General features: G+C 41.8%; 4 protein-coding genes and 6 pseudogenes across 9 annotated transcripts; all 10 read left to right on the forward strand.

Annotated features, from left to right (window-relative positions):
* The first annotated feature begins 9,234 nt into the window (after nucleotides 1-9,234).
* LOC139018455 (heat shock cognate 71 kDa protein pseudogene) lies at nucleotides 9,235-10,265 on the forward strand (annotated as a pseudogene).
* A 12,171-nt stretch (nucleotides 10,266-22,436) lies between these two features.
* LOC139017384 (putative selection and upkeep of intraepithelial T-cells protein 1 homolog) lies at nucleotides 22,437-50,963 on the forward strand. Of its 2 annotated transcripts, none has more exons than XM_070425714.1 (8): nucleotides 22,437-22,652; nucleotides 22,840-23,135; nucleotides 24,414-24,539; nucleotides 41,423-41,570; nucleotides 42,526-42,873; nucleotides 43,284-43,565; nucleotides 45,841-45,964; nucleotides 50,679-50,963. In XM_070425714.1, the coding sequence occupies exons 4-8, from the start codon at nucleotides 41,441-41,443 to the stop codon at nucleotides 50,887-50,889; spliced, it is 1,095 nt and encodes a 364-aa protein (XP_070281815.1). In that variant the 5' UTR covers nucleotides 22,437-22,652; nucleotides 22,840-23,135; nucleotides 24,414-24,539; nucleotides 41,423-41,440; the 3' UTR covers nucleotides 50,890-50,963. The 2 variants fall into 2 exon arrangements, with proteins under 2 accessions (XP_070281815.1, XP_070281816.1); XM_070425715.1 differs by having other exon boundaries at nucleotides 22,954-23,135.
* Nucleotides 34,449-37,387, forward strand: LOC139018456 (E3 ubiquitin-protein ligase RNF26-like). Its single transcript, XM_070427047.1, is given in 4 exon segments — nucleotides 34,449-34,515; nucleotides 34,906-34,956; nucleotides 36,006-36,332; nucleotides 36,335-37,387. Coding segments are annotated over 4 exon segments (1,425 nt in total). The 3' UTR covers nucleotides 37,315-37,387.
* Nucleotides 50,964-51,114: 151 nt separating the features above from the next.
* On the forward strand, nucleotides 51,115-73,470 carry LOC139017383 (putative selection and upkeep of intraepithelial T-cells protein 1 homolog). 4 transcript variants are annotated; one of them, XM_070425712.1, is made up of 8 exons: nucleotides 51,115-51,803; nucleotides 53,105-53,159; nucleotides 56,999-57,124; nucleotides 60,576-60,723; nucleotides 61,472-61,822; nucleotides 62,248-62,529; nucleotides 67,012-67,142; nucleotides 73,051-73,470. In XM_070425712.1, exons 4-8 carry the CDS (start codon nucleotides 60,594-60,596, stop codon nucleotides 73,285-73,287), a joined length of 1,131 nt encoding a protein of 376 aa, XP_070281813.1. In that variant the 5' UTR covers nucleotides 51,115-51,803; nucleotides 53,105-53,159; nucleotides 56,999-57,124; nucleotides 60,576-60,593; the 3' UTR covers nucleotides 73,288-73,470. The 4 variants fall into 4 exon arrangements, with proteins under 4 accessions (XP_070281813.1, XP_070281812.1, XP_070281811.1 ...); XM_070425711.1 differs by lacking the exon at nucleotides 51,115-51,803 and adding an exon at nucleotides 55,656-56,019 and having other exon boundaries at nucleotides 52,801-53,159; XM_070425710.1 differs by lacking the exon at nucleotides 51,115-51,803 and having other exon boundaries at nucleotides 52,815-53,159.
* A 750-nt stretch (nucleotides 73,471-74,220) lies between these two features.
* LOC139018457 (cellular tumor antigen p53 pseudogene) lies at nucleotides 74,221-78,934 on the forward strand (annotated as a pseudogene).
* Nucleotides 78,935-79,053: 119 nt separating this feature from the next.
* On the forward strand, nucleotides 79,054-91,481 carry LOC139018458 (heat shock cognate 71 kDa protein pseudogene; annotated as a pseudogene).
* Nucleotides 91,482-97,888: 6,407 nt separating this feature from the next.
* LOC139018224 (selection and upkeep of intraepithelial T-cells protein 1-like) lies at nucleotides 97,889-110,775 on the forward strand. 2 transcript variants are annotated; one of them, XM_070426881.1, is made up of 4 exons: nucleotides 97,889-98,042; nucleotides 98,464-98,745; nucleotides 104,628-104,739; nucleotides 110,490-110,775. In XM_070426881.1, exons 1-4 carry the CDS (start codon nucleotides 97,919-97,921, stop codon nucleotides 110,518-110,520), a joined length of 549 nt encoding a protein of 182 aa, XP_070282982.1. In that variant the 5' UTR covers nucleotides 97,889-97,918; the 3' UTR covers nucleotides 110,521-110,775. The 2 variants fall into 2 exon arrangements, with proteins under 2 accessions (XP_070282982.1, XP_070282981.1); XM_070426880.1 differs by lacking the exon at nucleotides 110,490-110,775 and adding an exon at nucleotides 106,235-106,349.
* Nucleotides 110,776-113,018: 2,243 nt separating this feature from the next.
* On the forward strand, nucleotides 113,019-116,176 carry LOC139018459 (cellular tumor antigen p53 pseudogene; annotated as a pseudogene).
* A 797-nt stretch (nucleotides 116,177-116,973) lies between these two features.
* LOC139018225 (sialomucin core protein 24 pseudogene) lies at nucleotides 116,974-117,557 on the forward strand (annotated as a pseudogene).
* Nucleotides 117,558-122,885: 5,328 nt separating this feature from the next.
* LOC139018460 (heat shock cognate 71 kDa protein pseudogene) lies at nucleotides 122,886-125,540 on the forward strand (annotated as a pseudogene).
* Nucleotides 125,541-144,179: the final 18,639 nt, after the last annotated feature.

Consider the following 144,179-nt stretch of genomic DNA (forward strand, 5'->3'; position numbering starts at 1 on the left):
TGGCGGGAGCCTCTCCCACCTCCTCAGCAGCACTAAGGATCTCTGACTGCGGTTTAGGCCTGCTCCTCGCTGGCAAGTGGACATCCCCCAAGGGCTCCCGAGCTGCTAGAGGGATGTCTGACTGCCAGTTTAGGCCTGATCCCTGGGAAGCAGGCCTAAGCCAGAAGGTGGACATCCCCCGAGGTGGGTTAGAAATATTATGGTGATCACTTCATAAGGTATATAAATGTTGAATCACTGTTTTACACCTCAAACTAATATATTGTTTTTATTAGGCCTAACTGTTTGATAAGCCCTAAGATGAGGGAAGACCTACAAAATATATATATAAATTTATTAACATCAGAACTAAGTTCACTACAGAATTTAGCCTTCTAAAGTTTCTCTTGAATAATAGCATCCTAATGAACCCCAATGAAGATCCTCTATGTCATCAAGGTAAGTTTTTTAAAAGCCATGGAAGTGGATGGCTTGGCTGAACACCTGGGTCTTGTAGGCTCAATTAAAGTAGGCTCACTCACATGGCAATTTGAGACTTTTTTTAAAGCATGCTTATATATTAGAGGCCTGGTGCATGAAATTCATTCAGCCCAGCCTGCACCCTCTCCAATCTGGGATCCCTCTCACAATCCAGGACTGCTGGCTCCCAACCACTTGCCTGTCTGCCTGCCTGATTTACCACAGCTTCTTCTGCCTGCCAGGCTGATCACCCCCTAATGCCAGCCTGATTGACACCTAACTGCCCTCCCTTGCCAGCCTGGTTGCCCCTAACTGCCCTCCCCTGCAGTCCTGGTTGCCCCTAACTGTCCTCCCCTGCCAGCCATCTTGTGGCAGCCATCTTGTGTCCACATGGGGGTGGCCATCTTTGACCACATGGGGGCAGCCATCTTGTGTGTTGGAGTGATTGTCAATTTGCATATCACTCTTTTATTAGATAGGATATATATATATATATATATATATATACACACACACATACATACATACTAGAGGCCCATTGCATGAAGGGATTCGTGCAATAGGCCTTCTTTCCCCTGGCTTCCAGCACCAGTTTTCTTTCGGCACCTGGGACCCAGGCCTTTGGTCTGGCCGCAGCGGAGAAGCCAAGCCTCTTCAGTCTTCAGTTGCCTTCAGTCTTCAGTCATCTTCAGTCATCTTCAGTCTTCACTCCATGCCTGCATATGCAAATTAGCCACCATCTTTGTTGGGTTAATTTGCATACTCATCCTGATTGGCTGGTGAGTGTAGCAGAGTGACACCAATTTGTATGTTTCTCTTTTATTAGTGTAGATATATGACTCCCCAACTAAAATCTCAGTAAGAAGCTAAGCCTTGTGAAAAAGAAAGGAATATTACCTACTCCTATTTTTATGGAAATGATCTCACCAGAATAAAAAGGGGGACAGTGAAAGTGATAACAGTGATTTAATTATCTGGGGGACAATATCATCAGGTTTCTGAATGGAGCCCACAGAATGGCCTGACACAGATACACAAAATACAGCCAGGAAACAACTGGGACCTTAGCAACAAGGCAGAAACCAACTCCTCTGCCCATGAAAATCTGTTTTAGGAGCACTTTTTACTACTTTCAGTTAGGTCCCACCCCCTCCCCCCAAAGAAAACTATTTTATTTCTATCTTTATTGATATATAATTGATATTATATATTAATTGTGTAAATTTAAGGAGTATAATGTGCTGATTTTATATATATATATATATATATATATATATATATATATATATTTGATATATCCTATCTAATAATAGACAAACATGGTAATTAACCATAGCTCTGCTATGCAAATTAACTGCCAACAAAGATGGCGGCTGGCAGCCACGCAGCTGAAGTGAACATGAGGCTTGGTTGCTCCAGTAATGGAGGAAGCCAAGGTTCCCCGCCTGCCTCAACCCAGCTCTGAGCTCCAGATGCAACAATGTTGCAATTATAGAAGCTAAACAAACCCAGATACCTGCTTTCAGCCAGTCATGGCCTCAGAGCTGGAGCCGGCTCTCAGCTCCAGTGACAGCTACAGAAGGTAAATAAATCCCAGAATTAAAAAAAAAGAAAAAAAAGAGGCTGGGAGCTTCAGTCGCCCACCAGCTTGAAAATGGCCCTCAGCCCCTCACCCAGACTGGCCAGGCACCCCCAGTGGGCACCCCCACCCTGAAGGGGGTGCGACCAGCTGCAAACAGTCATCAGCCCGTCATCCAGGCTGGACAGGCGCCCTAGTGGGGACCCCCACCCTGAAGGGGGTGCGACCAGCTGTTTCTTTGTTATGGGGTGGGGCCACAACATTAGTAACAAAGAAACAGAATTTCCGGAGGATGAGGTCCAGAAATCAGGATTTTAAAAAAATTCCCAGGTGGTTCTAATGTGCAGCCAAGGTTGAGAACCACTGGTCTATAGCAAGAGGGATCTCTGGAGGCTTTGAATTTTTGCCTGATCTAATTAGTCAGAAACAGCATTTGACACTGTCCTACACCAGAGATTGAGAGGCATAGCAGGTCTACCTAATACATATTCACAAACCCAATCAGGCAGCCGAAATGAGGAGACAAAGAAACCACCCACAAATGAAAGAACAAGAGATTTCTTCAGACAAAGAGATAAAAGAAACAGAGATAAGAAATTTATCTGAAACAAGTTCAAAATAATGATGGTAAGATGCAAGAGAAAATATATAATAACTATGGAAAAAAGAACAGTCTGAAAATAAAGAATCACATAACACAGATAAAGAACACATTGTAAGGAATACACAGCAGATTAAGGGAAGCTGAGGACTAGATCAGTGAAATAGAAGAGAGAGTTGAAAAAAATCACTCAATCATAGAACCAAAAAGAAAAATTAACCGAAAAACAGGAAAGCTTAAGGGAGCTGTGGGACAACAAATATTCGAATATTAGGTGTCCCAGAAAAGGCAGAAAGGGAGGAAGGGGTATAAAACGTGTGTGAAGAAATATTGGCAGAAAACTTCCCTAACCTGGTAAAGGAAAAAGTCACAGAAGTTCAGGAGGCACAGAGAACCCATGCAAGAAGAACCCAAAAAAGCCCACGCCCAGACATATCATAATTAAAATGCCAAAAATTAAATACAAAGAGAGAGATTCTTTTTTTTTCTTTTTCTTTTTGTCTTTACAGAGAGGAAGGGAGAGAGATAGAGAGTCAGAAACATCAACCAGCTGCCTCCTGCACACCTCCCACTGGGGATGTGCCCGCAACCAAGGTACATGCCCTTGACCAGAATCGAACCTGGGACCTTTCAGTCCGCAGGCTGACGCTCTATCCACTGAGCCAAACCGGTCTTGGCAAGAGAGAGATTCTTAAAGGCAGCAAGAGGAAAGAAAACTGTTACCTACAAAGGAGTTCTCATAAGGCTGACACCTGATTTCTCATCAGAATCTCTACAGGCCAGAAGGGAATGGCATGAAGTACTCAAGGTAATGGAAAGGAAGGATCTGAGACCAAGATTACTACATCCAGCAAGGCTATCATTCAAAATAGATGGTCAAATAAAGAGCTTCCCAGACCCCGCCCCACCCCCCAAAAGGCTAAAGGAGTACATCACCAACAAGCTAGCATTATAGAAATGCTAAAGCGCCTGCTGCAATGAAAAGAAATAGATAGAGAAACCCAGACATACAGAATTAAAATGACAATGAATAAAAACATATCAACAATAATCTTAAATGTAAATAAATTAAATGCTCCATCAAAAGACACGGAGTAGCTGAATGGATACAAAAACATCACCCAACTATATGCTGTCTACAGGAGACCCACATTAGAACAAAAGACACACACAGGGTGAGAGTGAAGGGATGGAAAAAATTTTCCCATGCATATGGAAAAGAAAAAAAAAAAGCTGAAGTAGCAATACTCAGATCCGACAAAATAGACTTCAAAATGAAGGCCATCACAAGAGACAACAAGGTCACTACATAATACTAAAGGGATCGATCCAACAAGAAGATATAACCCTGGTAAACATATATGCATCCAATACGGGAGCACCTGAATATATAAAAATCTACTCTTTTAACAAGTTTCAATTATAATCTTCATGCAGTACATTAAATTCTCAGAAGTTTTTAATCTCATAAATAAAAGTTTATACTTTTTGGCCAATATCTTCCCATTTTCCCAAATCCCCAGATCCTGGTACACACCACTCTATTCTCTGTTTCTATCAGTTCAACTTTTAAGATTCCAAATATAAGGAATATCATACAATATTTCTCTTTCTCTTTCTGTCTTCTCTCAAACAACATAATGCCTTCAAGTTTCATACATGTTATTGTAAATGGCAAGACTTTCTTCCATCTCATGGCTAAATATTATTCCATTGTATGTATAGACAACATTTTCTTTACCCATCCACCCATTGACATCCACTTAGATTGTTTTCACGTCTTAGCTATTATGAATAATGGTACAATGAACATGGGGGTGCTGATAGACTTTTGAGATTCTATTTTCCCTTTCATTGATTATATACCCAGAAGTAGGACTACTGAATTGTTAACAAGAGATATAACTTGTAAGAATATCACCTCAGGGGATATAGAGCCTCCCATCCATATCATTTACTTCACAAACTCTCACATGGTGTACATAAATGTAGACTAAGTCAAATGTTCAAACTCCGACAATGATAGAAGATGGTTTGACTTTGGTTGGTGCACACACAGTGCAATATGTAGACCTTACATCATAGAAATGTATACTTGAAGCTTATATGGTTCTATTAACCAATGTCACTCCAATATAATAAAATAAAATAAAATAAAATAAAATAAAATATCCCATATTTAAAATGAGGAAAATTAAATTTAGAGAGAGATGACTCCACTTGACAAAACATTCGAAGTAGCAAGTAGGAAGAAAGGAGTCACAAGTCTTTATTTATATTAAACCACACTAAAGCTATGTTGTTGATATATCAGCAAAAGGATGAAACAAAAGATGTTCCCAAAAAGCAATATTCAGTGCAGTTCAGCAAACAATTTAGTTTCCTGAATCTAGACTACTTGGCCTGGATTTCAATACCCAAACTTTCAAGTTTCCTCTCTCAGTGAATAAGTCCCACCTTGTCTCTCTCACCACTACCTCCCCACCTGGTAAGTTCTAGTCCTACTTCACATCCTGTTGCTGCCTTACCCCAGTATCATCACTGCCTGAGACCATGTCATGACCTGCCCTGCTTTCCAGATAGAAATCTTTGCCCCCTAATACCAGATCAGATCGAATCAAGTTCATCATAACCTCTTAAACCCTCACCATGTCCCTCAGGGATCAGACTGACAGACAGCTTAACTTTCCCCAGCTCCAGCTGTGACTAAGTCCAACTCCATCCACTCTCCAGGGTCTAACATTAAGGATCCGCACCTTCTAGCAGAAGCAGTGTGGGGTAGTCAATGATTGTGGGTTTTGGAGTCAGACAGACAGACCTGGGTTGGAATCCTATTATATAAACCAGGCAACTTATTTTAGCTTTATAAACTTTTATTTTATTCTTTGCCTATGGAAAGTGATACCTTGATAGGAATCAGCATAGAATGTGATCAATGTCATAACTCTAATTTATATTTAAACAAAAGTCTTCCTAATGTTATTTAAGGGTAATTTTACATTTAAATTCAATGGGAAGAAATTGTCTCACTACAAAAAAAAAAAAAGCTGACATTTTTTAAGGAGTGAATAAAGGCCTATATGAATGATTAAGTAGTTGAATGAATCAATCAAACCATTGCATATACTTCATATAGATGAATCCGTTCAATTAAACAAAATATACTAACTACCATTATGTCCTAGGCACTGTGAACAAGATAGACAGGATCCTCGCACTCATGGAACTTTTAGTGCAATAATTACTCTCTCCTTCCTTACTTTTGCACATGAAATCTATTATGACATTGAACTAACTATATTGGGACTATTTGCTTTGAAAGCTGCCTCCTCTACTAGCCTGTGAGCACCATGAAGGTAAAAGCTAAGTCTTAATCACCTGCCTGAGGGCCTGGTCACAATTAATGACTTTAAGTACTAGCCTGCTGGGGTCCAATCCCAGCGGGTCCAGGGGTCCCCAAAGGTGTGGACGGAGTCGGCGAAGAAGGAATGACACGAAGACAGCCTTCAGTTGATCAGCAGCCTAGTCAGGACCTATAGCCAGGATCTCCAGCCAAAGTTCTGGTCGGAGCTCTGGTTAGGAACTGATGAGGTTCTGATGAGGATCTGATGTTTATTGTCTTGTTAACCTTTCTCGGAGAGGTGACCTTGGTTAAAACACATGGCGCTAAAGGGAGCAAACATATTAAGAACAGTATGCTATATATGCCAGGTCCATTGAAACATATGCTGTGCAGATGTTTCTTTCCTGCAGCGACTGTGTCAAGCAGCAAGGATGGACCGGCTTCCGGCACTAGCCCAATGTCCCATCCCTGATACTTTTTTGTCTCCTCTCAAAGTTCTTTAAGTTTGCACAATTCAGTTTATTGACCCCTGGCAAAAATTTAGGCAGGAGGAGGCCATATAATTTATCCTTCACAGTCTAGTGGGAAAAGAGGTTTAGGTAGGGAAACACTTTTGTATACAGTACAATTTATGGATCCTGAGAAAAAATTTATATATATATATATATATATATATATATATATATGGAAAATGTTGATATGTGATAGAAAAATAAGTCCCAAATAGCATGCCAACCAAAGAGAGGCAAATGATCGATGAGTCAAAAAGGGGTGTTTCAAGATGGTGTGGAGTAGGTAGATCTTTCTTTCACTTCCTCCCAGAAACTGGAACTTAAACTAAAGTGGGGAACATTCACTCTGAATACCAACTGAAACCTGGCTGAAGAGGAGACTTTTAAACAAGGGAGAGCCGAAAGCACCTCTAGACTGGTAGGAAGGGTAGCATCACAAGAGGGGCTAGCCCTGCTCCCTGGGGTGGCAGGTTAAGGGTGCAGAGGGATATCTGGGCTCAGGTGGGGGGAGGGAGTGTTGGGAGTTGAGGGTTGGTAAGGGTGTGTAGAAGGGGGAACTGATGGAGAAATTGGAGGGTGGGATTTGGGATTTCCCCCCTGAGAAGAGTGAGGCCTGAAGCCCAGGCATAGATCCCCAGCCTGGAGCACCAGAAGCAGGAATAGCCATGCAGGTAACATACAGAGGTGAAATGCAATGGGTCCTCTGTTCCTTGGGGAGAAATGCAGCCTGCCAGAGACAAAGACACTTTTTATTTGAAAGGGCCAGAGTGGAGGATTTTCTTTTGCAGCCAATCACTCTGTTCTTCAATGGAGGGAGGGCAGTGCATATCAGCATTGCCTGAGGAGAGAAGGGAGAAGCTGCTGAAATACCTGTGCATGGTGTATACCCGACCCCACCCCTGCCCTCTGCAGCAGCCATTGTTCCTGAAGCCCCTCCCAGAAGCAGCAAGGCAATTACCCTGCTTTCTGGGATACAATTTACCCCACCCTCTAGAATCCCACTTGCCCCACCCTGCATCTTGACCCCTGCTGAGGAGGCAGAAGCAGAGGCCAGGCCTATGGGTGTGGGTAGTCTCAAGGGGCTTCAGTGACTGGCTTTGGGTGGAGCCATTCCTTCCACTTTCCCAGAAATTTGACTGGTGCTTCCCCATCACAGCAGAGCTGATCGAAATTCACAGCTTTCAGAAGAGTCCACTGGCCTGCCTACAAGGGTCTCACTCTGCGGAGGTAAGGGAAATATTTTGAGATAGACTCAGAAGTGAGGCTCTGGGATGGGGGACACACCCACCATCTTCCCTGAAGTCTGAGTGGCACCTTCCCCTCACAGGAGATACAGAAGTCTTATCCTTCCAATGCTAACAAAAGCCCTTTCAGAAACAGCCATTCAGTGACTAAGTCTGACAGCTGGCTGGCAGTCAGAGGCCGAAAGAGGAGGATCCCCAGGTGTCTTGGGATGTTTGCTGACCTGCCTTGGGTCAACTGTTATCAAAGAGCCTGCCTTGGAGCACAGAAAGCATATATGCACTTCTATGTTCATTGCAACATTATTTACAATAGCCAAGATCTGGAAACAGCCCAAGTGCCCATCAGTAGAAGAGTGGATAAAAAAGCTCTGGTATCCTAATATATAAAAAGCCAGGGGGAGTGCCGACCTAAACAACCGGATGGACAACGAAACAGCAGGCTCTGTGGAGTGACCAGGCCAACAGAGGAGGGGCAGTGAGGGGCAAAAAACCCACCAAACAGCAGTCTGTGTGGGGTGACCAGGCCAGCAGGGGTGTGGGGGCAGTTGGGGGCAACCACGCCAGCAAGGGGCGGGGGGGGGGGGGGACAGTTGGATGTGACCATGTGGCAGGGAGGGGCAGTGAAAGGTGACCAGGCCGGCAGAGTGGGGCAGTTGGGGATGACCAGGCTGGCAGGGGGGCAGTGATGGGCAACCAGGCCAGCAGGGGTGGCAGTGAGGGGCAACTGTACCAGCACAGGGGGCAGTTAGGGGCTACCAGGCTAGTGGGTGGGGCAGTGAGGGATGACCAGGCCAGCAGGGGGGTCAGTTAGGGGCAATCGGGCCAGCAGGCAGAGGTGGTTAGGGGTGACAAGGCCTGAAGGGGGCCAATTAGGGGTGAACAGGCCAGCAGCAGGGGGCAATCAGGCAGGCAGGCAGGTGAGTGGTTAGGAACCAGTAGTCCAGGATTGTGAGAGGGGTGTCCATGGGATTGGACCTAAACCAGCAGTCAGACATCCCCCAAAGGGTCCCAGATTGGAGAGGGTGCAAGACACCCCCCCTCCCCCGCATGAATTTCATGCACCGGGCCTCTAGTATTCACATAAAGGAATACTACACAGCTATAAAAAAGAAGGAACTCTAACACTTTATAACAGCATGGATGGACCTGGAGATTATTATGCTAAGTGAAATAAGACAGTCAGAGAAAGACCAATACCATATGATCTTTTTAATATGTGGAATCTAATGAAGAAAATAAACTGACAAAAAATATAGAGCCCAAGGCATGGATATATGTAACAGACTAACACATCTCAGGTGGGTGGGGAGTGAGGGGGGGGGGTGAAAGAGATTAACCAAAAATATATATGTATATATGCATAGCTAATGGACATAGACAATAATGTGATGATGGCCTGGGAAGGGGGTGTGAGCTGGGTGGAAGGGGGCAAAGAGGGGTAAAATGGGGACATCCATAATACTGCCCACAATTTTTTTAAAAAAGAAGAAAGTGAATCAATAATTAATAGTCTTTCTAAATAAGAACCACCAGTCTAATATAAATGGCCCTGAAGCAGACACAAACCTTCACTAACTACTCTTACCACCAGCTAGCTGTCCTCAGGGGTTTTTAAAAATATATATATTTATTGATTTCAGAGAGACAGGGAGAGGGAGAGAGAGATCAACGATGAGAGAGAATCATTGATCAGCTGCCTCCTGCACACCCACTACTGGGGATCGAGCCTGCAACCCAGGCATGTGCCCTGACTAGGAATTGAACTGTGACCTCCTGGTTCATAGGTTGACACTCACTGAGCCAAGCCAGCTGGACCTCATTCAGATTTTTGAAGGTAAATGCACCATAACCAAGGATAACAACCTCCTTGGCAAGTTTGAACTCACAGACATAACACCTGCACTCTGTGCAGTCCCTCAGTTTGAAGTCACTTTTGATATTGATACCAATGGCACTTTCAATGTCTCTACTGTGGACAAGAGTACAGGCAAAGAGAACAAGATTACCATCACTAAGCACAAGAACAGTTTGACCAAGGAAGACAGCAAACATATGGTCCAAGAAGCTGAGGAATACAAAGCTCAAGAGAAGCAGCAGTGGGACAAGGTATCTTCCAAAAAAATCACTTAAATTCTTTGCTAGCAATATAAAAGCAACTGCTAAAGATGAAAAACTTCAAGTTAAGCTCAATGATGAGGATAAACAGATGATTCTTAACAAACGTAATGAAATCATCAACTGGTTTCATAAGAATCAGACTGCAGAGAAGGAAGAATTTGAACATCAGCAGAAAGAGCTGGAGAAAGTCTGCAGCCCTATGATTCTCAAGCTGTCCCAGAGAGCAGGAGGTAAGCCAGGAGGAATGCCTGGGGCTTCCCTAGTGATGGAGCTCCTCCATCTGGTGGTTCCTTCTCCTGGACCCACCAATGAAGAGGTGGATCATGGCAAACTGATCCACCTCTTAGTTTTTGTTCCATACAAAACATTGAAAGACCCAAATTTGCACCAAATTCCATGGCAGTTTTAAGGCTGAACTGCCATAGTAAGTAACTGGCAATCTCTATACTTGCATATGGAACATGTGCACAGGGACAGGAAATGACATTGCACTTTCTAGGCACTGCAGTGTAAGGATAAAACACAATGTATTAAATCAAACTGTATTTGAAATTGTCACACAAAGCACACACACACACACACACACACACACACACACACACACCTCACCTCATTAAAAAAGCACAAACTTTTACTGCATTCAAGTAGTTTTGTTGTAAGGATATAGGGCAAAACTATGGAGGTATGTTTCCCTGGGCCTGAGTAGTGTTAATTATGAGAGTGGATACTTGAGGGGACACTTTGTTCCCAGCACAGATTACCAAGTGACAATGCTTTCTACATTTTCTTTCATAAATGCATTTTGTATGTAGCTATGATACGTGTGGTCTTTAAAGTGTGGATCCCATCTTTCCCAGATGTTGTAGGTATTATTATTAAACCCATTTATCAGATGAGAAAACTGGGGCTTTAGTGTATCAGTCAGCATACATGTAGGAAATAGAAACATCTCCAAAGACCTCAAGAAAAACAGGGTTTAATACACAAATTATTTGTTCACAAAATGATAGGGAGGCTTAGAACATGGAGATAGAAAGCTACTTTCTCCATTGCAACAAGAGAAATTACAGAGATGAAATTGGGCTTTGTTTGGGGAAGTGGGTGTTGATATGTAGATTTGATGTTGAAGAAATAAAAAAAGTTTCTATCCAATGGCTTCTTTTGGTCCATAAAATGAGGCAGCTGAGAAGACTAGCAATGAGACAGGAGGTTTGAGAAGAAGGAAAAGGTCTGAAAGTAGATGTGGAGCATGTTCAAGGAAGCTAGTACTAGTGTGAGTGCCAGAAAGCTTTCAGATTCAGTTGCTGGTGTTAATCATTAATTTATAGGCAAACAATCTTCTTAGTTATATGCTCCTTGTGCTCATGACCATTACCAAGATACATATCTGGTTATCAGTTTCATATTACAGAAATAATAAAAAGCACTCATAATATTGCTTTGTGAAACTTTGAACTTGTTTCCACTTTCCATAGCCACACATACAGTCCCAGCCCATGTCCAAATTCTATCAGAGAATGTATCTCAGTCTCATGAGGTTCCTTTCCTTTCAATACCTCTGGACATCCTTCCTCTAACCCAGACCACCTCCAGCTCCCAGCCCTGAGCTTCAGAGAGAAACAACTCTAACCAGAGCTACCTCAGATCATGGGAGACCCAGTCTCACAGCAGAGGGAGAGGTAAGTCTGGAACCCCTGCCTATGGAGGGGGTCAATCCCAAAGTTGGAGGAGGAGGCAGTTTGAAGAAAAGACCAAGTTATTGTTCTGTGAAAGATTCTACTGCACAGAGGAGGTGTGGATGGAGAGAGAGCAGTGCTTTTTTTTTTTTTAATGTTTTTATTGATTTGAGAGAGAGAGGAAGTGAGAGATAGAAACATTGGTGAGAGAAAAAACATTGATCTGCTGTCCCCTGCACAACCCCAACCAGGGATCAAGCCTAAAACCTAGGCATGTGGCCTGACAGGAAATTGAACCAGAGACTTCTTGATGCATGGGTTGATGCTCAACCAATAAGCCTTACCAGCTGGGAGTGAGCTATGCTTCTTGATAGGAAAGTGGGAAGAAAAAGGACAAAGGAGGGATAGGTGGCTAGAACTGTAGAGGTTAGAGTAAAATAATTATGTAATTAATAGATATGGGGTCAGTTTACTAGGATTCTGAGCTGGGAAGTCTCTTCCTAGGTATTTGCACTCTATTACCTAACCTCTAACACCTATATCAGTGGTCTTCACAATTAAGTGTGCATACACTTGAGGGTGAAAAAAGACTCTTCAAGATACTCATATATGAGTAGTGTCAATGAGATGAATGTTCATACCCTTAAACCCCACATGAACTCATTCTTAAAATGGGTTGAAGAGGATTAATTCCCATTACATCTTTCACAGTTGTCTTTCTTTTAATTTAAAAACACAGGGATTGCCTGAGCAGCATGGCTCAGTGGTTGAGCATCAACCTATGAACCAGGAGTTCGAGGTTTGATTCCCAGTCACGGCACATGCCCAGGTTGTGGGCTGAATCCCCAGTGTGGGGCATGCAGGGGGCAGTCAATCAATGATTCTTTCTCATCATTGATGTTTCTATTTCTCTCTCCCCCTTCCTTCCTCTCTGAAATCAATAAAAATATATTTATAAAACACACAAGAAATAGCCATCCCATTCCTCTTTTTTCCTCTCTCTTTTTGTTCCTTCCTTTCCTAAACAACCCAGTTCTAAACTGTTTCGGTAGGAAGAGCAAAGTCAACATCTGTGCTGGCAATCAGAGCAGACAAGGCATAGACTGGAAACTGAGGTGGCCCCAGCAGGGGATCAGAGCCCAAGCAGGGAAGGGATACCAGCCCATGGAGGCAGCCTGATATGGGGGAGGTGAAATTCCATGGGGGGAGGTGTCAGAGCCAGAACACAGTGAGGAATGGGGTAGGACATGCCAGAGCCCACACAAGGTAAGGAGGGGTCCATGGGGAGGGAATGCCCAGCATAGTGCTGGAGAGGGTTGAGGGGGGCATCCATGTAGGAGAAAGGGTAGAAACAGAGGTGAGAAATTGGCTTCATACAGAGGGGTTGATCAAAAATATAAATATATTAAAGATCAACAGCCAGGATTGTCACTTTCAGAGAAGAAAGTAACAAATACTGAATGGTGGTGGGGAGGTGGATAGTAAAATGAAATCACTAGCTGGTGATTTCAGTGTAGCCTGAGGAAGTAGCCATGGTGGACCAAGTGAATTCCCTGAAGGAATTAGCAAGAACATCAGACTGATCCAACAAAGTGTGATTGACAGCTGGCAAAGTACTCTAAACACCTGCTCTTAGAAAGTAGGGCCCCTAACTGCAGCTGATGTGCTGTCCCTTGAGAATTGCCTGAGAGGACCTCTAACTGCCACATGATCTTCCGCTTCCCCCTGAAACTTTATAGAGCAAGAAGTCTTGTTCCTGTTTTACTTTCTTCAAAACCACATTTTTGGAGTTTTACTATAAATATATTATGTATGATGTGGAAGAAGTACAAAGGAACTATTAGAAAAGTTGTATTGGGCATTTTAATTTTTCAGTGAGTTTCTATAAAAAATATTTTAGTCAAGATGTAGCTATTTGAATGGCTCAGCACTAACAGCCTGGAACTCTGCTAAGATCCTCCCCACCTTCTCTATCAGGTCTCTCAACAGCTTCTTAAGTCTCTGCATTGTTTCCACAGTGTCTCCTCCCTGCCATTGGTGGAAAGCTGGCTGTGTCCTGTAGGGGAGGCAGAAACCAGGTAAGTATCTCTTGTACAAGTGAGATAGTTACCATAAAATTTTGTCCCTAATTGTCCTTTCCTACACTTTCAAGGGATTTGGAAACAGGCCCCTCTTAGTTGAAGGTACCATGTACCAGTACAGATACCATTAGCACTTCATGCTTCATCCTTGAACATGTCTTACACCAGTCTTTCCATAAGATGGATCCTTCAGATGGCTTTGCAAGATGAGCAGAAAATGGGAAGTGCAACTCCTGACAACCTCTGGTGACAGCAACTACACACTCTGCTTGATTAACTGCCTAGATTTGGTTTTTAGCCACCTGCACTGAATGCTGCTGCCCTTCAGGAAAAGGACCCCACAGAGCAACTAGAAGAATTTAAAATGCAGGTGCTCAAGGTACCCAAATGTGCCCTACCTGGAGTGGATTGGAGAAAGAGAGGCCAGGCAGGGATCCCTGGGTTTTCAAAGGAGCAGCACCCCAACTCTCTCCTTACTTACATGGATATTTTTTATCAATTTGTAGTTGATATGTGCAAACTAACTGCAAAGTGATTATCTCAACATTTCATGCACATTCTGCAAATTAAAACTCTTTAATTTGAAAGAGTGGATAAAAATAATTCAGTTGGATTTTAAATCCACTTAAATTTTTACAAGAAATTTCAACATTATATTTGTTAATTAAAAAAAAGAGCTGTTAGGTCCTTTAAATACAGTTTAAAAGAACGCGAATGAAAAAGATTTTAAGTCCTAATCACTTTGGCTCAGTGGATAGAGCGTCGGCTAGCGGACTGAAGGGTCCCAGGTTTGATTCCAGTCAAGGGCATGTACCTTTGTTGCAGGCATATCCCCAGTAGGGGGTGTGCAGGAGGCAGCTGATCAATGTTTCTAACTCTCTATCCCTCTCCCTTCCTCTCTGTAAAAAATCAATAAAATATATTTTTTAAAAGATTTTAAAATTTATATTACCTACTTATGCAACTAAGATATCTTACCAATGGTGACTATAAAGAAATTGAAAACATCATTAAGAATTATGACTGAACATTGATAAGTATCTATAGTTATTTAAAGTATACAATTGGAAATCAAAAAGCTATATTTATTCATAATAATGGATATTTTTCAAAATCTGTTAATGTATTTCACACACCTCTGAAATAAGCCATCCCAATCTCATGAGAGCAGATAATCTTGGTAGCTACTCTGTAATCCAATCCCTGCCTTGCTTTCTGTCACCTCCATGAAATCTTCCTTACTTCTCTTAGTTTCAAATGCATAAAAGAAGCTGCAAAACTATTATTCTAGGGAGCAGTTGAGATCTTGCTCCCTGTATACTTTGTCAGTTTAGCTCAAATAAACTCATAAAATATTTTTATAAAAAGCTATATTTATTAAAGCAAGTTTGAAAGTTATAAAAACTTAAGATTCTTGATTCTATTCCTTCTAAATTTATATGTAACATATTTCTTAATAAATTCTATTTCATTTATCTTATACAATATGGAGAATATTTCATTATTTCCCCCATGAAGCCCATATAGCCTAATCCTCTGGCAGTTTACTACTGTGTGCCCAATGAACAGCATCATGTTCTCTCTGTGTGCTTTTACATTTAGAAGGTTGAGAAGTACTGCCTAGTCCATGGAGAAGTAATAAATACTTCATCTCTGCAGTTGTTTCCATGATTCTTCAGACCCTGCAAGATTATATACCACATGCCTCTACCTGATCAGGATCCATTCTGCCACATATACAGCATATCTCCCCTCTCCCCCTAAAGAGTATGTCTTCCCCTCCATTCTTTGGGCCAGCCCTTCCTAGAGACCCCCTGAGCAGTAGGATCTCTGAGACCAGGGTGCTGGACAGCTAATTTAACAGCCATGGCCACAAAATTCCAAGTTGAAGTGGTTGTTGAGGTGTGTTACAGCCCTTCCTCACTACTACTACTAATTTACATGTTATAGAATGGGACATCAGAAGTCAGTGTTGGCCAGTCTGGGGGAAGGAGAGAGTGAGGCAGGAAATGATAGAAGCCACCTGCTTTTTCTGTTGATCCAAGGTACAGGGGCCCCTAAGCTCCTGGTCCCTCTAGAAGCAAGGTCCTGCCACTGAGTCACAAGACATTATGTACAGAACATGTACATGAGTCATCAGTATGTGCAAGGTATCTGGAGCCATGAATGACCTGCAAAGTCCTAAAAATCAAAAGTCCCAAAACTTTTAGAAAAAAAGGAGCATGAGTCTTATTCTGCCCCTCACCTCACACAGATAAGATGTGCCCCTTACCTCTCCAAGAGTGAGATTCCTAAATGCCTTCCTTTCTCTGCCCCTTGACTTAAGTCTCAGAAATCTTTTTATCTCTGTTCTCATTAAAGTGTTTTCCTCCTTTTCCAATGTGTCAGCACAAAGCCTTGGGATCACCCTATCTCAGTCACCTGAGGAGGCAGCCGGTCTCTAAATTTATCATGGCAGCCTCATCTCACTCTACGTTGCCTCCAAACGCTGGAATTAGATGTAGGTAGGAATCCTTATCATAGCCTCTGATATGTATGTGGAAGAAAAAAGGAAACGGAAGAGAAGCCAGAAGGAAGAGTTTAACAAAAAATAAATGCTATGAGATCCTAGAAAAACTAAAGAAATTCCGTTTATTACACTTATTAGGCAGTATACTAGGCCATTTTACTCATATCTCCTGATCCAGGCCTGCTGGACTGTGTGTGTGTGTGTGTGTGTGTGTGTGTGTACCTGAGTATAAATGGGCATGTGGTAGGGCAAAGATTGAGAGAAAGTAAATGAGCCCAGATGGTGATAAAGAAGCATAATTTCTTAGAACCTCAAGATAATGTAGAATAAGATTTCTAAAAATTAGCTTATATGCCCTGCTTTTCTCATCTTGGGTTCATAGCAAACAGTATTAATGAGTCTCAAACATCTTTACCACTGAACTGCTTCAGATTCTTTCTCAACACAGTTATCCAACTATGTATCCAGAGCCGTCAGAGTTCCTGTGTGATCCCTCCGTTCTAGGGACAAGGTCAGTCCCTGAGCCGAAGGAGTTAGCCAATCTATTCCTCAACTCCTGCAGTCACATTCCTCCGGTCCTCCCCACAGGTGAGTTAAGTGAGGAATCTAGGGCCCAAATTGTAAAGAGGTACTTCCTCTCAGGATGTTGCCAACCTTGAACTTATAGCACCAAAGTGAGTGCATCCTCTAAATTTGTGCCCTAAGTCTTTGCTTGCTTCATGTTAGCCTGACCTACACTTCCTACATCCAATATATCCTACTTCTCCATAGTGCTGTGTATATCTTCAGGTCAGAAAAATAGACCCATTCTCCCCAAGATCCAGCAACTATTCTCAGATCTTTATCCCAGAACTTCGTTAAGATAGAAATAGCCAATTATGTATGTAATCAACCCCCCTTCATCTGTCCAAATCCTGGGAAGAGGAAGAGAGAAAAGTCAGGTCCTAAGCTTATTTTCCTGCACACATATCCCTCCCCTGCTATCCTGACTCAATCTCTGTTCTCTTTTCAGGAACATTCCAAGTCCAGATGCCCTATGAACCCTTGGTGGGTATGCTGGGTGGTGAAGCTGAGCTAACCTGTTTCCTCTTCCCTTTTCAAGTGTTAATGATATGAAAATGAGCTGGACACAGTCCCTCCCTACCAGGTGATGAAATTGTATTAGGATGGGAGGGACAAGCCTGAAAAATCCATGTAGGAGTACTTAGGGAGGACAGAGCTTGTGAAAAATGTCATGCATAAGGAAATAGAGGTCCTGAGACTTCTCAATGTTCAACCCTCTGAAAGTGGGCAGTATCACTGTGCATTCAAACATGGTTCCTACTACAGTGATACAGTGATTGAGCTGAAAGTGACAGGTAATGGCCCAAATTTGACCCCTTTACACATCACAGGGGTGAGTTTATCCTAGGATTGGCTCCTTTCTCTGATATAATTTTCCTGGGAAATATAAAGAAGTCATAGGAGAAAGGGAGATGGACATTACTTCTACTCACCCCATCATTCATTTATCACTGTTTGGGGATAAAAAAAAAATAATAAAGAGACTCATAGAGTAAAGAACTAGGCAGGGGCCATTTGTCCTGGACTGTGTTGGACTCCTCTGTAGCCCAGAAATCTAGGTCCCATCCTTTTTTGCCAATAGTTTCTCAGAGCCTCAGTTTCCTGTTCTGCACACTGAGGTCTACTCTGCAGCATAAACTCTTCAGAAGCAGAGGGGGGATATGTGTGCAGGGAAATAAGCTTAGGACCTGACTTTTCTCTCTTCCTCTTCCCAGTTCTCTGCTCACATCCTCAGTTAAATGTGGAAGTCACTAAATCCCGACAACTCCAATTAGAGTGCAAGTCAGAGGGCTGGTTCCCTCAGCCAAAGGTCCAGTGGATGGAGTCTTAGAAAGAAGAAATTTCAGCTGAATCTGAGACTCACACCCAGGACAAAGGTGGCTTGTTCCATGTAACAACAGCACTGCTCTTCAGAGAAACTTCTCAGAAGAATCTGACATGTTCCATCTGGAACCAAGAACTGAATCAGAAAAAGAAACAACAATTGTCCACAGCAGGTCAGTTTTCTCTCCCCTCACTGTGCTCACAAATTGGGCTTGATGCTCACTCTCTATGGTGGTGGCAGCTCTAAGCACATATTCTTGGTTCTGCTCTCTTTATCACACCTGCACCAGTTTTGCTGCCAGAAACCAACTTCCCTTCTCATCTTCTACCTTCTCTCTTCCTTTCCTAAATTTTTATTCTTTTTTTTTTTCACCATATATCTCCTTTTTCCCCCATTGACCTCTCCATGGCCACCCCCACCTCCCAGCACATTTCCTCACACCCCCCCCATAGTGTCTGTGACCATTGGTTATGCTTATATGCATGCATACAAGTCCTTTGGTTGATCTCTTACCCCCCCCATCCTCCCCTGCTTTCCCTCTGAAGTTTTATGGTCTGTTCTATGCTTCTCTGTCTCTGTATCTATTTTTTTATTATGAGGAAAAACATATAACATACAATTTTCCATCTTTTTTAAATTATAGTTCACATTCAATATTATTCTGCATTGGTTTCAGGTGTACAACATAGTGGTCAGACAATCATATACTTTACAGAGTGGTCCTCCTGATATTTCAAGTACTCCCCCTCCACCCCCTCCACCCCCGGCCCATACATAGCTATTACAATATTATATTTTTTCCTCCATTGACCTCTCCCCAGCCACTTCCATTCCCTAGCACATTCCCTCACGCCCCTAGTGACTGTGTCCATTGGTAATGCTTATATGCATGCATACAAGTCCTTTGGTTGATCTCTTACACCCCTCCCATCACCCTCCCCTGCCTTCCCTCTGAGGTTTGACAGTCAGTTCTATGCTTCTCTGTCTCTGGATCTATTTTTGTTCATCAGTTTATGTTGTTTACTATATTCTACAAATGGGTGAGATCATGTGGTATTTATCTTCTCTCACTGGCTTATTTCCCTTAGCATAATGCTCTCCAGGTCCATCCATGTTATTGCAAATAGAGTTCTTTCATTTTAACAGCTGGGTAGTATTCCATTGTGTAGCTGTCCCATCATTTTTTAAAATATATTTTTATTGAGTTCGAAGAGGGAGAGGGAGAGAGAGATAGAAACATCAATGATGAGAGAGAATCATGGATTGGCTGCCTCCTGCATGCCCCGCACTGGGGATCGAACCCACAACCCAGGCATGTGCCCTGGACCAGAATCAAACCCAGGAACTTTCAGTCTGCAGGCCAATGCTCTATTCACTGAGACAAACTGGCTAGGGTGTACCATAACGTTTTACCCACTCATCTGCTGATGGGTACTTAGGCTGTTTCCAAATCTTAGCTGTTATAAATTGCGCTGCTATGAACCTAAGGGTGCATATATATTTTCTGATGAGTATTTCTGAATTCTTAGGATATACTAGTATTCCCAGAAGTGGGATCACTGAGCCAAATGGGAGTTCCATTTTTAATTTTTTGAGGAAACTCCATATTGTTTTCCACAGCTGCTACACCAGGCCGCATTGCCACCAGCAGTGTATGAGGGTTCCCTTTTCTCCACATCCTTGCCTATACTTGTCATTTGTTGATTTGTTGATGATAACCATTCTGACAGGTATGAGGTGGTTCCTCATTGTCATTTTGATTTGCATCTCTCAGATGATTAGTGACTTTGAGCATTTTTATATGCCTTTTGGCTTTCTGTATGTCCACTTTGGAGAAGTGTCTATTTAGGTCCTTTGTCCATTTTTTATTTGGATTATCTTCCTTTTGTCAAGTTGTATGAGTTCCATATAAATTTTGGAGGTTAACACCTTATTGGATGTATCACTGGCTAATATATATATATATATATATGATTAAGATTTAACTTGTGATACAGGCTACTCACCCCCATTCATCCTCTAATTTGAATCAATATCCCACTCTTCCCAATATCCAAAAACCAAACTTTTCCTCTGGGCCCTCTAGAAATTTATTCCATTGACAATAACTTCCAGGACATCTTCCATCTCTTCCCTCAAATTCTGTTTACATCTTTGTCTGAATTAAAGCCTACATATTCCCTAAGAATCCTACCTTCCTTGCATTGCATTCAATTCCCAGGGTCAATTCCAGCCCTTTCTCCTATTCCAATCATGTAAATACCTCCTTTTTTTTAAAGGTTTTGTCACAAGCCCGTCACTCTTATCCATTTACTTACAATTGAGGTACAGTCTGCCTCTCCAACACAATGCCTGCCATCACCTTAGATTACTTCCAGTCCAAGGAGACAGTTCACGTCACATACTAGCATCTCAGTTCTATGAATGCCACATTTACACCATTATACATTCATCTACACACTTATCCTACACATATTATTGAGCGACTTTTGTGGGCCAGCACAAAGCTTAATACTGAAAACGACATAGTCTATACTTATTAAATTTACACTCTAGTAAGAGGAAACATCTGTCCAAAACAAAAAAAAAAACAACCTTTGAGGGCTAGTCCATGTCTGCATCGCTTACCACAGTTTCACTAACACCTATCACCATATGTGGCACATGAAAAGAATTGAATACATATATTTTAAAGACTTAAGCTCTGTTATAACACAATGTATAGCAAGCACAGGGTGCCATGAAAACTCAAAGGAGAGATGGATTATGGAAAGGCGAAGAAGAGGACTTAAAGTGTGATTTCAAAATTTTAAAAACATAATTCTCATGAAATACATCGAAATAAGGGGCCATAATTTTAATTAACTCATAAATGAGAGAAAGGGCAGATAACAAAGCTGTATCAAAAACAGTAAAACATTTCAATCCTAAATAAGACTGCTCAGTTAATGTTCTACTGGTCAATAAAACCATAATAAAGTTTTATTTACCTAAGTCACATGATCATGCTAAATCATTTATTAAATAATGTATTAGTCACATGATATTTAAAAGACATAGAAATTTGTTTTTGCCTTATTTCTGTATTTTAGGCACTTTTTATCAACAAAAGCTTCTTTGAGGTAATATTGCACCTGATGGCTGAAGAGGGAGTAGAAGTTGTTCAGTAAGAATGGTAAAGGGAAAGGCAACAAGTGTTCCAGGAATAGAGACAGTGCAGACACTCAATTCACTTCAATCATTCACTTCCAGTGTCAGACCTTTGGCTTGATCCAATAAAAACCATTATAAGGTATCACTTAATACCTTTCAGAATGGCTACTATAAATAAATCTACAAGCAGCAAGTGCTGGTGAGGATGTGAATAAAAGGGAACCATCGTACACTGCTGGTAGGAATGAAGACTGTTGCAGCACTGTGAAAAACAGTATGGAGTTTCCTCAAAAAAATTAAAACGGAACTGCCTTTTGACCCAACAATCCCACTTCTGAGAATATATCCTAAGAATTCAGAAACACCAATCAGAAAGGATATATGCATCCCTATGTTTATGGCAGCATTAATTACAATAGCAAAGATCTGGAAACAGCCCAAGTGCCCATCAGTAGATGAGTGGGTAAAAAAGCTGTGGTAGATCTACACAATGAAATACTGAGTGACTATAAAAATGAAGTACTCTTACCCTTTGAGATAGCATGGATGGACCTGGACATTATATGCTAAGAGAAATAAGCTAGTCAGAGAAAGTCAAATATCACATGACTTTCCTAATAAAAGACAAATGATGAACAAAATAAACTGACAAACAAAATAGGACCAGTGGCATGGATACATGTAATAGATTGACCGATTTCAGAGGGAAGGGGGCAGGGGCCTGAAAGAGATTAACCAAATGCATATATATCTATATATGTAAAGCCCATGGAAATAGACAAAAATGTGGTGATGGTCGCAGTGGTTGGCAAACTGTGGCCCCTTGAGCGTGGCTCTTCCACAAAATACCGACTTCTGCACATGGGCCATGAAGTTTCAATCGCACTGTACGTGAGTGCCCGCACATGGTATTTTGGAAGAGCCATACTCAAGAGGCCAAAGAGCTGCACGTGGCTCGTGAGCCGCAGTTTGGCGACCACTGGTAGGGTGTGGCGAGGGGGGTGGTTGGAGGGGAGCAAGGGGGGAAAATGATGGACATCTGTAATATTGTGAAAAAATTTGTAAAGAAAGAAATTGAATAATTAATTACTACTTTTCCTAAACAGGAACCAGCAGTCTGATATAAATAATTGGCCCTAAAGCAGATGTAGTCTTTCACTAACTACTCTGATTACCAGGCAGGTGTGCTCTTTCAAATTTATGATGTGGAGTGCATCTTAACCAAGGATAAAACCTACTTGGCAAGTTTTAACTCACAGACATACCACTTGAACTCTGTGATGTTCCTCAGAGTGAAGTCACTTTTGATATCGATGCAATGGCAGTTCCAATGTCTTTCCTGTGGATAAGAAATACAGGAAAAGAGAACAAGATTATACTTGTTAATGAAAACCCCTAACCACAAGAACCGTTGAACAAGGAAGACAGTGAACATATGGGCCAAGAAGTTAGGAAGTAGAAAGCTGAAGAGAAGTAGCAGTGGGACAAGGTATCTTTCAAAAATTCACTTAAACTCTTTTTGTTGTTGTTTTTGTTTTTTGTGGGGTTTTTTTGTTTGTTTTCCTGTAAGGGGATTAAATATTCTTTTTTTATTGCTTAAAGTATTACAAAGAGTATTACATATGTCTCCTTTTTTTTCTCCCCTTGACCTTTCCCTGGCCTCCCCTATCCTCCAGTGTCTTGTGTCCATTGGTTATGCTTATATGCATGCATACAAGTCCTTCAGTTGATCTCTTACCGCCCACCCCTGCCAACCCTCCCCGCTTAAATGCTTTGCAATCAACATAAAGGCAATTGCCAAAGATGAAAAACTTCAGTTATGCTCAAGGGTAAACAGAAGATTCCTGACAACTGTAAAGAAATCATCACCTGGCTTGATAAGAATCAGAGAAGGAAGAATTTGATCATCAGCAGAAAGAACTGGAGAAAGTCTGCACCCCTATGATTCCCAAGCTGTCCGGGAGTACAGGAGGTAAGCCAGGGGGCTTCCCTAGTGATGGAGCTCCTCTCCTTGGTGGTTCCCTTCTGGGCCCACCATGAAGAGCTTGATTAAGGCAACCTGAACAAGCATTTAGTTCTTGTTCCATGCAAAACATTGGAAGATTCAAAGTGTAATTAATTCCATGGAAATTTTAAGGCTGAGCTGCTATAATAAGTAATTGGCAATACTTGAATGTGGAACAAGTGCACAGTAAATGGAAATAACCTTGCACTCTCTAGGCACTGCAGTGTAAAGGTAAAATGCAATGTCTTAAAATGTATTTGAAATTGGTGCGCGCACACACACACACATACACACACATGCACACACAACCACCACAGTGCAGACCACAAACTTTTATTGCATTCAGATACCATTTAGTTCTACAGGATACAGGCCAAAACTATAGAGGTATGTTTCCTGGACCTAAATAATGTTAATTATGGAAGTGGATGTTTGAGGGGACCCTTTGTACTGAGCACTAATTACCAAGTGACAGTGCTGTCTATGTTTTCTTTAATAAATTCATTTTGTAAGTACATATGATATATGAGGGCTCTAAAGTGTGGAACCCAAGGAAAGACCCATCTTTCCCAGATGTAGGTATTATTATTAAACCTATTTAACAGATGAAAAAACTGGGGCTTTAGTGTATCAGTCAGCATAAATGTAGGAAAATGAATACGCTCTAGAGTTCAAGCAGAACAGGATTCAATACACAAATTCTGAGTTCACAAAATGATAAGAAGACCTAGGGCAAGGAGGTAGAAAGCTACATTATCCATTACAACAGAAAAGGAGAACTTACAGATGGATGAAATTGGGCTTTGTTTGGGGAGAGTGGGGACAGGTATGTAGATCTGGTGTACAGGAAATGAATGTTTCCATTCAATGGCTTCTATTGGTCAATAAAATGAGGCAGCTGTGAAGACTAGCAGTGAGAAAGGAGGATTGAGAAGAAAGAAAGGGTGTGAAAGTGAATATGGAGCATGATCAGTGAAACTAGTGTGGTTGACATACAACTTTTCAATTGCTGATGTTAATCATTAATTTATAGTTAAACAATACACCTAGTTATAAGCTCTTTTGTTCTTGACAGTTACCAAGATACATATCTGGTTATCAGTTTTATATTATAAACTATAGGGAAGAAAGCCCTCATAATTTTTCTCTGTGAAGCTTAGAATTTGTTTAAATTCTACATATGACAACACTATATAGTCCAAGTCCAAAGTCCTTCTCAGTCCCATGAAGTCCCTCTCTTTTCAGCACCACTGTGCATCATTCCTCTAAACCAGCCCACCTCCAGCTCCCAGCTCTGAGCTCCTGAGAGAAACGTTTCTAACCAGAGCTACCTCAGATCAGGAGAGACCCAGCCCCACAGCAGAGGCAGAGGTAAGTCTGGAGTCCCTGCATATGGAGGGGGTCAGTCTCAAAGTTGGAGAAGGAGGCAGTTTGAAGAACGGACCAAGTTACTGTTCTGTGAAAGGTTCTCTTGCACAGAGGAGGTGTGGATGGAGAGAGCTGTACTTCTTGACAGGACAGTGGGATGAAAGAGGTCATGAGGAAGCAAAGGGATGGGAGGTAGGACAATATAGGTTAGAGTAAATTAATTATTAAAATTAAAAGGGGAGGGGGGCCTGTTTGCTAGGATTCAGAGGTGGGAAGTGCTTCCCAGCTGTTGGCATTCTATTGCTTAATCCATGACACCTAGGTCTGTGGTCTTCAAAATAAAGTGTACATACACATGAGGGTGTGAAAAGACTCTGCAAGCTACTCAGATAGGTGTAGTGTGAACAAGATGAATGTACCCTCAAGCCCCATATGGGCCTTTTAAAAACTGCTTGGAGAGGCTTGTTTTCCATTCCATCTCTCACAGTTTTCTTTTACTTTAAAAAGCAAGGGGTTGCCTTCCCTCCTCTCAGCATTCCATTTTACTCTTTTCTTTTCTTTCCCTTCCCTTTCTGAACAATCCAGTCTTAAATTGTTTGGGTAAGACAGAACAAAGCCAACATCTGTGCTGGCTGTGCAGTGGGGACAGGATGTAGAAGGGGAATTGAGGTGGCACATAACAAGGGGTCAGAGCCCAAGCAGTGAATGGATAGAAAATCATTGAGGCAGCCTGACATGGGGGAGATGAAAGTTCATGGGGGGAGAGAGTTCTTGGATGAGTGTCAGAGCCAGAGCCCAGTGAGAAATGTAGGACAAGCCAGAGCCCAAACAAGGTAAGGAGACATCCATGTTGAGGGAGTGCCCAGCATAGCGTTGGAGAAGGTTTAGAGGGGCATTCATGTAGAAGAAAGGGTAGAAATAGGTGAGAAATTGGCCTCACACAGAGAAGCTGAGATATATATGCTAGTATATCAAGAGCCAGGATTCTCACTTTCAGATAAGTAAGTTACAAATACAAAAGGGTGGGTGGGTACTAAAATGAAATCACTAGCTGGTGATTTCAGTGTAGCCTGAGGAAGTAGCCAGGTTGGACCAAGTGAAGTCCCTAAAGAAATTTACAAGAACATCTGACAGATCCAGCGAAGTATGATTGGCAGCTGGTTAAGTACTCTAAATCCCTGCTTTTAGAAAGTAAGGCCCCCTAACTAGAGTTGGGGTGCTACCACTTGACAGTAGTCTGAGAGACCCTCTAACTGCTACATCATCTTCCAACTCCTCCTGAGACTTTATAGAACAACTAGAGGCCTGATGCATGATTTTGTGCACAGGTGGGGTCCGGCGGCCGGCCTGCCCTGGTAAGGGCCGATCAGGGCCAGGCTGGCAGGGGGAGGGGGGAGAGGACGCAGGAGGTTGGCCAGCCAGCTCTGCCCCTGATCGGTGTAGAGGGGCCGATCAGGGGTGGGACTGGCCAGGGGAGGTTGGGGGAGGGGAGCCGATAGGGTCCCTGATCAGGCCGGTTGGCTGCTGTGGTGGGCATCATAGCGAACAGTTGTTCTGGTAGTTCTGGTCATTCTGCCGTTCCGGTTGCTTGCCTTTTATATATATATATGCGTTCCTTTTTTCAAAAACATCATGTGTGTATGGAAGAAATACAAAATAACTATTGGAAAAGTTGTATTGGGCATTTTAATTTTGCAGTGAATTTCTATGAAAGTATTTGGTTCAAAAATTAGCTATGTGAGGAGCTTTGCACTAACACCCTGGAACTCTTTGCTAAGATCCTCCCCACCTTTCTCTATCAGCTCTCTAAACAGCTTCTTAGGTCTCTGTATCCTTTCCACAGTGTCCCCTCTATGCCATTAGTAGGAAGCAGCCTCTGTTCTAGAGTATGCAGCAGATAAGTTTCTTTACCCTAAATGAGATAGTTGCCATGAAATTTTGTCCCTTACCTGTTATTTTCTACACTTTCATGAGATTTGGAAATAGGCGCTCACTTAGTTGAAGGCACCATGTACCAGTACAGATACCAGTAGGATTTCATGCTTCATCCTTAAGCTTGTCTTATAACAATTTTCCCACCACTTGAGTGCTTCAGATGGCTCTGCAAGATGAGCAGCAAATGGGAATAGCAACTTCTGTCTAACTCTGTTTGGTGAGAGCAACTACACACTCTGCTTGATCAACTGCCTAGAGTTAGTCTTCAGTCCACTGCACTGAATGCTGCTGCCCATCAGGAAAATGACCCCCTAGAGCAACAGAAACAGTTCAAAATGCAGGTGCTCAAGGAGCCCAAACGTGGCCCCACCTGTGGTGGATTGGAGGAACAAAGAGGCCAGGCAGGGGTTCCTGGTGGAGCTTAAAGAGCAACACCCAAACTCTGTCCTCACTTATATCAGATACTTTTTGTCAATTTGCAGTCGATATGTGCAAATTAACTGCAAAGGGATTATCTTAACATCGAATGCACATTCTACAAGATAAAACTCCTTATTTTGAAATATTGGATGAAAAACTTCAATTGGATTTTAAATCCATTAAATTTGTAAGTCAAAGAAAACAGTACTTATGTTCTTCAAATGCAATTTAAAAGAATTGCCCTTGCCTGTGTGGCTCAGTTGGTTGGATGTCATCCTGTGCACTGGCAGGTTGCTGGTTCGATTCTAGGTTGGGGAACATGCCCAGGTTGTGGGCTTGGTAGAGGGCATGTAGGAGGCAGACAATAATATTTCTCTTGTACATGGATGCTTCTTTCTCTCTTTGTCTCTCCCTAAAAATCAATAAAAATATTTTTTAAAAATAAAAGAATGGACCTGAAAAAGATTTTAAAATTTGTATTTATGAAAATACAAGTTTAGTTATGCAACTAAAATATCTCACAAACAGTGACTATGAAGAAATTTAAGACATCATTAATAATTATAATTGAATATTGATAATTATCTATAGTTATTTCAAGTATACAATCAGAAATCCAAAAGCTGTACTTATTCAAAATAATGAATACTTTTCAAAATATTTTAATGTGGCTAACACACCTTTGAAATAAGCCATACCACTCTCAAGAGAACACGTTATCTTGGTAGCTATCCTGCAATCCACTCCCCACCTTGCTTTTTTCCACCTCCATGAATCTTCCTTACTGTCCTGCCTCCTTAGTTTCAAATGCATAAAAGAAACTGAAAACTGTTATTCTAAGGATGATTTGAAATCTTTCTCCCTGATGAAGCATACTTCATCAGTTTGGCTCAAATTAACTCATATAAAAAAATTTTAATTATGATGTGTCTTGGTGTGGTCCTCTTTGGATTCCTTTTGTTTGGGGTTCTCTGCGCTTCCTGGACTTGTAAGTCTATTTCTTTCACCAGGTAGGGGAAGTTTTCTGTCTTTATTTCTTCAAATAGGTTTTCAATATCTTGCTCTCTCTCTTCTTCTGGCACCCCTATAATTCTGATGTTGGTATGCTTGAAGCTGTCCCAGAGGTTCCTTACACTATCTTCATATTTTTGGATTCTTTTTTTCATTTTGCTTTTCTGGTTGGGTGTTTTTTGCTTCTTCGTATTTCAAATCTTTGACTTGATTCTTGGGATCCTCTGGTCTGCTGTTGGGAGTCTGTATAATATTCTTTATTTCAGTCAGTGTATGCTTAATTTCTAGTTGGTTCTTTATCACAACATCGAGGGTCTCACTAGATTTCTTGAGGGTCTCATTGAGTTTATTGGCGGTTTCTAGAAAATTATTGAAAGACCTTAAAAGTGTGGTTTTGAACTCTATATCCAGTAGTTTGCTTTCCTCCATTTCTGTCATCTGTGTCCTGCTTCCTTTGTCTCGGCATTTTTTTATGCTTCACTGTGTCAATAGAGTGGCTTTCTTTGCTAAGTGTCCTATAGGGCCCAGTGGCTCAGCCTCCCCAATTACCTAAGGTAGACACTCTTGATGCACCCCCGTGTGGGCTTTGAGCACAGTCTTGTTGTCATTAAGCCTTGATTGTTGTGGGTAACACTGGGAGGATTTGACCTCCAGGCCAATTGGCTGTGAGAATCAGCTGTATCTAAGGTGGGAGAACTTCTGTGCTGAAGACACCCTTATGGAACAAGACTTGTTTCAGTGGGGCTTTGGTGCTCACTGAGTCTTCCCCCTGAGTGTGTCCCTTATGGATCTGAGTTGTAATTGGATGGTCCCACTGTGACCACTAGGTACACTGGCTCTTGGATATAAGGAGGTGCTAATCTAGCCTCTGCCTGAGGCTACCCAGCAGAAGTCAGCTGTAAAGCAATGCAAGTTGCCTTGGGGCTTTGGGGCAGCTGCAGTTTGTTAAGTAATTTTCAGATTACAAAGGGCCAGGCCTTTCATATGCAAAAGCCTCCGTGTATGGCTTGGGCGGGTCAGGGTCCCAGGGGATCAACAGGGTGGGCGGAGCGAGCAGTATGGCTGCTCTCAGTCCTGCCTTCAGAGGGAAAGCTGCCCTCGAGTTCCGACTGATGCCAGACAGTCCCATTTCTCCCGTATGAAGAGAGAATCTTAAAAGCAGCAAGAGGAAGAAAGTCAGTTACCTACAAGGGAGTACCCATAAGACTGTCAGCTGATTTCTCAACAGAAACTTTGCAGGCCAGAAGGGAGTGGCAAGAAATATTCAAAGTGAAGAATACCAAGAACCTACAACCAAGATTACTTTATCCAGCAAAGCTATCATTCAGAATTGAAGGTCAGATAAAGAGCTTCACAGACAAGAAAAAGCTAAAGGAGTTCATCACCACCAAACCAGTATTATATGAAATGCTGAAAGGTATCCTTTAAGAAGAGGAAGAAGAAAAAGGTAAAGATACAAATTATGAACAACAAACATGCATCTATCAACAAGTGAATCGAAGAATCAAGTGAATAAGTAATCTGATGTACAGAATGAACTGGTGATTATAATGAATCAGGGACATAGAAAGGGAATGGACTGACTATTCTTGGGGGGAAAAGGGGTGTAGGGGATGCGGGAAAAGACTGGAAAAAAATCGTACACCTATGGATGAGGACAGTGGGTGGGGAGTGAGGGCGGAGGGTGGGGTGGGAACTGGGTGGAGGGGAGTTATGGGGGAAAAAGAGGAACAAATGTAATAATCTGAACAATAAAGATTTAATTTAAAAAAATTTTAAAAAGCTATATTTATTGAAGCAAATTTAAAAATTATAAAAACAAGTTTTTGAGAAGCAAATGGCAGCCAAATAGATAGATGTGTCCTGTGCCTTCTCTTGGAGCAGATAGAAGAAACAACTAAATCAAATATCACCTTCCCAGAATTGATGAATTAGACAAGGCTGGTGAAAAAAATCTGAGCCAGAAAGGGCATAGGACATATGGTTTATTTGTTTGTTTTGTGGTGTTCTCTCTCTCTCTCTCTCTCTCTCTCTCTCTCTCTCTCTCTCTCTCTCATTGGCTGCTGTAGTGGGCATCATAGCGACCAGTTGTTCTGGTAGTTCTGGTCATTCTGTCGTTCCGGTTGCTTGTTATTCATATATATATGAAAGGCCATCATTCAAAATTGAAGGTGAAATTAGGAGCTTCACAGACCAAAAAAAAAAAAAGGTCAAGGGAGTTTATTACCACCAAGCCAGGCATGCAAGAAATGCTAAAAGGACTGCTGTAAAAAGAAGTAATAGAAAGGGCAGCAGGAACACAGGCATAAAGAATGAAAATGGCAAAAAATTGGAGGGAGAGACCAAGATGGCGGCGTAGGTAAACACCGGAGACCGCTGCCGCAAACAACCATTTCAAAAATACAACTAAAAGACGGAACGGACATCACCCAGAACCACAGGAAGGCTGGCTGAAGAGAGACTCTACAACTAGAAGGAAAGAGAACAGCAAATCGAGGCTCAGAGGCGGCGCAGTGTGGAAAATACAAAGGTACCGAGGTGCGCGCGCAAAGCGGGCTGGTGGCTGAGGGCGCGGTTGTCGTTTTCTGTCGGGAGTGAGTCTCAGACTCTGGGCTCCAGATCCGGGCGAGTCTCTAGGGACCCAGACTCAAACGGGAGAAGCGGGATTATCCAGCATCAGTTGGAACCTGAGGGCAGCTTTCTCTCCGAGGTTTGCAGCGGCTGCCGGGGTTCTGAGAAGCAGAGCCTCTGGGAACGGGACTGAGAGCGGCCATAACTGCTCCCTCCGCCCGCCCTGTTGATCCCGCCCTGCCCAAACCCTGCGCACAGCCATTTGCCGATCGCCTCAGGCAAAGGCTGGATTAGCGCCTCCCCAGAAGGCAGACGTTTTCCATACAGCTGATTCCTACAGCCAGTCGGCCTGGTGGTCAAATCCCTCTAGTGTTAACTACAACAATTAAGGCTTGGCTAGAACAAGACTGCGCACAGAGACCACAAGGGGGTGCACCAAGAAAGCATAAAAGATGTGGAGACAAAAAAACATGACAGAAATGGAGGATATGGAGCTAAGAATCGCAATTTTGAGGGCTTGCCATAAATTTGTGCAGAGCCTCACGAAAACTAATGAGACCCTCGATGCTACGATAAAGAAATTAGAAAGTAAGCATACAAGGACTGAAATAAAGAATATTATACCCAATAGCAGACCAGAGGAGCACAAGAATCAAACCAAAGATTCGACAAAAAACACCCAATTGGAAAAGCAAAATGAAAAAAGAATCCGAAAGTGTGAAGATAGTGTGAGGAGCCTCTGGGACAGCTTTAAGCGGACTAATATCAGAATTATTGGAGTGCCAGAAGATGAGAGACAGCAAGATATTGAAAACCTATTTCAAGAAATAATGGCAGAAAACTTCCCCCATCTGGAGAAAGAAATGGACTTACAGGTCCAAGAAGCGCAGAGAACCCCAAACAAAAGGAATCCAAAGAGGACCACACCAAGACACATCATCATTAAAATGCCAAGAGCAAAAGACAAAGAGAAAATCTTAAAAGCAGCAAGAGAAAGAGGCTCAATTACCTACAAGGGAATACCCATACGACTGTCAGCTGATTTCTCAACAGAAACTTTGCAGGCCAGAAGGGAATGGCAAGAAATATTCAAAGTGCTGAATACTAAGAACCTACAACCAAGATTACTTTATCCAGCAAAGCTATCATTCAGAATTGAAGGTCAGATAAAGAGCTTCACAGATAAGGAAAAGCTAAAGGAGTTCATCACCGCCAAACCAGTATTATATGAAATGCTGAAAGGTATCCTTTAAGAAGAGGAAGAAGAAGAAAAAGGTAAAGATACAAATTATGAACAACAAACATGCATCTATCAACAAATGAATCTAAGAATCAAGTGAATAAATAACCTGATGTACAGAATGAACTGGTGATTATAATAGAATCAGGGACATAGAAAGGGAATAGACTGACTATTCTTGGGGGGAAAAGGGGTGTGGGAGATGGCGGGAAGTGACTGGACAAAAATCATGCACCTATGGATGAACACAGTGGGTGGGGAGTGAGGGTGGAGGGTGGGGTGGGAGCTGGAAGGAGGGGAGTTATGGGGGGAAAAAAGAGGAACAAATGTAATAATCTGAACAATAAAGATTTAAAAAAAAAAATAAAAAAGAATGAAAATGGCAACAAACAAGTACCTAGCAATAATAACCTTCAACCTTCAATGGAATAAATGCCTCAGTCAAAAGATATAGGGTAACTTAATGGAAAATAAAATATGACTCACATATTTTCTGTCTACAAGAGACCCACCTGAGAACAAAGGACTCACATAGACTGATAGTGAAGGGATGGGGAAAATTTTTTTCAGGCAAATGGAAATGAAAAAAAAAAAAGCTGAGGTAGCAATACTTACATCTGACAAAATAGACCTCAAAGTAAATGCCATAACAAAAGATAAGGAGGGCCACTTCATAATACTAAAGGGAGCACTTCAACAAGAGGACCTAACTCTGGTAAACACATATGCACCCAAAACAGGTGCACCCAAATACATAAAAAAAACTTCTGGAGATAACAAGGGAGACATCAATAGCAATATAATCATAGTAGGGGACTTTAATACCCCATGGACATCACTGGATAAATCCTCTAGACAAAAAAAAATTAACAAAGAAACAACAATCCTAAATGACTCACTAGATCAGATGGAATTAATTGACGTTTTCAGAATATTTCACCTTAAAGCTACAGAATATACATTCTTTTCAAGTGCACACAGGACATTTTCAAAGGTAGACCACATATTGGGACACAGGCAAAGTCTCTTTAAGAAGATAGAAATCATATCAAGCATCTTCTCAGATCATAATGGCATAAAATTAGAAATCAACAATAAAAACAATGAAAAAAATCAAGCACTTGGAGGATAAATAGCATGCTATTAAACAATGTTTGGATTGCCAAAGAGATCAAAGGAGAAATAAAAAGCATCCTGGAAACAATTGATAATGAAAACACAACAATCCAAAAATCTATGGGACAGTGAAAGCAGTCCATAGCTCTATAGGACTACCTCAAAAAAACAGGAAAAAATGGTAATAAATTATCTAACCCTGCAACTTAAAGAATTAGAAAGAGAGCAACAAGAAAATCCCAGAGTAAGCAGAAGGAATGAAATAATAAAGATCAGAGCAGAAGTACACGACATACAGATCAAAAATAATAATAATAACAATAATAATACAAAAGATCAATAAAACCAAGAACTGGTTCTTGGAAAGGATAAACAAGATTTATGAACCTCTAGCCAAGCTCACCAAGATGCAAAGAGTGAGGACTCAAATAAACAAAATCAGAAATGAAAGTGGCGAAGTAACAACTGACCCCACAGACATACAAAGGATTGTAAAAAAAAAAAAAATACTAGGAACAACTCTACTCCAACAAACTGGACAACCGAGACAAAATGAATATATTCCTAGAAAAATACAAGCTTCCAAAACTCAATCAGTAAGAATAAAAAAAAAAACATGACTAGGCCAATAACTACCAATGAAATTGAAGCAGTAATCAAAATACTTCCAGCAAACAAAAGCCCTGATCTGGACGGCTTCATAGGGGAATTTTACCAAACATTCAAAGAAGAACTAAAACCTATCCTCCTCAGACTATTCCAAAAAATTCAAGAGGAGGGCACACTTCGAAGCTCTTTCTATGAAGCCAGCATTACCCTAATCCCGTGTTCGGCAAACTGTGGCTTGCGAGCCACATGCGGCACTTTGGCCCTTTGAGTGTGACTCTTCCACAAAATACCACAAAATACCACATGCGGGCATGCACATACAGTGTGATTGAAACATCGTGGCCCATGCACAGAAGTCGGTATTTTATGGAAGAGCCACACTCAAGGGGCCAAAGAGCCGCATGTGCCTTGAAAGCCGCAGTTTGCCAAGCCACAGTTTGCCGCACTGCCCTAATCCCAAAACCAAGTAAAGACACTACAAAAGAGAGTTACAGGCCAATATCTCTGATGAACATAAATGCTAAAATCCTCAACAAAATTCCAGCAAATTGGATCCAGCATTACATTAGAAAGATCATACACATAACCAAGTGGGACTTATTCCGGGAATGCAAGGATGGTACAATATTCACAAATCAATAAACGTTATAGATCACATATACAAATTGAGAGACAAAAAGCACATAATCATATCAATTGATGCAGAAAAGGCATTTGACAAAATCCAACACCCTTCCCTAAAGAAAACTCTCAGCAAAGTGGAAATAGAGGGATCACACCTCAACATAATAAAAGCCATATATGACAAACCTACAGCCAACATCATACTCAATGGGCAAAAACTAAAATCATTTCTGCTAAGAACAGGAACAAGACAGGGATGCCCCCTTTTACCACTCCTGTTTGACATAGTACTGGAAGTGCCAGCCATAGAAATCAGACAAGAAGAAAAAATAAAAGGCTTCCAAATTGGAAAAGAAGAAGTAAAACTGTCATTTTTTGCAGGTGACATGCTATGGTACATAGAAAACCCTGAAGACTCCAGCAAAAAACTACTAGACTTAATAAATGAATTTGGTAATGTAGCAGAATACAAAATTAAAACCCAGAAATCTATACCTTTTTAATATACTAATGATGAGCTCACAGAAAGAGAAACTAAAAAAAAAAAAAATCCCATTTACCATTGCACCAAAAAAATTAAGATACCTAGGAATAAACCTAACTAAAGACCTGTACTCAGAAAACTACAGAACATTGTAAAAAGAGATAGAGGAAGACATACACAAATGGAAGTATATACCATGTTCATGGATTGGTAGAATCAACATCATTTAAATGTCCATACTACCCAAAGCAATCTATAGATTCAATGCAATACCTATTAAAGTACCAACGGCATATTTTTCTCAGACCTAGAACAAACTCTCCAAAAATTCATATGGAATAAATAATTCTCCCCTTTAGCTGCAGCAATCCTGAAAAAGAAGAACAAAGTTGGAGGAATCACAATACCAGGTATCACAAGTGGCTATATTACAAAGCCACTGTTCTCAAAACTGCCTGTTTCTGGCACAAGAACAGACATATAAATCAATGGAACAGAACAGAGAACACAAAAGTTGACCCTAGCCATTATGCTCAATTAATATTTGACAAAGGAGGCAAGAGCATACAATGGAGTCAAGACAGTCTCTTCAATAAATGGTGTTGGAAAAATTGGACAGATAGATGCAAGAAAATGAAACTAGACCACCAACTTACACCATACACAAAAATAAACTCAAAATAGATGAAAGACTTAAACATAAGTCAGGAAACCATGAAAATATTAGAAGAATCCATAGGCAGCAAAATAGCAGACATCTCTCACAGCTATATCTTTACCCATACAGCTCCTCAGACAATAGAAACTAAGGAGAAAATAAACAAATGGGACTACATCAAAACAAAAAGCTTCTGCACAGCAAAAGAAACCATCAACAAAACAATAAGAAAGCCCACTGCATGGGAGAACATATTTGCCAATGTTCTATCTGACAAGGGTTTAATCTCCAAAATTTATAGGGAACTCATACAACTTAACAAAAGGAAGAAAAACAACCCAATCAAAAAATGGGGCACAAGATGGCAGCGCGCAGCAGGGTGGAGGCAGTACCTGGGCTCGCCTGAGGGTCCCCTTTCCAGCTCCCGCTCTGGGCGAGGAGTGCGGACCCGAGGACAGGGGCCGGGTGGGACAGGGCACCTGCGAAGCGGGACCACAAGCCCACGGCCGGCCCCAACCTCAGGGACCAGGGCGCTGCTGCCAGGTCTGCAATGCCAAGCCAGGCTCCTCCGCCAGCTCACCTAAACCAGGAGATGCCCGGCCTCTTCCCTCCCCGACAGCCCGCCGTCCATACCGGGCCTCCGGACCCGGTTCCCCGCACTGAGACCCTCACCCCCAACCCTTCTTCCGCAGACTCTTGATTCTTGCCCGGAGTTAACACTTTTCCTTCCCTTCCAGGTTAACCCCTGACCCCTCCCTCCCCTCACCCGGTAGCTGGGCTGTCTTGGCCCCGCCCTCCCAGGCCCCTCCACGGAGGCTGTGTACCTGGTGGTGAATGGGGTGGGCCTGGTGCTGGACGTGCTGACCTTGGCGTTGGACCTGAACTTCCTGCTGGTGTCCTCCCTCCTGGCCTCCGTGGCCTGGCTGCTGGCCTTCATCTACAACCTGCCCCACACTGTGCTGACCAGCCTGGTGCACCTGGGCCGCGGAGTCTTGCTGTCACTGCTGGCCTTGATGGAAGCTCTGATGCGGTTCACTTTCCGGGGCGCTCAGGCCCTGTGAACCCTGCTGTGCAGCTGCTGCTCTGGCCTGGAGAGCCTGAAGCTCCTGGGGCACCTGGCCGCACACGGGCCTTGAGGAGCCGGAACATCCTGCACCGGGGCATTCTCAATGTGGTCTCCAGTGGCCATGCTCTGCTGCACCAGGACTGTGACGTCCGTGCCATTGCCATGAGCCTGGTGGCCTACGTGATCAACAGCCTGGTCAACATCTGCCTCATTAGCACTCAGAACCTTTTCTCCCTGTTGCTGGCCCTATGGGATGCAGTGATGGGTCCACTGTGGAGGATGACGGACATTATGGAGGCCTTCAAGGCTTACATTTCCAGCAGTGCTGTGGCCATGGCCATCCTCCTCTGGACCCCATGCCAGCTAGCAATGGAGCTCCTGGCCTCGGCTGCCCAACTCGTGGCCAGCTTTGTGCTTGTCAATCTCACTGGCCTGGTGCTGTTGGCTTGCGTGCTGGCGGTGACGGTGACCGTGCTGCACCCAGACCTCATCATGAGGCTGGCCACCCAGGCCCTCAGTCAGCTCCATGCCCGGCCATCCTACCACAGGCTTCGAGAGGATGTTACGTGGCTGTCTTGCCTCGCACTGGGCTTGGGGGCTTGGCGCCGAGTCTGGAGCCGCAGCCTGCAGCTGGCAAGCTGGCTAAACTCGGGAGGGGCACCTGGGACTCCCCAGGGTGGCCCTAGTAGGGAGCCTGCAGCCAGGGCCTCACAACAGGACACTCTTCCTGAAGCAGGGCCCACATCAGAGACAGAAGAGGAAGAAGGTAGAATGGTCAGAGTGACTGCTGCCTGGGGCAGGGAGAGGCTCAATGAGGAGCCCCTAGTCAATCAAGACCCATGGAAGTTGCTGAAGGAGCAAGAGGAGTGGAAGAAGTGCGTCATCTGCCAGGACCAGAGCAAGACAGTGCTGCTGCTGCCCTGTCGGCACCTGTGCCTCTGCCAGGCCTGCAACGAAATCCTGATGTGCCACCCTGATGTCTACCACCCCAACTACCCACTCTGCCGCCAGGGCATTCGGAGGACCCTCAACGTCTACCTCTGAGAACTTCCTCCCTCCCTGCCCTCCTCCAGCTTCATGTGCCACATTAACACCTGACCTCTGGGTCATGGCCTGAATCACCTTTTGTTTAAATATATAAAATAAATATCAAAAATATAAGTCTTTGTTTTACTATGGTTGAAAATATCAAAAAATTTCTATATGTGACACAGCACCAGAGTTAAGTTAGGGTTTTTCAAAATGCTGGCACGCCGAGCTCAAAAGGTTCGCCATCACTGGTCTAGGACATTGAGATGGGACACCCTGGAAGGCAGTGACTTGGGTGGGGGCAGGATAGCAGCTTCTGTTTCCCAGTGGGTCCCTGCAATGCTGAGGGAGGCGTGTCACTGTCATGCCCTGAGACTGTTTGTTGTGGCCTCCCCTCCAGATGCCAGCCTCTGGGGCTCCTCCTCTGCTTCCGTTTTTTTTTGGTTGGAGATTTACAGGTCCTCTCCCTAGCTTCTGTAGCCACAACACATCAGTGTTATTTGGGTATTTTGGCAACTCAAGGGCCTTGGGATATTCTTGACCCTTTGCTTTTAGCCAGAACTCCTGTGCTGGGAAGGTCCTGGGAGTGGTTTTGCAGATGCTCTTAGAGCTACTACTTTTGCTTGCCATGATTTTCTGAAGCTCCCTCCCAACCTCATCCCAACAGCTGGGGTCAGAAGTTTATCCGTGTGTGTGTGTGTGTGTGTGTGTGTGTGTGTGTGTGTGTTTGTATACCTGCACCTGGCCTTGGGAACATGAACCCTCGCATCCCAGCTCCACTGGGAGCCTCCAGAGAGAGAACCAGATTTCTATTCCTTCCTTTCATTCCCCACATCACAAATGGGACTGCATCAAAATAAAAAAGCTTCTGCACACACAAAAAAACAAAACCCATCAAAAAAACAACAAGAAAGCCAGCTGCATGGGAGAACATATTTGGCAATGTTATCTCTAACAAGGGTTTAATTTCCAAAATTTATAGGGAAATCATACAACTTAACAAAAGGAAGATAAACAATCTAATAAAAAAATGGGCAAAGGACTTAAATAGGCACTTTTCAAAAGAGGACATATAGAAGGCCAAGAGACATTTGAAAACATACTCAAAGTCACTAATCATCTGAGATATGCAAATTAAAATGACAATGAGATACCATCTCACACCTGTCAGAATGGCTATCATCAACAAATCAACAAACGACAAGTGCTGGCTAGGATGTGGAGAAAAAGGAACCCACTGCTGATGGGAATGCAAACTGGTGCAGTCACTGTGGAAAACAGTATAGCATTTCCTCAAAAAATTAAAAATGGAACTCCCATTTGACCCAATAATCTCATTTCCAGGAAATATATCCTAAGAAATCAGAAACAACAGTCAGAAAGGATATATGTACCCAGATGTTCATAGCAGCACAATTTACAATAGCTGAGATTTGGAAACAGCCTAAGTGCCCATCAGCAGATGAGTGGATTAACAAACAGTGGTACATCTACACAATGGAATATTATGCTTCTGTAAAAAAAAAAAAAAAAAAGAACTCTTACCATTTGCAACAGCATGGATGGACCTGGAAAGCATTTTGCTAAGTCAAATAAGCAAGTCGGAGAAAGATAAATATCACATGATCTCACTCATATGTGCAATATAATGAACAACATAAACTGATGAACAAAAATAGATCCAGAGACATAGAAGTATTGACAGACTGTCCAACCTATGAGGGAAGTCAGAGGAGTTTGGGTGGGGAGGGGGGAGAAAGAGAGCAAAAAAAAGGATTTGTATGCATGCATATAGTCATAAGCCATGGACACAGATATTAGGGGGGTGAGGGCATGGGCAGGGGGCTGGGAACTGCCATGGAGAGGTCAATGGGGGGGGGGGGGGAGGAGACATGCAATAATTTAAACAATAAAGAATTTTTTTTTTAAAAAAAAGCTTTTTAGAGATATTCTTTCTACAATTATATTTAACATATCTACACTAATAAAAGACAAACATGCAAATTGACTGGACCTTTGCTATGCCTTATGCCATGCCCACCAGCCAATCAGAGTGACTATATGCAAATTAACCCAACCAAGATTGCAGCCAGCAGCCACGGAACTGAAGCAAGCAGGAGGCTTGGTTGCCCCAATGATGGAGGAAGCCAACTTCCTGCCTGCCGCGGCCAGCTCTGAGCTCCACTCAAAGCAACAAAGTTTCAATGATAGGAGGTAAATAAATCCCAGATACCTGCTTTCAGCTGGCCATGGCCACGGAGCTGGAGTGAGCAGGAGGCTTCCCTCCCACCCACCCTGGCTGGCTCTGAGCTCCTCTCAAGGCTACAAAGTTTCAATTATAGAAGGTAAATAAATCCCAGAATAAAAAAAAAAGGAGAGGCTGGGAGCTTCCATCATTGGAGGGCTTGGCCAGACTGAAAACAGCACTCAGCCCCTCACCCAGGCTGGCCAGGCACCCCAGCGGGACCCCCACCCTGATCCGGGACATCCTTCAGGGCAAACCAGCTGGCGCTCACCCGGGCACCAGGCCTCTATCCTATATAATAAAAGGGTAATATGCAAACTGACCCTAAGAGCAGAAAGACTGGGAATGACTGGTCACTATGACACACACTAACCACCAGGGGGCAGATGCTCAATGCAGGAGCTGCCCCCTGGTGGTCAGTGCGCTCCCACAGGGGGGAGCTCTGCTCAGCCACAAGCCAGGCTGATGGCTGCCAGTACAGCAGTGGTGGTGGGAGCCTCTCCTGCCTCCTCAGCAGCACTAAGGATGTCCTACTGCAGCTTAGGCCTGCTCCATGCTGGCAAGTGGACATTCCCCAAGGGCTCCTAGGCTGCCAGAGTGATGTCTGATTGCCAGCTTAGGCCTAATCCCCTGGGGAGTGGGCCTAAGTCAGCAGGTGGTCATCCCCTGAGGGTCCTAGACTGCAAAAGGGCACAGGCCAGGCTGAAGGATCCCCTCCTGAGTACCCAAATTTTTGTGCACTGGACCTCTAGTTTCTTTATAATATATGTTTTTATTGATGAGAGAGAGAGAGAGAGAGAGAGAGAGAGAGAGAGAGAGAGACATCCAAGGGAGAGAAACATCAATTGGCTGCCTCCTACTTGCCCCTCTGGTGATTGAGCCTGCAAACTAGGCATATGTCCTGAGCAGGAATTGAACCAGCAACCTTTCAGTGCATGTGATGATACCTATCCAACTGAGTCACACTGGCCGGGCACATATTTCTTAATAAATTCTATTTCTTTATTCTTATAATTATATAATATAGAGAAAATAATTTTTCCCATGAAGCCAATATAGCCTAATTTTCTTTCAGTTTAGTACATTGTACCCCAAAATATCATTATTTTCTCTGTGTGCCATGTCATTTAAAAGGTTGAGAAGTGCTGCCTAGTCCATGGAGAGGTAATATAGGCTCCATCTCTGTGGTGCTCCCATGGTCCTTCAGACCCTGCAAAATTATATACCACATGCCTCTACCAGCTCAGGATCCATTACCCCACATACAAAGTGTATTACCTCCACCTAAAGAAAGCATGACTTTGGGAATACCTTCCTCCCATTCTTTGAGCCAGCTCTGAGTAGACTATCTTGAGCAGCAAGATTTCTGAGCTCTAGGCCTTGGGCAGCAAACTTCACAGCCAGGCCCACCAAATTCCAGGATTTAGTGGTAGTTGATGCATGTTCCAACCTTTCCTCACTACTGCTACTAGAATGGGGTATCATAAGACTGCCTTGGCCAGGCAGGGGAGGTAGTGGGGTGGAAAATGATAGAACCCACCTAGTTTTTCTGTTGGTCCAAGGCAGAGGGACCCCTTACCTCCTGGTCCCTATAGAAGCAGCGTCCCGCCACTGAGTCGCCAGACATTATGTACATTTGGGAGTTAGTCATTAGCATGTAGAAGGTAGTCGGAGCCATGAGTGCCCTGTAAATTCCTGAAAATCAAAAGTCCCAAACTTGTAGGAAAAAAAAGCAAGAATCTTACGCTGCTCCTCACCTTACTCCCATAGATGAGATGTTCCCCTTCCCTGTCCAAGAGACAGGTTCCTGAGTTCATTTCTTTCTCTGCCCCTTGACTTAAGGCTCAGAGATCTCTATTTCCTGTCCCCTCATTACAGTGTTTCCCTCCTTTTCCAATGAGTCATCAGCACAAAGCCTTGGGATCACGCTGCCTCAGTGACCGGAGGAGGCAGCGAGTCTCTCCAATTTATCATGGCAGCCTCATCTCACTCCACCTCTCCTTCCAGATGCTCATATTGGATGCAGGTAGGAATCCTTATATGTGTCTCTGCGCTGTTAGGTAAGGGAAAGGAAAGGAAAAAGAGAGGGAAGATGGAAGCAAAAGTTTGACAAAAATACAAATGTTAAAAGATCCTGGAAAAGTAAAAAAGATAACTTTATTCCATTTACTAAGTACCAGGAAGTGTATACTAGGCATTTTACTTGATCTCCTGGTCCAAGCCTGTGTGTGTGTGTGTGTGTGTGTGTGTGTGTGTGTGTCTGTGTGTACACCTAAGTATAAATGTGCATGTGGTGGGATAAAGATTGAGAGAAAATGAAAATGCCCATAAGGTAAGCATAAGTTCTTAGAGCCTCAAGATAATGTAGAATAATATTGGCAAAAATTAGCTTGTATGCCCCAATTTTCTCATCCCATGCTCATGGCAAACAGTATTAATGATTCTCAAATATCTTTTCCACTGAGCTGCATTAGATTCTTTCTCAACACAGTTATCCAACTCCCAATCCAGAAACATCAGAGTTCCTATGTGATCCCTCCATCCTATGGACAAGGTCAGCACTTGACCTGAAGGGATTAACGTGTCTATTATCTATCTCCTGCCATCACATTCCTCAGATCCCTCCCCACAGGGTGAGTTAAGTGAGGAGCCTAGGGCCCAAATTTTAAAGAGCCACTTGCTCTCAGGATTGTGTGGACCCCAAGTGAGTGCATCCTCAAAGTTTCTGCCCTAAGTTGTTTGCTTGTCTCATTTTAGCTAGCCTAGACCTCCTATGTCTAACATCTTCTGCATCCTCCTAGCTCTGTGTGTATGTTCAGCTCAGAAAAGAGATCCCCATGACCCAGAAACTATCCACTTTCAGATCTTGTCCCCAAGAGTTGGTTATAAGGAAATAGCCAAATGTATACGCAGTCGATCCCACTTCATTTACCCAAATCCTGCCCCAACCCACCCTGACTCCATCTCTGTTCTCTTTTCAGGAGCATTCCAAGTCCAGGGGCCCCATGAACCTTTGGTGGCCATGCTGGGTGGTGAAGCAGAGCTGCCCTGCTTCCTCTTGCCTCCTCAAAATGTTAAAAATATGGAAATAAGATGGACCAGATCCCTACCCTCCCAGGTGGTGCACCTGTATGAGGATGGAAGGGACAAGCCCGAGGAAGCCATGGAGGAGTATTTAGGGAGGACAGAGCTTGTGAAAAATGTCATGCCTAAGGGGATCGTGGTGCTGAGAATCCTCAATGTCCAACCCTCTGACAATGGGCAGTATCGCTGTGCATTCAAAAATGGCTCCTTCTACAATGATACAGTGATTGAGCTAAAAGTGGCAGGTAATGGCCCACATTTATTGCCCTGACACCCCAAAGGAGTGAGTTTATTCTGGGATGGGCTGCTCCCTCTGATCCAATTTTTCTGGGAAATATAAAGAAATCATAGGAGAAAGGGAGATGGACATTACTTCTATTCACCCCATTACCCCATATATCCTGCTTGGGGCTAAGTAAAAGATAGTAAAGAGACACACAGTGGGAGTCAAGCAATAGGCAGGGGCCATTTGTACTGGATTGTGTTGGAATCCTCTCTAGCCCAGGAGTCTAGGTTTCATTCTCTGTTGCTAAGATTTCCTTAGAGCCTCAGGTTCCTGTTCTGAGGTCTAGGAGGCAGCAAAAACTCTTGAGAAGCAGGGGAGGCATGTGTGTGTAGGAAAATGAGCTTAGGACCTGACTCTTCCTCTTCCCAGCTCTCGGCTCACATCCTCAGTTCCATGTGGAAGTCTCTAAATCCCGACAACTCCAATTAGAGTGCAAGTCAGAGGGCTGGTTCCCTCAGCCAAAGGTCCAGTGGATGGACTCTGAGGGGGGAGAAATTCCAGCTGAGTCTAAGACTCACACCCAGGACAAAGGCGGCTTATTCCATGTAACAACATCACTGCTCCTCAGAGAAACTTCTCAGAAGAATCTGACATGTTCCATCTGGAACCCAGTTCTGAATCAGAAAAAGGAAGAACAATTGTTCACAACAGGTCAGTTTTCTCTCTCCCCTCACAGTGGCCACAAAATGGGCTTGATGCTCACACTCCATGGTGGTGGCAGCTATAAGCACATAAGCTTGGTTCTGCTCTCTTCATCACACCCACACCAGTCTTGCTGCCAGGAGCCAACTTCCCTTCTCTTTTTTCTAACTTCTCCCATCCTTTCCTGACAATTTTCCAGTCTTCACCTATTTAACCTCTCCATGGAATAGGACCTTCTTATCTTAGTCCATTCAGGCTGGTATAACAAATTACCACAGGTGGGATGGCTTATAAGCAACAAAAATTTATTTCTCACACTTCTGGAGTCTGGATGTTCAATATCAGGGCGTCAGCACAGTCAGGTTCTGGTAAAAAGCCCTCTTCCAGGTTGTGATAGCCAATCTTTCCATGTGTCTTCACATGGTAGAAGGGATAGGGAACATGAGGGGGTTGCAGAGTGGTCTCTTTTATAAGGACACTAATCCCATTCATGAGCTCAGGACCCATATTGGGCATTGGGATTCAACATATGAATTTTGAGGGGACATAAACATGCAAACCATAGCACTCTTCACCAAAAAACACTTTCAGATTTTCTCCTTCCTAGCCCTCTAATAGGCCAATCTCTCGTGCTTCTTATTTTATGTTTCTCCTCAGCCTTTTTTCTTAAAACCTTACCCAAGGATATGATACATTTATTGAATTTTAGAGAGACAGAGAGAGAAACATCAATATGAATGAGAAACATCAATTAGTTGCCATCCATACACACCCAACCCAAGTTTGAACCCGCAACCTAGGTATGTGACCTGACTGGGAACCAAACCCACAACCCTTTGGTGTACTGGACAAAGCTCCAACCAACTGTGCCACCCTAAACCTTGCTGTATTCTCCTTCTATCTAGATGACCTATTGAAAAAATACTATGAGCCTAGATGCAGATCAAATTCCTGCTGACATGCAGTTATGACTGTGATATATATATATATTCAGTTCTTTCTTGATCTCTGCTAGATCCTGTTGTCACAGTTTTCTTAAATTTTTGTATTTCTGCTTTGTGATATTCCTTCGGAGAGGCTACTATTCATTAATAGGTTTTAAATTTATGGCACATCTTTAGCTATAATATTTATCCATTCTATGGCTGAATTTTTCTAGTAAATCATGATTATCTTTTTCCATGTGTAATCCTTCTACTGTTGCCAGTTTTATTGTTTTATTCACTATAGCATGCACTGTATTTTCCTGGACCACCTATTTCCACAAGTTTCTTAAGTCAGAGAGGCTAATATGTCTTCCAGAATAGCTTAGATAACTTTACTAGATAATGTTTTCACATGATATTAAAGAGATATGAATTTGTTTCTGCCTTAATTCTGTGTTTTAGGCACTTTTTCTCAACATCAGCTTCTCTGAGTTAATATTGCACCTGCTGACTGAAGAGTAAGTAGAAGTTGTCCAGTAAGGCCCAATTGGTGTACCTCAGTATTTGAGCATGAACCTATGAGCCAGGAGGTCACGATATCATTAGGTTGTGGGCTCCATCCCCAGTGGGGGTGTGCAGGAAATAGCCAATCAATGACTCTCATCATTGATGTTTCTATCTCTCCCTGTCCCTTCCTCTCTGAAATCAATAAAAATATTTTTTAAAGAAATTGTCCAATAAGCATGGTTAAGGGAAAGGCAACAAGTGTTCCAGGAATAGGGAGGGTACAGAGACCCCCTTCATTTCAATCGCCTACTGCCAGTGTCAGACCGTGAGCTTGATCTAAAAGTGAACATGTTTCAGTTCTAAAACATTAAACCCCAATATCTCACTGTTTTAACACAATTTAACTTCAAATTCTTCCAACTTATACTTTATCTCTTTTTACATAGGATTGTCAGCCACATAGAGACCTCCAGTCCCTTGATTCTTTCATGCTGTCCCAGGCTACCAGCTTCAACCTTGAATAAACCCCATGGGTTACCTCCCTGACCTACTCTTTACTCAACACTCTCAATTGTGTTGCATATTATTACATTGATACTCTTCCATGGAAGAAATGAATTTATTTGCTTACTTTTATTTTTATTTTCTGAACACGTAAGCTGAGTAAGATAATATTTGAATGGAGGCTTGAACTTACTAATTAGCCATACATTGAAAGGGAAATGGAAATAGATGGAGGATCCACAATGTATTCCTCTTAGAGGGAACATGACTGGGGATTCGCTGAGCAAGAAGTGAATGTGGGAACAACTATCTTCAGGGAAACTGATAGTGGGACATCTGTATTTCAGTTGCTGAGCCCGACAGTACAACGATCATCATAATGGGTATCATCTTGGCACTTCTGGTACTGCTGACTTGCATCACCACTGGGCTTTATTTAAACAACTGTCTCAAAAACCGGCACAAAACCAGGTAAAGGGTTTTTTGTTGTTGTTTTTTGTTTTTTTTTTTTTTCAGTATACAATCATCCCTTCTCAGAGGTATCTGTCCTTCACTTTTCTGCTTAGGAACAAGACCAAAATCAGCAAAGGTTCTGCTCAGAGGAAGTCACATCAATGAGACTCTAATACCTCAACCATAAAATATGGAAAATAAACTTCATTTATAGAACCTCTGGGTGGATTAAAAGATACATATTTACATAAAGCATACTTGCTTTATACCAATACAAAGTCATTAAATGAAAGCAATTATTATTATTATCATCATCTTTATTATTAATGTTGTAGGATAAGGAGGAGAAAGATAGAAAATGGTGGAAAAGTGATGGAAAGACCAAATATTCATGATACACTAAATATGCATGAGGCATATGAAGCATTCCTTTATGAAGTCTTAAATTGACCACCGATAAGTAATACTCATTTTGGAATCATATGTCTCTTCCCCAGGAAATAAGGGTACCTCTGGCTAGTCTGGCTCAGTTGGTTGAGCATGGTCCCATGCACTGAGATGCAATTGGTTCAATTTCAGGTCTGGGCATATGCCCGAGCTGGAGGCTCAATCCCTAGTAAGGGGCATGTAGGAGGCAGCTGATTCATGGATCTCTCTCATTGATGTCTCTCTTACTTTCTCCCTCTCCCTGCCTCTCTCTTGCTCTAAAATCAATAAAACCATATTTAAAAAAAATAAGTGTGAAATTTATAGCTGTTCCTTAGGCCAACAAAGAGCTACATCTATCCTAGGTATACTTGCTCCACAAGTATGTGTGTTGGCCCCAGATAACACATTACAGAGCCCCCCTGTTCAAGATCACTTTAGTCTTTAAAATCACACATCAGAAAAAAGGATTGATGAGGCAGAGAAAAACAGGACATATGAACACTGCTCAATACAGGATTTGCATGGTGTGCTTGCAAACTCTCTTGATGTGTTAATCTACTTCATCTCTTTCCCTTGACTTCTTGCTTTATTTTAAATTGATTAAATAAACTCTGTGTATTTTTAAATATGTTTTTATTAATTTCCAAAAGAGGATGGGAGAGGGAGAGAAAGAGAAACATCAATCAGAGAGAAATATCTGCCTCCTGCATGCCCCCCACTACGATTGAGCCTGCAACCTGGCCATGTGGCCTGACCAGGAATGGAACATGATCTCCTGGTTCATGGGTCAATGTTCAACCACTCAGCCACACCAGCCTGGATAAACTCTGTGTTTTGAGCTTCTTAATTTGGCATAGAGTTTTTAAAACATTTTCTTGTTACTCTTTTAATGTCTAAAGGATCTGGAGTGAATCCTCTCATGCTGATACTAGGATTTTGGGTGTTTTATCTTTCTTCCTTGATCAATCCATCCAGAAATTTATTTATTTTATTCATCTTTTCAAAGAACTATCTTTGATTTCATTGAATTTTTTTATTGTCTGCTAATAATCTTTCATTGACTTTTGCTCTTATTTTACTTATATTCTTCCTCCTTTGTGTTTTATTTGCTCTTCTTTTGCTAGTTTCTCAAAGTAGAAGCTTCTTAAGTGATTTTTTACCTTATTTTTTTCATAATATAAGCATTTAAACATTTAATACTATAAATTTCTCTCTAGAAGGGTATTATGCTAAGTGAAACAAGTCAGACAGGGAATGACAAATACCATAAGATTTCACTTATATGTGGAATCTAAAGAACAAAATAAATGAATAAGCAAAATAGAAACAGACTCATGATATAGAGAACAACCTGATGATTGCCAGATGGGAAGGGGGTTGGATGGTTGGGTGAAATAGATGAAGGAATTAAGAAGTACACATTGTTGGCTACAAAATAGCCACAGGAATGTAAAGTACAGCATAGGGAATATAGTCAATAATATTGTAATAACTATATATGATGTTAGATGAGTATAAGATTTACATAACTTAAGTTATATAAATATCTAACCAATATCTGTGCACCTGAAACTAATCTATACTGATAAAAGGGTAATATGCTAATTAGACCAGATAGACCAGACGTCTTCCAGACATCCTTATAGACAAAGCCATGGTGGCGGGCTGAGGCAGAGGTGGTTAGGGGCAATCAGGCCGGCAGGGGAGAGTGGTTAGGGGCAATCAGACTGGCAGACAGAGGCAGGTAGGGGTGATCAGGCAGGCAGGCAGAGGCAGTTAGGGGTGATTAGGTGATTAGGCAGGCAGAGAGGTCAGGGGTGATCAGGCAGGTAGGCAGGTGAGTGGTTAGGAACCAGTGTTCCCAGATTGTGAGAGGGATGTCTGACTGCAGGATTGGGCCTAAACCAGCAGTCAGACATCCTGCAAGGGGTCTCAAATTGGAGAGGGTGCAGGCCAGGATGAGGGACCCCTCCTCCCTTCATGAATTTCATGCACCAGGCCTCTAGACTATATATATAAAAAGCTAAGCCACTGGCCTACCAACTGGCCAGCCAGTAGGTATGATGCACACTGACCACCAGGGGGCAGGCACTCAACGCAGGAGCTGCCGAGTGACAGCAACTTTGCAGAGTGCCCTCTGACACTCCAGGACCCCTTGAGGCATGTTGGACTGCCAGTTTTGGCCTGATCCCTGCAGGCCAGGCCGAGGGGCCTCCCCTGCCAGAGGGACCCCACTCACTTTGCAGATGCCCTTTGAGCCCCAGCGCCACCCCAGGTGCAACCAGCCAGGGAGGGGCTGTGGAAGGTTGGCGGCAGGGCATGTCCGGCCCATCTCTCCCAGTCCCACCCCACTGGCCACCTTCTAATTAATTTCCTTTCAATGTGCACGAATCCATGCACTGGGCCTCTAGTATAAAATAATATTGAATGCCAAAAAAATACTTTAACATTGGGGCTATCGGAACCTTCCATTTTAGATGAGTTTGTGAACAAATTAGACTATTTCACAGGGATTGACCAATTCTTCTCTCCAATATCCACATTTCCACTTAAAAATTTATCATTAAAAAATCTTGAAACCTAATTAAAAATAAAATGTACTATTTATACATTTTATTCTATCATTAAAAATATCTTTTAGCCTTAGCTTGTTTGGCTCAGTGGCTAGAGCGTTGGCCTATGGACTAAAGCAGTGGTTCTCAATCTGTGGGTCGCAACCCCTTTGGCGGTCGAACGACCCTTTCACAGGGGTCGCCTAAAACCATCCTGCATATCAGATATTTACATTATGATTCATTACAGTTATGAAGTAGCAACAAAAATAATTTTATGGTTGGGTCACAACATGAGGAACTGTATTTAAAGGACCAGAAAGTTGAGGACCACTGGACTAAAGGGTCACTGGTTCGATTCCAGTCAAGGGCACATGCTCCCATTGCAGGCTCAATCCCCAGTAGGGGGTGTCCAGGAGGCAACCAATCAATGATTCTCTCTCATCATTGATGCTTCTATCCTTCTCTTCTTCTTCCTTCCTCTCTGAAATCAATAAAAAATATTTTTTTAAAAAACTGCTCCTCTTCCAGTTATATATATAATCTTTGAACCTAATTCAAAATAAGGTGAATAAATTGTACAAATGAAATTTCCTCCAGAGACTGCTTTACATGTATCTCATGAATTTTAATGCATCGTATTTTTATTATTCAGTTCAAACATTTTCTAATTTTCCTTGCTATTTCTTCTTTGATTCATTGGTTATTTATAAATGTGTTAATTTCCAGATATTTAAGAATACTCAAGATAATTCTAGTTTAATGCCATTGTGGTCAAAGAACACGATTTTCGATTATTTTAATCCTTTTAAGTCTACTGAGACTTATTTTCTTGCCCAGCATGTGGTCTACCTTAGTGCCAGGGTTCTTGTTCCAGCATCAAGAAGGGTTCAGGAATCTGGAGAAGGCTGTGAATAGATGTTAAATAATAGGAGTCCAGAGACTAATAAAGAGTCCTGGGACAAAGTATAATCTTGAAAGGCATTGGGAGTCAGAGGAGCTTAGCTAGCTTCTTCTTCTCTGGTATTCTGCTCCAAAAATTCTAATCACCTCCACTACCTTGACCTGATCTCTGTCTCTTTATCTTAATAAGGCAGCTCTGCCCATGGGATTCTCCTCTTTGCTATACAGTCTAGAAATAGTCTCAACACAGTAAGTTGGAAAAATTGTGCTGTTTCTTTTTGCTTCAGGATCACAACCCTGTGCTGGCTGTGTCTGAAACAGTTTTTTAAATATATTTTGTCTGAATTTTTAATTGTTTATTCCAGGAGAGCACATCTAGTCACAGTTACTTCATTCTAGCTGAAGTCTGTCTATTACTCTCTTTCTACAGATGAGAATTTTCCTTTATCTTCTATGACCCTGTTAAAGATCCACCTGCCTTTAGAGTCCTGGGCTGGGAGAGGAAAGGTCAGGGGTCCTGAGTGTCCAGGCACCAGTCCCAGGACTAGGGTGAACTAAGACACAAAATTGGAGGGAGACACAATCTCAAATTGTAAAAATGTTGCCCCTGTTCCTACATGACACTGAGAGTAAATGCCTCCTTAAATTGTGCATTCTGGGCGCTTCATTTGCCTACACTAGTCCCAGCTCTGCCTTGCACATTCTTGCTAAGTATGCCAAGAAGCAATGCCCAGAATTCTCTTTACTTGGATCAATTTTCAAGGTTGAGTTTGCAGTAAGCAACTCTGAGAAATAAAATAATTTCTTCTCTGAACAAAGAACAAACTTGTTTCCTCTTGTTACAAAAGATGGAAATTCCTGGGTGCCGCCTCAGTCACCTACACCGCCACTGCCATCACCGAAGCCCCCGCCAACGAGGTTGCTGCCACCAAAGCAGCAGGGGATACGGCCGCCATCGTGGAAGCCACCACCACTGAAAGGGCTGCCATCACAGAAGCCACCATAGCCACTGCCACCGCCACCACCACCACAGCAACTACCAACGTTATGGTGAACTAGGGCCATGGTCGGCAAACCACAGCTCGCGAGCCACATGCGGCTCTTTGGCCCCTTGAGTGTGGTTCTTCCACAAAATACCAGTGCGATTAAAACTTTGTGTCCCATGCACAGAAGTTGGTATTTTGTGGAAGAGCAGGTATTTTGTGGAAGAGCCACACTCAAGGGGCCAAAGAGCCGCATGTGGCTCGCAAGCCGAGGTTTGCCGAGCCACAGTTTGCTGACCACTGAACTAGGGCATGAACTCCACAGGCCTGTTCAAGTCCAGTGAGCTGTCTGAGAGTGGAAACATGATGCAGGTGCAGGTGCAGGTGCAGGTGCAGGTGCAGGTATCTGTTCTGACTGTGGCTGGGAAGGCCAAGACAATGGGGCAGTAGAGCGGTATGGACATGGAATCAAGTATTTACAGGAGCAGGAGAGGAACTTTGATGATGTGACCAGGAAGGCAGTCCATTGCATCATTGGTCTCTAGATGGGCACCAACGAGTGTGCCAGCAAGTGGGCATGATGGCTCCTGGCACCCAGCGGCACACCTATGACACCAAGCTGAGGACAAATAAGTGTGACAACTCCTCCATATGTCTGCAGATGGGCTTGGGCAAATGTTTGGCCTGGGCCAACAGATTTAAGATCCCAAGTACTGCTCACAAGATCCAGTGGCCCACTGGGCTCCAGGGTCAGCTGAGGACTTCCCAGGGAAGGCCTCAATGTACCGCCCCTACTACCAGCAGGGGACAGGCTACTGGTGCCCCCTTTGTAGGGTGTCTCCCCACAGCATCACCCCATCAGGAATTAGGATTTTTCCATGTTTCATCTGTTTTTTCTATGTGTTCAAGTGCTTCCAGCTGAGGATCTGTGAAGGCCATATCCAGATGCGAGGGTCCCTGTCAGGGGACATCCACGTAGCCAATTTCCCAGTAAGCTCTGCGGCAGGCTGTGACGAGGAGAAGAAACCTGCGGGAGGAGGGGAATTGGTCCCAAATGGCTTCAGGTTGCTTCTGCCCCTCTTCCCTTTCCTTTGCCAATCAGTTTGTGGTTTCTATCCCCACAGAAGTTTCAGGCAGTTTTAACAAAACAAACGTAATTTATGGAGGGGAGGGGAATAGGGTAAGACTGGTGGAGGGGGTTTCTGGGAAGGAACTCCCCTGGAGAGGGATAGACCACAGTCCCCAGATATTTTAGGCCTTGTGAGGGAATGGATTTACCCAGGCCCCTCCCAGGCCCCAGTGAGGACACTGAGGGCCAGATAGGACTATGGAGTTCTGAGCAGTTGAGGCAAAGCAAGAACCCCACCCCTTCTGTACTTGTCCCATCTCCCCCTCCAAGGACTGCATATGTTGTCATGGCTGGTACAGCAGGATGCCCTCCCTGGGACCTGCCTACTCAGGAGCCCTGAGACCAAGAGATAATGTGAAATACCAACTGTGAACCAAAGGCAATATAAACCTCTTTTTAGGGAAAAAAGAAAGAAAGGATGAAAGAAAGAAAGAGAGAAAGAGATAGAGAGAAAGAAAGAAAGAAAGAAAGAAAGAAAGAAAGAAAGAAAGAAAGAAAGAAAGAAAGAAAGAAAGAAAGAAAGAAAGAAAGAAAAGGAAGAAGGGAGGGAGGGAGGGAGGGAGGGAGGCAGGGAGGGAGGGAGGGAAGAATGGAGGGAAGAAGGGAGGGAAGGGAGGGAAGGAGGGAGGGAGGGAAGGAGGGACGGAGGGAGAAAGGGAGAGAGGGAGAGAGGGAGGGAAGGAGGGAGGGAGGGAGGCAGGGAGGGAGGGAGGGAGGGAGGGAAGAATGGAGGGAAGAAGGGAGGGAAGGGAGGGAAGGAGGGAGGGAGGGAAGGAGGGACGGAGGGAGAAAGGGAGAGAGGGAGAGAGGGAGGGAAGGAGGGAGGGAGGGAGGGAGGGAATCCCCTAAATTCAGTTTTTCATCTACTGTAGTGTAACCACGGCATATGCAGAAATCCATTAAGGACTCTTTGAGTCACCCCTGTGAGTAAAGACATGGGAGATGGATGCAAATGAACATGAACTTGTGGTTACTACTTTGCCATGAGTAATAAAATCCTTTGTGTCTGATCCAGCAGTCTTGTTTCTTCTGTTGGTATCCAGGGAACAGTAACTGGCTAACTTATTAGCTGATAAGTAAATAAAATGCTAGGCCTGCACTCTTCTTGAAGACTTTATAGAAGGTAATATATTCTTTCCCTTTTGATTTTCATGTTTCCCAGGAATTACTGGAGGAAACTCTGAGACTGAGTTTCTGTCCATACAGAAATGTGTAAGGTTAGTTATTCTAATTTTTTATACCATTGAATTTGGGAAGTAAAGAAACAATCATTTCATTTTTCTCCTGCCAGTCCCACTCCTATCATATGTGCCTCATTTGACAATAGTCATACACTCATGCTGCTCTATTTCTGGGGAACTGAAGAAACTGTTGTAAGATCACAGTAAAGATCTATTCCTTCTTCATCCTCCTCGAACACTCATTCTCCCTGTCTCTGGTATTGCATTTTCTGTCTCTATTCCCTCTTCACATCCGTCCCATTCCCAGTGTATGTCTCCCCCGTATCTTGAGCCTTGTTTGCTTATTTACTTATTTAGGTGACTTTGGAGCTCATATTTTCCTTGATTTCCTAAAACTTTTAAGATCTCATCTCCTGGCGGAGGGTCTGGGACAGCAGGGCTCAGGAGCTGGACATTATAGGGAGAGAGGAACATGCTGGTGCAGTGTGAGGTGCTCATAACCAGTCACCCTGAACCTGTGACTATAGTGTCCAGTTTCTTGAAACACTGGTTCAGGGTGAGTGATTATGAACATCAGTCTAGATGTTTCCGTGAAGGTACCTTTTACATGTGATTAACATTTAAATCAAGAGACTTTGAGTAGATTAGATTACTATCTCTAATGTCGGTGGACCTCATCCAGTCAATCAAAGGCCTTAAAAAATTGAGATTCCTGCCCTGACCAGTTTGCCTCAGTGGATAGAGCGTCAGCCTGTGGACTGAAGAGTCCTAGGTTCGATTCTGGTCAAGGGCATGTACCTTGCTTGCGGGCACATCCACAGTAGGGGGTGTGCAGGAGGCAGCTGATCGATGTTTCTCTCTCATTGATGTTTCTAACTCTCTATCCCTCTCCTTTCCTCTCTGTAAAAAAAACAATAAAATATATTTAAAAAATTGAGATTCCTCAAAGAGGAAGGAATTCTACATTCAGTCTGCCTTCAGACTTAATACTGAAATATCTATTCTGGATTTTACAAATATCTTCTGGAAGTTTCAGGTTGTGGTGAGATCTGAAAATTTCAGACTTGCCAGTCCTCACAACAGCCTCAAAGTTAATTATCTGGAAAAACCTGACTAATATACGGGGTGATGGCTAAGGTGAATTTCTGTTTGATGCAATGAAGAGAGTCTAAATACACAACTCTATATATAGAATATAAAGCATTGAATTATACACTTTTAAAGGGTGAATTATATCTCAAATCGGTTAAAATACCACCTCCCTCCCTGCCCAACTTTGGGGTTCTAATTACATATGCCTGTTAGAATTTTTTAAAAACTGTTCCACATCTCCTACTTTCCCAAGAATCTGACTGGTACTTCCCCATCACAGGAGAGGTGATAGAAACTCCTGGCTTCAGAAAGACCCCACTGATGTGCCTATGAGGGGCTCTGCCCTGCCCAATTCAGAGAAATATTCTACAATAGAATCAATCATGTGGCTCTGGGATGGGGAAACACACCCAACATCTTCCCTGAAGTCTGAGTGGCACCTTCCCCTCACAGGAGATACAGAAGTCCCATCCTTCCAATGCTGCCAAAAGCCTTTTCAGAAATAGCCTTTTCAGTGACTAAGTCTGACAGCTGGCAGGCAGGTGGAGGTGGGTGGAGGAGGATCCCCCCGTGTCCTAGGATGTTTGCTGACCCGCCCTGAGCCAACTGCTGCCAGAAAGCTGGCCTTGGAGCACAGAAAGCTTATATACACCCATATGTTCATTGCAGTGTTATTTACAATAGCCAAGATCTGGAAACAACCCAAGTGCCTATTAGTCGATGAATAAATAAAAAGCTGTAGTACATTTACATAAAGCAATACTATGCAGCTGTAAAAAAGATGGAACTCTTACCCATTGCAACAGCATGATGGACCTGGATATTATTATGCTTAGCAAAATTAAGCCAGTCAGAGAAAGACAACTACCATATGATCTCACTAATATGTGGAATCTAATAAACAAAATCAACTGACAAAGAAAATAGAGTCAGAGGCATGGATACATGTGAGAGACTAACAATCTCAGAGGGATGGGGCGTGAGGAAGACAGGAAGAAATTAACCAAAAAAATTTATATATATATATATATATGGCCCATGGACATAGGCAATAATGTGGTGATAGCCTGTGCTGGGGGTGCTGGGTAGAGGAGAGCAAAAGAGGATAAAATGGGGGACTTCTGTAATACTGTTAACTTTTTTAAAAAAGAAGAAATTGAATCAATAATTCTAAGCCTTCCTAAACAAGAACCACCAGTCTGATATAAATAATTGGGCCTGAAGCAGAACTAGACCTTCACTACCTACTCTGACCACCAGCCATGTGTGCTCATTCAGGATTACAAAGACTAGGGCACCATAGCCAGGATAACAACCTACCTGGCAAGTTGGAACTCACAGACATGCCACCTGTACTCTGTGGTGTTCCTCAGATTGAGGTCACTTTTGATATTGATACTAATGGCACCTTCAATGTCTTTGCTGTGGATTCGACTACAGGAATAGAGAACAAGATTACCATCACTAACCAGGAGAACTGTTTGACCAAGGAAGACAGCAAACATATGGTCCAAGAAGCTGAGAGACAAGTACAAAGCTGAAGAGGAGAAGCAGTGGGACAAGGCATCTTCCAAAAATTCACTTACACTCTTTGCAGTAAATATAGAGGCAATCACCAAAGATGAGAAACTTCAAGTCCAGCTCAATGATGAGGATAAACAGAAGATTCTTGACAAATGTAATGAAGTTATCACCTGGCTTGGTAAGAATCAGACTGCAGAGAAGAAAGAATTTGAACATCAGCAGAAAGAGCTGGAGAAAGTCTGCAACTCTATCCTTCCCAAGCTGTCCCAGAGAGCAGGGGGTAAGTGCGGGAGGTAAGCCTGGGGCTTCCCTAGAGACGAAACTCCTCTTCTAGGCCCACCAGTGAACAGGTGGATCAAGGCAACCTGAACATACACTTAGTTGTTGTTCCATACAAAGTGTTGAAAGACCCAAATTTGTAGCAAATTCCATGGTAGTTTTATGGCTGAGCTGCTATAGCAAGTAACTTTCAAGCTCGACACTTGAATGTGGAGCATGTGCACAAGGAGAGGAAATAACCTTGCACTGTCTAGGCACTGTAGTGTAAAGGCAAAACACAATGTCTTAAATCAAACTGGGACTTTAGTGTATCAGTCAGCATAAAGTCTAGAAAACAGAAACATCTCTGGAGAGTTCAAGTAAACCAAGGTTCAATACACAACTTCTGAGCTAGAAAGGAGAAGTTACTCACAAATCTGAAAAGGAGAAGTTACAACAGAAAAGAAGGAGTTACTGACAAATCTGAAAAGGAGAAGTTACTGACAACAAAAAAGGAGAAATTACTGACAAATGAAGTTGGGCTTTGTTTTGGAGAGAGTGGGTATAGGCATGAAGATTGATGTACAGGAGATAAAAACATTTCTGTTCAAGGGCTTCTTTTGGTCAATAAAAAGAGGCAGCTGAGAAGACTTAGCAAAGTGAGGGAGGAAGTGTGAGAAGGAAAAAATGTGTAAAACGTGGAGCATGTTCAAGGAAATGTATGTGACTGCCAGATAGCATTTCAGATTCAGTTTTTTATGTTAATCATTAATTTATATGCTATCTGTACAATTATGTGCTTTTTTTTTCATGACTTTTACCAAGTTACATGTCTGGTTATCAGTTTCATATTTAAAGTAGAGATAAAAGGCCCTTGTAATATTTGTTTGTGAAATTTAGTACTTGTGTCCACCCTTCATATGTCACACCTACAGTCCCAGCTCAAGTCCAAAGTCCATCAGAGAATGCAACTTGGTTTCATGAAGTTCCTTCCCTTTCAGCACCTCATGACATCCTTCCTCTAACCCAGACCACCTCCAGCTTCCAGCCATGAGCTCCTGAGAGGAACATCTCTAACCAGAGCTACCTCAGATCATGGGAGACCCAGACCCACAGCAGAGGCAGAGGTAAGTCTGGAGCCCCTGTCTATGGAGGGGGTCAGTCTAAAAGTTGAAGGAGGAGGCAATTTGAAGAAAGGACCAAGTTAGTGATCTGTCAAAGGTTCTACTGCACAGAGGAGGTGTGGATGGAGAGAGCTGTGCTTTTATTTTATTTTTTTTATGTTTTGGGGTTTTCTTTAGAGAGAGAGGAAGGGAGAGATAGAAACATTGATGAGAGAGAAACGTTGATCTGCTGCCTCCTGCACACTCCCAACCAGGGATCAAGCCTGAAACCTGGCATCTGGCCTGACAGGGAATTGAACCAGAGACCTCTTGATGCATGGGTTGATGCTCAACCACTAAGGCATACCTGCTGCGAGTGAGCTATGCTTCTTGATAGGAAAGTGGGATGAAAAAAGGACAAAGGAGGGAAAGGTGGGTAGAACTGTAGAGGTTAGAGTAAAATAATTATGGTAACTAAGAGGCCTGTTTACCAGGATTCTGTGCAGGGAAGTCTCTTCCTGGGTGTTTGCATTCTATTCCTTAACCTGTAACGCCTATATCAGTGATCTTCAAAATAGAGTGTACATACACCTGAGGGTGTGAAAAGACTCTTCAAGATCCTCAGATAGGAGTAGTGTCAATGAGATGAATGTTCACACCCTCAAACCCCACATGACCTCGTTCATAAAATGGGTTGAAAAGGCTTATTTCCCATTACATCTCTCTCAGTTATCTTTCTTTTACTTTAAAAACAAGGGATTGCCCGACCAGCGTGGCTCAGTGGTTGAGCATCAACATATGAACCTGGAGTTCACAGTTCAATTCCCGGTCAGGGCACATGCTGGAGTTATGGCTGGATCCCCAGTGTGGGCACTGCAGGAGGCAGCCAACCAATGATTCTCTCTCATCATTGATGTTTCTGTGTCTTTCTCCCTCTCCCTTTCTCTCTGAAATCAACAAAAATATATTTAAAAACAAAACAAGTAATAGCCTTTCCCTCCTCTCCCATTCCTTTTTTCCTCTTTCTCTTTCTGTCCTGTCCCTTCCCTTCCTGAACAATCCAGTCCTAAACTGTTCAGGTAGGTAGAGCAAAATCAATATTTGTGTTGGCAGTTAGAGCACACCGGGTGTAGAAGGGAAACTGAGGTAACCCACAGCAAAGAATCAAAGCCTAAGCAATGAAGGGATACCAACCAATTTCCTTTGCCTTTCACCTTAAATACATCATGTGTTGTGTGGAAGAAACACAGAGGAACTATTAGAGAAATTGAATTGGGCATTTTAATTTTGCAAGGCACATGCCTGTGTTTGGGGCTTGATCCCTGGGGAAGAGCAGAGGGGCATGCAAGAGGCAGTCAATGATGTGGGGGAGGTGAAAGTCCATGGGGGGAAGTTCTGTGATGAGTTCAGAGCCAGAGCACAGTGAAGAATGAGGTGGGACATGCCAGAGCACAAATAAAGTAAGGGGACATCTATGTGGAGGGAATACTTAGCATAGGGCTAGAGAGGGTTGATGAGGGCATTCATGTAGGATAAAGGGTAGAAACAGAGGAGGGTTTATTTTAAAAAGTATCAAGAGCCAGGATTCTCACTTTCAGAGAAGAAATTTATAAATACTGAACAGTGGGAGTAACTAAAATGAAATCACTAACTGGTGATTTCAGTGTAGCCTGAGGAAGTAGCCATGGTGGGCCAAGTGAAATCCTTGAAGGAATTTACCAAGAACATCACACTGATCCAGCAAAGTATGATTGACAGCTGGCAAAGTACTCTAAATCCCTGCTCTCAGAGAGTAAGACCCCTAATTGGGGCTGGTGTGCTGATACTTGCCAGTTGCCTGAGAGAACCCCTAACTGCCACATCATCCTTCAGGTCCTTGAGACTTTATAGAGCAAGAAGTCTTGTTCCTGCTTTCCTTTTTAAAAACCATTTCCTTTGCGTTTCACCATAAATAGATCATGTTTTGTGTGGAAGAAGCACAAAGGAACTATTAGAGACATTGAATTGGGCATTTTAATTTTGCGAGGCACATGCATGGGTTGGGGGCTTGATCCCTGGGGAAGGGCAGGGGGCATGCAAGGGGCAGTCAATGAATGATTCTGTCTCACCATCAATGTTTCTATCTGTCTCTCACTTCGTCTCTCAAATCAAGTTTTTTAAAATCTTTAAAAAAAAGAAATTTAAAGGATCATCATTGATAATTATAATAGCATATTGATAATTATCTGTAGGCATTTCTCAAGTATATAATCAAATCAAAAAGCTATACTTATTCAAGCAACTTCAAAAATTATAAAAATTTAAGATTTTAGGTGTATTCCTTCTAAAGACATATTTAACATATTTGTTTAAATTTCTATTACATTTTTCTTATATAATTGTATAATATAGAGAAAATGTCATTTTCTCCCTTGAAGCCCATCCTCTTGCAGTTTACTACAGTGTGCCCAACAAATAACATCATGTTCTCTGTGTGTCATGACATTAAAAAGGTTGAGCAGTGCTGCCTAGTCCGTGGAGAGGTAATATATGCTTCATCTCTGTGGTTGCTTCCATGGTCTTTAAGACCCTGCACAATTATATACCACATGCCTCTACTAGCTCAGGATCCATTCCCCCACATATAAAGTGTATTTCTCCTTTGACTAGAAAGAACATGGCCTTTGGGATGTCTTCCCCTCCATGCTTTGGGCCAACCCTTCCTAGACACTCTCTGAGCAGCAAGATCTCTAAGCCCTGGGCCCTGGGCGGCAAACTTCACAGACATGGCCACCAAATTCTAAATTGTAGTGGTTGTTGAGGTGTTACAGCCTCTGCTTTACTTCCACTACTAATTTACATCTTTTTATTTTTTATTTATTTTTTCTTTTTTAAATTTACATCTTTTGAAAAAGGGCACCAGAAGCCTTACTTGGCCAGGCTGGGGGAGGGAGTGATGCTGGAAAGTACAAAAGCGACCTACTTTTTCTGTTGGTCCAAGGCAGGAGGGCCACTAAGATCCTGATTCCTGTTGAAGCAGGGTCCTGACCGTGGATTAGCAGACATTATGTACAGAAGATATAAATGTAGGAGTGAGTCATCAGGATGTAGAAGATAGCTGGAGCCATTACATTACAAATAATCTCTTAGGGAGTATATATAAAGTGAGATTTTTTTTAAAGGATCCAGGAAAGGGCCCTGGAGGAGGAGCAGTTAAGCTGTGGGGTGAGGAAGAGAAGCCAGAGGAAGCTGAGTGGGAGCAGACAGAAATGCATAAGAAACAGAGAGATTGGAAATGTGAGTGCTCTGAGTAGTCCTGAAAATCAAGGGTCCCAAAATTTCTAGGAAAAGGAGCAAGAATCTTACTCTGCCCCTCACCATATTCCCATAGATAAGAAGTGCCCAATACCTGCCTAGGAGTGAGATTTCTTCATGCCCTCCTTTCTCTGTGCCTTGACTTAAGTCTCAGAGATCTCTTTTTATCTCCTCATTACAGTGTTTCCCTCCTTTTCCAATGAATCATGGGCACAACACCTGGAGATCACCCTGCCTCAGTCACCTGAGGAGGCAGCCAATCTCTAGAAGTGATCATGGCAGCCTCATCTCATTCCACCTCTGCCTCCAGATGCTCATAATGTGTGCAGGTAGGAATCCTTATACAAGTCCCCGATTCTGTGTGATGTCAGGGAAAGGAAAAGAGAGGGGAGCTGAAAGAAAAAGTTTGACAAAAATACAAATGTTATGAGATCCTGGCAAAAAGAGAGGTTAACTTTATCCACTTACTAAGTGCCAGCCAGTGTGTGTAAATCTGAGTATAAATGTGGGGCAAAGACTGAGAGACAATAAAGGAGCTCCAGATGGTAATTTTAAAAAGCATACATTCTTACAGCCTCAAGATAATGTGGAATAAAAACAATTAGCTCATATGCCTCTATTTCTCATCCCATGCTCATGGCAAACAGTATGAATGATTCTCAAACAATTTACTACTGAGCTGCTTCCGATTCTTCCTCAACTGCAGTCACATTCCTCAGGTCCCTCCCCACAGGGTGAGTTAAGTGAGGAGACTAGGGCCCACATTTTAAATTGGTACTTGCTTTCAGGATCTTGCCAACTATGTACCTGCACCCTGAAAGTGAGTGTGTTCTCAAAATTTGTGCCCTATATACTTTGCTTGTCTCACCTTAGCCAGGGATAGACCTCCAACACCTAACATCTCCAGCTTTCTCTAGCTCTGTGTGAATGTTTAGGTCAGAAAAGATCGAGCAACTATTTCAGACATTGTTCTCAGGACTTGGTTAGGATGGAAAGAACCTACAATGTAGTCAACACCACCTCATCTGCCCAAATCCACCCCCCTCAACCCTGACTCCATCTCTGTTCTCTTTTCAGGAGCATTCCAAGTCCAGGGGCCCCACGAACCCTTGGTGGCCATCCTGGGTGGTGAAGCTGAGCTGCCCTGCTTCCTCTTGCCTCCTCAAAATGTTAAAAATATGGAAATAAGGTGGACCAGATCCCTACCCTCCCAGGTGGTGCACCTGTATGAGGATGGGAGGGATAAGCCTGAGGAAGCCATGAAGGAGTATTTTAAGAGGACAGAGCTCATGGGAAATGTCATGCATAAGGGAATCGTGGTCCTGAGAATCCTCAATGTCCAACCCTCTGACAATGGGCAGTATCACTGTGCATTCTTCCATAACGGCTCCTTCTACAATGATACAGTGATTGAGCTGAAAGTGGCAGGTAATGGCCCGCATTTATCCCCCTGACACACCCCGGGGGTGAATTTTTTCTGTGATAGGCGTTGGACCAGTTTTCCTGGGAAATATAAAAAAAAAAAAAAAGTCATAGGAGAAAGGGAGATGGCCATAACATCTACTCACCCCATTATTCCATATATCACTGCTGGGGGCTAAATAAAAAATAAAGAGACTCATAGTGGGAGTCAGGAAATAGGCAGGGGCCATTTGTGTTGCATTTTGCTGGACACCCCTCTCACCCAGGAGTCCAGGTCCCCCTCCTTTATTGCCAAGACTTCTTCAGAGCCTCACTTTCCTGTTCTGCACATTGAGGTCTAGTCAGCAGCACAAACTCTTCATAAAAAGGAGAGGGATATATGTACAGAAAAATGAGCTTAGGACCTGACTTCTCTCTCTTCCTCTTCCCAGCTCTCGGCTCACATCCTCAGTTCCATGTGGAAGTCACTAAGTCCCGACAACTCCGATTAGAGTGCAAATCAGAGGGCTGGTTCCCTCAGCCAAAGGTTCAGTGGGTGGACTCTGAGGGAAGAGAAATTCTAGATGAGTCTGAGACTCACACCCAGGATAAAAGTGGCTTGTTCCATGTAACAACATCACTGCTCCTCAGAGAAACTTCTCAGAAGAATCTGACATGTTCCATCTGGAACCCAGTTCTGAATCAGAAAAAGGAAGAACAATTATCCATAACAGGTCAGTTTTCTCTCTTCCCTCACTGTGCCCCTCAAAGTGGGTTTGATGCTCACACTCCATGGCGGTGGCAGCTCCAAGCATATAAGCTTGTTTCTGCTGTTTTCATCACACCCACACCATTTTCCCTGCCAGGAGCCAACGTCCCTTCTATTTTTCTACCTTCTCCCATCCTTTTCTGACCAAAGGTTCCTGTCCATGAACAGGACCATCCTCTTCAATCCATTCAGGCTGGGATAACAAAATACCACAGACTGTATGGCTTGTAAATGACAAAAATTTATTTCTCACAGTTCTGGAGGCTTGAAGTTCAAGATCACAGTGTCAGCAAAGTCAGGTTCTAGTAAAAACCCTCTTCCAGGTTGTGACAGCCAACCCCTCTGTGTGTGTTCATGAGAGAAGGCATAGGGAGCTCAGGGGTACAGGGTTGGAACTTTTTATAAGGACATTAATCTCATTCATGAGCTTAGGACTTCTCATTGGGCATTGGGATTTCAACATATAAATTTTGAGGGGACACAAACATCCAAACCATATATCTCTTCAACAAAAACCACTTTCACACTTTTTCCTACTAGTCCCCCAAAAGGCAGTCTCTCCTGTGTCTCATTTACAATGTTTTTCCTCAGCCCCCTCCCATCCCACACTGGATTCTCTCTCTACTTAGATGACCTGTTGCAAAAAATACTATAAGCCTAATCCTAGGTCGCTTCCTGTCGACATGCAGTTATAATTTAGATATAGCTTGCGGTATATGTATTTCACTTTCTTCCTGATTTCTGCCAGGTCATATTGTCTTGCCACAGTTTTCTTAAATTTTAGTATTTTTGCATTGTAGTAGTAATTCATAGATGCCATTATACCCTAATAGTTTTTAAATTCCCGATAAAATGTTTGGCTACAGTATTCATCTATTCAATGGGAGCATTTTTCTAGCAAATTTTTGTCTTTCTTCTCCTTTTTCAATGTATAATACCAGGTATATGTATTGTTGCTATGCTGAAGTGCCCATGATAATCTTACTGACTTATACATTATTACATGGATTGAAATTTCCTGGGCCAGCTGTTTCTGAAAGTTTCTTGTGAGTCAGGGAGGCTAGTGTAGCTTCCAGAAGAGCTGATTCTCAAATCAACTGCTGCCAAAGAGATGGGCTTTTTCTTACCAACATGGCTCCTGTTTGAATATTTGCATATTCCATGCCCTCTGCCTCTCTAAACAAAAGAAGGTCTAGGATGCACACCTCAGTTGCTGAACCATTTGTTAGAAACAAGCGTGTAGCTTTTGATCTTCAAGGTATGCCCCTCATGCTCAGTAAGGGTGTTTTTGCTGGTGCTTCCTGCTATTTCCAGTGCATGGTCTTCTCACCATTCTCCACAATTCTCTACACTTTCTCCCACATGGCTTCTATGTGCTCATAACTACTTTTAGCAGCCTTTGCACCTATTTTAAAGTATGGTGTTTACAAATTTTTTGGTTTTTTTATGCTGATATTTTATTTCCAAGCAAAGAAGAGTAATACACTGATGTAGGCAGCCATAGTCATGTTGGATTTCTAAAGTTTTTGAGTTTAAATTAGATGTGGAACAATTCTAGGTGATGGCATGTCCATTAATGGCCATGAGAGCAAGTGGAGTTAAAGTGAACACTTATGTCATTTGCTCTCTTTCTAACTCTCTTTTTCTCTTGCTGAGCTCTGGCTTCTGCCAATTCCTCAAAGGCAACAAGTTTTGTCTTATATTGGGTCTCCACACTTGCTAACTCCTCTACTGGAACAACCTAGTCTGGCTTTCTTATTACTTTTTATTTTTAATGTTTACTGTTGAAAGTATTATATATGTCCCTTTGTTTTTCCCTATCAACCCCATCTAGCCTCTCTGCCTCCTGCCCCAGGCCTTCACTACACTATTGTCTATGTCCATGGGCTATGTATATATATGCATACAAGTTCTTGATTCATCTCTTCCCACCCACCCAGTCACCCACTCCTTCCCTCTAAAATTTGACAGTGTTCCATGCTTCTATGTCTCTGGATCTATTTTTCCCAGTAGTTTAGTTTGTTCATTAGATTCCACATATGAATGAGATCATGTGATACTTTTCTTCCTATGACTGGCTTATTTTGCTTAGCATAGTACTATGCTGGTCCATACCTGCTGTCTCAAAAGGTAAGAGATCCTTAGTTTTTACTGCTGCCTAGGATTCCATGGTGTTGATGTACCACAGCTTTTTTATCCACTTATCTACTGATGGGCACTTGGGCTGCTTCCAGATTTTAGCTATTATAAATAGCGCTGCTATGAACATGGGGGTACATATGTTCATTCTGATTTGTGTTTCAGGATCCTTAAAATATATTCCTAGAAGTGGGATCACTGGGTCAAATGGCAGTTCCATATTTAAGTTTTTGAGGATACTCCACATTGATTTCCATAGTGCCTGTACCAGTCTGCATTCCCACTAGCAGTGTATTAGGGTTCCCTTTTTCTCCACATCCTTGCCAACACTTGTTTGTTGATTTAATTATAGTAGCAATTCTGACAGGTGCAAAGTATTACCTCATTGTTTTAATTTGCATCTCTCTGATGGTTAGTGATGAGCATTCTTCCATATTTCTTTTGGTTATTTGTATGTCTGCTTTGGAGAAGTGTGTATTTAGGTCTTTTGCCCATTTTTTTAATTGGGTTGTTTGTTTTACTTTGGTTGATTTGTATGAGTACTTTATATATTTTCAATATTAATCCCTTATCAGATGTATCATTAGCAAATATGTTCTCCCATCCAGTCAGTTACCTTTTCATTTTGAGGCTCTTTTCTTTTGCTGTGCAGAAGCTTTTTATTTTGGTGTAATCCCATCCTATATAATAAAAGGGTAATATGCAAATTTTTTAAAAAATATATTTTATTGATTTTTTTACAGAGAAGAAGGGAGAGGGATAGAGAGCCAGAAACATCGATGAGAGAGTTCGATCAGCTTGCCTCCTGCACACCCCCCAGTGGGGATGTGCCCGCAACCCAGGTACATACCCCTGACCGGAATCGAACCCGGGACCCCTGAGTTCCCAGGCCGACGCTCTATCCACTGAGCCAAACCGGTTCGGCGGTAATATGCAAATTGACCGAACAGCAGAAAGACCAGTCACTCTGATGCGCACTGACCACCAGGGGGCAGATGCTCAAGGCAGAAGCTGCCCCCCGTGCTCAGTGCACTCACACAGGGAAAGCGCCACTCAGCCAAAAGCCAGGCTGATGGCTGGCAAGTGCAGTGGCGGTGGCAAGCCGCAGCAGTGCTAAGGATGTCCCACTGTGGCTTAGACCTGCTCCCACAGGAAGTGGACCTAAACCATCAGTTGGACATCCCCTTAGGGTTCCTGAACTGCTAAAGGTAGGGCTGAGGGGACCCGCCTTCCCCGGGTGCACAAATTCCATGCACTGGGCCTCTAGTTTATTTATTTTTTCCCTTGATTCTCCTACGCTGGACATTGTACCAGTTAAAATTTTGCTACATTAGATGTCTGATATTTTGCTAACTACGTTTTCTTCAAGGATTTTTATGGTTTCACAATTTACATTTAAATATTTTATCCATTTTCAGTTTATTCTTGTGTATGATGTAAGTTGGTGCTCTAGTTTCATTTTTTACATGTAGCTGTCCAATTATACCAACACCATTTATTGAAGAGACTGTCTTTACTTCATTGTATGCTTTTATCCCCTTTATCAAAGATTAATTGAGGATAATGTCATGGATAGATTTTTCAGTTCTTGGTTCTGTTCCATTGATCTATATGTCTGTTCTTGTGCCAATACCAAGCTGTTTTGATTACAGTGGCTTTGTAGTATAACTTGATATCTAGTCTTGTGATTCCTCCAACGTTGTTCTTCTTTCCCAGGATTGCTGTAACTGTTGGGGTCTTTTTTGGTTCTATACAAACTTCTGGTTTGTTCTAGATTGGCTTTCTTCTTTGTAGAATTTATTTGCAATTCTAGAGGGAGACATGGTGGGGTCATACCAAAATCCTGCTATGTCCCTAGATCTAGTCTCCCTCTTCTCCATCCATATTCACTCTCATTGCTTCACTCCTTCCTTCTTCAACTGCTGTGTTCTACACCACTATCACACACACACACACACACACACACACACACACACACACACACACTGAACTATTTACTTCTATTATAAAGGAAAACACAACTTTCTTTCATTCCTACATCCATTCTGTTCATACTGTTACATTGCTCCTCTTCCATGGAAGAACTGAATTTATTTGCTTACATTTATTTTCTGAGCAAGTAAGATGAGCAAGATAACATTTGGATGGAGGCTTGAACTTACTAATTATCCATACATTGAAAGGGAAATAGAGATAGAGTGAGAATCTGCAATGTATTACTGTTAGAGGGAACATGATTGGGGATTCACTGAGTAGGAAGTGAACAACTCTCTCCAGGGAAACTGACTGGTGGACATCTGTTTTTCAGTTGCTGAGTCCAACAGTATGACATTCAGCATAATGAGTAAACTAGCAGTTTTGACACTTCTGGTACTGCTGACTTCCATTGGCACTTGGCTTTGTTTTAAACAACTGTCTCAAAAACCGGCACAAAACCAGGTAAAGGTATTCTTTTTTTTTTCATATACAATCATCTCATCTCAGAGGTATCTGTCCTTCACCTTTCTGCTTAGGAACAAGATCAAAATCAGCAAAGGCTCTTCTCAGAGGAAGTCACATCACTGAGACTCTAATACCTCAACTATAAAATCCTATCTAATAATAGAGAAACATTGTAATTAGCCGTATCTTCGCTACCCTTTCCATTGGCTAATCAGGGCGATATGCAAATTAACTGCCAACCAAGATGGCGGCCGGCAGCCAGGCAGCTTGAAGCGAACAGGAGGCTTGCTTACTTCAGTGATGGAGGAAGCCAACATTCCCCACCTGCCTTGCCGGCCTCTGAGCTTGCAGTTTAGGAAAAATTGTTACAAATATAGAAGCTAAACCAAACCCCTGAAACCTGCTTTCAGCCAGCCGAGCTTCAGCCAGCAGGACCGCAACATTGTTTCAAATTATAGAACAAATGCAGATCCCTGCTTTCAGCAGCTGGGATCTCAGAGCTAGAGTGAGGAGGACCGCAACAGTGTTACAATTATAGAACCCAAACAAACCAGATACCTGCTTTCAGCAGCCGAGGCCTCAGAGCTGGAGCCAAGCCTCAGAGCTAAAGCTGGCCCAGATTAAAAAAGAAAAAGAAAAAAAGGACAGGTTGGGAGCTTCAGTCACCCGCCAGCCTGAAAACGGCCCTCAGCCCCTCACCCAGACTGGCCAGGCACCCCAGTGGGGACCCCCACCGTGAAGGGGGTGTGACCAGCTGCCATCAGCCATCATCCTCTCATCCAGGCTGGCCAGGCACCCCAGTGTGGACTCCCACCCTGATCCAGGACACCCTTCAGGGCAAACCATCTGGCCCCCACCCTTGCACCAGGCCTCTATCCTATATAGTAAAAGGGTAATATGCCTCCAAACACCAGAATCAGCGGAGCCGCAAGGCCTCCCAGCACCGGGATCAGCGTGACAGGGGGCAGCTCCCAAACCCCCTGATCACCCTGTGGCTCTGTGTGTGACAGGGGGCGGGGCCACAACCTCCCTATCCACCCTGCTCTGTTTGTGACAGGGGAAGGCGCCCCAACCCCCTGATCAGCCCTGCTCTGTGCCTGATAGGGGGTAGCTCCCCAACCCCCTGATCGCCCTGCAGCTCTGTGTGGGACAGGGTGCAGCGCCCCAACCCCCTGATCGGCCCTGCTCTGTATGTGACAGGGTATGGTGCCCCAACACCCCCCCCACTGGCCCTGCTCTGTGTGTGATGGGGTTCGAGCCATAACCGCCTCATCGGCCCTGCCCTGAGTGTGACAGTGGCGGTGCCCCAACCCGCTGATTGGCCCTGCTCTGTGTGTGACAGGAGGTGGTGCCCCAACTCCCTATTGGCCCTACTCTGTGAGTGACAGGGGGAAACTCCTCAACCCCTTGATCGGCCCTGCTCTGTGCATGACAGGGGGGAGCTCCCCAACCCCCTGATCGACCCTCCTCTGTGCGTGACAGGGTATGGAGCCCCAACCCCCCTGATGGGCCCTGCTCTGTGTGTGACATGGGGTGGTGCTGCAACCTCCCTATCGACCCTGCCTTGAGTGTGACAGGGGGCAGTGCCCCAACCCCCCAATTGGCCCTACCCTGAGTGTGACTGAGGGTGGCATCACAACCTCCCGATCTGCCCTGTTCTGTGCATGACAAGGGGCGGCGCCCCAACTCCCCAATCGGCCATGCTCTGTGCCTGACCAGGGGCTGCATCTAGAGATTGGGCCTGCCCTCTGCCACCCGAGAGCAGGCCTAAGCCAGCAGGTCGTTATCTCCCGAGGGGTCCCAGACTGCGAGAGGGCACAGTCCGGTCTGAGGGACCCCCCCCTCTTCCCCCCGAGTGCACAAATTTTTGTGCACCAGGCCTCTAGTCCTATATAATAAAAGGGTAACATGCAAATTGTCCCCTTGACTAGGAGTTCGATCACAGTTCAACCAGGGGGCAGGGCCAGCCCACCAACCACCCGGGGCCCCTCTGCCCAGCTGGCCTCCCCCCCCTCAATAAGCCAACCTCCCACATACCCTCCCCCCAGCTGGCCTGTCCCAGCCCTATTGGCCCAAATTGGGGTGGGCCAGCAGTACCCTTACCTGTCCATGAATTACCTGTGCACCAGGCCTCAAGTATGGAAAATATTATATTACTTATAGAACTTCTGGAGGATTAAAGAAAACAATTTTCATAAAGCATCCTTGCCTTGCACCAACACAAAGGCATTCAATGAAAGGCTATTATTATTCTTGTTATTGTTTTTATTAATATTGTGAGAGAAGCAGGAAGATAGAAAAGGATAGAAAACTGATGGAGGGACCAAATATTCATGATACACTAAATATGCATGCGGCATATGGAGCACTCATTTATGAGGTCTTAAATTGATCACCCATAGGTAATACTCATTTTGGCATCATCCATCTTTTGCCAAATATCCATCATCCATATTTCTTACTCAAGAAATAAGAGTAAACTCTATAGATGTTTATTAGGACAACAAAGAGCTATGCTATGTATAATCATCCTGCAAGTATGGGTATTGCCCTCAGGTAACACATTACTGAGACTCCTTGCTCAAGATTCTTTAGTCTTTAAAACCACACAATCAGCAATGAGGATTGATGAGAAAGAGAAAAACCAGACCTATGAACACTGCTCAGTACAGGATAGTGCACTTGCAAACCCTTCTTGTGTGCTAGTGTAAATTATCTCTTTCCCTTGGCTTTTTGCTAGATCTTAAATTGATTGAATAAACTCTCTATTTTGAGCTTCTTAATTTGACATAGAGTTGTTTGAAACATTTTTTATTATTCGTCTACTGTCTGACGGTTCTCTAGTATTGTCCTCTCACTCCTGATATTGGAATTATGTGTGTTTTATCTATCTTTCCTGATTAATCCAACTAAAATTTATCAATTTTATTAATCTTTTCAAAGAACTATCTTTTTATTTCATTGCATTTATAATTTTTGGCTAATAATCTTTCTTGACTTTGGTTTTAATTTAATTATATCTTTCCTTCTTTGTGTTTAATTTGCTCTTCTTTTGCTAGTTTCTTGAGGCAGAAGCTTTATAAGTGGCTTTTTACTTTTCCCTTTCCTAATATAAGCATTTAAACATTTTGATACTATAAATTTCTCTCTAGAAGGGTACTATGTTAAGTGAAATATGTCAGACACAGAAAGATAAATTCCATATGATTTCTTTTACATGTGGAATCTAGAACAAAATAAATGAACAAACAAAACAAAAACAGACTCGGATTTATTGAAAAAAATGGGAACCAAATAGGCAGACCTACTGTTCACCTCACCTCAGGACCAGACTAGAAATACAACTAAATTAGAGAATATTCACCTGGAATTACCAACTGAGGTCCAGCTGAGGAGAGGACATATCAAGAAAGGACAGAAAACACCTGAAGACTAGTAGGAAGGTTGAGGTCTTGAGGGAAGCTGACCCAGCAGGCTGGCAGGCCGAGAGGGAGAAGAGAACTCCCCACAATGGGAAAGTCTGTTCCCTCAGAAGATAGAGACCCTGAACCCATGACCCAAGCACCAGAGCAAAGACCCACAGCTCCCATAGCATCCAGCAGTGAAAGAGAAAGCGGCAGTTACAATTTTTTTTTAAATCTCTAAATATAGGAGTTTTCATTTGCAACTTCTCACCTGAGGCTTTGTTGCAGGAAGGGAGATGTGGGCTTGAGGTACCTGGGGTGAGGCTGGGGTAGGAAGCATTGCAGGGAGACTTGGCAGAATAGCAGCCAAGAGCATTTGGTCATAGGACCCCAAACTGAAAAGGCCATTTTTCCTGAGAGTTGCTTATGAGTTTGAACAGTCTCAAGGAGCCCTCAGTGACTAGTTTGGGAGAGGGGCCATCCACCCCAGTATCCTTGGAACCAGACTGATTATACCTCTTTCTTTCACTTATTTAGTGATTGCTCTGAGGTTTACAATATGCATCTCTAACTTGTCCCATTCAATATTGTAATACTTTATGACTAGCATAAGAATGTTACAATGAGATGCTTTAATTCCTCCATTCTTTGTGCTATTTTTGTCTTACATTTTACTTATATATGTTACATAATTGTTATTAGTTTTTCTTTAAAGAGCCAGTTATCTCTTCAAGACATTAAAAATAAGAAAAAAAGTAGCTTTTTAAAATGCATCTACACTGCCATTTCCAGTACTCTATCCTTTCCGTGGATCAGGGGTGGGGAACCTTTTTGTTGCCAAGGGCCATTTGGATATTTATAACATCCTTTAAGGGCTATATAAAATTATCAACTTAAAAAATTGCCTGCTATATTCAGTTGAACATTTTGTAACTCACCCCTAATGCCTTGACAGGGCCAAACCAAATGAGTAAGCCAACCTTTTATGGCCTGTGGGCCAGAGGTTCCCCACCCTAGTAGATCCACATTTCCATCTGGTATCTTTGGTCTTCTCCCTGGAAAAACTTTAACTCTTCCTGTTGTGTGCCTATGCTGGTAACAAATTCTCTTGGGTTTTGTTTGTCAAAGAAACCTTTTTATTCCACTTTCAGTTATTTTTTTAAGGCTATTTCCTCAGGATATAGAGCAAGTCTAGAGTAGCCTTTACTGTTAAAGCTAGTTTAGTCCTATTCCTGTCATAATCTTTCTGGGCTCTCTACTAAAAAGCAAGGTATCTCCACTCTCACTAGTCGGAACTCTAATGTGTTTCAGTTCAGTGAGCTCTGAGGATTGTCGAGTGAAAGTTCCCATTAGTACCTTGCCTCATTTCATACACAGCACAGTATTCTGCAACCACTTCAAGAAAATTCCTGTGTAGATTTCTGGAGCTCTCTCTCTCTTTGCCTCGCTTCCTTTTCTCTGGCATTCTGCTCCAAAAATTCTAACCACCTCAGCCTCCCTGAACTCTGATCTCTGTCTCTTCATCTTATTAAGGTAGCTCTGCCCATGGAATTCTCCTCTCTGCAATCTAGAAATAGTCTCAACACAGTAGGTTGGGAAAATTGTATTATCTCTCTTTGCTGCAGGTAACAGCCCTGTGATGGTGATTATTTAATGTCTGACACAGTTCCTTAAATATATTTTGAATGATTTCATTATTGTTTATTCCAGAGGGACATGTCTTATCCCAGTTACATCACTATAGCTGGATGAATGTCTATTATGCTTCCTTTACAGAAGAATATTTTTCTTTGACCTCTGTGACCCTATTAAAGGTCATCCTGCCCTTAGAGATCTGGGCTGTGAGAAGCAGGCTGCCATGGGTCCTGAGTGTCCAGGCCCTCATCTCAGGCCTGGGGTGAAGTAAGGGAGGTGCCTAGGACACATTTGTGGATGCAGCCTTGGCTGATTACTCAGTGGTTAGAGCATCAGCCCATTGACACAAAGGTTGTGGATTTGATTCCCAGGTCAAGGGCATGTACCTCAGTTTCAGGTTCACCCCTGCCCTAGTCAGGGCACGTGCTGGAGGGAACCAATCGATGTGTCTCTTTCACTCTCTCACATTGATGTTTTTTTTCTCTCATTCACTCTCTCTCCCCCTCTCTCTGCCCCTCCTCTCTCTCTCCTACTCTCTTTAAAAGTCAATGTAAAAAATATACTCAGGTGAAGATTAAAAAAAAAAACCTTAGGGAGGCAATAACTCAGGTTTACAAAAATGCTGCCCCTATTTTGCATGACACTGAGAGTAAATGCCTCCTTAAATTGTGCATCCTGGGTGCTTCACTTGCCTACACAAGTCCCAGCTCTGCCCTGCATAGTCTTGCTAAGTGTGCCTAGACTGCAATAGCTAGAATTTTCTGTTCTTGGATCATTTCTCAAGGTTGAGTTTGCAGTGAGTAACCTTGAGAAATAGAATAATTTCTTTTCTGAACAAAGAGAAAACTTGTTTCCTCTTTTTATAGACACAGGAAATCCCAGGGTGTCCTCTACCATCACACTCCACAGACCAGCTGTCCATCTTAGACAGCCAGTATATCAACTGTCCGATCTTAGATGACAGAGCTGCCAGCTGTCCCGCCTTATCTGTTGAAGTCACTGACACCAATACCAACTGCGATGCCTGCTATACGATAGCTTCCAAACAAAACTCAAAAATGAATGAATGCAAAGGGAAAGGCTGTCACACTCTTCAATGGTGATGTGAAGCACTTCGTGCCAGATGAGTAATCTACTACCATGCAACCTCTAGGACCACTCACACCATTTACCCAGAAGAACTAAAAGTCTGCATTTCTCAAGGGGATAGATATAAAAACATTTTCCAGATGGAAAAAAACAAATTACATTTCCTGACCAGATTATTAAAAAGCTTTGTACATCTAGCCTGTGTTGCTTCGTGGTTCATCCTGTGCACTGAAGGGTTGCATTCGAGTCATGACACATACTGCGGTTGCGGGTTTGCAGGTTCCATCTGGTGGGGCACCACATGAGGCAACTGATGGATGTTTCTCTCTCTCTCTCTCTCTCTCTCTCTCTCTCTCTCTCTCTCTCTCTCTTTCGCTCCCCCTCCATACACCCCCATCCCAAAACAAATAAATGAAATGTTATTTCCTGATGGACAAAAACAAACCATTTTTCAAGATGGTACAACTGTTAGATTACTATTAGATGGCAGCAAAATCATAGTTTATTAATGACCAGAGAGAACTACATACTACCCAGTGCAAGAATGTGGAGTATCCAGATGGCACTGTTAAAACTGTCTAGGCACGAGAGGTTGGGGAACGGATGTATGGTGATGGAAGACTTGACTAGGGGTAGTGAACACACAATACAATACATAGATGATGTATTATATAAACTTATATAATTTTATTAGCAATGTCACCCCACTAAATTCAATAAAAAATAAGTGAAAATAAAAACCAAAAAAAGTGAGAAAAACAACTATCTATGCAAATGGTAATCAAGAAACAAAATACACACCTGCAAAAAGTCCAGAGCCAACACCTGGAGGCAGGTATCCTCGGGGCCCCTGGGGTCACCTGGCAGCTGACCTCCAAGTGTGCTTTCCAGGACCATGATACAGTCCCCTGAGGTTTGACAGCCACACTGCCTTCCTGGGAGCTGCAATGGAGGAGCCACAGTCAGAACACTTCATGGGGCCCCTTCGGAGTCAGGAGACATTGTCGGACTGGCAGAAACCTACGTCATGAAAACAATGTTCTGACCCCGAAGTATCCCTGGCAGTGGATGAACTGCTGCTGTCCCCAGACCTTGTAACCTGTCTGGACAAAGGTCCAAATGAAGCCCCCAGTATTCCAGCAACTCCTGCACCAGCAGCTACTATCCCAGCACCAGCCCCCTTCTGGCCCTTGACATACTTTGTCCTTCCCAGAAGACCTACGCTGACAGCTATGGTGTCTGTTTAGGATTCCTCAATTTTGGGATAGCAGGTCTGTAAACTGCACATGCTCCTCTACCCTCAAATTATTGTTTTGCCAGCTAGCAAAGACTGGCCCCCTGCAAGTGTAGGTCAGCTCCCCGCCCCCACTCAGTACCTGTGTCTGTGCCATGGCCATCTATGAGAAGTTCAGGTACTTGACAGAGGTCATGAGGCACTGTTCCTACCATGAGTGTTGCTCTGAATATAGTGATAGTCTGGCCCCTTCTCGCCATCTTATCTGGGTGAAAAGGAACTTATGTGCCTAGTATTTGCATGACAAAAATACATTTCAACATAGTATGGGATGTACACTATGAGCCACCTGACCTGAACTCTGACTGTACCATCATTCGCTACAACTTCATGTGTAACAACTCCTACATGGGAGGCATGAACTGGCAGCCCATCCTCACCATCATCACATTGAAAGACTCCAGTGGTAATCTGCTGGGACAGAACAGCTTTGAGATATGTGCTTGCCCCTGTCCTGAGAGAGACCAGCACCCAGAAGAAGAAAATTTCCACAAGAAGGGAAAAACTTGACTCAAGCAGCCCACTGAGAGCAGGAATTGAGCACTACCCACCAACACCAACTCCTCTCCCGCACCAAAAATGCAACTGAATGGAGAATATTTCACCCTTCAGATCCATGAACTCTTCCAGACATTCCCAGAACTGAATGAAGCCTTAGAGCTAAAGGATGGAAAGAACCCAGAGGGGAACAAGACTCTCCAGCCACTGAAGTCTATCTAAAAAGGGGCAATCTACCTCCCACAATAAAAAAAACACCCATGTTTAAGAGAGAGGGACCTCATTCAAATCACCTCTGTTTCCTTCCCCCTATTGACACCACCAACCTTGTCCCCATTTCCTGGCATTGTGGGGGGCTTAGGAGCTTCGACCTCTGCTTGGTACAGATGTGCCTCAGGAACACCCCAGAATTCCATTCAGCTTGGCTTAGGACTCTACTAAAGAAATTGGCCTGCACTGGGGATTTGTTTGTTTGTTCTTCTTTTTTTTTTTTTTTTTTTTTTTTTTTGGAGGACGGGGAGGCACTGGGATGTTTCAGGTTAGCTTTTAAGGTTTTTATTGTGAAGACCATTTGGGAGAGGTTGGAAAATGTTCTTGCACGTAAGGGTTAGGTTTTAAGTCAGCCATAAACCAGGTTGGAAGCTAGACAGGGAAGCCATCTCAAGTTGATCAATGTCTCCCACTATAATTGTCCACATTGATAAAATGCCAATAATTATACCTGCTCAAGGCCTATTGTGGGGATTAATGAAATAATGTATGTTTAGGATCAGATTCCCTCATGGTGCTGGTTTCCTATCCCCGTTGGTGGATGGGTTAATGGTTTCTCTGACTGGGCAGCTAGTTTACAGGAGGGAATTTCTAAGTTCCTTCTCTACTGGCCTAGTCAAATCCTGTCTAACCTCCTGGTGAACCTGAGCACCTAAAAGGAAATGTCAACCATCCAACACCCTGTAAGATCCCATCTCTAGTGTAAGATCTGTATCTTCCTGTCCAAAAAGGCAGTGTAAGAAGTCCCTGAACTTACCTCCTCCCATAAACACATTGAATTCCTACCTACAGATAGAGCAGTTCCCCCTGAAGAATACCTAGGGGCTGACTGAGCAGTTTCTACACAACAAGTGAGAAAGAAACCACATAGAAACACATAGGAGATATGGAGATACTATAGCATGGGAACCCATTCCCAATGCACCAACCTCCAGTAGAAAATGATTCCTGTCTGCCAGGCCAGTGTTGATCAGTGGTTGAGCATCAACCTATGAACCGGGAGGTAACACTTTGATTCCCGGTCAGGACACATGCCCAGTAGGGGGTTCAATCCCTAGAAAGGAGTGTACAGGAGGCAGCTAATCATTGATGTTTCTATCTCTCCCTCTCCCTTCCTCTCTGAAATTATTAAAAAATATTTTTTAAAAGAGTGAGAAAGAAAAGAATGGCCTTGGAACCAAGATGGTGGCATAGGTAAATGGCAGTAATTGACACCTCCCACAACCACATCAAAATTACAACTAAAATACAGAGCAACCATCATTCAAAACCACCGGAAATATAGCTGAATATAAACCCTACAACTAGAGAAGTAAAGAAGAAAGCACATTGAGAATGCTAGGAAGAATAGGGGGATGAAATGGGCTGTTCTGACACCCAAATGTGGCGTTTTTTTAATCAGGAAGTATATCTATGTTGCAGATGCCTCCTTGAGGAGCAAGGGTTCCAGCCCCACAACAGGCCCCTAGCCCAGGGTTCCAAAGCTTGGAAGAGAAGACCCCAAAACTTTGGGCTATATAAACAAGTGGGGAGAGTGGCTAAATGACACAAAGGCTGCTGGAGTCCCAGCAATTCCTCTTAAAGGGCCAGCACAGCAACTTACCTTGTCTAACACCCACTCAGCTCTAGGGCTGGGCAATCGGCTTGGGGGGGATCCAGGAACACACAGAGAGGAACTGGATTGTCTGGAACTGGTACAATGACTTGGGGACAGCTTTCTCCCATACAGGGGTGCTTACAGGGGTCATTGGTCCTGTGCTGAGACATCCTGTCACAGAGCTGGCTGGCAGCCATATCTGAGTCTCCATCAACCTAGCTCACACTATTGGCTTCACCCTGGTGATTTCCTGAGACCTATTTCACCCAGTTTGCAGCCCCACCCAAGCTGTTTGCAGCAGTTTTTCCATATGAATGTCCTTTCCTGACTCAAGCTTCAGATTTAACTAAAATCTCTCAAACAAGCAGCAGCTGACATCAGAGTACCTCATATCTACCAGTAAGAGGCCCAAGACACAGCACTAACAGTAGCCTTCCTTGCTTCACAGCTTGGTCTCACTTGGGCATTTCCAAGCCCAACAAAAGTAGCAGCCATCTGCAGATTGGTAGATAGTGGCTGAATTTGCAATGCCCAGGAGGCCCCAGAGTTGGGACACCAAGTGGACAGCTTTAAACCACATCAGATTACAACTCCATACATTAATGAGGGACACACTCAAGGGGAAGACTCAGTGAGCATCAAAACTCCACTGAAGCAATTCCTGCTCCATAGGGATTTCTCCTGCACAGCAGCTCTTCTGCTGTAGTTGCAGCTGGTCCTCACAGCCAATTGTCCTGGAGATCAATTCTTCCCAGTGATGCACGCAGCCCAAACAAGAATGCCCAGCTCAGGTTACTGGGGGAGGGTGGGGGGGCAGGGGGGCTGAGCCACTGGGCACTACAGAATATGTACTACACAAGGCCACTCTACCAATTCCAGGAGACATACATATCAGGTCTACCTATTACATAGACACAAACACAGCCATCATACAGGTAGAAAGAAACATGTCAAAAATGAAAGAAATCTGCAGAAAAAGAACTAAATGAAATGGAAGCAAGCAAACTACTAGATACAGAGATCAAAACTGTTATTAGATTGTTCAAGGATCTTAATGAGAGCTTCAACGGACTTAGTGAGAATTTCAAAAACATGAAAAATGACCAGTCAGAAATTAAGCATACACTAACTGAGATAAAGAATAATTACAGAAAATCAACAATGGAGTAGAGGGTGTCAAGAATCAAATTAATGATTTGCAATATGAAGAAGCAAAAAACACCCAATCAGAAGAGCAAAGAGAATTCAAAAATATGAAGATAGTGTAAGGAGCCTCTGGAACAACTTCAAATGTACTAACATTCACATCACAGGGGTGCCAGAAGGAGAAGAGAGAGCAAGATATTGAAAACCTATTTGAAGAAATAATGACAGAAAACTTCCCCTGCCTGATGAAAGAAATAGACTTACAAGTCCAGGAAGCACAGAGAGTCTCAAACAAGAGGAATCCAAAGAGGCCCACTCCAAGTCACATCATAATTAAAATGCCAAGGTTTAAAGACCAAGAGAGTATCTTAAAAGCAGCAAGAGAAAAGCAGTTAGTTACCTACAAGGGAGTGCCCATACAACTGTCAGCTGATTTCTCAATAGACACTATGCAGGCCAGAAGGGAGTGACAAGAAATGTTCAAAGTTATGAATAGCAAGGGCCTACAAACAAGATTAATTTACCCAGCAAAGCTATCATTTAGAATTGAAGGTCAGATTAAGAGCTTCACAGAGAAGAAACAGCTAAAGAAGTTCATCACTACCAAACCAGTATTACATGAAATGTTGAAGGGTATTCTTGAAGGAGAAGGAGAAGGAGGAGGAGGAGGGGGAAGAGGAGGAGGAGGAAGAGGAGGAGGAAGAGAAGGAGGAGAAGGAGGAGGAAGAAAAGAAGCTGTACCTGATCCCTACGTTCTCAGATGGTGCAACTGAATGAGAATGGCAGGTGCAAGCCTGAGAAAGCCATGGAGGACTTATTTGAGGAGGATAAAGCTTGTGAAAGAAATTATGCATGAGGGGATTGTAGTCCTGAGAATCCTTAATGTCTGACCCTCTGACAGTGAGCAGTATTGCTCTGCCTTCCAACATGGCTCCTTCTACAGTGATACAGTGATTGAGTTGAAAGTGGCAGGTAATGGTCACATTTATCCCCTTGACACCCCACAGAGGTGAGTTTATTCTGTGATGGACTCCGTCCTCTGATTCAATTTTTCTGCAAAATATAAAGAAGTCATAGGAAAAATGGAGATGGCCATTACGTCTACTTACCCCATCATCCATATATCACTGTTTGGGGCTAAATAAAATATATAAAAGGGACTCATCGTGGAAGTAAAGAAATAGTCAGGGGTCATTTGTGTGGGATTGTGTTGGAACCCTTTCTAGCCCAGAATTCTAGGTCCCATTCTTTGTTTCCAAGATTTGTTCAAAGCCTCAGTTTCCTCTTCTACACACTGAATGCTACCCAACAACAACTCTTCAGAAGCAGGGGAGGTATATATGAGTGCAGGGAAATTAGTTTAAGACCTGAATTCTCTCTCTTCTTCCTCCCAGTTCTTGGCTCACATCATCAAATCCATGTTGAAGTCACTGAGTCTAGACAAATGGAAGTGGTGTGCAAGCCAGAGGGCTGGATCCCTCAGCCAAAGGTTCAATGGATGGACTCTGAGGGAGGAGAAATTTCAACTGAGACTGAGATTCACTTCCAGGACAAAAGTGACTTGTTCAATGTAACAACATCACTGTTACTCAGTGAAACTTCTCAGAAGAATCTGACATATTCTGTCTGGAACCCAGTACTAAATGAGAAAAAAAAGAATAATTCTCCATAGCAAATAAGTTTTCTCTCTCCCTTCATTCTGCCCAAAATGGGATTGATGCTCACACTTCATGGTGGAGCACATAAATTTGTCCTGCTCTCTTCCTCACACCCACACCAGTCTCACTGCCAGAATCAACTTCCCTCCTCTTTTTCTAAATTCTCCCATCCTTTTCTGACCAAATTTTTTAGTCTACACCTACTTATCCTCTCCATGTAATAGGACCTTCAGTCCATTCAGGCTGGTATAACAAAGCCTATGTCTTATAAACAATAAAAAAAATTATTTCTCAGTTCTGAAGGGTGTAAGTTCAAGATCAGGAAGTCAGCATACTCAGGGTCTTAGTCAACCTCCTCCAGGTTGCAACAGCCAACATTTCATTGTGTCCTAACATGGTAGACGGGATAGGGAGCTTGAGGGGGATAGGAGGTGATCTCTTTTATAAGGACCCTAATCCCATTCATGGTCTCAGAGCTTCACATTGGGCATTGGGATTTCAACATATGGATTTTGAGGGGATCCAAGCATTAGCATTCTTCACCAAAAACTACTATCAGACTTTCTCTCTACTTGCCCTCCAAAGGGTCAGTCTCTCCTGCATCTTATTTACAATGTTTCTCCTCAGGTTTTTGTGCTGATATTCTCCCTCTTCCTAGATGATCTGTTGCAAAAATATGAGCCTAAATACAGATCAACTCTTTGTTAACATGCAGTAATAACTTTGATTTATCTGGCTATGTTTATATTTCCCTTTCTTACTAATATCTGCTAGATCCTGTTGTCTTGCCATGGTTTTCTTAAATTATTGTATTTCTGTTTTGTGGTATTCCTTCATAGAGACTAATATTCATTAAGAGTATTTTAATTCATGGCTAAATGTTTGGCTACAATATTCATCTATTCCATGGCTGCATTTCTCTAGTAAATCTTGATTATCCTTTTTAGCCTTTTTCCACATATAATTTTTGTATGGTTGCTATGCCAGTCTTACTGTCTTATTCATTATTACATGCATTGAATTTTCCTGGGCCAGCTATTTCCACAAGTTTCTTGTGAGGCAAGGAGGATAGCTGGTTCAGTCTTCCAGAATAGCTGATTCTCATATCCAACTGCTGCCACAGAGACAGGCTTCTTCCTACCAATATGGCTCCTGTGTGTGAATATTTGCATATCCCATGCCCTCTGCTTCTCTAAATATTAATAGGCCTAGGATACACACCTCAGCTCCTGAACCATTTATAACAAACAAGCACTTAGCTTTTCCTTTTCAAGGTGTGTTCCTGGTCCTCAGTAAGGATATCATTGCTAGTGCTTTCTGATATTTGCTATTGCATGCTCTTCTCACCATTTTCCACACCTCTCTTCACTTCCTCCCACATAGCCTCTATGTGCCCATAACTACGTTTAGCAGCCTTTACACCTATTTTAATGTCGGGTATTTACAGTTGTTTTTTTGGTGTGGTTTGGGGGGTTCTTTTTCTGCTGGTATTTTATACCTAAGTAGAGAAGGGGAACACAATGGCTTATGCAGCCATATTCAGATTGGATTGAAGTCAGATGTGGGGCAATTCTTGGTGATGACAACACCTAAAATGGCCATGAGAGCCAGTGGAAAAAGTAGAGTCAACGTAAAGACCTATGACATTTGCCCTCTCTCTAGCTCTCAAACTTCATCCCAGTTTATCTTCCTTTCTCCCTTACTGAGCTCTGGGCACACTGGCTTTGACCAGGCATTAGGCTTTTTCTTACATCGGACCTTCACACTTGCTACCTCCTCTGACTGGCATACTCTATTCTGGCCTTTTCTTAGTAGAATTTATTTATATTTTGAGAGAATGACATGGTGGGGTCACACCAAAATCCTGCTTTGTCCAAGCTCCAGCAACCTTTTCCTCCATCCATACTCACTCTTCATTGTTTCATTCCTTCCTCCCTAAACCGTGTCTTCAACACACACACACACACACACACACACACACACACACTGAATTATTTACTTCTATTATAGCGGAAAACTCAACTTTAACTCCTACCTCCAAATTTTCCTGTCCAGGCCTATCAAAGCCTCCGCTGAAGTAAGTGCTTTACATCTAGGAACCTTATTCTTAGAAGGAGGTGAAAATAAAAGTGCAATGAAAATAATGTTTAATTCCCGGTACCATATCCTAATACATTTCAAAGAGAAAGTCAGAGGAAACTAACATGTAGAAAGGGAATAAGACTTGTCTAAGATAATTTGTCCATTCAAACCAGGTGTAGCTGAGCACCAAACACTCACCAAACTTAACTTCTTAGTCTCCTATCCTAGAACTATAGCCAGAAAGAGGGAATTTAATTGGGAGCAAATTAGGGAGCTAGAGAGAGAGCAAATTATGTAGATATTCACTTTGACCCCATTTTTCTCCACTCATTGTCATGGCCAATTCTAGAAATATCTGATATCTGACTTACATTTAAATTTTTAAATTTCCCATATGAATATGGTCACCTACGTCATTGTGTTTTCCAACAACATTGTACCCCATTTATATGTGGTAGTTTTTCAATTATTCTCTCTATTCTTCATCTGGAAAATACTACTTACTCTCTAGTCTTGGAATAAATATTACTTCCATAGAGCATTTCTTTTAACATGCATCTGCCTGAATTAGATTCCAGCATTATTCTCTTTTGTGTATTTTTATCTTTTTATAATATTGATACTAAAACGATGCAATTGTACATATAACTCCTATTTATTGCATTCATATTTATTGTTACTGTCACTCAGTTTACAGTAAGTTTACTGAAGATGGGAGGCATGATTTTTTAACATCACTCTAAACACACTACCTAATATAGTACAGGGAACAAAGAAAGCATTCAATAAACATTTGTTGTTAAAGAGTTCAATAACAAGGGGAAGCAAGATGGCGGCGATATAGGCAGACGCGTCCCAGGTCTTGTCCCGGAGCAAACGGAGTAAGCAGCTGAAACTAATAACACCCACCCCGAATTGGCAAATTTACTCAGCTGGTGAGACGGTTTGCAGCCGGAAAGGGCAGACCTCCCCTGGAAAGGTTAAAAACCAGGGATCTGGGCAGGAAAGTTTGCCAGACCTGAGCCCAGAGGGTCGGAGGGAGACCGCATGGCAGACAGCCACGTCTCTTGGGACAGACACAGACCCTGACCAGGGTAAGGAGTTCCGCGGGTTTGCTGGCGCCAGGAGATTTGAGATTTGGATTTTGTGATTGCGGAGAACTGAGACTAAAGGGGGCACCCTGAGGAACTGATCAGACCATGCAGTGCCCATAAGAGAGGAGCGTTTCCCAGACCATGCAGTGCTGGTAAGAGAGGAGCATTTCCCAGACCGGTAAGAGAGGAGCGTTTCCGCGGCGGGCCGGCGTTTGTCTGTTTCTTTGTTTTCACTGAACCCTGCTCATAGGACAGTTCGGATACAGACACTCACCTGTGCTGAAGAGAGGGTGAAGGTGCAGACGAGGGGAATCTGGGGAGAGGCTGAGGAAAGAGGGGGAGCCGGAGGAGGTGGCAGCGAATTGAGTGCTGAGACACCCCTGGGCCCAGGACTGGGGCAGCCATTCCTCCAGAGGGTGGAATTCCTCCCCCTAGCCCCCCAGGCAAGGAGCACAGCCACACCCAGATTCCACCCTGTATGAGATAAAGGATTAAAACAAGCTGATTAGTCCCGGGGAGTTACCAGGGTCTGGCCTATAGAGGGATTTTCAGTCCCACCAACAACACAGAGCAGGGTAAGGATTAAAAAAGGATAGAGAAGCTGTATAGCCTCAGAGGCCAACCCAAAAACACTGCCACCCAGAGGCTGAGCCACAAACTGACTCTTAGGGGAATACAAATTAAGGCAGACTGGATCACAAATACGGCCTGCTTTAAAATCAGGACTGTGATTTACAGCACGGAGGAACAGTGTAATGCAGGCAAATTCAACACTCTCCTAAATACCTGGCAGGACTAAGGTGAACCAGGTTGAAGAGTAGAAGAACCGAAAGACCATCACTACTGCAAATTTTTTCTTTTTCTTTTTCTTTTTAATTTTTTCACCTTTTTACTAAGAAACCAATTTTTTTTTCTCTTTTTCTTCTTTTTCCATCACCTGATTTTACCCTTTCAATTACCACATTTTTATTTTTAACCAGTATTATTACTGCTACCATTTTACCATTTTTTAAAGTGCCATTTTATTTTCTCTTTATTTTCTTTTGGGATTAGTGTTCTCCATTCTATTTTCATCGTTCCTTTAGCATTAATTTTCCCTATCTCAATTCCACCTCTTTGCTAAAACCCTCTTCCTTACTTTTCCCCTTTTGGTGTCCTGTTTCTCTTACCCTATTCCTGCTCCAGACTTTCCCAATTCCCTCTTTTTACCCCCTGTCTAATTCCACCCTACTTATATATCCTATTTCCAATCTACTGCTCTAAATCCTTATACACCTATTCTTTATCCTTCTTCACTTTCCAAACATTTTTTTCTCTCTTATCTTTCTATTGTTTTCTTGATTGTTGAATATATTGGGCTTTTTTTTTTTTTATTTGTTTGTTTGTTTTGTTTTGTGTTTTTTCTTCTTTTTAGGACTTGTTGTGAGGTTGTTTTTCTTTTTCTTTTTCTTTTTCTTTTTTTTTTTCTGCTGGTTTTTCCCTTCCCTCCCCCACCCCACCCTGGTTATTTTTGTGCTTCTGTTTTCCCTTACCCCTCTGGATATTATTGGTGGTTTGTAGTTTGCATTCATCTCCAGGGATCTGTTGCTGGAATTTGTTGAGATTAGTGGCAGTTCTATTGGAGTTTGCTCCTCATACCAATAGTCTCTTCCCCGCTTCTACTTCATTCTCTTTTTTCGCTCTCTTTTTTTCCCCCCTCTTTTTTCCCAATTCTATTTTTGCACTCCTTTTTTGTTTGTTTTTTTCTTATTTTTCTTTTCTGTTCTCTCTTTTATCTTCTTCTCTTCTTTCTCCCTTATCCCCTAATTCTCTTAATTCGGGTGGTCACCTTTATTTGGGGTTATTAATATTGTGAATATACTTGTGTTCAGTGCCTGGTACGTTGTGCCTTGCTCTGTTGTATTTTGTGCCTTTAAATCAACGCAGCAGATCCAAGCAACAGCAGCCCCCTGATCACCGCAGCCTCCTGATCACCACAGCCTCCTGATCACCACACCCTCTGTCTGTGGAACAGCAGCTGTACGTGAAGCCTCCCCCCACCAGCCAGAAGAGCCAACACAGCTGTGAACAACACCCACAAGAGGAGCTGCTGCCAACTGGAAAGCAGCTGCTACCGCAACCGTCTGAGCAGCAACCACAACCCAAGGAGCCCCTGCCACCCAGGGAGCAGCCACTGAACATCTCAACATCTACATATGTCAGCGAGATCAAACATGGGTAGGCAAAGAAACCCCCAAAGGAAAGAAAAGGAGGACTCACCAGAAAAGCAGCTAAGTGAGACAGAGATATGCAACATGACGGAAAAAGAATTCAGAATAAGGTTCCTAGAGTACATGCACTGGATGTTCAAGAAGCAAGAAGAAACAGATGAAAAACTCAACTACTTATGCAAGAAGCTAGAAGAAACAGATGAAAAAATCAACAACTTAAGTAAGTCCCAAGAAGAAATGAAGAGTGACATAGCTTCAATAAAAAACTCCATTGAAAGTATCAACAGTAGACTGGGAGAAGCGGAGGACCGAATCAGTGAATTAGAAGACAAGGAAGCAAAACACACTCAAACTGTACAGCAAATGGAGAAAAAAATTAAAAGACAGGAGGAGAGCCTAAGGGAGCTTTGGGACAACATGAAACGAAACAACATACGAATAACAGGGGTGCCAGAACAACAGAAAGATGAACATGGATTAGAAAACCTATTCGAAGAAATAATATCAGAAAACTTCCCTGAGGTGGGGAAGAAAAAAGTCACACAAGCCCAGAGAGTCCCAAACAAGGTGAACCCGAAAAGACCCACACCAAGACACATCATAATTACCATGGCAAATGTTCAGGATAAAGAGAGAATCTTACAGGCTGCAAGAGAGAGACGGAAAGTAACATACAAGGGATCTCCCATTAGATTATCAAATGATTTCTCAACAGAAACACATCAGGCCAGAAAAGAATGGACGGAAATCTACAAAGTGATGCAAAGCAAAGGACTGAATCCAAGAATACTCTATCCAGCAAGGCTATCATTCAAAATTGAAGGGGAAATAAGAAGCTTCACAGACAAAAAAGGGCTAAGGGAGTTTATCACCACCAAGCCAGCCATGCAAGAAATGCTAAAGGGACTGGTGTAAAAAGAAGAAATATCAAGCTCAGAAAGAAAACAGCCACACACACACAAAAAAAAGAAATGGCTACAAACAAGTACCTTTCAATAATAACTTTAAATGTAAATGGACTAAATGCTCCAACCAAAAGACATCGAGTGGCTGAATGGATAAAAAAACATGACCCATACATCTGCTGTCTACAAGAGACCCACCTCATTGGAAGGGACTCACACAGACTGAAAGTGAAGGGATGGAAAAATATCTTTCACGCAAATGGAAAGGAAAAGAAAGCTGGGGTAGCAATACTTATATCTGACAAAATACATCTCAAAGTGAAGGCCATAACCAGAGATAAGGAAGGCCACTTCATAATACTAAAGGGATCAATACAACAAGAAGATATAACCCTGGTAAACATATATGCACCCAATGCAGGAGCACCCACATACATAAGAAAACTTCTGGAAGATATCAGGGGAGAGATCAACAACAATACAATCATAGTAGGGGACTTTAATACACCACTGACATCACTGGATAAATCCGCTAGACAAAAACTCAGCAAAGAAACAGCAATCCTAAATGACTCACTAGATCAGATGGACTTAATTGACATCTTCAGAACACTTCACCCCACAGCTGCGGAATATACATTCCTCTCAGGTGCTCATGGGACATATTCAAAAATAGACCACATATTGGGTCACAAGCAAAGTCTCCACAAATTCAAGAAGATTGAAATCATAAAAAGCTTCTTCGCAGACCACGATGGTATAATGTTAGAAATAAACTACAATAAAAACAACCCAAAATACTCAAACACTTGGAAGCTGAATAGCATGTTATTAAATATTGATTGGGTTACCGATGACATCAAAGAAGAAATTAAAAACATCCTGGACACTAATGACAATGAAAACACAACAATCCAAAACCTCTGGGACACAATGAAAGCAGTCCTGAGAGGAAAGTTTATAGCTCTACAGGCCTATCTCAAAAAACAAGAAAAAATGGTAGTCAATCATCTAACTCTACAACTCAAAGAATTAGAAAGAGAGCAACAAGAAAACCCCAGAGTGAGCAGAAGGAAGGAGATAATAAAGATTAGAGCAGAAATCAATGACATAGAGACCAAAAAAACAATACAGAAAATCAATGAAACCAAGAGCTGGTTCTTTGAAAGGATAAACAAGATTGACAAACCCCTCGCCAGGCTCACCAAGAAGCAAAGAGAGAGGTCCCAAATAAACCAAATCAGAAATGATAGAGGCAAAATAACAACAGACCCCACAGAAATACAAATGATTGTTAAACAATACTATGGGCAACTCTACTCCAACAAACTAGACAACCTGGAGGAAATGGACAAATTCCTAGAAAAATACAACATTCCAAAACTCAATCAGGAAGAATCTAAAAACCTCAATTGGCCAATAACTATGGAAGAAATTGAAGCAGTCATCAGAAAGCTTCCAGCAAACAAAAGCCCAGGGCCAGACGGCTTCACAGGGGAGTTCTACCAAACATTCAAGGAAGAACTAAAACCTACCCTCCTCAGACTACTACAAAAAATTCAAGAGGAAGGAACACTTCCAAGCTCATTCTATGAAGCCAGCATCACCCTAATACCAAAACCAGGTAAAGACATCACAATGAAAGAGAATTACAGGCCAATATCCATCATGAACATAGATGCCAAAATCCTCAACAAAATCTTAGCAAATCGGATCCAGCAGTACATCAGAAGGATCATACACCATGACCAAGTAGGATTTATCCCAGAGATGCAAGGATGGTACAACATCCGTAAATCAATAAATGTGATACATCACATAAACAAATTGAAAGAAAAAAACCACATGGTCATATCAATTGATGCAGAAAAGGCATTCGACAAAATCCAACACCCATTTTTGATAAAAACTCTCAGAAAGGTGGGAATAGAAGGATCATACCTCAACATAATAAAAGCCATATATGACAGGCCCACAGCCAACATCATACTCAATGGTCAAAAACTAACACCATTTCCCCTAAGAACAGGAACAAGACAGGGATGCCCACTCTCACCACTCCTGTTCAACATAGTACTGGAAGTATTAGCCATTGCAATTAGGCAAGAAGAAGAAATAAAAGGCATCCAAATTGGAAAAGAGGAAGTAAAACTGTCCTTATTTGCAGACGACATGATATTATACATACAAAACCCTAGAGACTCCATCAAAAAGCTACTAGACTTAATACATGAATTTGGCAATGTAGCAGGATACAAAATTAACCCCAAGAAATCTGAGGCATTTCTATACACCAATAGTGAACTTTCAGAAAGGGAGATCAGAAAAACAATCCCATTTACCATCGCACCAAAAAAATTAAGATACCTAGGAATAAACTTAACTAAAGAGGTTAAAGACCTCTACTCAGAAAACTACAGGACGTTGAAAAAAGAGATAGAGGAAGACATAAACAGATGGAAGAACATACCATGTTCTTGGATTGGTAGAATCAACATCATTAAAATGTCCATACTACCCAAAGCAATCTATACATTCAATGCACTTCCCATTAAAATACCAATGGCCTTCTTCAAAGATCTAGAACCAACTCTCCAAAAATTCATCTGGAATAAAAAAAGACCCCGAATAGCTGCAACGATCCTGAGAAAGAACAAAGTAGGTGGGATCTCAATGCCAGATATCAAGCTGTATTACAAAGCCACTGTTCTCAAAACTGCCTGGTACTGGCACAAGAACAGACATATAGATCAGTGGAATAGAATAGAGAGTCCAGAAATTAGCCCGAACCAATATGCTCAATTAATTTTTGACAAAGGAGGCATGAACATACAATGGAGCCAAGATAGTCTCTTTAATAAATGGTGTTGGGAAAATTGGACAGACATATGCAAGAAAATGAAACTAGACCACCAACTTACACCTTACACAAGAATAAACTCAAAATGGATAAAGGACTTAAATGTACGACAGGAAACCATAAAAATTCTAGAAGAATACAAAGGCAACAAAATCTCAGACATATGCCAAAACAATTTCTTCACTGATACAGCTCCTAGGGCAGTTGAAACTAAAGAGAAAATGAACAAATGGGACTACATCAAAATAAAAAGCTTCTGCACAGCAAAAGAAACCATCAACAAAACAACAAGAAAACCCACCTCATGGGAAAACATATTTGCCAACGTCATATCTGATAAGGGCTTAATCTCCAAAATTTATAGGGAACTCATACAACTTAACAAAAAGAAGATAAACAATCCAATCAAAAAATGGGCAAAGGATCTAAATAGACACCTTTCAAAAGAGGACATTCAGAAAGCCAAGAGACATATGAAAACATGCTCAAAGTCACTAATCATCTGAGAGATGCAAATCAAAACAACAATGAGGTACCATCTCACACCTGTCAGAATGGCCATCATCAACAAATCAACAAACGACAAGTGCTGGAGAGGATGTGGAGAAAAAGGAACACTTGTGCACTGCTGGTGGGAATGCAGACTGGTGCAGCCACTATGGAAGGCAGTATGGAGGTTCCTCAAAAAATTGGAAATGGAACTCCCATTTGACCCTGTGATCCCACTTCTAGGAATATATCCCAAGAAACCAGAAACACCAATCAGAAAGGATATATGACCCAGATGTTCATAGCAGCACAATTCACCATAGCTAAGATCTGGAAACAGCCTAAGTGCCCATCAGTAGATGAATGGATTAGAAAACGGTGGTACATCTACACGATGGAATACTATGCTGCTGTTAAAAAGAAGGAACTCCTACCATTTGCAACATCATGGATGGAACTGGAGAGCATTATGCTAAGTGAAACAAGCCAGTCAATGAAGGAAAAATACCACATGATCTCACTCATTCATGGATAATAAAGACCATTACAAACTTTTGAACAATAATAGATACAGAGGCAGAGCTGCCTCAAACTGATTGTCAAACTGCAGTGGGAAGGCCAGAGAGAGTTGGGGGGCAGGAGGGAGGGGAGTAAGAGATCAACCGAAGGACTTGTATGCATGCATATAAGCATAACTAATGGACATAAGACACTGGGGGGTAAGGGAGGGTAGGGGTTTGTCAAGGGCGGGGGGGAAAAAAGGACACTTATGTAATACCCTTTGTAATACTTTAAGCGAAAAAAAAAATAAAAAATAAAAAATAAAAAATAAAAAAAATAAAAAATAAAAAAATATATATATTTAATACAAAAGTCAGACAATTCCAAACAATAAATACCACTGAAAAGAAAAAAAAAAAAGAGTTCAATAATAAGGAAGGCAAGGGTTTTGAATGGCTTGTCCATGTGGACAGTGAAGTCACAAGGATAATGACCTACCTGGGATTGGAGGGTGTCATAGAAGACAGGACCTGCTGCATCAACAAATGGGGAGAGTGACCATGAGTAGATGAGTAAATGAAAAGCTGTAGTACATTTACATAAAGGAATACAATGCAGCTGTAAAAAAGATGGAGCTCTTACCCTTTGCAACAGCATGATGGACCTGGATATTATTACACTAAGCAAAAATAAGCCAGTTAGAGAAAGACAAATACCATATGATCTCACTAATATGTGGAATCTAAGGAACAAAATAAACTGACAAAGAAAATAGAATCAGAGGCATGGATACATGTAAGAGACTAACAGATCTCAGAGGGATGGGGAGTGAGGGGGACTGGAAGAAATTATCCCATGGACATAGGCAATAATGTGGTGATAGCCTGGGGTGGGGAGCTGGGTAGAGGGGAGCAAACAGGGTGATACTGTCAATAATTTTTTTTAAAAGAAGAAATTAAATCAATAATTCTAAGCCTTTTTAAACAAGAACCACCAGTCTGATATAAATACTTAGGCCTGAGGCAGACCTAGACCTTCACTACCTACTCTGACCACCAGCCATGTGTGCTCACTCAGGATTACAAAGACTAGTGCACCATAGCCAGGATAACAACCTACCTGGCAAGTTGGAACTCACAGACATGCCACCTGTACTCTGTGGTGTTCCTCAGATTGAGGTCACTTTTGATATTGATGCTAATGGCACCTTCAATGTCTTTGCTGTGGATTCGACTACAGGAAAAGAGAACAAGATTACCATCACTAACCAGGAGAACTGTTTGACCAAGGAAGACAGCAAACATATGGTCTGAAAGCTGTGAGAAGTACAAAGCTGAAGAGGAGAAGCAGTGGGACAAGGCATCTTCCAAAAATTCACTTATACTCTTTGCAGTCAATATAGAGGCAATCACCAAAGATGAGAAACTTCAAGTTCAGCTCAATGATGAGGATAAACAGAAGATTCTTGACAAATGTAATGAAGTTACACCTGGCTTGGTAAGAATCAGACTGCAGAGAAGGAAGAATTTGAACATCAGCAGAGAGAGCTAGAGAAAGTCTGCAACTCTATCCTTCCCAAGCTGTCCCAGAGTGCAGGAGGTTAGTGCGGGAGGTAAGCCTGGGGCTCCCCTAGCATTGAAACTCCTCTTCTAGGCCCACCAATGAACAGGTGGATCAAGGCAACCTGAACATGCATTTAGTTGTTTTTCCACACAAAGTATTGAAAGACTCAAATTTGTACCAAATTCCATGGTAGTTTTACAGCTGAGCTACTATAGTAAGTAACTTTCAAGCTCAACAATTGAATGTGGAGCAAGTGCACAAGGAGAGGAAATAACCCTGAACTTTCTAGGCACTGTAGTGTAAGGGCAGAACACAATGTCTTAAACCAAACTCTATTTGAAATTGGCACCAAAAACAAATCCACAATATAAACCACAAACTTTTGCTCTATTCAGATACAGTTTTGTTGTAAGGATATAGGTCTAAACTATAGAGGTATGTTTCCCTGGGCCCGAATAGTGTTAACTATGAGACCAGATGTTTGAGGGGACCAGTCATACTGAGCACTGATTACCAAGTGACAGTGCTGTCTGCATTTTCTTTAATAAATGGATTTTGTATTATTTATGATATGTGAGGCTTCTGAAGTGGGACCCAAGCAAAGACCCATCTTTCCCAAATGCAGTAGGTATTATTATTATTAAACCCATTTAACAGATGATGAAACTGGGGCTTTAGTGTATCAGTCAGCATAAAGTCTAAAAAACAGAAACATCTCTAGAGAGTTCAAGCAAACCACGATTCAATACACAAATTATGAGTTCACAAAATGATAGGAAGGCCTAGGGTATGGCGATAGAAAGCTACATTCTCTATTACAACAGAAAAGGAGAAATTACTGACAAATGAAGTTGGGCTTTGTTTTGGAGAGAGTGGGTATAGGCATGAAGATTGATGTACAGGAGATGAAAACATTTCTGTTCAAGGGCTTCTTTTGGTCAATAACAAGAGGCAGCTGAGAAGACTTAGCAAAGTGAGGGAGGAGTTGTGAGAACGAAAAAATGTGTAAAACGTGGAGCATGTTCAAGGAAATGAATGTGACTGCCAGATAGCATTTCAGATTCAGTTTTTTATGTTAATCATTAATTTATATGCTATCTGTGCAGTTATGTGCTTTTTTTCATGACTTTTACCAAGTTACATGTCTGGTTATCAGTTTCATATTTAAAGTAGAGACAAAAGGCCCTTGTAATATTGGTTTGTGAAATTTAGTACTTGTGTCCACCCTTCATATGTCACACCTACAGTCCCAGCTCAAGTCCAAAGTCCATCAGAGAATGCAACTTGGTTTCATGAAGTTCCTTCCCTTTCAGCACCTCATGACATCCTTCCTCTAACCCAGACTGCCTCCAGCTCCCAGCCATGAGCTCCTGAGAGGAACGTCTCTAACCAGAGCTACCACAGATCATTAGATACCCAGCTCACAGCAGAGGCAGAGGTAAGTCTGGAGCCCCTGTCTATGGAGGGGACAGTCTAAAAGTTGGAGGAGGAGGCAATTTGAAGAAAGGACCAAGTTAGTGATCTGTCAAAGGTTCTACTGCACAGAGGAGGTGTAGATGGAGAGAGCTGTGCTTTTATTTTATTTTATTATGTTTTGGGGTTTTCTTTAGAGAGAGTGGATGGGAGAGATAGAAACATTGATGAGAGCAACGTTGATCTGCTACCTCCTGCACACCCACAACCAGGGTTCAAGCCTGAAACCTGGCATCTGGCCTGACAAGGAATTGAACCAGAGACCTCTTGATGCATGGGTTGATGCTCAACCACTAAGGCATACCAGGTGTAAGCAAGCTTTGCTTTTTGATAGGAAAATTGGATGAAAAAGGACAAAGGAGGGAAAGGTGGGTAGAACTATACAGGATAGAGTAAAATAATTATGGTAACTAATAGGCCTGTTTACCAGGATTCTGAGCTGGGAAGTCTCTTCCTAAGTGTTTGCTTTCTATTATTTAACCTGTAACACCTACAGCAGTGGTCTTCACAATAGAGTGTACATACACCTGAGGGTGTGAAAAGACTCTTCAAGATCCTCAGATAGCAGTAGAGTCAATGAGATGAATGTTCATACCCTCAAACCCCACATGACCTCATTCTTAAAATGGGTTGAAAAGGCTTATTTCCCTTTACATCTCTCACAGTTGTCTTTCTTTTACTTTAAAAACGAGGGATTGCCCGACCAGCATGGCTCAGTGGTTGAGCATCAACATATGAACCAGGAGTTCATGGTTCAATTCCTGGTCAGGGCACATGCCGAGTTATGGCTGGATCCCCAGTGTGGGGAATGCAGGAGAAAGCTAACCAATGATCCTCTCTCTCATCATTGATGTTTCTATCTCTTTCTCCCTCTCCCTTCCTCTCTAAAATCAATTAAAATATATTTAAAAAACAAAACAAGAAATACCCTTTCCCTCTTCTACCATTCCTTTTTTTTCTCTTTCTCTTTCTGTCCTGTTCCTTCCCTTCCTGAACAATCCAGTCCTAAACTGTTCAGGTAGGTAGAGCAAAATCAACATCTGTGTTGGCAGTCAGTGGAGACAGGGTATAGAAGGGAAACTGAGGTGACCCACAGCTAAGGATCAAAGCCTAAGCAATGAAGGGATACCAACCCACGGAGGCAGCCTGATGTGGGGGAGGTGAAAGTCCATGGGGGAGAGGGTAGTTCTCTGATGAGTGTCAGAGCCAGAGCACAGTGAAGAATGGGGTGGGACATGCCAGAGCACAAACAAGGTAAGGAGGCATCTATGTGGAGAAATGCTTAGCATAGGGCTGGAGAGGGTTGAGGAGGGCATTCATGTAGGATAAAGGGTAGAAACAGAGGAGGATTTTTAGAAAAATAAACATTAAGTATCCAGAACAAGGATTCTCACTTGCAGAGAAGAAAGTTATAAATACTGAAGAATGGGAAATACTAAAATGAAATCACTAGCTCGTGATTTCAGTGTAGCCTGAGGAAGTAGCCATGGTGGACCAAGTGAATCTTCCTAAGGAATTTACCAAGAACAACAGACTGATCCAGCAAAGTATGATTGACAGCTGATAAAGTACTCTAAATCCCTGCTTTTAGATAGTAAGACCCCTAATTAGGGCTGGGTGCTGCTACTTGAGAGTTGCCTGAGAGAACCCCTAACTGCCACATCATCCTTCAGGTCCTTGAGACTTTATAGAGCAAGAAGTCTTGTTCCCGCTTTCCTTTTTTTAAAATCATTTCCTTTTGGTTTTCACCATAAATACATCATGTGTGAAGTGGAAGAAGCACAAAGGAACTATTAGAGACATTGAATTGGGCATTTTAATTTTGCAGTGAGTTTCTATGAAGAGATTTGGGTAAGAGGTAGCTCTGTGAAGAGTTCAGTACAAATAGCCTGGAACTCACTGGTAAGATCCTCCCCACCTTTATCAGTTTTCTCAGCAGCTTCTTAGGCCTCTGCATGTTTCCACAGTGTCTCCTCCTACCACTGGGGCAGAGCTGGCTCTGTCCTGTTAGGGAGGAACGTGGTAAGTCTTTCTTGCCCAAGTGAGATAGTTGCCATAAAATGTCCCTAATCTGTCATTTCCTACGCTTGTAAGAGAATTGGAAACAGGCCCCACTTAGTTGAAGGTACCATGTACCAGTACAGACACCAGTAGCACTTCCTGATTCATCATAACCATGTCTTATACCAGTTTTCCCACAAGGTGGGTCCTTCAGATGGCTTTGCAAGATAAGCAGCAAATGGGAAGAGGACCTTCTGTCAAACTCTGTTTTGTGGTAGCAACTACACACTGGGCTTAATCAACTACCTAGATTTAGTCTTCAGCCAACTGCACTGAATACTGCCCTTCAGGGAAAGGATCCCATAGAGCAACAGGAAGAGTTCAAAATGCAGGTGCTCAAGGAGTCTATATGTGTCCCTACCTGGAGTGGATTGGAGGCCAGGGAGGGGTTCCTGGTAGAGCTCAAAGCAGCCAAACCCAAATTCTGTCTCAATTAAATCAAATGATTTTTTTTTATCTATATGCAGTAGATATGTGCAAACTGGTTGCATAGTGATTATCTTAACATTGCATGCACATTCTACAAAGTAAAACTCCTTATTTTTACTCCAAAGTAATAATTCAATTGGATTTTAAATCCATTCCAATTTTTAAAATTGGAATTACATTTGTGAATGAAAGAAAAGAAGGAGCTGTGAGGTTCTTTAAGTATAATTTAAATGAATGGGATTGAAAGATTTAAAAATTCGTATCGCCTACTTATGCAAGAGAACTAGCTCACCAATGGTGACTATAATGAAATTCAAGCCCCGGCAGTATTGCTCAGTGGTTGATCATTGACCTACAAACCAGGAGGTCAAGATTAAATTCCCAGTCAGGGTGTATGCCTTGGTTGTGGGCTTAATCCCTGGGGAAGGGCAGGGTGGGCGGACGGACGGGGGTGGTGGGGAGAGAATGACATGCAAGAGGCAGACAAAAAATGATTCTGTCTCAACATCAATGTTTTATCTGTCTCTGACTTCTCTGAAATCAAGTTTTTTAAAATCCTAAAAAAAAGAAATTGAAGGGATCTTCATTGATAATTATAATTGCACATTGATAATTATCTGTAGTCATTTCAAATATATAATCAGAAATCAAAAAGCTATACTTATTCAAGCAACTTCAAAAATGATAAAAATTTGCCCTGACCGGTTTGGCTCAGTGGATAGAGCAACGGTCCGCAGACTCAAGGGTCCCAGGCTGGATTCCGGTCAAGGGCATGTACCTTGATTGCGGGCACATCCCCAGTGGGGAGTGTGCAGGAGGCAGATGATCGATGTTTCTCTCTCATCGATGTTTCTAACTCTCTATCCCTCTCCCTTCTTCTCTGTAAAAAATCAATAAAATATATATTAAAAAATTATAAAAATTTACGATTTTAGGTGTATTACTTCTAAAGACATATTCAACATATTTGTTTAAATTTCTATTACATTTTCCTTATATAATTGTATAATATAGAGAAAATGTCATTTTCCCCCATGAAGCCCATATAGCCTAATCCTCTTGCAGTTTACTACAGTGCGCCCAACAAATAACATCATGTTCTCTGCGTGCCATGACATTAAAAAGGTTGAGAAGTGCTGCCTAGTCCGTGGAGAGGTAATATACGCTCCATGTCTGCAGTTGCTTCCATGGTCCTTAAGACCCTGCACAATTATATACCACATGCCTCTACCGGCTCAGGATCCATTCCCCCACATATAAAGTATATTTCTCCTCTGCCTAGAGAGAACATGGCCTTTGGGATGTCTTCCCCTCCATGCTTTGGACCATCTCTTCCTAGACACGCTCTGAGCAGCAACGTCTCTACAATTTATCATGGCAGCCTCATCTCACTCTACCTCTGCCTCCAGATGCTCATAATGGGTACAGGTAGGAATCTTCATATTAGTCCCAGATTCTCTGTTATGTCAGGGAAAGGAAAAAAGAAAAGAGAGGGGAGCTTAAAGAAAAAGTTTGACAAAAATACAAATGTTATGAGATCCTGGCAAAAAGTAGAGAGGTTAACTTTATCCACTTACTAAGTGCCAGCCACTGTGTGTGTAAACCTGAGTATAAATGTGGGGCAAAGACTGAGAGACAATAAAGGAGCTCCAGATGGTAATTTAAAAAAGCATACATTCTTACAGCCTCAAGATAATGTGGAAAAAAAACAATTAGCTCATATGCCTCTATTTCTCATCCCATGCTCATGGCAAACAGTATGAATGATTCTCAAACAATTTACTACTGAGCTGCTTCAGATTCTTCCTCAACACTATCCATCCAGAACCATCAGAACTCCTGTGTGGTTCCTGCATCCTACCAACATGGTCAGAACCTGACCTGAGGGAGCCAGCCTGTCTATTCCCATCTCCTGCAGTCACATTCCTCAGGTCCCTCCCCACAGGGTGAGTTAAGTGAGGAGACTAGGACCCAAATTTTAAATTGGTACTTACTCTCAGGATCTTGCCAACTATGTATCTGCACCCTGAAAGTAAGTGTGTCCTCAAAATTTGTGCCCTATGTCCTTTGCTTGTCTCACCTTATCCAGGGATAGACCTCCAACACCTGAGATCTCCAGCTTTCTCTAGCTCTGTGTGAATGTTTAGGTCAGAAAAGATCCAGCAACTATTTCAGACATTGTTCTCAGGACTTGGTTAGGATGGAAACAAACAATAATGTAGTCAACACCACCTCATCTGCCAAATCCACCCCCCACCCAAAGCCTGACTCCATCTCTGTTCTCTCTTCAGGAGCATTGCAAGTCCAGGGGCCCCATGAACCCTTGGTGGCCCTCCTGGGTGGTGACGCTGACCTGCCCTGCTTCCTCTTGCCTCCTCAACATGTTAAAAATATGGAAATAAGGTGGACCAGATCCCTACCCTCCCGAGTGGTGCACCTGTATGAGGATGGGAGGGACAAGCCTGAGGAAGCCATGGAGGAGTATTTAGGGAGGACAGAGCTTGTGAAAAATGTCATGCATAAGGGGATCGTGATCCTGAGAATCCTCAATGTCCAACCCTCTGACAATGGGCAGTATCGCTGTGCATTCCAAAATGGCTCCTTCTACAGTGATACAGTGATTGAGCTGAAAGTGGCAGGTAATGGCCCGCATTTATTGTCCTGACACCCCACAGGGGTGAGTTTATTCTGGGATGGGCTGCTCCCTCTGATCCAATTTTCCTGGGAAATATAAAAAAGTCATAGGAGAAAGGGAGATGGCCATTACATCTATGCAGCCTATTATTCCATATATCACTGCTGGGGGTAAAATAAAAAAAATAGACTCATAGTGGGAGTCAAGAAATAGGCAGGGGCCATTTGTGTTGCATTGTGATGGACATCCCATTCACACAAGAGTCTAGGTCCCCCTCCTTTGTTGCCAAGACTTCTTCAGAGCCTCACTTTCCTGTTCTGCACAGTGAGCTCTTGTCAGCAGCACAAATTCTTTATAAGAAGGGGAGGGATATATGTACAGAAAAATGAGCTTAGGACCTGACTTTTCTCTCTTCCTCTTCCCAGCTCTTGGCTCACATCCTCAGTTCCATGTGGAAGTCACTAAATCCCGACAACTCCGATTAGAGTGCAAGTCAGAGGGCTGGTTCCCTCAACCAAAGGTCCAGTGGATGGACTCTGAGGGAGGAGAAATTCCAGCTGAACCTGAGACTCACACCCAGGATAATGGTGGCTTGTTCCATGTAACAACACCACTGTTACTCAGAGAAGCTTCTCGGAAGAATCTGACATGTTCAGTCTGGAACCCAGTTCTGAATCAGAAAAAGGAAGAACAATTGCTCATAACAGGTCAGTTTTCTCTCTCCCCTCACTGTGCCTCCACAAAGTAGCTTTGATGCTCACACTCCATGATGGTGGCAGCTCTAAGCATATAAGCTTGTTTCTGCTGTTTTCATCATACCCACACCATTCTCCCTGCCAGGAGCCAACTTCCCTTCTATTTTTCTACCTTCTCCCATCCTTTCCTGACCAAAGGTTCCAGTCCATGAACAGGACCTTTCTCTCCAATCCATTCAGGCTGGTATAACAAAATACCACAGACCTTATGGCTTATAAATGCCAAATATTTATCTTTAACTGTTCTGGAGGCTTGAAGTTCAAGATCAGGGTGTCAGCATAGTCAGGTTCTAGTAAAAGTCCTCTTCAAGGTTATGACAGCCAACTCCTCTGTGTGTCTTCACATGGTAGAAGGCATAGGGAGCTCAAGGGGTAGGGGTGGAACTTTTTATAAGGACACTAATCTCATTCATGAGTTTAGGACTTCACATTGGGCATTGGGACTTCAACATACTAATTTTGAGGGGACAGAAACATCCAAACCATAGCTCTCTTCAACAAAAACTACTTTCACACTTTTTCCTACTAGTCCCCCAAAAGGGCAGTCAGTCCTGTGTCTCATTTACATTTCTCTTCAGCCCCCTCCCACCCCACACTGGATTCTCTCTCTACCTAGATGACCTGTTGCAAAAAAATACTATGAGCCTAATCCCAGATCAGCTTCCTGTCAACATGCAGTTACGATTTTGATATAGCTTGCTATATATATATATATATATATTTCACTTCCTTCCTGATTTCTGCCAGGTCCTGTTGTCTTGCCACAGTTTTCTTAAATTTTAGTATTTTTGCGTTGTAGTATTAATTCTTATGTGCCATTATACCCTATTAGTTTCTAAATTCATGATAAAATGCTTGGCTACCGTATTCATCTATTCTATGGAAGCATTTTTCTAGTAAATTTTTATTATCTTTCTTCTCCTTTTTCAATGTATAATATCTGTATTGTTGCTATGCTGAAGTGCCCATGATACTCTTACTGACTTACTCCTTATTACATGCATTGAATTTTCCTGGGCCAGCTGTTTCCAAAAGTTTCTTGTGAGTCAGGAAGGCTAGTGTAGCTTCCAGAAGAGCTGATTCTCACATCAACTGCTGCCACAGAGACAGGTTTTTTCCTACCAACATGGCTCCTGTGTGAATATTTGCATATCCCATGCCCTCTGCCTCTCTAAACAAAAGGAGGTCTAGGATGCACACCTCAGTTGCTGAACCATTTGTTAGAAACAAGCTTGTAGCTTTTGATCTCCAAGGCATGCCCTTCATGCTCAGTAAGGATATTTTTGCTAGTGTTTCCTGCTATTTCCAGTGCATGGTCTTCTCACCATTCTCCACACCTCTCTTCACTCTCTCCCACATGGCTGCTATGTGATCCTAGCTTATTTTAGCAGCCTTTGCACCTATTTTAAAGTATGGGGTTTCCAGGATTTTTTTATGTGTTTCTTTTTATGTTGGTGTTTTATTTCCAAGCAAAGAAGAGTAACACACTGACGTAGGCAGCCATAGTCATGATGGATTTCTAAAGTTTTTGAGTTTAAATCAGATGTGGGACAATTCTAGGTGATGGCATGTCCATTAATGGCCATGAAAGTAAGTGGAGTCAAAGTGAAGACTTACGTCATTTGCTCTCTTTCTAACTCTCTCTTTTTCTCTCACTGAGCTCTGGGTGCATATGTTCATTCTGATTGATGTTTCAGGCTTCTTAGGATATCTTCCTAGAAGTGGAATCACTGGGTCAAATGGCAGTTCCATATTTAAGTTTTTGAGGAGACTCCACACTGATTTCTATAGTGGCTGTACCAGTCTGCATTCCCACCAGCAGTGTATTAGGGTAAATTTTTCTCCACATCCTCGACAACACTTGTTGTTTATTGACTTGTTTATAGCAGTCATTCTGACAGGTGTAAAGTAGTACCTCATTATTTTAATTTGCATCTCTCTGATGATTAGTGATGAGCATTTTTCCATATGTCTCTTGATCATTTGTATGTCTTCTTTGGAGAAGTGTGTAGTTAGGTCTCTTGCCCATTTTTTTAATTGGGTTATTTGTTTTACTTTTGTTGATTTGTATGAGTACTTTATATATTTTCCAATATTAATTATTTATCAGATGTATCATTGGGAAATATGTTCCCCCATACAGTCAGTTACCTTTTCATTTTGATGCTGTTTTTTTTTTTGTTTTTTTTTTTTTTTGCTGTGCAGAAGCTTTTTATTTTTGTATAATCCCATTTGTTTATTTTTTCCTTTGAGTCTCTTGTGCTAGACATTATACCAGTTAAAATTTTGCTATGTTAGACATCTGATATTTTGCTACCTATGTTTTGTTCAAGAATGTTCATGGTTTAATAATTTACATTTAAATATTTTATGCATTTTCAGTTTATTCTTATGTATGATGTAAGTTGGTGCCCTACTTTCATTTTTACATGTAGCTATCCAATTATCCCAATACCATTTATAGAGGAGACTGTCTTTACTCCATTGTATGCTTTTATCCCCTTTATCAAAGATTAATTGAGGATAATGTCACGGGTTGATTTCTCAGATCTCTGTTCTCTTCCATTTATCTATATGTCTGTTCTCATGCTAGTACCAAGCTGTTTTGATTACATAGCTTTGTAGTATAACTTGATATGTGCTATTGTGATCCCTCCAACTTTGTTCTTCTTTCCCAGGATTGTTGTGGCTGTTTGGGGTCTTTTTTGGTTCCATGTAAATTTTTGGAGTGTTTTTTCTATATTGGCATTCTTCTTTGTAGAATTTATTTGTAATTTTAGAGGGAGACATGGTGGGGTCATACCAAAATTCTGCTATGTCCCTAAATCCAGTCTCCCTCTTCTCCATCCATATTCACTCTTCATTGCTTGAACCCTTCCTTCTTGAACTGCTGTGTCCTACACCACTACCACACACACACACACACACACACACACACACACACACACACATGCACACACTGGACTATTTACTCCTACTATAAAGGAAAACTCAACTTTCTTTAATTCTTACTTCCAAATTTGCCTGTTCATACCCATCTAAACCTCAGCTGAACAAGGGGCCTTATATCTATGAACCATAGTCCTTAGAAAGAGATTAAAATAAAAGGGCAATGAAAATAATGTGTATCTGCCAGTACAATATCCTCATACATTCCAAACAGAAAGTCAGAGAAAACAGATAGGTAGACAAGGGAACAATACTTGTTTAAGGCAATTTGTCCATCCAAACACTCACTAAACTCAAGTTCTCAGTCTCCTAACCCAAAACTAATTTCAGAGAGGAGAGTAACTTAGGTCAACTTTAGGAGCTAGAGAGAGGGCAAATTATGTAAGTCTTCACTTTGACTCCACTTTTCTCCATTTGCTCTCACGACCATTTCAGGACTTGTCATCAATGATAGAATCGCCCCACATCTGACTTAAATTCAAACTTTTAGATTTCCAATATGTATGGCTGCATACATCCGAGTGCTCCCCAACATATTGCACCATATTTCTATGTGGTAGTTTCTCAATTACTCTCTCTGTTCTTCTTTTAGATAACTACTACTTATTCTCTACTCTTGGATGAAATATTACTTCTTTAGAGAGCCTTATTTTACTGCCTCTCTGGCTGAGTTATGTTCCAGCATTGTTTTTTATAATAACCTGTTGTTTTCATAATGTTGGTACTGAAACAAATGCAATTATACATATAAGTCCTTGTGCATTTTTTTATTGTCAATGTCATAAAGTTTCCCAAAGAAAGGGAGGCATGATTTTTTTTTTAATCACTCTAACCCACTGCATAATATAGTAGAGGGAACAAAGAAAGCATTCAATAAATATTTGCTGTTAAAGAGATCAATAAAGAGAAAGACAAGTGTTTTGAATGTCTTGTCCATGTGGACTCTGAAGTCACTAAGGATAGTGATAGACGTTGACCTACATGTGGCATGGAAGACATGGCCTGGTGCCTTCAATGAATAGGGAGAGTGAGCATGAGACCAGGCAGGGGGAGATAAAGTGTAGTGCTATGAAATAAAGCTGAAAGAATAATATTTTTATAAGATCCAGTTTTAAGTTGTGATATAGATTATTCACCCCCATTCATCTTCTACTTTGAATCAATTTCCCACTATTCCCAATACCCCTAACCCAAGCTTTTCCTCTGAGCCCTTTAGAAATTTATTCTATTGAAAAATATTCCTGAAACATCATCCATCTCTTCCCTCAAATTCCATCTACCTTCTTGCCTCACCTAAAATTTAAATTTCCCTAAGAATCCTACATTCCTGGCTTTGAATTCAATTCCCAGGGCCAATTCCAGTCCTTTCTCCTTTTCCAATCATATAAGTACTTCATGTTTTTTAAGGTTTTGTCACAAGCCTGTTGCTCCTTTTCATTTACTTATGATTGAATTACAGTCTGTCTCTCCACACCAATAACTCTCATCACCTTAGATTACTTCTAGTCCAAGGAGACAGTTCACCTAACACACTAACATATGAGCTCTATGAATGCCACATTTCTTTGAGTTAATATAGCACCTGATGACTATTGTACATTCACCCACACATTTATCCAACAAATGCTTATTGATAAACTTTTGTGGGTCAGCTAAATGCTTAACACTGAGAATGTCATAACGGCTTAAACATAGTCTATACTTATGAACCTAATAATCTGTAGGAAGAAAAGGTCACACAAAAGAAAAAAACCTTTGAGGGTTAGACCATGTCTGCCTTGTTCACCACAGTATCACTAACACCTATCATTGTATGTGGCACCTAAGTTACATTCAATGCATATTCTTTGAATGAATTAAACTCTGTTATAGTACAATGTATGTATGAAGCAAGCAAATGATGCCATGAAAACACAAAGAAGAGACAGATATGGAAAGGAAAGGGAAGAAGTCAAACTGCAATTTTCAAAATGTTAAGAACATAAATTCCCATAAAAATCATTTGTAATAATTTTAATTAACTCGTAGGGGAGAGAGCAGATAACAAAACTGGTTCAACAGTAGTTAAAAATTCAATCCTAAAATAAGACTGCTAAGTTAATGTCCAAAGGTCAATAAAACCATAATAAACTTTTATTGCCCTAAGTCAGATGATCCTTAGATAAATTTATCAGCTAATGTTTTAGCATTATATTAAAAAGAAATGTTTTTGCCTTAATTCTAGATTTTAGGCACTTTTCACAACAAAAAGCTTCTTTGAGATATTATTGCACCTGATGGCTGAACAGTGAGTATTTGTCCAATAAGGATGGTAAATGGAAAGCCAACAAGTGTTCCAGGAATAGGGACAGTGCAGAGACCCACTTCACTTCAATCATCCACTGCCAGTGTCAGATCTTCAGCTTGACCCAAAAGTGAAAATGTTTCAGTTCTAAACATTAAATCCCAGTATCTCACTTTCTGAGCACAACTTTTAATTTTACCAACCTATACTTTACCTCTTTTTACACAGCCTTTTTAGCCTCATATTCTTTTATACTCTCCCAGGCTAGCATCTTCAGCCTTAAATTATTTGGTTGGACTCAATGACCTACTCTTGTCTCAACACTCAATTCTGTTCATACTGTTACATTGTTCCTCTTCCATGGAAGAACTGAATTTATTTGCTTACATTTATTTTCTGAGCAAGTAAGCTGAGTAAGATAATATTTGAGCAGAGGCTTGAACTTACTAATTAGCCATACTTTGAAAGGGAAATGGAAATAGATGGAGGATCCACAATGCATTACTGTTAGAGAGAACATGATTGGGGATTCCCTGAGCAGGAAGTGAATGTGGGAACAACTCTCTTCCGGGAAACTAACTAGCGGACATCTGTATTTCAGTTGCTGAGCCCGACAATACGATACCCATCATAATGGGTGTAGCTTTGGCACTTCTGATACTGCTGAATTTCTTAAGTACAGGACTTTGTTTCAAATACAAGCGCAAACTCAGGTAAAAGTATTATTTTTTTCAATATGCAAACCTCCCTTCTCAGAGGTATCTGTCCTTTACCTTTCTGCTTAGGAACAAGATCAAAACCAGCAAAGGCTCTGCTTAGAGGAAGTCACATCAATGAGACTCTAATACCTCAACCATAAAATATGGAAAATAAACTTTATAGAACTTCTGTGTGGATTAAAAGATATACTTTACATAAAGCATCCTTGCCTTGAACCAATACAAAGACATTTAATGAAAGGCTATTATTGTTCTTGTATTGTTATTATTAATATTGTGGGAGAAGAAGCAGGAAGATAGAAAAGGATAGAAAACTGATGGAGGGACCAAATATTCATGATATGCTAAATATGCATGAGGCATATGGAGCACTCATTTATGAGGTCTTAAATTGATGACTCATGGGTAATACTTATTTTGGATTCATCCATCTTTTGTCCAAGAAATTAGTAAAATCTATTGCTGTTTATTAAGACAACAAAGAGCTACTACTATGCTATGTATGATTATCCTGCAAGTATGATTTTGACCTCAGGTAACACATTTCTGAGCCTCCTTGTTCAAGATTCTTTAGTCGTTAAAAATACACCATCAGCAACGAAGATTGATGAGGCAGAGAAAAACAGGACCTATGAATACTGCTCAGTGCAGGATTTTCATAGTGCGCTTGCAAACTCTCCTAGTATGTTATATAAATCATCTCTTTCCTTGGCTTTTTGCTATATCTTAAATTGATTGAATAAACTCTGTATTTTGAGCTTCCTAATTTGGCATAGAGTTGTTTAAAACATTTTCTTATTTCTCTTTTACTGTCTTAAGGTTCTGTAGTAATGTCCTCTCACTTCTGATATAGGAATTACGTGTGTTTTCTTTCTTTTCTGATTAATCCAATTAGAAATGTATCAATTTTATTAATCTTTTCAAAGAACTATCTTTTTATTTCATTGCATTTATATTTTTTTAAAATTTTGTTTTATTGTTTAAAGTATTACAAAGAGTATTACATATGTCTCCTTTTGTTTTCTCTCAGTACAGGATTTGCATAATGCGCTTGCAAATTCTCCTAGTGTGTTATATAAATCATCTCTTCCCTTGGCTTTTTACAATATCTTAAGTTGATTGAATAAATGCTGTATTTTGAGCTTCTTAATTTGGTATAGAGTTGTTTAAAACATTTTCTTATTTCTCTTTTACTCTCTGAAGGTTCTGTAGTAATGTCCTCTCACCCTGATATTGGAATTATGTGTTTTATCTTTCTTTCCTGATTAATCCAATTAGAAATGTATCAATTTTATTAATCTTTTCAAAGAACTATCTTTTTATTTCATTGCACTTACATTTTTGGTTAATAATCTTTCCTGACTTTTGTTTTTAATTTAATTATATCTTTCCTTCTGTTACATAACTTACGAGATGACCAAAAAATGCACAGGAGTATGTGGAGAGACAGGAAAAAAACACTTACTTTCAAATGTTTTTCATGTACTAGAGCAGCAACTCGGGGGAGACTGTTTCTCTCCAAATCCTGAGCAAGCCAATATGAAGGCAGCTTCCCCTTTATGAAGATCTCCCTATATTACAACAAACTGGACAACCTGGATGAAATGGACATATTCCTTGAAAAATACAATCTTCCAAAACTCAATCAGGAAGAATCAGAAAACTTGATAGCTGAATAACTATTGATGAAGTTGTAGCATGGAATAGACTTTTGAACCCTAGAGGAAGGCAGGGGAGGATGGGTGGGTAGAAAGAGTTCAACCAAAGAACTTATTTAGATACTAAAGGCCCAATGCATGAAATTCACGCAAGAGTAGGCCTTCCTTCCCCCAGCTGCCAGCACTGGCTTCCCTCTGCCCATCCGCAGGCACCCTGGACCCCGGCTTCGCTCCATCCCCTATGGAAGGATGTCTGGAATGACATCTGGCCTAATTAGCATATTACCCTTTTATTATTAGAGATATGCATAACCCATAGACACTGGCAATAGGATGGTGAAGGCCTGGGGTCGGGGCAGCTAGTAGAGGTGAATGAGGGGAAAAGGAGACATATGTAATACGTTCAACAATAAAGATTAAAAATAAAAAATAAAAAACAGACTTACAGATATAGAGAACAAACTAATGGTTGCTGCATGGGAAGAGAGTGGGATAGATGAGTGAAAAAGGTGAAAGGATTAAGAACTCCAATTTGTAATTACAAAATAGTGACAGGAATGTAAAGTACAGCATAGGGAATATAGTCAATAATATTGTAATAACTATACTGGTATATTATGTCCCATGGGTACTAGATTTATTGGGGTGATCACTTCATAATTTATAGAAATGGCTAACCACTATACTGTACACCTGAAACTAATATAAAATAATATTGAACATCATAAAAATATTGTAATATTGGGGCTATCAGAACCTTCCAATGCAGATGAGTTTGTGAACAAATTAAACTATTTCACAGTAGTTGACCAATTCTTCTTTCCAATAGCCACAACTCTCATTTAAAAGTCTATCATTAAAATATCTTCAAACCTAGTGCAAAACATAGTGAATAAAATAAACAAATAAAATTTCCTCTAAGACTGCTTTCACTGTATCTCATGAATTTTAATGTATTGTATTTTTATTATTCAGTTCAAAAATTTTCTAATTTTCCTTATTATTTCTTCTTTGATCCATGGGTCATTTAGAAATGTTTATTTAATTTCCAGATACTTGTAATACTTAAGATATTTCTAGTTTAATTTCATTGTGGTCAAAGAATATGACTTTCTATTATTTTAACCCTTTTATGACTACTGAGACTAGTTTTCTTGCCCAGCACACAGTCTATCTTAGTAAATATACCATGTGCACTTTTAAAGAACTTGTATTCTATTAATCTTGAGTGGAATATTCTATAATATCAGTTAGGTCAAATTGGTTGATAGTATTATTGAAGTCTTCAAAACCTTGCTCGTTTTTTAGTCTGCTGGTTTCAGCAATTACTAAGAAAGGAGTGTTGGAATTTTAAAGTATAATTGTGTATTACTCTATTTCTTCTATTCAGTTTTGTCAGTGTGCTCTATTTACTTTGTTTTCTGTTATAAGACAAAAATGTACTTAGGATTTTTATGTCTTCTTATGAACTGTCCCTTTTTGTCATTATAAAATGTCCCTTCTACTCCTGGTAATATTTCTTATACTCTAATCTACTTTATTAAATAACAATATAGCCACTTTAGCTTTCTTATGATTAAGGTTTACATAGCATATCTTTCCTCATTCTTTCACTTTTAATCTATATATAAAATGAATTTCTTACATAAAGTTTATATTTAGAGTACATCTCAGTTAATACACTAAATATTCTACAGAAATAATTGATTTGTATTTAGATTTCATAAAACTTATAGTTAACAAAGTGGATTCACATACCCAAGTTGCTCTAAGCATACTTGAAAGAGTTCCAATAATTGAACTATCAATTGTTCGATTTAAATTAATTAAAAGTAAATAATATTTTGAAATTTAGTTCTTCAGTTTCACTAATCATATTTCAGATGCTCAATAGCCACATGTGACTAGTGGCTACTGCATTGAATAGCACAGGTTTAGGCCACTGATATGGTTAGATTTAAATTTACCATTGTGCTATTTATTGACAATTAGAGGCCTGGTGCACAAAATTTGTGCACTTGGGGGGGCGGGGAGGGGCTCATCCCGGCCTTTGCCCTCTTGCAAGTCCAGGAGCCCTTGGAGAATTTCCAACTGACAGCTTAGGCCGCTGTGCTTGCCAGCTGTGAGCCCAACTTCTAGCTGAGCAGCACTCCCCCTGTGGGAGTGCACTGACCACCAGGGGGCAGCTCCTGAGTTGAGCATCTGCCCCGTGGTGGTCAGTGCACATCATGACGACAGGTTGTTCTGCTGTTCAGTTGATTTGCATATTAGCCTTTTATTATATAGGATTAGTTCATTGTTCCTTGTTTTTTTCTTTGCCTACCCTTTTTCTTTACTTAATTATTTTTATTATTTTGTCTTTAATGTTGACCTAACAATTATACCTTTCATTTATTTAGTGATTGCTCTGGGGTTCACAATATGCATCTCTAACTTGTCCCATTCTATCTTGAAACAATATTGTAATACTTTATGACTAGCATAAAAATGTTACAATGAGATGCTTTAATTCCTCTGTTCTTTGTGCTATTTTCGTCATACATTTTACTTATATATGTTATATATATTGTTATTATTTTTCTTTTAAAGAGCCAATTATATTTCAAAGACATTAAAAATAAGGGGGAAAAGTAGCTTTTTAAAATGCATCTACACTGCCATTTCCAGTACTCTATCTTTTCTGTGGATCAGGGTGGGGAACCTTTTTGCTGCCAAGGGTCATTTAGATATATTAACATCATTCCAGGGCTATTTAAAATTATCAACTTAGCCGAAACCGGTTTGGCTCAGTGGATAGAGCATCGGCCTGCAGACTGAAAGGTCCCAGGTTTGATTCCAGTCAAGGGCATGTACCTGGGCTGCGGGCACATCCCCAGTAGGAGATGTGCAGGAGGCAGCTGGTCGATGTTTCTCTCTCATCGATATTTCTAACTCTCTATCTCTCTCTCCCTTCCTCTCTGTAAAAAATCAATAAAATATATTTTTTTAAAAAATAAATAAATAAATAAATAAAATTATCAACTTAAAAAAATAGCCTGCCATATTTGTTAAACATTTCACTAACTCACACCTAATGCCTTGGCAGGACTAGACCATATGAGTTCGCTGGCTTTATATGGCCTGTGGGCCAGAGGTTCCCCACCCTGGTAGATCCACATTTCCATTTGGTATTATTGGCCTTCTCACTGAAAAAACTTTAACTCTTCCTGTTGTGTGCCTATGCTGGTAACAAATTCTCTTGGCTTTTGTTTGTCAAATAAGCGTTTTATTCCCACATCCTGTTATTTTTTTAAGGCTACTTCCTCTGGATTAGAGCAAGTTTAAAGTAACCTTTACTGTTAAAGCTAATTTCGTCCTATTCCTGTCATAATCATTCTGGGCTCTCAACTAAAAAACAAGGTATCTCCACTCTGACTAGTTGGAACTCTAATGTGTTTCAGTTCTGTGTGAGCTCTGAGGATGGTCCAGCTTATAACTCCCATTGGTACCTTGCCTCACCTCATATATAGCACAGTATTCAGCACCCAGTTTGAGAATCCCTATGTCACTGACGGCGAACCTTTGGCATGCGTGTCAGAGGTGACATGTGAACTCTTTTTTTTTATTGATTTTTCTTTGTTAAATAGCATTTAAATATGTAAAATGAATATCAAAAATACAAATCTTTGTTTTACAATGGTTGCAAATATCCAAAAAATTCTATATATGACAGGGCACCAGAGTTAAGTTAGGGTTTTTCAAAATGCTGACATGCCTAGCTCAAAAGGTTCGCCATCACTGCCCTATGTAGATTTCTGGAGCTCTCTCTCTTTGCCTAGCTTCCTTTTCTCTAGTATTCTGCTCCAAAAATTCTAACCACCTCAACATCCCTGAATGCTGATCTCTGTCTCTTCATCTTAATGAAGCAGCTCTGCCCACGGCATTCACCTCTCTGCTCTGCAGTCCAGAAATAGTCTCAACAGAGTAGGTTGAAAAAATTGTATTATCTCTCTTTGCTGCAGGGTCACAGCCCTGTGCTGGTGTTTGTTTATATCTGACACAGTTCCTTAAACATATTTTGAATGATTCTATTATTGTTTATTCCAGGAGGACATGTCTGATCCCAGTGACACCATAATAGCTGGATGAATGTCTGTTATGTTTCCTTTATAGAAGAATATTTTTCTTTGACTTCTGTGACCCTATTAAAGGTCATCCAGCTTGCCCTAACGGGTTTGGCTCAATGGATAGAGCATCGGCCTGCAGACTGAAAGGTCCTGGGTTCAATTCCGGCCAAGGGCATATGCCCGGGTTGCTAGCTTGATCACCAGTAGGAGGCGTGCAGAAGGCAGCCGATCAGTGATTCTCTTTCATCATTGATGTTTCTATCACTCCCTCCCTCTCCCTTCCTCTCTGAAATTATTAAAATATATATATATATATATATATATATATATATATATATTTTTTTTTTTTTTTTTTTTTTTAAAAAAAAAAAAAGGTCATCCTGCCCATAGAGCCCTGGACTGTGAGATGCAGGCTGCCATGGGTCCTGAATGTCTAGGCCCTCATCTCAGGACTGGGGTGAAGTAAGGGAGGTGCTTAAGACACATTTATGGATGCAGCCCTGGCTAGTTGCTCAGTGGTTAAAGCAGGGTTGTGGATTTGATTCCCAGGTCAAGGGCACATACCTCGGTTTCAGGTTCATCCATGCCCTATTTGGGGCACTTGCTGGAGGCAACCAATCAATGTGTCTCTCTCACTCTCTCACATTAATGTTTTTTTCTCTCTCTTTCACTCCCTCTCTCCCCCTCCTCCCTCTCTCCTACTCTCTCTAAAAGTCAATGGAAAAAATATCCTCAGGTGAAGATTTTAAAAAAAACCTTAGGGAGGCATTAACACAGGTTTACAAAAATGCTGCCCCTGTTTTGCATGACAATGGGAGTCAATGCCTCCTTAAATTGTGCATCCTGAGTGCTTCACTTGCCTACACAAGTCCCAGCTCTGCCCTGCATAGTCTTGCTAAGTGTGCCACAATTGCAATGGCTAGAATTTTCTTTTCTTGGATTATTTCTCAAGGTTGAGTTTGCAGTGAGTAACCTTGAGAAATAAAATAATTTCTTTTCTGAACAAAGAGCAAACTTGTTCTCTCTTGTTATAAAAAGAGAAAATATTATATGTCCTCTACCATGGCACCTCCCAACCAACTGTCACACCTTAGCTGCCAGAGCTGACAGCTGTCCAGCCTTATCTGTTGAAGCCACTACCCACAGCGATGCCTGCCATGCTATAGCTTCCAAAAAGAACTCAAAAATGAATGAGTACAAAGAGAAAGACTGTCACACTCTTCAATGGTGAGGTGAAGCACGTTGTGCCAGATGAGTGGTCTACTACCATGCAACCTCCAGGACCACTCACACCATTTACCCAGAAGAGCTAAAAGTCTGGCATTTCTCAAGGGGACAGATATAAAAACATTTTCCAGATGGAAGAAAATAAATCATATTTCCTGACCAGATTATTAAAAAGTTGTCTATAGCCAAAACCGGTTTGGCTCAGTGGATAGAGTGTCGGCCTGCGGATTGAAGGGTCCCAGGTTCGATTCCGGTCAAGGGCATGTACCTGGGTTGTAGGCACATCCCCAGTAGGAGATGTGCAGGAGGCAGCTGATCGATGTTTCTCTCTCATCAATGTTTCTAACTCTCTATCCCTCTCCCTTCCTCTCTGTAAGAAATCAAAAAAATATATTTAAATAAATAAATAAATAAATAAATAAATAAATAAAAAGCTGTCTACATCTAGCCTGTGTTACTTGGTGGTTCACCCTGTGCACTGAAGGGTTACATCCGATCATGACACATACTGGGGTTGAGGGGTTGCAGGTTCCATCCATGGGGCACTTACATGAGGCAACTGATGAATGTTTCTCTCACGCATAGATGTCTCTCTCTCTCTCTCTCTCTCTCTCTCTCTCCCTTGCCCCCCCACCCGTCCCAAAACAATGAAAACTTCTTTCTTAATGGACAAAAACAAACCATTTCCCAGATGATACAATTGTTAGAGTATAATTAGATGGCAGCAAAATTATAAAGTTTATTAATGACCAGAGAGAACTACATACTGCCCAGTGCAAGAGACTGGAGTATCCAGATGGCACTGTTAAAACTGTCTAGGCACGAGAGGTTGGGGGAGGGATGTATGGTGATAGAAGACTTGACTTGGGGTAGTGAACAAACAATACAATACATAGATGCTGTATTATAGAAACCTATATAATTTTATTAGTGATGTCACACCAACAAATTCAATAAAAAATAAATAAATGAAAACCAAAAAAAAGTGAGAAAAAAAACTATGCAAATGGTAATCAAGAAACAAAATACACATCTGGCAAAAAGTCCAGCGCCAACAACTAAAGGTAGGTATCATCTGGGTCCCCGGGGTCACATTCCAGTATGCTTCCCAGGACCATGATACAGTCTCCTGAGGTTTGACAGCCATACTGCCTTCCTGGGAGCTGCAATGGAGGAGCCACAGCCAGAACACTTCATGGGGCCCCTTTGAAGTCAGGAGACATTGTTGGACTGGCAAAAACATCATGCAAACAATGTTCTGACCTTCGAAGTATCCCTGACAATGGATGAACTGCTGCTGTCCCCAGACCTTGTAACCTGTCTGGACAAAGATCCAAATGAAGCCCCCAGTATGCCAGCAACTCCTGCACCAGCAGCTGCTATCCCAGCACCAGCCCCCTTCTGGCCCTTGTCATCCTTTGTCCCTTCCCAGAAGACCTACCCTGACAGTTACGATGTCTGCTTAGGATTCCTGAATTCTGGGACAGCAGGTCTGTAAACTGCATATACTCCTCTACCCTCAACTTATTGTTTTGCCAGCTAGCAAAGACTGGCCCCCTGCAAGTGTATGTCAGCTCCCCGCCCCCACTCAAGTACCTGTGTCTGTGCCATGGCCATCTATGAGAAGTTCAGGTACATGACAGAGGTCATGAGGCACTGTTCCTACCCTGTGTGTTGCTCTGACTCTAGCGGTAGTCCGGCTCTTTCTCAGCATCTTATCTGGGTGGAAGGGAATTTATGTGCTGAGTATTTGCATGAAAAAAAAATACATTTCAACATAGTAGGGATATGCCCTATGAGCCACCTGACGTGGACTCTGTACCATCATTCGCTACAACTTCATGTGTAACATCTCCTACATGGGATGTGTGAACTGGCAGCCCATCCTCACCATCATCATGCTGAAAGACTCCAGTGGTAATCTGCTGGGACAGAACAGCTTTCAGGTGTGTGCTTGCCCCTATCCCTGGAGAGACCAGCACCCAGAAGAAGAAAATTTCCACAAGAAGGGAAAGTCTTGACTCAAGCAGTCTACTGGGAGCATGAATTGAGCACTGCCCACCAACACCAACTCCTCTCCCGCACCAAAGATGCAATTAAATGGAGAATATTTCACCCTTCAGATCCATGAACTCTTCCAGACATTCCCAGAACTGAATGAAGCCTTAGAGCTAAAGGATGGAAAGAACCCAGAGGGGAGCAAGACTCTCTAGCCAATGAACTCTAAAAAGGGGCAATCTACCTGCCACAATAAAAAAAACAACCTCATGTTCAAGAGAGAGGGACCTCATTCAGACCACCTCTGCTTCCTTCCCCCTGTTGACACTGCCACCCTTGTCCCCATTTCCTGGCATTGTGGGGGACTTAGTAGCTTAAACCTCTGCTTGGTACAGATGTGCCTCAGAAACACCCCAGAATTCCATTTGCCTTGGCCTATGACTCTGCTAAAGAAGTTGGCCTGCAATAGTGGTTTGTTTGGGGTTCGGGGGGTGGGGAGGAGAGGAGGAGGGCACTAGGATGTTTCAGCTTAGCTTTATTATGAAGACCATTTGGGAGAGGTGGGAAAATGTTCCTGTATGTAAGGGTTAGGTTTTAAATCAGCCATAAATCGGGTTGGAAGCTAGACAGGGAAGCTATCTCAAGTTGTTTAATGTCTCCAACTGTAACTGTCCACATTGATAAAATGCCAATATTTATACCTGCTCAAAAGGCCTATTGTGAGGTTTAATGAAATAATGTATGTTTGGGATAAGACTCCCTCATGGGTGCTGGTTTCCTATCCCCATTGGTGGATGGGTTAATGGTTTGTCTGACTGGGCAACTAGTTTACAGAAGGGAATTTCTAAATTCCTTCAATACTAGACAAGCCTAATCCTGTATAACCTCCTGGAGAACCTGAGCACCTAAAAGTAGATCTCACCCCATCCAACACCCTGTAAGATCCCATCTCTACTGTAAGATCTGTATCTTCCTGTCCAAAAAGGCAGTGTAAGAAGACCCTGAACTCACCTCCTCCCATGAACACATTGAATTCACACCTACAGACAGAGCAGTTCCCCCTGAAGAATACCTGGGGGCTGACTGAGCAGCTTCTACACAACAAATGAGAAAGAAACCACATAGAAACATGTAGGAGATATGGAGACACTATAGCATTGGAACCCATTCCCAATGCACCAACCTCCAGTAGAAAATGATCCCTGTCTGCCAGGCCAGTGTGGCTCAGTGGTTGACCATTAACCTATGAACCAGGAGGTCACACTTTGATGCCCAGTATGGGCACATGCCTGGGTTGGGGGCTCAATCCCTAGCAAGGAGTGTACAGGAGGCAGCTAATCATTGATGTTTCTATCTTTCCCACTCCCTTCCTCTCTGAAATCAATAAAAAATATATTTTTAAAAAAGAGTAAGAATGAAAAGAATGGCCTTAGAACGAAGATGGTGGCATAGGTAAACGGCAGTAATTGACACCTCCCACAACCACATCAAAATTACATCTAAAATACAGAACAACTATCATTCAGAACCACCAGAAATCTAGCTGAATATAAACCCTACAACTAGAGAAGTAAAAAAGAAAGCACATTGAGAATGCTAGGAGGATGGAGGCATGAAATATGCTGTTCTGACACACATATGTGGCCTTTTTTTAATCAGGAGATATATCTAGGTTACAGATGCCTCCTGTGAGGAGCAAGGGGTTCCAGCCCCACACAAGGCCCCTAGCCCAGGGTTCCAAAGCTTAAAAGAGAAGACCCCATAACTTTGGACTATAAAAACAAGTGGGAGAGTAGCTAAGTGAAACAGAGGCTGCTGGAGTCCCAGCAATTACTCTTAAAGGGCCAGCACAGCAACTTACCTTGTCTTACACCCTCTGAGCTCTAGGGCTGGGGCATTGGCTTGGGGGGATCCAGGAACATACAGAGAGAAACTGGATTGTCTGGCATTGAGGCAATAACTTGGGGACAGCTTTCTCCCATACAGGGGTGCTCACAGGGGTCATTATTCCTGTGCTGGGACATCCCTGTCACAGAACTGGCTGGCAGCCATATCTGAGTCTCCATCAACCTGGCTCACACTATTGGCTTCACCCTGGTGATTTCCTGAGACCCACTTCATCTGATTTACAGTTCCCCCCATGCTGTTTCCAGCAGTTTTTCCATATGAATGTCCTGTCCTGACTCAAGCTTCAGATTTAACTAAAACCTCTCACACAAGCAGCAGCTGGCATCAGAGTACCTCATATTTATCAATAAGAAGCCCAAGACACAGCACTAACATCAGTCTTTCCCTGCTTCACAGCTTGGCCCACTAGGGCACTTCCAAGCCCAATAAAAGTAGCAGCCATCTGCAAATTGGTGTATAGCTCATGCTGGGTATCCCCAGGTAGTGGCTGAATTTGCAATGCCCAGGAGGCACCAGAGACAGTACACCCAGTAGACAGCTTTAGACCACACCTGATTACAACTCCATACATTCATGATGTACACACTCAAGGGGAAGACTCAGGGAGCATCAAAACCCCACTGAAGCAATCCCTGCTCCACTGGGGTTTCCCCTGCACAGCAGCTCTTCTGCTGTAGTTGCAGCTGGTCTCACAGACAACTGGCCTGGAGATCTATTCCTCCCAGTGATGCACACAGCCCACATAAGGGTGCCCAGCTCAGGTGACTGGGGAGGCTAAGCCACTGGGCACTTCAGAATACCTACTACACAAGGCCACTCTACCAATTCCAGGAAACATAGCAGCTCTACTTAGTACATAGACACAAACACAGGGAAGCAGCCAAAATACAGAGACAAAGAAACATGTCAAAAATGAAAGAACAAAAGAAATCTGCAGAAGAGGAACTAAATGAAATGGAAGCAAGCAAACTACTAGATAAAGAGTTTAAAACTGTTATAAGATTGTTCAAGGATCTTAAGGAGAGGTTCAAGGGACTTAGTGAGAATTTCAAACACATGAAAAAGAACCAGTTACAAATTAAGCATACACTAACTGAAATAAAGAATAATTACAGGAACACAACAGTAGAGTAGAGGGTGCCAAGAATAAAATCAACAATTTGCAATATGAGGAAGCAAAAAAAAAAAAAAAAACAGTAAGAAGAACAAAAAAAAAAAAGAATTTAAAAATATGAAGATGGGAGTCTGGGAGCCCGCGCTGCTGGAGACAGAGGGAGCCGGGGAGCGTCTTGCACTGCAGCTGTTGCCACAACCCCAGGGCGGAGGTCGCGATGTAGGGACTCTCCCGCCTGCTCTGGGCCGCTGCCTGCCTGGCCGCGCTGTGTGTGCTGACCGCAGCTCAGAACTCCACCCTGGCCCCGAACATGACTTCAGTGCCCCCCAACCAGACAGTCACAAAGCCGCCGACCGTCGCACCGCTCACCACTGTGGTACCAGAAATCTGTGGAAAACACAACAGCTGTGTCTCCTGTGTTAATGCTAGCAATGATATTGCTAATATTTCCTGCTTTTGGATGGAATGTAAAGAAGCAGGTAGAAGCTACTGATCACAAAATTCAACAGTTACTGGTTGCCAGGTGGTGAGTAGTACAGATTTCTGTTCTGTGCCCACCGCCTCTCTGTTGCCAACCAATTCTACAGCTAAAACCACAACTATGCCTTCCTCTTCTACAACTGCTACACCCAGGTTCAACTAATACTACTTTAAGTCCAACTTCACAACCTACGCGAAAGTCTACCTTTGATGCAGCCAGTTTCATTGGAGGAATTGTCCTTGTCTTAGGTGTGCAGGCTGTAATTTTCTTTCTCTATAAATTCTGCAAATCAAAAGAATGAAACTACCACACTCTGTAAACAGACCCATTAGGTTAACAAGGACTGGCGTGTAACTCATTGAAACCAAAATATTATATTTCAAGATGTCCCATATGGAAGACGCTATTCCAGGATCTTTAAATTTTCAAAGGATGCATATAGGATATTTTAGAGCATCGTGCTTGAAGAAAAATCAATTAAATCATTTTGCTCAACAGGAAAAAAAAATATGAAGATAGTGTAAGGAGCCCCTGGGACAACTTCAAATGTACTAACATTCACATCACAGGGGTGCCAGAAGGAGAAGAGAGAGCAAGATATTGAAAACCTATTTGAAGAAATAATGACAGAAAACTTTGCACTGCCTGATGAAAGGAATAAACTTACAAGTCCAGCAAGTACAGAGAGTTCCAAACAAGAGGAATCCAAAGAGGACCACACCAAGACACATCATAATTAAAATGCCAAGGGTTAAAGACCAAGAGAGTATCTTAAAAGCAGCAAGAGAAAAGCAGTTAGTTACCTACAAGGGAGTGCCCATACAACTGTCAGCTTATTTCTCAATAGAAATTTTGCAGGCCAGAAGGGAGTGACAAGATATGTTCAAAGTGATGAATAGCAAGGACCTACAAACAAGATTACTTTACCCAGCAAAACTATCATTTAGAATTGAAGATCAGTTAAAGAATTTCACAGACAAGAAAAAGATAAAGGAGTTCATTACTTGCACACCACCAGTATTACATGAAATGTTGAAGGGTATTCTAGAAGAAAGGGAAGGAGGAAGAGGAGGAGGAGGAGGAGGAAGAGGAGGAGGAGGAGGAGATGGGGAAAAAAGAAGGAAGGAAGGGAGAAGGAGGAGGAGGAGCAGGAGGAGGAGGAGAAGAAGCTGGACCTGATCCCTACCCTCTCAGGTGGTGCAATGGAATGAGAATGGCAGGTGCAAGCCTGAGAAAGCCATGGAGGACTTATTTGAGGACAAAGCTTGTGAAAGGAATTATGCATAAGGGGATTGTAATCCTGAAAATCCTTAATGTCTAACCTTCTGACAGTGGGCAGTATCGCTCTGCATTCCAACATGGCTCCTTCTACAGTGATACAGTAATTGAGCTGAAAATGGCAGGTAATGGCCACATTTATCCCCTTGACACCTCACAGAGGTGAGTTTATTCTGGGATGAACTCCATCCTCTGATCCAATTTTTCAGCGAAATATAAAGAAGTCAGAGCAGAAATGGAGATGGCCATTATGTCTACTTAATGCAAGTGGTGTGCAAGTCAGAGGGCTGACTCCCTCAGCCAAAGGTCCAGTGGATGGACTCTGAAGGAGGAGAAATTCCAGCTGAACCTGAGACTCACTCCCAGGACAAAAGTGACTTGTTCCATGTAACAACACTGTTACTCAGAGAAACTTCTCAGAAGAATCTGATGTGTTGTCTGGAACCCAGTACTGAATCAGAAAAAAAAAATTCTCCATAGCAGGTCAGTTTTCTCTCTCCCCTCACTCTGCCCACAAAATGGACTTGATGCTCACACTCCATGGTGGAGCACATAAGCTTGGCCCTGATCTCTTCCTCACACCCACACCAGTCTCACTGCCAGAATCCAACTTCCCTCTTCTTTTTCTAACTTCTCCCATCCTTTCCTGACCAAATTTTTTAGTCTACACCTACTGAACCTCTCCACGTAATAGGACCTTCAGTCCATTCAGGCTGGTATAACAAAATACCAAAATTTATATATCCTATAAACAATAAAAAATCGTTTCTCACAATTCTGAAGGGTGTAAGTTCAAGATCAGGGAGTCAGCATAGTCAAGTTCTGGTAAAAAAAAAAACCAAAAAAAAACCCTCTTCCAGGTTGCAACAGCCAACCTTTCATTGTGCCCTCACACGGTAGAAAGGATAGGGAGCTTGAGGGGATAGGAGGTGATCTCTCTTATTAGGACACTAATCCCTTTCATGGGCTCAGGGCTTCACATTGGACATTGGGATTTCAACATATGAATTTTGAGGGTATCCTAACATTAGCATTCTTCACCAAAAACTACTTTTAGACTTTCTCTTTACTTGCCCTCCAAAAAGCCAGTCTCTCCTGCATCTTATTTACAATGCTTCTCCTCAGATTTTTATGCTGTCATTCTCCCTCTGTCTAGATGATCTGTTGCAAAAATATGAGTCTAAATGCAGAGCCAACTTCCTGTTAACATGCAGTAATAACTTTGATTCATCTTGCTATGTTTATATTTCTCTTTCTTACTAATATCTGCTAGGTCCTGTTGTCTTGCCATAGTTTTCTTAAATTATTGTATTTCTCTTTTGTGGTATTCCTTCATAGAGGCTACTATGCATTAAGAGTATTTTATTTTTTAATATATTTTATTGATTTCTTACAGAGAGGAAGGGAGAGGGATAGAGAGTTAGAAATATCAATGAGAAAGAAACAATGATCAGCTGCCTCCCGCACACTCCCTACTGGGTATGTGCCTGCAACCAAGGTACATGCCCTTGACCAGAATTGAACCTGGGACCCTTGAGTCCACAGGCTGATGCTCTATCCACTGAGCCAAACTGGTTAGGGCAAGAGTATTTTAATTCATGGCTAAATGTTTGGCTACAGTATTCATCTATTCTATGGCTGCATCTTTCTAGTAAATCTTGATTATCCTTTTTTCACATATAATATTTGTATGGTTGTTATGCCAGTCTTACTGTCTTATTCATTATTACATGCATTGAATTTTCCTGGGCCAGCTATTTCCACAAGTTTCTTGTGAGGCAGGGAGAAAGCTGATTCAGTCTTCCAGAATAGCTGATTCTCATATCTAACTACTGCAAGAGACAGGTTTCTTCCTACCAATATGGCTCATGTGTATGAGTATTTGCATATCCCGTGCCCTCTGCTTCTCTAAATAAAAATAGGCCTAGGATACACACCTCAGCTCCTGAACCATTTATAACAAAGAAGCACATAGCTTTTGCTCTTCAAGGTATGTTCCTCATCCTCAGTAAGGATATCATTGCTAGTGCTTTCTGATATCTGCTATTGCATGCCCTTCTCACCATTCTCCACACCTCTCTTCACTTTCTCCCACATAGCCTCTATGTGCCCATAACTACTTTTAGCAGCCTTTACACCTATTTTAAAGTCTGGCTTTTGCAGTTGGTTTTTTGGTGTGGTTTGGGAGGTTCTTTTTCTGCGGGTATTTGATCTAAGTAGAGAAGGGGAACACACTGGCTTAGGCAGCCATATTCAGATTGGAAATATAACAGTTTGAATTGAAGTCAGATGTGGGGCAATTCTTGGTGATGATAAGTCCAAAAATGGCCATGGGAGCCAGTGGAGAAAAGTGAAGTCAGCATGAAGACCTACGTCATTTGCCCTCTCTCTAGCTCTCAAACTTCATCACAGTTTATCTTCCTCTCTCCTTACTGAGCTCTGGGCATACTGGCTTTGACCAGGCATTTTCTTACATAGGACCTTCACACTTGCTACCTCCTCTGACTGGAATACTCTATTCTGGCTTTTTCTTAGTAGAATTTATTTAGATTTTAGATTTTGAGAGAATGACATGGTGTGGTCACACCAAAATCCTGCTGTGTCCTAGCACCAGCAACCTTCTCCTCGGTCCATACTCGCTCTTCATTGCTTCCTCCCTTCCTCCCTGAACTGTGTCTTCAACACACACACACACACACACACTGAATTATTTCCTTCTATTATAAAGGAAAACTCAACTTTAACTCCTACCTCCAAATCTGCCTGTCCAGACCTATCAAAGCCTCCGCTGAACTAAGTACTTTTCATCTAGGAACCTTATTCTTAGAAGGAGGTGAGAATAAAAGCGCAATGAAAATAATGTTTATCGCCCAGTACCATATCCTAATACATTTCAAAGAGAAAGTCAGAGGAAACTAACATGTAGAAAGGGAATAAGACTTGTCTAAGATAATTTGTCCATCCAAACCAGGTGTAGCTGAGTACCAAACACTCACCAAACTCAACTTCTTAGTCTCCTACCCTAGAACTATAGGCAGAAAGAGGGAATTTAGCTGGGAACAAATTAGGGAGCTAGAGAGAAAGCAAATTGTGTAGATATTCACTTTGACTCCACTTTTCCCCACTTGCTGTCATGGCCATTTCTAGAATTACCTGATATGTGGCTTACATTTAAATTTTTAAATTTCCAATATGAGTATGGCTGCATAAGTCATTGTTTTTCCCAAGAACATTGTACCCAATTTCTATGTGGTAGTTTTTCAATTATTCTCTCTATTCCTCATCTGGAAAATACTACTTACTCTCTAGTCTTGGATCAAATATTACTTCCATAGAGCATATCCTTTAATGTGCATCTGCCTAAATTAGATTCCAGAATTATTCTCTTTTGTGTACTTTTATCTTTTTATAATATTGATACTAAAACAGATGCAATTATACATATCATTCCTATTTATTGCATTCATATTTATTGTTAATGTCACTCAGTTTACAGTAAGTTTACTGAAGATGGGAGGCATGATTTTTTTAAATGACTCTAAACACACTACCTAATATAGTACTGGGAACAAAGAAATCATTCAATAAACATTTGTTGTTAAAGAGTTCAATAACGAGGAAGGCAAGGGTTATGAATGGCTTGTCCATGTGGACAGTGAAGTCACAAGGATAATGACCTACCCAGGCTTGGAGGGAGTCATAGAAGACAGGGCCTGGTGCATCAACAAATGGGGAGAGTGACCAAGAGACCAGGCAGGAGGAAATAAAGGATAGTGCATCAAACAAGGCTTAAAAGAGAAAGTTTTTATATGATCAACTTTTAAGTTTTGATGCAGGCTACTCACCCTCATTCATCCTCTAATTTGAATCAATATCCCACTGTTCCCAATACCCAACCCAACCTACTCTGGGCCCTTTGGAAATTTATTTTATTGAAAATAACTCCCAAGTCATCTTCCATCTCTTCCCTCAAATTCCGTCTACCTTCTTGCCTTAATTAAGACCTAAACTTCCCCTAAGAATCCTTCCTTCCTGGCATTGCATTCAATTCCCAGGACCAATTCCAGCCCTGTTACCTTTTCTTTATTTTCTCTTTAATAAAAATCTTTATTGTTGAAAGTATTACATAGGCTCTCCTTTCCCCCCATTAACCTCTTCCAGCCCACTCCCATCCTACACATCCCCCCCATAGGCCCTGACCACCCCACTGTCTGTATCCATAGGTTATGCATATATGCATACAAGTTCATTGGTTGTTCTCTTCCCATCCACTCTCCCCTGCCTTCCTTCTGAGGTTTAACTTTTGTTCATGCTTCTATGACTCTGGGTCTATTTTTGATCACCAGTTTATTTGGTTCATTAGATTTGTCATGCTGAGTGAAACAGGCCAGTCAGAGAAAGGTAAGTATCCCTGTTTCCTTTTCAAATCATGTAAATACATCTTGTTTTTTAAGGTTTTGTCATAAGCTAGTCATTCCTCTTCATTTACTTATGACTGAGAAACAGTCTGCCGCTCCACTACAATATCTGTATCACTTTAGATAACTTCCAGTCCAAGGAAACTGTTCACCTGACACACTAGCATCTCATTTATAGGAATGCCATATTTCCACCATTATACAATCATCCACACATTCATCCAACAAATACTTATTGAGCAACTTTTATGGTTTTACACAATTTTTAACACTGAGAATGATACAATGGCTAAGACATAGTCTATACTTATGGAATGTACACTCTAGTAGGAGGAAAAGGCAACACAAAAGATAAAAACCTTTGAGGGCTAGACCATGTCTGCTTTGTTCACCATGCTATCACTAACACCTATCATTGTATGGGGCACCAAAGAGGAATCCAATGCATAGTCTTTGAGTGAATTAAACTCAGTTATAATACAATGCATGGAGCAAGCAAAGGATACCTTACAAACTCAAAGGAGAGATAGATATTGAAAGGCAAAGGGAAGAGATCAAAGTGCAATTTTCAAATTTTTAAAATCATAATTCCAATAAAAATAGAAATCAGGTGCCATCATTTTAATTAACTCATAAGTGAGAAAAAGAGCAGATAACAAAATTGGCTCAAAAACAGTAAAAAAAATACAACTCTAAAATAAGACTTCTCAGTTAATTTTCTACAGGTCAATAAAAGCATAATAAAGTTTTATTTACTTAAGTCAGATTATTTTCAGATAATGTAATAGCATGATATTAAAAAGACATGGAATTTGTTTTTGCCTCATTTCCATGTTTCAGGCACTTTTCTCAACAAAGGCATTTTTTAGGTAATATTGCACCTGATGACTGAAGAGGGAGTAGAAGCTGTCCAGTAAGAATGGTAAAGGGAAAGGCAACAAGTGTTCCAGGAATAGGCACAGTGCATAGACCCACTTCACTTCAATCGCCCACTGCCAGTGTCAGACCTTAGGCTTCATCCAATTAAAACTATAATGAGGTATCTCCTCATACCTGTCAAATGGCTACTATCAATACATCAACAAATAACAAATGTAGGCCATGAGGTGAAGAAAAGGGAACCCTAGTGCACTGTTGGTAGGAATGTAGACTGGTACAGCCACTGTGAAAAACAGTATGGAGTTTCCTCAAAAAATTAAAAATGGAACTGCCTTTTGGCCCAATGATTCCACTTCTGGATATATATCCTAAGGATCCCAAACACCAATCAGAAAGAATATATGTACCCCTTGTTCATAGTAGCCTTATTTACAGTAGACAAGATCTGGACACAGCCCAAGTGTTCATCAATTGATGAGTGGATAAAAAAGCTGTGGGACATTTACACAATGGAACACTACATGGCTATAAAAATGAAGGAACTCTAAAGGTTTGTAATAGCATGGAGGGACCTGGTGATTATTATTCTAAGTGAAATAAGCCAGTCAGAGAAAGGTAAGTACCACATGATCTCACTAACATATGGAATCTAATGAACCAAAATAAATGGACAAACAAAATAGGACTAGAGGCATGGATACATGTAACAGACTGACTGATCTCAGAGGGTAAAGGTGAGAGGGACTGGAAAAGATAACCAAAAATATACATGTATATATGCATAGCCCATGGACATAGACAATAATGTGCTGAAAGCTGGGGTGGGGCGGTGGCTGGGTGGAGGGGAGCAAAGGGAGGTAAAATAGTTGACATCTGTAATACTATCAACAATTTAAATAAAGAAGGAATTGAATTAATAATTAATAGCCTTCCTAAATAAGAACTACCAGTCTCATAAATTGGCTCTGAAGCAGACACAGACCGTCACTATTTACTCTGACCAGCAGCCAGGTGTGCTCATCCAGGTTTACGATGATGAGTGTACCATAGCCAAGGATAATAATCTACTTGAAAAGTTTGAACTCATAAACCTATCACCTGTATTCTGTGATATTCCTCAGATTGAAGTCACTGTTCATATTGACACCAATGGCACCTTCAAAGTCTTTGCTGTGGATAAAAGCACAGGAAAAGAGAATACGGTTATCATCACTAACCACAAGAACCATTTGAGCAACGAAGACAGAGAACATAGGGTCCAAGAAGCTGAGAAGTACAAAGCTAAAGAGGAGAAGCAGTGGGACAAGGCATCTTTCAAAAATTTCACTTAAATTATTTTCAATAAACATAAAAGCAACTGCTGAAGATGAGAAACTTCAAGTTAAGCTCAATGATGAGGATAAACAGATGATTCTTAACAAATGTAATGAAATCATCAACTGGTTTCATAAGAATCAGACTGCAGAGAAGGAAGAATTTGAACATCAGCAGAAAGAGCTGGAGAAAGTCTGCATCCCTATGATCCCCAAGCTGTCCCAGAGTGCAGGAGGTAAGCCAGCAGGAAAGCCTGGGGATCCCCTAGTGATGGAGCTCCTCCATCTGGTGGTTCCTTCTCCTGGACCCACCAATGAAGAGGTGGATCACGGCAAACTGATCCACATCTTAGTTTTTGTGCCATACAAAACATTGAAAGACCCAAATTTGCACCAAATTCTATGGCAGTTTTAAGGATGAGCTGCTATAGTAAGTAACTGGCAATCTCTATACTTGCATAAAGAACATGTGCACAGGAGCAGGAAATAATCTTGCACTTTCTAGGCACTGCAGTGTAAGGATAAAACACAATGTATTAAATCAAACTGTATTTGAAATTGTCACAAAAAAAACATACAATAAAACTCCACCTCATTATAAACCACAAACTTTTACTTCATTCAGATATAGTTTAGTTCTAAGGATATAGGACAAAACTATGGAGGTATGTTTCCCTGAGCCTGAATAGTGTTAATTATGAGAGTGGATACTTAAGGGGACACTGTACTGAGAACAGATTACCAAGTGGCAGTGCTGTCTCCATTTTTGTTAATAAATGCATTTTGTAAGTAGTTATGATATGTTAGGCCTCTAAAATGTGGGACCCAAGCAAGGACCCATCTTTCCTAGATGTTGTAGGTATTATCATTAAACCCATTTATCAGATGAGAAAACTGGGGCTTTGGTGTATCAATCAGCTATAAATATAAGAAATAGAAATATCTCTGGAGAGCTCAAGGAGAACAGGATTTAATACACAATTTATTTGTTCACAAATTGATTGGGAGGCCTAGAACATTGAGATAAAAACATATTTTCTCCATTAACACAGAAAAGGAGAAATTATACACAGATGAAATTGGGCTTTGTTTGCAGTGAGTAAGTATAGATATAAAGATTTGATTGCTTCTTTGGCTCAATGAAAATGAGGCAACTGAGAAGACTAGCAGTGAGGTATGGGGTTTGAGAAGAAAGAAAACGTATGAAAGTAGATGTGGAACAATGTTCAAGGAAACTGGTGTGAGAGCCAGTGTTTCAAATCTAGTTGCTGATGCTAGTCATTAATTTACAGGTAATCAATTTTCCTACTTATATGCTCTTTGTTTAAACTTGATGATGTTAACAATTAATTTACAGGCCAAAAATCTTCTTAGTTCTATGCTCTTTATGTTCATGAAATTTACCAAGATACACAACTGGTGATCAGTTTTGTACTCTAAAGAAGAGAGATAGAAAGCCCTCATAACATTGGTTTGTGAAATGTAGTGCTTTATTCCCCTCTATGCCAAACACACAGTCCCAGTCCAAGTCCAAAGGCCATCAAAGAATGTACCTCATTTTCATGAAGTTCCTCCACTTTAAATACCTCTGGACATCATTCCTCTAACTCAGACCACCTCCAGCTCCCAGCCCTGAGCTCCTGAGAGAAACGTCTCTAACCAGAGCTACCTCAGATCAGGAGAGACCCAGCCTCACAGTAGAGGGAGAGGTAAGTCTGGAGCCCCTGCCTATGGACGGGGTCAGTCTCCAAGTTGGAGGAGGAGGCAGTTTGAAGAAAGGACCAAGTTAGTGTTCTGTGAAAGGTTCTCCTGCACAGAGGAGGTGTGGATGGAGACAGCTGTGCTTCTTCACAGGAAAGTGGGATGAAAGAGGACAGACGAAGGGAAGGGGGGTAGAACTGTAGAGGTTAGGGTCTAAAGTCAAATAATTGTGGTAACTAAAAGTCTTGGGGGCCTATTTTCCAGGATCCTGAGGTGGGAAATCTCTTCCTAGGTGTTTGCATGCTATTATTAATCTGCGGTTTTCAAAATACAGTATACATACACCTGAGGGTATAAAAAGACTGCAAGATACTCAAGTAGGAGTGGTGTGAACCAGGTGAATGTGTGTACCCTCAAATCCCATACGGACTCTTCAAAAATGGTTGGAGAGGCTTATTTTCTATCCCATCTCTCAAAGTTGTATTTCTTTTACCTTAAAAAGCAAGGGGAGGGTTGGAGGGGTAAGAGATCAACTGAAGGACTTGTATGCATGCATATAAACATGACCAATAGACTCAAGACACTGCAGGGGGTGGGGGATGAGGGTAAGTGCCAGGGGGTTAGGTGAGGCCGGGGGAAGGTCAATGGGGAAAAAAGGGAGACATATGTACTATTATTTATAATACCTAAACAATAAAAAAACAAGGGATAGCCTTTCCCTCCTCTCCTCCTTCCCTCTTTCTCTTTATCTTCCTTTCCCTTCCCTTCTTGAACAACCCAATCTTTAACTGTTTGGATAAGGCAGAGTAAAGTCAACATTTGTTCTGGCAGTGCAGTGAGGACAAGATGTGCCGGTAGAACTGAGGTGGCCCACAACAAGAGGTCAGAGCCCTCTGAGGGGTGAAGGGATACCAGCCCATGGAGACAACCTGACATGGGAGAGGAGAAAGTCCATGGGGGAGGAGAAAGTCCATGGGGCGAGGAAGCTCTCTAATGAGTGTCAGAGCCAGAGCACAGTGAGGAATGGGGTAGGACTGTGGTCGGCAAACTGCGGCTCGAGAGACACATGCTGCTCTTTGGCCCCTTGAATGTGGCTCTTCCACAAAATACCACGGGCAGGCGCGCATGCATAGTGCGATTGAAACTTTATGGCCCATGCGCAGAAGTCGGTATTTTGTGGAAGAGCAACACTCCAGGGGACAAAGAGCCACATGTAGCTTGTGAGCCACAGTTTGCTGACCACATGACAGAGCCCACACAAGGTAAGGAGACATCCATGTGGAGGGAGTGCCCAGCATAGTGCTGGAGAGGGTTGAGGGGGGCATTCATGTAGGAGAAAGCATGTAAACAGAGGTGAGAACTTGGCCTCACACACAGGGGTTGATTAAAAATATAAATATATTAACGTTCAAGAGTCAGAATTCTCACTTTCAGAGAAGAAAGTTACAAATACTGAAGGGTGTGTAGACCTAAAATGAAATCACTAGCTGGTGATTTCAGTGTAGCCTGAGGAGGTAGCCATGGTGGACCAAGTGAAGTCTCTGATGAAATTTACCAAGAACATCACACTGATCCAACAAAGTATGAGTGACAGCTGGCAAAATACTCTAAACACCTGCTCTTAGAAAGTAAGAGCCCATAACTAGAGCTGGGGTGCTGCCACTTGAGAGTTGCCTGAGAGGACCCCTAACGGCCACATCATCCTCCAGGTCCCCCTGAGTTTTCATAGAACAGTAAGTCTTGTTCCTGCTTTCCTTTTTGCAAAACCATTTCCTTTGTTTCCACCATAAATACATCATGTGTGGTGTGGAAGAAGTACAAAAGAACTATTGGAAAAGTTGTATTGGGCACTTTAATTTTGCAGTGAGTTTCTATAAAGAAATTTTGGTCAAGACATAGCTCTGAAGAGCTTGGCACTAACAGACTGGAACTCTTTGCTAAGATCCTCCCCACTTTTCTCTATCAGGTCTCTCAACAGATTCTTAGGTCTCTGTATTGTTTCCAGAGTGTCTCCTCCCTGCCATTGGTGGGAAGCAGGCTCTGTCCTGGTGGGGGAAAGGGGCACAATAACTTTCCCTTGCCCACGTGAGATAGTTGCCACAAAATTTTGTCCCTAACCTGTCATTTCCTACACTTTCATATTAATGCCATTATCAAGGAAACAGGACTCCACTTAGTTGACTTAGTTGAAGGTACCATGTACCACTACAGATACCAGTAGGCCTTCAGGCTTCATCTTTAAACATGTCTTCTGTCAACCTCTGTTTGGTGATAGTGACTACACACTCTGCTTGATCGACTGCGTAGATTTATTCTTCAGCCAGCTGCACTGAATGCTGCAGTCCTTCAGGAAAAGGACCCCATAGAACAACAGGAAGAGTTCAAATTGCAGCTGCAAAAGAAGCCCATATGTGATCCGACCTGGGGCAGATTTGAGGCCAGGGAGGAGTTCCTGGTAGAGCTCAAAGCAGCAACACCCAAACTCTGTCTTAATTAAATCAAATGCTTTTTTAAAATCTATATGCAGTAGATACATGCAAACTAGTTGCATAGTGATTACCTTAACATTGCATGCACATTCTACAAAGTAAAACTCCTTATTTTTACTCCAAAGTAATAATTCAATTGGATTTTAAATCCATTCCAATTTTTACAAGACACTTCAACATTACATTTGTGAATGAAAGAAAAGAAAGTGCTGTGAGGTTCTTTAAATACAATTTAAATGAATTAGATTGTAAAAGATTTAAAAATTCGTACCGCCTACTTATGCAAGTAAACTAGTTCACTATGGTGACTAGTATAATGAAACTGAAGCTCTGCCAGTGTTGCTCAGTGGTTAAGCACTGACCTATGAACCAGGAGGTCAAGGTTCAATTCCTCATCAGAGCACATGTCTGGGTTGTGATCTTGATCCCTGGGGAGGGGTGGGGGCTGGGGTATGCAAGAGGCAGTCAATGAATGATTCTGTCTCACCATCGATGTTTCTATCTGTCTCTCATTTCTTCTCTGAAATTAAGTTTTTTAAAATCTTAAAAAAAAAGAAATTGAAGGGATCATTATTGATAATTATAATTCCATATTGATAATTATCTGTAGTCATTTCAAGTATATAATTAGAAATCAACAAGTATATAATCAGAAATCAAGTATATAATCAGAATTCAAGCAACTTCAAAAATTATAAAAATTTAAGATTTTATGTGTATTCCTTCTAAAGATATCCTATATAATAAAGAATATGCAAATGGTCACCACACCCTCACACCCTCACACCAGGGCTGGGGAACCTGAGGCTGGGCTGCAGGATCTGAGGCCGCACCTGCTGCCCTGGTGCCTGGCCTGGGGACCTGAGGATGCGACCCCCATCCAGCACTGGACCAGGAGACCTGGGGCTGTGCCCCCTACCCTACGGGGCTTGATAGGGGTGGGGCTGGCCGGGTCTGGGTCTCACGCAATTTCAAGGTACATACAGGTGGGCAGGGACTTGACTCTGGGTCCCGTGGCATGCCCCAGACTCTGACAGGAGGAAGATTTCAATATACATTTTACTAATTTTCTTTCATCTCTGACACTTCTATTATAGAGAAAGGGCAAATAGCAATATTAAAATAGTTCCTCTAATTAATTCCCTTTTAATGTGAACAAATTTTGTGCACCAGGCCACTAGTATTTAACATATTTGTTTAAATTTCTATTACATTTTCCTTATATAATTGTATAATATAGAAAAAATGTCATTTTCCCCCATGAAGCCCATATAGCCTAATCCTCTTGCAGTTTACTACAGTGTGCCCAACAAATAACATCATGTTCTCTGTGTGCCATAACATTAAAAAGGTTGAGAAGTGCTGCCTAGTCCATGGAGAGGTAATATATGCTCCATGTCTGAAGTTGCTCCCATGGTCCTTAAGACCCTGCACAATTATATACCACATGCATCTGCCTGCTCAGGATCCATTCCCCTACATATAAAGTACATTTCTCCTCTGCCTAGAGAGAACATGGCCTTTGGGATGTCTTCCCCTCCATGCTTTGGGCCAACCCTTCCTAGACACTCTCTGAGCAGCAAGATCTCTAAGCCCTTGGCCCTGGGCAGCAAACTTCACAGACATGGTCACCAAATTGTAGTGGTTGTTGAGGTGTTACAGCCTCTGCCTCACTTCCACTACTAATTTACATCTTTTTAAAAAGGGCACCAGAAGCCTTACTTGGCCAGGCTCGGGGAGGGAGTGATGCTGGAAAGTACAGAAGCCACCTGTTTTTTCTGTTGGTCTAAGGCAGAGGGGCCCCTAAGCTCGTGGTTCCTCCAGGGTCCTGACCCTGGATCACCAGACATTATGTACAGAAGATATACATGTGGGAGTGAGTCATCAGCATGTAGAAGATAGCTGGAGCCATTACATTACAAATAATCTCATAGGGAGAACATATAAAGTGAGATTTAAAAAAAATAAAAGGATCCAGGACAGGGCCCTGGGGGAGGAGCAGTTGAGCTGTGGGGTGAGGAAGAGAAGCCAGTGAAGGAGGTTGAGTGGGAGCAGACAGAAATGCATAAGGAACAGAGAGACTGGAAGTGTGAGTGCCCTGAGTAGTCCTAAAAATCAAGGGTCCCAAAATTTGTAGAAAAAGGAACAAGAATCTTACCCTGCCCCTCACCATAGTCCCACAGATAAGATGTGCCCAACACCTGCCTAAGAGTGAGATTTCTTCATTCCCTCCTTTCTCTGCCCCTTGACTTAAGTCTCAGAGTTCTCTTTTTATCTCTCTCCTCATTACAGTGTTTCCCTCCTTTTCCAATGAATCTTGGGCACAACGCCTTGGGCTCACCCTGCCTCAGTCACCTGAGGAGGCAGCAAGTCTCTCCAATTCATTGTGGCAGCCTCATCTCACTCAGCCTCTGCCTCCAGATGCTCATAATGGGTGCAGGTAGGAATCCTTACATGAGTCCCAGATTCTCTGTTATGTCAGGGAAAGGAAAAAGGAAAAGAGAGGGGAGCTGAAAGAAAAAGTTTGACATAAATACAAATGTTATGAGATCCTGGCAAAAAGTAGAGGGATTAACTTTATCCACTTACTAAGTGCCAGCCAGTGTACTAGGCATTTCATTTGTATTTCCTGGTCTAAGCATCCTGGTGAGTGAGTGTGTGTGTGTGTGTGTGTGTGTGTGTGTGTGTGTGTCAGAAAAGATCCAGCAACTATTTTAGACATTTTTCTCAGGACTTGGTTAAGATGGAAACAATCAATAATGTCGTCAACACCACCTCATCTGCCCAAATCCACCCCCTTCAACCCTGACTCCATCTCTGTTCTCTTTTCAGGAGCATTCCAAGTCCAGGGGCCCCATAAACCCATGGTGGCCATCCTGGGTGGTGAAGCTGAGCTGCCCTGCTTCCTGTTTCCTCCTCAAAATGTTAAAAATATGGAAATAAGCTGGACCAGATCCCTACCCTCCCAGGTGGTGCACCTGTATGAGAATGGGAGGGACAAGCCTGAGGAAGCCATGGAGGAGTATTTTAAGAGGACAGAGCTTGTGAAAAATGTCATGCATAAGGGGATCGTGGTCCTGAGAATCCTCACTGTTCAACCCTCTGACAATGGACAATATCGCTGTGTGATCCAAAATGGCTCCTTCTACAGTGATACAATGATTGAGCTTAAAGTGGCAGGTAATGGCCCGCTTTCACCCCCAGGGGTAAGTTTAGGGCATTGATCCAGTTTTCCTGGTAAATATAAAAAAAGTCATAGGAGAAAGGGAGGTGGCCATTACATCTACTCACCCCATTATTCCATATATCACTGCTGGGGGCTGAATGAAAAAATAAAGAGTCTCATAGTGGGAGTCAGGAAATAGGCAGGGACCATTTGTGCTGCATTGTGATGGACTCCCCTCTCACCCAGGAGTCCAGGCCCCCCTCCTTTGTTGCCAAGACTTCTTCAGAGCCTCACTTTCCTGTTCTGCACATTGAGGTCTAGTCAGCAGCACAAACTCTTCATAAGAAGGAGAGGAAAAATGAGCTTAGGGCCTGACTTCTCTCTCTTCCTCTTCCCAGCTCTCGGCTCACATCCTCAGTTACTTGTGGAAGTCACTAAGTTCGGACAACTCCGATTAAAGTGCAAGTCAGAGGGCTGGTTCCCTCAGCCAAAGGTCCAGTGGACAGACTCTGAGGGGGGAGAAATTCCAGCTGAGTCTGAGACTCACACCCAGGACAAAGGCGACTTGTTCCATGTAACAACATCACTGTTACTCAGAGAAACTTCTCAGAAGAATCTGACATGCTCTATCTGGAACCCAGAACTGGATCAGAAAAAGGAAGAACAATTGTTCATAACAGGTCAGTTTTCTCTCTCCTCTCACTGTGCCCCACAAAGTGGGTTTGATGCTCACACTCCATGGCAGTGGCAGCTCTAAGCATATAAGCTTGTTTCTGCTGTTTTCATCACATCCACAGCATTCTCCCTGCCAGGAGCCAACTTCCCTTCTATTTTGCTACCTTCTCTCATCTTTTTCTGACCAAAGTTTCCAGTCCATGAACAGGACCATCCTCTTCAGTCCATTCAGGCTGGTATAACAAAATACCACAGACTGTATGGCTTATAAATGACAAATATTTATTTCTCACTGTTCTGGAGGCTTGAAGTTCAAGATCAGGGTGTTAGCATAGTCAGGTTCTATTAAAAACCCTCTTCCAGGTTGTAACAGCCAACCCCTCTATGTGTCTTCACATGGCAGAAGGCATAGGGAGCTCAAGGGTGTAGGGGTGGGACTTTTTATAAGGACACTAATCTCATTCATGAGCTTAGGACTTCACATTGGGCATTGGGATTGCAACATACAAATTTTGAGGGGGCACAAACATCCAAACCATATCGCTCTTCAACAAAAACCACTTTCACACTTTTTCCTACTAGTCCCCCAAAGGGCAGTCACTCCTGTGTCTCATTTATAATGTTTTTCCTCAACTCCCTCCTACTCCACACTGGATTCTCTCTCTCTACCTAGATGACCTGTTGCAAAAAATACTATGAGCCTAATCCCAGGTCAGCTTCCTGTCGACATGCAGTTATGATTTTGATATAGCTTGCTGTATATATGTATTTCACTTCCTTCCTAGTTTCTGTTGTCTTTCCACAGTTTTCTTAAATTTTAGTATTTTTATCTTGTGGTATTAAGTCATAGATGCCATTATACCAATGATGGTGAACCTTTTGAGCTCGGCATGCCAGCATTTTGAAAAACCCTAACTTAACTCTGGTGCCGTGTCACATATAGAAATTTTTTGATATTTGCAACTATAGTAAAACAAAGATTTATACTTTTGATATTTATTTTATATATTTAAACGCCATTTATCAAAGAAAAATCAACCAAAAAAATGAGTTCTCGTGTCACCTCTGACACACGTGTCATAGGTTCGCCATCACTGCATTATACCATATTAGTTTTTAAATTCATGATAAAATGTTTGGGTACAGTATTCATCTAGTCTATGGAAGCATTTTTCTAGTAAATTTTTATTATCTTTCTTCTCCTTTTTCAACGTATAATATTTGTACTGTTGCTGTGCTGAAGTGCCCATAATACTCTTACTGACTTACTCCTTATTACATGCATTGAATTTTCCTGGGCCAGCTGTTTCCAAAAGTTTCTTGTAAGTCAGGGAGGCTAGTGTAGCTTCCAGAAGAGCTGATTCTCACATCAACTGCTGCCACAGAGACAGGCTTTTTCCTACCAACATGGCTCCTGTGTGAATATTTGCATATCCCATGCCCTCTGCCTCTCTAAACCAGTGATGGCGAACCTATGACACGCGTGTCAGAGGTGACACGAGAACTCATTTTTTTGGTTGATTTTTCTTTGTTAAATGGCATTTAAATATATAAAATAAATATCAAAAATATAGGTCTTTGTTTTACTATGGTTGCAAATATCAAAAAATTTCTGTATGTGACACGGCACCAGAGTTAAGTTAGGGTTTTTCAAAATGCTGGCACGCCGAGCTCAAAAGGTTCGCCATCACTGCTCTAAACAAAAGTAGGTCTAGGATGTACACCTCAGTTGCTGAACGATTTGTTAGAAACAAGCATGTAGCTTTTGATCTCCAAGGCATGCCCCTCATGCTCAGTAAGGGTGTTTTTGCTGGTGCTTCCTGCTATTTCCAGTGCATGGTCTTCTCACCGTTCTCCATACCTCTCTTCACTCTCTCCCACATGGCTGCTATGTGATCATAGCTTATTTTAGCAGCCTTTGCACCTATTTTAAAGTATGGGGTTTACAGTTTTCTTTGTATTTGTTTCTTTTTATGCTGGTGCTTTATTTCCAAGCAAAGAAGAGTAACACACTGACTTAGGCAGCCATAGCCATATTGGATTTCTACAGTTTTTGAGTTTAAAAGCATACTGGGACAATTCTATATGATGACACGTCCATTAATGGTCATGAGAGCAAATGGAAAAAAATGGAGTCAAGTGAAGACTTAGTTCATTTGCTTTCTTTTTAACTCTCTTTTTCTTTCACTGAGCTTTGGGTGCACTGGCTTCGACCAATTCCTCAACGGCAACTAGTTTTGTCTTACATTGGGCCTCCACACTTGCTAACTCTTCTAACTGGAGCAACCTAGTCTGGCTTTCTTATTCTTTTTTATTTTTAACTTTATTGTTGAAATTATTATATATGTCCCTTTGTTTTTCCCCATTAACCCCATGTAGCCTCCCCACCTCTCAGCCCTGCCCCTCCCATCCCTGGCCTTCACTACATGATTGTATATGTCCATGGGCTATGCATATATATGTATACAAGTACTTTGGTCCATCTCTTCCCACTGACCCACTCACCCACTCCTTCCCTCTAAAATTTGACAATATGGGAGAAACCAAGATGGCGGCATAGGTAAACACCAGAAATTGCTGCCTCACACAACCACTTCAAAAATACAACTAAAAGATAAAACAGACATCATCCAGAACCACAGGAAGGCTGGCTGAGTGAAATTCTACAACTAGAAGGAAAGAGAAAAGCATACTAAGACTCAGAGGAGGTGCACACGGAAAGGGCTGGTGGCTGAGGACACAGTTGTCTTTTTCAATCGGGAGGGAGTCTCAAGCTCCCGACTGCTCTGAACTCCAGTTCCAGGCAAGTCTCTGGGGACCCATACTCATATGGGGAGAGGCTAGATTGCCTGGCATTGGTCAGACCTCGAGGGCGGCTTTCTCTCAGAGGTGCTTGCAGCGATTACCGGGACACTGAGAAGCGGGGCCTCTTAGGAAAGGACTGAGGATCAGCCATAGCTGCTTGCTCCAGTTTGTTGATCCCCTGGGACCCCTCCCTGCCCAAGCTGTGTGCCGGCTTTTGCATATGAAAGGAGTGGCCCTTTACAATCTGAAAATTACCTAACCAGCTGCAGCTGGCCCAAGGTCCCACAGCAGCTTGCATTCCTTCACAGCTGAGCTCCCTCTGGGAGCCTGAGGCAGAGGCTAAATTAGCACTTCCTTAGTGATCCAAGAGCCAGTGTACCCAGTGGTCAGAGGGGACCATCCAGATTACAACTCCTCAGATCCATAAGGGACACACTCAGGGGGCAGACTCAGTGAGCACCAAAGCCCCACTGAAGCAAGTCTTGCCTCATAAGGGTGTCTCCAGCAAAGAAGTTCTCCCACTGCAGACACAGCTGATTCTCACAGCCAATTGACCTGGAGGTCAATTCCTCAGAGTGATATCTACAACAATCAAGGCCTAACTATACAACAAGACTGTGCACAAAGACCACAAGGGGGTGCACCAAGAGTGTCCCCCTCAGGTAACTGGGGAGGCTGAGCCACTGGGCCCTATAGGACACCTAGCACAAAAAGCCACTCTATCAACACAGGGAAGCATAAAAAATACGGAGACAAAGAAACAGGTCACAAATGACAGAAATGGAGGAAAACAAACTACTGGATATAGAGTTCAAAACCACACTTTTAAGGTTTTTCAAGAATTTTTTAAAAACCGCCAATAAACTTAGTGAGACACTCAAGAAATCTAGTGAGACCGCTGATAAATGTAATGAGATCCTCAATAAGTCTAGTGAGACCCTCGAGGTTATGAAAAAGGACCAACTAGAAATTAAGCATACACTGACTGAAATAAAGAATATTATACAGACTCCCAACAGCAGACTAGAGGATCACAAGAATCAAGTCAAAGATCTGAAATACGAAGAAGCAGAAAACACCCAACTGGAAAAGCAAAAAGAGAAAATAATCCAAAAATATGAAGATAGTGTAAGGAGCCTCTGGGACAAGTTCAAGCGTACCAACATCTGAATTATAGGGGTGCCAGAAGAAGAGAGAGAGCAAGATATTGAAAACCTATTGGAAGAAATAATGACAGAAAACTTCCCCTACCTGGTGAAAGAAATAGACTTACAAGTCCAGGAAGCACAGAGAACCCCCAAAAAAAGGAATCCAAAGAGGACCACACCAAGACACATCATAATTAAAATGCCAAGAGCAAAAGACAAAGAGAGAATCTTAAAAGCAGCAAGAGAAAGACAGTCAGTTGCCTACAAAGGAGTACCCATATGACTCTCAGCTGATTTCTCAACCAAAACTATGCAGGCCAGAAGGGAGTGGCAAGAAATATTCAACGTGATGAATACCAAGAACCTACAACCAAGATTACTTTATCCAGCAAAGCTATCATTCAGAATTGAAGGTCAGATAAAGAGCTTCACAGATAAGGAAAGCTAAAGGAGTTCATCACCACCAAACCAGTATTAAATGAAATGCTGAAAGGTATCCTTTAAGAGGAGGAAGAAGAAAAAGGTACAGATACAAACTATGAACAACAAATACACATCTATCAACAAGTGAATCTAAAAATCAAGTGAATAAATAATCTGATGAACAGAATAAACTGGTGATTATAATAGAATTAGGGGCATAGAAAGGGAGTGGACTGACTATTCTCTGTGCAGGAGGGGTGTGGGGGATGCAGGAAGAGACTGGACAAAAATCGTACACCTATGAATGAGGACAGTGGGAAGGGAGGTAAGGGCAGAGGGTGGGGTGGGATCCGGGTGGAGGGGAACTATGGGGGGGGGGGGAGAGGAACAACTGTAATAATCTGAACAATAAAGATTTAATTAAAAAAATAAATAAAGCCGAAACCGGTTTGGCTCAGTGGTAGAGCGTCGGTCTGCGGACTGAAGGGTCCCGGGTTCGATTCCAGTCAAGGGCATGTGCCTGGGTTGCGGGCACATCCCCAGTGGGAGATGTGCAGGAGGCAGCTAATCCATCTTTCTCTCTCATCGATGTTTCTGTCTCTCTATCTCTCTCCCTTCCTCTCTGTAAAAAATCAATAAAATACATTTAAAAAAATAATAAATAAATAAATAAAAATAAAATTTGACAATATGTTCCATGTTTCTATGTCTCTGGATCTATTTTGTTCAGCAGTTTAGTTTGTTCATTAGATTCCACATATGAGTGAGATCATGATACCTGTCTTTCTCTGACTGGCTTATTTTGCTTAGCATAATACTATGCTGGTCCATACATGCTGTCGCAAAGGGTAAGAGATCCTTTTTTTTTATTGTTGCATAGTATTCCATGGTGTAAATATACCACAGCTTTTCTACTCACTCATCTACTGATGGGCACTTGAGCTGTTTCCAGATTTTAGCGATTGTAAATAGCGCTACTATGAACATAGGGGCACATATGTTCATTCTGATTGATGTTTCAGATTTATTAGGATATATTCCTAGAAGTGGGATCACTGGGTCAAATGGCAGTTCCATATTTAAGTTTTTGAGGAGACTCCACACTAATTTCCATAGTGGCTCTTCCAGTCTGCATTTTTACCAGCAGTGTATTAGCGTTCCTTTTTCTCCACATCCTCGACAACATTTGTTGTTTGTAAATTTATTTATAGTAGCCATTCTGACAGGTGTAAAGTACTACCTCATCATTTTAATTTGCATTTCCCTGATGATTAGTGACAAGCATTTTTCCATATGTCTCTTGGTCATTTGTAGTCTGCTTTGGAGAAGTGTGTATTTAGGTCTTTTGTCAATTTTTTAAGTGGGTTGTTTGTTTTACTTTTGTTAATTTGTATGAGTACTTTATATATTTTCCAATAGTAATCCCTTACCAGATGTATCATTGGCAAACATGTTCTCCCATATAGTCTGTTCCCTTTCCATTTTGATACAGTTTTCATTTGCTGTGCAGAAGCTTCTTATTTTGGTGTAGTCCCATTTGTTTATTTTTTCCTTTGATTCTCTTGTGCTAGACATTGTACCAGTTAAAATTTTGCTATGTTAGACATCTGATATTTTGCTACCTATGTTTTCTTCAAGGATGTTTATGGTTTCACAATTTACATTTAAATATTTTATCCATTTTCAGTTTATTCTTGTGTATGATGTAAATTGGTGCTCTAGTTTCATTTTTTACATGTAGCTGTCCAATTATCCCAACACCAATTATTGAAGAGACTGTCTTTACTTCATTGTATGCTTTTATCCCCTATATCAAAGATTGGTTGAGGACAATATCATGGGTCGATTTCTCAGTTCTCTGTTCAGTTCCATTGATCTATATTTCTGTTCTTGTGCCAGTACCAAGCTGTTTTGATTACAGTGGCTTTGTAGTATAACTTGATATCTGGTATTGTGATCCCTCCAACTTTGTTCTTTCCCAGGATTGCTGTGGCTGTTGGGGTCTTTTTTTTGTTCCATATAAATTTTTGAAGTGTTTGTTCTAGATTGGCATTCTTCTTTGTAGAATTTATTTGTAATTTTAGAGGGAGACATGGTGGGGTTATACCAAAATCCTGCTATGTCCCTAGATCTAGTCTCCCTCTTCTCCATCCATATTCACTCTTCATTGCTTGAACCCTTCCTTCTTGAACTGCTGTGTTCTACACCACTACCATTACCACACACACACACACACATACACAGACACATACACACAGTGAATTATTAACTTCTATAAAGAAAAACTCAACTTTCTTTCATTCCTACTTCCAAATTTGCCTGTTCATACCCATCTAAACCTCAGCTGAACAAGGGGCCTTATATCGAGGAACCATAGTCCTTAGAAAGAGATTAAAATGAAAGGGCAATGAAAATAATGTGTACCTGTCAGTACAATATCCTCATACATTCCAAACAGAAAGTCAGAGAAAACTGATAGGTAGACAAGGGAACAATACTTGTTTAAGGCATTTTGTCCATCCAAACCAGATTAGGTGAGCACCAAACTCTCACCAAACTCAAGTTCTCAGTCTCCTAGCTCAAAACTAATTTCAGAGAGGGGAGTAACTTAGATCAACTTTAGGAGCTAGAGAGGGCAAATTATGTAAGTCTTCACTTTGACTCCACTTTTCTCCACTTGCTCTTATGGTCATTTCAGGACTTGTCATCAAGGATAGAATCGCCCCACATCTGACTTAAATTCAAACTTTTAGATTTCTAATATGTATGGCTGCATAAATCAGAGTGCTCCCCAACATATTGCACCATATTTCTATGTGGTAGTTTCTCAATATTCTCTCTGTTCTTCATCTAGATAACTACTGCTTATTCTCTACTCTTGGATGAAATATTACTTCTTTAAAGAGTCTTACTTTTACTGCCTCTCTGGATGAATTATGTTCCAGCATTGTTTTTTTTATAGTAACCTGTTTTTTTTCATAATATTGGTACTGAAACAAATACAATTATACATATAATTCCTTGTGCATTTTTTATTGTCAATGCCAGAAAGTTTCCAGAAGATGGGAGGCATGATTTTTTTTTAAATCACTCTAACCCACTGCCTAATATAGTAGAGGAAACAAAGAAAGCATTCAATAAACATTTGTTGTTAAAGAGATCAATAAAGAGAAAGACAAGGGTTTTGAATGTCTTGTCCATGTGGACTCTGAAGTCACTAAGGATAATGACAGACCTTGGCCTGGAAAATGGCATGGAAGCCAGGGCCTGGTACCTTCAATGAATGAGGAGAGTGAACATGAGACCAGGCAGGGGGAGATAAAGGGTAGTGGTATGAAATAAAGCTGAAAGAATAATATTTTTATAAGATCCAGTTTTAAGTTGTGATATAGATTATTCACCCCCATTCATCATCTACTTTGAATCAATTTCCCACTTTCCCAATACCCCTAACCCAAACTTTTCCTCTGAGCCCTATATAAATTTATTCTATTGAAGAACATTCCTGAAACATCATCAATCTCTTCCCTCAAATTTCATCTACCCTCTTGCCTTACCTAAAATTTAAATTTCCCTAAGAATCCTACATTCCTGGCATTGAATTCAATTCCCAAGGCCAATTCCAGCCCTTTCTCTTTTTCCAATCATGTAAGTACTTCCTGTTTTTTGAGGTTTTGTCACAAGCCTGTTGCTCCTTTTCATTTACTTATGATTGAATTACAGTCTGTCTCTCCACACCAATAACTCTCATCACCTTAGATTATTTCCAGAACAAGGAGATAGTTCACCTAACACACTAACATATCAGCTCTATGAATGCCACATTTCTTTGAGTTTATATAGCATCTGATGACTATTATACATTTACCCACACATTTATCCAACAAATGTTTATTAATAAACTTTTGTGGGTCACCTAAATACTAAGCACTGAGAATGTCATAACGGCTTAAACATAGTCTATACTTATGAACCTAATAATCTGTAGGAGGAAAAGGTCACGCAAAAGAAAAAAACCTTTGAAAGTTAGACCATGTCTGCCTTGTTCACCACGGTATCACTAAACCTATCATTGTATGTAGCACCTAAGTTGCATTCAATGCATATTCTTTGAATGAATTAAACTCTGTTATATTACAATCTATGGATCAAGCTCAGGATGCCATGAAAACACAAAGAAGAGATAGATATGGAAAGGAGAAACGAAGTAGTCAAACTACAATTTTCAAAATGTTAAGAACATAAATTCCCATAAAAATCATTTGTAATAATTTGAATTAACTCATAAGGGAGAGAGCAGATAACAAAACTGGTCAGCAACAGTTAAAAATTCAATCCTAAAATAAGACTGCTAAGTTAATGTCCAAAGGTCAATAAAACCATAATAAACTTTTATTTCCCTAAGTCAGATGATCCTTAGATAAATTTATCAGCTAATGTTTTAGCGTGATATTAAAAAGACATAGAATTTGATTTTGCCTTAATTCCAGATTTCAGGCAGTTTTCACAACAAACACTTCATTGAGATATTATTGCACCTGATGACTGAAGAGTGAGTAGAAGTTGTCCAATAAGGATAGTAAAGGGAAAGCAAACAAGTGTTTGCGGAATAGGGACAGTGCAGAGACCCACTTCACTTCAATCGCCCACTGCCAGTGTCAGACCTTCAGCTTGACCCAAAAGTGAAAGTGTTTCAGTTCTAAACATTAAATCCCAGTATCTCACTTTCTGAGCACAACTTTTAATTTTACCAACCTTATACTTTACCTCTTTTTACACAGCCTTTTCAGCCTCATGGGAACCTCTGGTCCCTTTATTCTTTTATGACCTCCCAGGCTGGCATCTTCAGCCTTAAATAAACTACTTGGTTTGACTCAATGACCTACTCTTGTCTCAACACTCAATTCTGTTACATACTGTTTCATTGCTCCTCTTCCATGGAAGAACTGAATTTATTTGCTTTATTTATTTTCTGAGCAAGTAAGCTAAGTAAGATAATATTTAAATGGAGGCTTGAACTTACTAATTAGCCATACTTTGAAAGGGAAATGGAAATAGATGGAGGATCCACAATGCATTACTGTTAGAGAGAACATGATTGGGGATTCCCTGAGCAGGAAGTGAATGTGGGAACAACTCTCTTGGGAACTAACTGGCGGACATCTGTATTTCAGTTGCTGAGCCCGACAATACGATACCCATCATAATGGTTGCAGCTTTGGCACTTCTGATACTGCTTAATTTCATAATCACAGGACTTTGTTTCAACTACAGGTTCAAACTCAGGTAAAAGTATTCTTTTTTTTTTCAATATGCAAACCTCTCTTCTCAGAGTGTCCTTCACCTTTCTGCTTAGGAACAAGATCAAAACCAGCAAATACTCTGCTCAGAGGAAGTCACATCAATGAGACTCTAATACCTCAACCATAAAATATGGGAAATAATATGTTATTTATAGAACTTCTAGTGGATTAAAGGAAACAATTTTCATAAAGCATCCTTGCCTTGCACCAACACAAAGACATTCAATGAAAGGCTATTATTAATATTGTTATTGTTATTATCAATATTGTGGGAGAAGAAGCAGGAAGATAGAAAAGGATAGAAAACTGATGGAGGAACCAAATATTCATGATATGCTAAATATTCATGAGGCATATGGAGCACTCATTTATGAGGTCTTATATTGACAACTCATGGGTAATACTTATTTTGGATTCATCCATCTTTTGCCCAAGAAATTAGTAAAATCTATTGCTGTTTATTAAGACAACAAAGAGCTACAATTCTGCTATGTAAATTATCCTGCAAGTATGGTTTTGGCCTCAGGTAACACATTACTAGCCTCCTTGTTCAAGATTCATTAGTCTGTAAAACCACACGATCAGCAAGGAGGATTGGTGAGGCTGTGAAAAAGGATCTATGAACACTGCTCAGTACAGGATTTGCAAAGTATGCTTGCAAATTTTCCTAGTGTGTTAGTGTAAATTATCTCTTTCCTTGGCTTTTTGCTATACCTTAAATTGATTGAATAAACTCTCTATTTTAGCTTCTTAATTTGGTATAGCATTGTTTAAAACATTTTCTTATTTCTCTTTTACTGTCTGAAGGTTCTGTAGTAATGTCCTCTCACTCCTGATATTGGAATTATGTGTGTTTTGTCTTTCTTTCCTGATTAATACAACTAGAAATTTATCAATTTTATTTATCTTTCAAAGAACTACCTTTTTATTTCATTGTATTTATAATTTTTGGCTAATAATCTTTCCTGACTTTTGTTCTTAATTTATTTATATCTTTCCTTCTGTTACAGAATTTACCAGGCAACCAGAAAATACACATGAGTACTTGGAGAGACGGGAAAAAAACATTACTTTCAGATGTTTTGCATGTATTAGTGCTGCTGCACTAACTCAGGAGAGACTATTCCTCTCCAAATTCTGAGCAAACCCATATGGAGGAAGCTCCCCCTTGATAAAGCTCTCCCTATATTCCAACAAACTGGACAACCTGGATGAAATAGATGTATTCCTGGAAAAATATAATCTTCCAAAACTCAAACAGGAAGAATCAGAAAACCTGAATAGCTCAATAACTACTGATGAAGTTGAAGCATGGAACAGACCTTTGAACCTCAGAGGAAGGCA

Source organism: Myotis yumanensis, unplaced genomic scaffold, assembly GCF_028538775.1.
Source record: "Myotis yumanensis isolate MYYU_CA2020_CCGP unplaced genomic scaffold, mMyoYum1.0.hap1 SCAF_10, whole genome shotgun sequence".
NCBI lineage: Eukaryota > Metazoa > Chordata > Mammalia > Chiroptera > Vespertilionidae > Myotis > Myotis yumanensis.

Coding starts and splice junctions, on each gene's coding strand:
- LOC139017384 (XM_070425714.1), top strand. CDS start 41,441: ATGAGTCATCAGCACAAAGCCTTGGGATCACGCTGCCTCAGTGACCGG. Junction 41,571..42,525: donor GATGCTCATATTGGATGCAG/GTAGGAATCCTT, acceptor TTCTCTTTTCAG/GAGCATTCCAAGTCCAGGGG. Junction 45,965..50,678: donor AAAAACCGGCACAAAACCAG/GTAAAGGGTTTT, acceptor TTGTTACAAAAG/ATGGAAATTCCTGGGTGCCG.
- LOC139017383 (XM_070425712.1), top strand. CDS start 60,594: ATGAATCATGGGCACAACACCTGGAGATCACCCTGCCTCAGTCACCTG. Junction 60,724..61,471: donor GATGCTCATAATGTGTGCAG/GTAGGAATCCTT, acceptor TTCTCTTTTCAG/GAGCATTCCAAGTCCAGGGG. Junction 67,143..73,050: donor AAAAACCGGCACAAAACCAG/GTAAAGGTATTC, acceptor CTCTTTTTATAG/ACACAGGAAATCCCAGGGTG.
- LOC139018224 (XM_070426880.1), top strand. CDS start 97,919: ATGCATAAGGGGATCGTGATCCTGAGAATCCTCAATGTCCAACCCTCT. Junction 98,746..104,627: donor AGAACAATTGCTCATAACAG/GTCAGTTTTCTC, acceptor TCTGTATTTCAG/TTGCTGAGCCCGACAATACG. Junction 104,740..106,234: donor AAATACAAGCGCAAACTCAG/GTAAAAGTATTA, acceptor TTCATGTACTAG/AGCAGCAACTCGGGGGAGAC.